Here is a 144,179-nt window from a genome sequence, read left to right on the forward strand (position 1 = left end):
TGTATAATTACTAAAATAGACATAGCTAAAGGAGAATTGATAAAGAATGAGAATTGATAAAGGGCAATAAAGTAAAATAACATGTTGTAATAATAAAATATACAAACCTATACACGTTGTTCAAGGAGAATTGATTCTAGAAAAGCTAGAAGCTAGGATTTGTAGCTTCATGGAGAATTGCTTTTGGAGGATAAAAGCAATTCTGAAAAGCTGAACCAAACACGTTGTTTTTTGCTAGAATTGCTTTTGGCACTGTAGAGAATTGATTTTGGGCTAGAATTGCTTCTCAGAAGCCAAACCAAACAGGCCCGACAATAGAGACTTTGAAAATTTCATAGTTTAAAATGACTCCTTCCAAATCATTGTAATGGATTTAATGCAAAGTAGTTAATAGAATCTATGAAGAGTGTAAATAACATTCTTATCAATGAGTTGAAATTTGAATCTCACTACTTTTGGTGATAGGTCGCTCAAATTATGTGTTTCTTATATAAATTTGGTTAAACGCGTAAGTTTCAAGTCATATGAAGAAGTGTTAAGTGTTGAAAAGTGTGTTAAACAAGTAGGCATGGCGACAAAACTCATACCCGCGGTTACCCTCCCGAACCAAACCCAATCTGACGGGTTTTCCACGTTTTGACTGGGTTTGGTTACGGGTATGGGTTTTCCCCGATTTCAAAGCACGGGTATGGGACGGGTAACAGGTATATAGGCACCCACCCCGAACCCATACCCAAACTCGTCCCAAATGTAAAAAATTACTTTATGTTGATATATCATGTTATTTTGTTTGATAATTGTCATGTTAATAAAAACTACCATTGATATTTAAAGTATCAACTAAATCATTCCGTCTAACAAATATTAAAGTGAGCGTATTGTTCGATAATGTATTACAACGTTGCTCCTGGGAATGAAAAAACTTTTATTTTTTATTAAAAACAATTATTCAATGCGGCGACGGGGATGGGGCGGGGATACCCGAACCCGTCGGGTACGGGGATGGGATTCAATTTCTCATCCCCGTTGGGTATGGGTTGGGTAACGGGTAAGTATATAAGAATTGGGTAGGGGGACGGGGAAGGTAAAACCCGTCCCCACCCCGCCCCATTGCCATGCCTATAAACAAGTTGGGGATTTCTCATGGTTAAATAAACATCAAAGATAAAGGAAGGAATGCATATATCACGTTTAGTAACTTATGAAAAGGATCAAAGGAAATAATTGGTAAAACAATATATCAATTGTCTTATTTTCATGCATTAATGGATTGATCTTGTACCTATTTCTTATTATTGATGCCGAAAAAGATCACAAATGACAAGTAGGGAAAGCAAAAATTTCTTTTAAACTTGGTTCCAATATATTGATTGATAGTTCCTTCCGATCACAAATGTTAATTTAATATTTACTTATTCATACGAGTTTAAAATCAATCAGTCAAACTTCATACCCCTTAGATTAAATCACTTGAGTTATCCAACTCATTAATATTTATTTTAATTTTTTAAAATCAGATTATGTAACAAGAAGCTGAGCCAAAAGTTTAATTCCAATGAGCCAAGAACTATTTCAATATGTAACATTGTTGAATGTATGCCATGTGTGTGGTGTTTCTTCATTAATTTAAAAATGCACTAACAAATTTACTCACACAATATCCACGAACAAACATACATTTAATTAAAATGTTTCTTTTTCCTTTCTCCCTCTTCTATTCAAATATCTTTCACTCCTTTGGTTGAACTAATCAGAACTTTATTATATATTTTATATGGAGGGATTATTTATATTTTTTAAATATCTTCGAAAAAAATTAAACAAATTTAGTTTTAATACGGACTAAATCTCAATTGGTAAAGAGGTCGACTCCCAAAAAATTCAGGTATTCTAAACTTGTTATAAGATGGCGAGTTTTCGTTTTTTCGTCTTTGTATCTCTATCTTTATTTTTTTAACAACCCTAGCAAGATGTAAATGTTGATTTTCATCCCTAACGTGAACGTCTATTTCAAAAATGCATAGGTCACAAATAGAGGTTGACATGGTAACGTGTGATGTTGTAAACAAAAATAAAAACATCTACATCTTTTTCAAGGTCTATTACAAAAACAAAAAGATACAAAGACAAAAATAAACTTTTAAAATCTTTGTTACTACTCGCTCCCTTACAGTGTCTGTCTTCCCTTTCCCGCTCGCTGCAATTTCCGAAGGAACTTCTTTCATTGCATTACCATTGTCATTGCGTCGCTCTCTTCATTTCTAACAAGGTAATCGTCTTCTGATCGGCATTCTTTTTATTTTGATACAGATGTGAAGTTCATGAATGCCTATCAACTATTTGTGAAAATGCCTATGAATTTTTGTTTACTTTGTTTAAGTGCTGGTAGCTACTAGGGTTTAATTAGACCAATAAGCTTATCGTTTTCTTCTATGCATGTGAATTAGAGCCCGTTTGGATTGGCTTATTTGTATAAAAATAACTTGTGCAAATAAATAAGCTTTTATGTTAATTCGTAAGTTCTCGTTAACGAAAATTGTATCCTCATAAGCTGTTTTTCATAAACTACATTGACAAGCTTATGAATAATACGTGAAATCTTTTTTAAATTTTTTGTTTTGAACAAGCTAAAAAATAAGCCAATCCAAATCAGCCCTTAATGCTTTTTATTTAATCCCCTGCATGTTGTTTCCTTTTCAATTTAACTCTCTTCAGATCGACATTCTTTTTATTTATTACTTTGATACAAATGAGAAGTTCATGAGCTATGAAGTACGAACACTCCTCAGATTAGATGTGTCCCAGTGTCGGACATGTGTCGTGTCCGACACTGACAAGACACCTATAATTACCGTGAATTATGTTGTTTTCTCAAATTATTAGCAGACGTGTCGTATCCGGTGTCCGTATCCTTGCTTCATAGTTCATGAGTGCGTATCAAATGTTTGTGAAAATGGCTAAAAATTCTTGTCTGGTTGTATTGTAAATCTTTGTAATAGTGTCATTATTTTTTATTTTGAACAGGCATAGATCATGTCTGCTACAATCACATCACCAATTTTACCGAAGCTCCAAAGACATGATATAGGCAATATGGAAGATATGATTGGTGAATTACCTGAGGCCGTTCTTCTTCATATTCTTTCTTTACTTCCTACTAAAGATGCTGTAAGAACTTCCATATTAGCTACAAAGTGGAAATACTTGTGGACCCACTTATCCGTCTTTGATTTTCAAGTTTATTGTAATTCGGATGTGTCAAAGCCAGAACAGAAGTCGGAAAATTGCCTCATAGATCAGGTGGACAAACTACTTCACACATCTAACCATGTAGAAAGACTTTGCATTCAAGTACAACAAGCTGATATTGATGGAGAAAAAGCTAATTCTTTGTTATCTTCGGCATTGATGCACAAACTCCTTGATCTTAAACTTTCCCTAGACCATACATTTGCCAAGTTTCTGTTACCCAATAATTTCTCAGCATTCCAATCATTGAATAAGTTGTGTTTAGAATTTGGTTTCAGTCTATATATACCTGATGGTATACGTTTCCCTAACTTGAAAACATTATATCTTTCAATCTTTCCTTCGTAAATGAGAAGTCGGCTCAACGGCTTTTGTCTGGGTGCCCTGTCCTACAAGAGTTGACCTTGTATAAATTTGTTTGGACAAACATAAAACAGATCGATGTTTCAATTTCCACATTAAGGAAGTTGACCATTGAGTTAGTTGGTATAAGTTATGGTCGTTTTCACAGCCGTACAATCAAATTTGATGCTGTGAATCTTTTATCTTTAAGCTACTCAGCCAGTCCAACTATAAATTTTTTCCTTGTTAACCCTATCTCCATAGTTGATGCATATATTGATCTTGTGTATTACAATCCCCAAAATCAACACCAGAATATTACTCATTGTGCAATTGAGTTATTGAGTCGACTTGCTGGTGTCAAATCTCTTAGATTATCAAATCATACTCGTCAGGTATGTTTTATTGTTTACTTATCATCTTCATTTTTCTAAATGTTGTATATCATAATTTATTGACAATGTTGCTTGGGTTATGTGCTTCTTGATTCCATTGAATATTCTTTATGTATTACAATGATGTATCTATTTTTGTTTCCCTTACTAGTGTCTTAACTATGCAAAAGACGCTCTTCATCTTTTGCCTTCGTTCTGCAATTTGACGCATCTTGACGTGCTCTTGGGGTATTTTTACGTCACCAGTGAAGTATTAGCAGGCATTCTCCACAAGACTCCTAATCTGGAAGTTCTTCACATTTCTAAGGTACATCACGTATCTTGCTTCTTCTACCATGTTTCACGGCTAATAGTAAAATTATTTCTGTTCATTGACTTGTTTATTGATTCTTGTGTAGGGATTTTCCTTATTCTTGGATGAAGGATTGACATCAAATTCATTGCCTTGGTGTTTCACATCTTCTCTCAAAGTATGTTCTATTTCAGATTTTCTTGGAGATGAACCTGAAATTGAAGCTGTAAAGTTTTTGTTAGAAAATGCCACAGTCTTAGGGGAGATCAACATTGTTTGTTCGGAATTCTTATCAAAAGATTTGGAGAAGCTTGCTGATGTCAGGAACCAATTGCAACTTTTAGGCCTGGGGAGTTGTGTCATTAAGCTTTGGTAAATCTTCTCTTTTCTTCCCTTTCTTTATTTCTTTTTTCTTTTATTTTTGTCAGAAGGGATTCGATTTACTCATCTAACTGTATTCCAGAACTTTCACTTTGCAAACGGAATGAGTATATATTATTTGAAATACACATAATATGGATAACATTGTGTAGAGTTAAAATCTTCTAAGGCTTTACGAAGTTGTAAGAATTATCACCTGGATTGATTGTTCAACAGTTAAGCATCACTATAATCAACAATATAAATTTGTATTCCCAAGTTGGCAACAATTATGTGAAATGTTAAAAATAAAATGTCATTTCTAACGCTTAAGTGTTAAGTCAGCTAGAAGTATCAGTGGCGAAATACGGGAAAGAGATTCCGTAGAGAAATACGGGAAAGAGATTTTGTAGAGAGGAATCTGGGGAGAGGAAGCTTTTCCGTATTGATCTTCGTGCTGGTGGAAAGATATTGGAGGGGTAGATACGATGGCAAGGGAGCACTAGCATTACTAGATTTTAGTTAGATGTGTGGACAGGTTCGGTTCCGTTAACCAAGAGTTTTCAACGGTTTTCTATATCAGAGCAAAAGAAGGTACAGAACGAGGTGAGAATGAGGGAAGGTGAGGTTTGGAGGTGGTCGTCCACTTGGTGTAGGAAGTTGTTCGAATGGGAGCATGAGAATTTTACTGGTCTTATTGTCTTAACTGCAGGCGGTGCATTTATCCACGGAGGAGGATGTTTAGGTTTCGGGTCCAGATGTGTTTGGTAGTATTTGTCCACAGAGGAGGTTGTTCGGGTGTCTCTTTTTTCGGTTAAATCGGCCAATCGTTTATTGGCTCTGGTTTTTCATAATGAAATCAGTTTGGAAACTTCTGATTCTCATGTGTTCGGTACTTGGTAGTATTTGGAATTCTGCTGCACCCTCAAACGTTGCAGCTTTTTTGTGGAAATTACTGGTTAATCGTGTCTTGTCAAAAGACAATATGGCGGTTAGGGGTATCCTAGTGGGGGGGTTCGGTTGACTGTGCAGTTTGTGTGGGGAAGGTGGAAACATCAGTGCATTTGTTTCTTCACTGCGAGTTTGCAGCAACGGTTTGGTTTAGTGTGTTTCAGTGACTTTGGTTGTTTCTGGTGTTGCCACAAAATTTTTCTGTCCACTTTGAATGTTTGAGTGGGGCTGCAAGATGTAAGCCGATAAGGAAAGTTTTTTGGTTAATTTGGCATGCAACGGTGTGGTCAATTTGGAATGCAAGAAATGGACTTACTTTCTATTAGATTAGGAAAGATGCCTTGGAGGTGGTGAAAGAAATCAAAGTCTTTTCTTGGAGATGGGGATTGAGCGGGAAGAAATCTTATAATTGCCTCCTCTACGAATGGTGTTGGGATCCTTGTAAGTGCTTGGAGTGATTTGGGGGTGGGGGGTGTAGAAGCTGTCAGTTGTTCTTCCGTTTTTTGGCTACGGTGTTCCTGTGTTTATGGGTAGGTGGGGAGTCTTTTTGGTTTGCAGAGGCCTAGTTTTGGTTGAATCTGACGGTTTTGTGTTGGTGTCGGATATCAGACACGTTCAGAAATGTCGGTACTATAGAGATCATAATTGATGCCTTTCTATCATATAATGACGTTGGACATGTATTGGTTGTCAAATACCGACTGCTGTCGAATATGATATAATTGCTATGGTCCTGTTGTATGTTATTTAGTATAAAATGTTATCTAATTATAGTGGTTATCATAGTTCCGCTGAATAAACTATTGTTTCTGCAATCAGCGATTGATAACCTTGGCTATCGTGGAATATCTTCTGATATAATCTGTCAATTGATCAATTTAACCTCATGAGTAGAAATTTTGCAAAAAGCTTTGGTCCCTGCTTGTTCTGAATTCGATGGATTATTGTTTGTGATTTAATTAGTGTTGTCTTGATGTATGTGATCTGTTTCTAACATTTTGGTGTTTCAATATGAGCAGTTGAAGATCTTGTGAAAATATTGACAGAAAAGTAATTGGAGAATGGTCGCACGCTTGCGGATTACAACATTCAAACAGAATCCACACTTCATTTGGTGCTTCGATTGAGAGGTGGAATGAAAATTTTTGTCAAAATCTTTGACAGGAAAGACTATAACATTGGATGTAGAGAGCTCTCATTACAATATCCAGAAGGAATCTACTTAATTTAATTGATGCATAACTACTATCTGGTTAGTAGTTTCTAATAGGTTTCACATAAACTGATGTTACTTGCATGAAACATGAGGAACGGATTGAGTGCAAAATGGAATATACATTTCCCATTTTTAAATTGAATCTGGTTAGGATTGCATGACCGTTTTGGCGCACTTGCTTGATAAGCTTGGTCGTTTGAGATAAAGGACATAACTCATTAGAGTTGGAGACTTGGAGTAATAAAGATGTCATATGTGTCCTTGGCATTTCTTTGTTAAATTCTAAGAATAAAATAAACAACTAACATTTGTGGAAAAATACACTAGAATATTGACAGCCAAAAAAACATCATATTATTCAAGTTACAAATAAATTCCAAAGAATTCTTCGTTATGATTTAACAAAAAATACAACTCCAAAAATAAAACAATTAGATTGTCAGTGTATTTTTCTCTTTAAAACAACATCATCTCTAACTCTTAAAATTTGCCACATGCTTACAAAAGTGTATGTAAGACTACATTTCACTAAAAGAATTTAATGAAGACAAAAGAGCAGTGTCATTAGGAGTGATAGAGAAGCCAACAAACATGAGTATGACAAGGGGGGAATTTAGAGGCAAGCAGCTAAAGTATAGAATCACCTTCTATACTCACTGAACTATAATACTAAAAAAAATGTGCATCAAACTTTATTTTGTGGTCATACTTAGGTTTAAAACCTTTTGAATAAGTTAATCGTTAACTAATGAAAAGAGAGACACCCGGTAACTTCAACTTCAAATTAAGATAAAATATCTATGATTTTTGCATTGCATTAAAAATAAAGGTGGTTTGACAAATCGTTTACAAACATTCTGCATAACTACTATTTATACATAGCAAAATAACTGGAAAATGCTAAACTTCACGATCAACACTTCTTCCATGTAGACAACCGCTTGTCTTTGAAATTTGAAATCTTCCCGCCTCAACAGGAGTTGCTTGGCTTTGACGGTATTGCATTCCTGACTCACGTCTTGTCGAACTCTAAGGCCTTTAGACCCTTTCACGCTAAGTCCAATATCTCGTCGAACTCCTCAAATTGAAGGAAATGACTTCAATTCCTGCAAAGATAAAAGTCAACTAATGTTGACCGTATTAAATGAGCCTGGTAAAATTACCAGCCAACAACTGCTAAGTTCGAGGAGTTGTCTAGATTTTGTCCTTTCATCAATGCTGAAGGTGCTGAGCAATCTAAGCGTGTCAAGTTTGAGAACGGTCTATGTCCAGAGATCTACCGGTATGTGTGTTTCCATGAGATTCGTGATTTTGATACCTTGGTGAACAAGTGTAGGTTGTTTGATGAAGCAGGGAATGCTAAGGGAAGTTTCTATAAGGCGGTGAGCGAGAGGAAAGGAAAAGGTAATGATCATGGTAAGCCTTATGGCAAGGATAAAGGAAAATAGAAAGATTTGGTGCTTATAAACCAAGTGGAGGAGACTTGAAGTGTTACAAGTGTGGAAAGTTGGGACATCGTGTTTTTGAATGCAAGGGTGAGATTGTTTGCTATAACTGTGATGAAGCAGGGCATATTAGTCCTAAGTGTATCAAGCCGAAGGAGAGAGCATGAGGGAAAGTCTTTGCTTTGAATGCCGAAGAGGTGAAGCAACCAAATAACTTGATTTGAGGTATGTGCTTTATCAACAATACTCCATTGATTGCAATTATTGATACGGGTGCTACACATTCTTTTATCTCGCTTAGTTGTGCTGAATGTTTGAATCTTGATATGTCTTCGATGTCGAGACCCCGGACAATGGCTCGGTGACTACTTTCTTGGAAATGTGGATTTTTAATTGAATTTGGTTTGTTTGTCTTTGTCTCACATGGATGTGATTTTTGGTATGGATTGGATGTTATCTTTTCGGGTTAACATTTACTGTTTAACCAAGAGCGTAACATTCTCTAAGCGAGCGGATCGGGTATGAGAGAAGTTCTTAACTGTGGAGCAAGTGAATAAGTATTTAGGTGGTGAGGCATATGTGTTTATGATGTTTGCTTTGTTGAGGGAAGATGTTGAGAAGGGAGTTGGCAATTTGCCGGTAGTGCGAGAGTTTCCAGAAGTTATCCCAGATGACATTACCGACTTACCTCTAGATAGAGGTGCAATTTGTGATTAATTTGATACCAGGAACAAGTCCTATTTCGATGGCACCTTATCGGATGTCTGCATCGGAATTGGGTGAGTTGAAGAAGCAGTTAGAAGAGTTGTTAGAGAAGCAGTTTATCAGGCCTAGTGTTTCATTGTGGGGAGCCCAGTGTTGTTGTTTAAGAAGAAGGACGGTAGTATGAGGTTGTGTGTGGATTATCGATAGTTGAACAAGGTGACGATTAAGAATCGGTATCCTCTCCCGAGGATTGATGATATGATGGATCAGTTGGTGGATGCATAAGTGTTTAGTAAGATTGATTTAAGATCCAGATACCACCAGATATAGGTGAAGGCGGAGGATATTTCGAATACTGCATTTCGAACGAGGTATGGGCACTATGAATATTCTGTGATGCCATTTGGTGTGACTAATGCACCTGGTATCTTAATGGAATATATGAATAAAATATTTTATCCTTATTTGGTTCACTTTGTGGTGGTGTTTATAGACAATATCTTGGTGTATTCAAAGTCAAAGGAGGAGCATGCAGAGCATTTGAGAGTTGTGTTTCACACTTTGAAGGAGAATAAGTTGTTTGCTAAGTTGTTGAAGTGTCAGTTTTGGTTGCGTGAAGTGAGTTTCCTTAGTCATGTGATTTCGAGAGGTGGAGTAGCAATGGATCCGTCTAACATTGATGCAGTGTTGCAGTGGGAAACTCTGAAGGATTTTCTAAGCTGGCTTTACTGTTGACGCAATTTAATCGAAAGGGACAAACATTTGTTTGGGATTCCAAGTGTTAAGAGAGTTTCCAAGAGTTGAAGAAGAGGTTGACTTCAGCACTAGTGTTGATTTTTCCGAATCCGAAGGAATGTTTTGTTGTGTATTGTGATGCTTCTAATATGGGTTTGAGAGGTGTGTTGATGCAGAATCATCAGGTTGTGGCTTATGCTTCGAGGCAGTTGAAAGTGCATGAGAAGAATTAACTGACTCATGATTTGGAATTGGCAGCGCTTGTGTTTGTGTTGAAGATTTGACGGCATTATTTGTACTGTTCGAAGTTTGAAGTGTTCAATGATCGTAAGAGTTTGAAGTATATGTTTGACCAGAAGGAGTTGAGTAAGAGGCAAAGAAGATGGTTGGAATTTCATAAGGATTATGACTTTCAGTTATGTTATCATCCAGGAAAGGCGAATGTGGTGGCAGACGCTTTGAGTAGGAAGTTGTCGCATATGTCTGCATTGATGGTGAAAAAGTTAGAGTTGATCGAGCAGTTTTGAGATTTGAGTTTGGTAAGTGAGTTGACGCCAAGTGGTGTGAAGTTGGGGATGTTGAAGCTGACGAGTAATATTTTGGAGGAGATCAAGGAAGGTCAGAAAGAAGATTCCGAACTTGTGAATCATGTGGTGTTGGTTTATCAAGGAAAAGGAGTGGACTTCAGATTAGATGTTAAGGGTGTTTTGATGCTTCGTGATTGAATTTGCGCACCGGACATACATGAGCTTAAGAAGCGAATTTTGGAAGAATGTCACGGGAGTAGTCTGAGCATTCATCCAGGAGTGACAAAGATGTATCAGGATTTGAAGAAGTTGTTTTGGTGGCCAGGAATGAAGAAAGATATAGCGGAGTTTGTGTATGCTTGTAATTTGATTTGTCATAAGTCTAAGATTGAACATCAGAATCCGTTGGGTTTGATGCAACCTTTGTTTGTACTGGAGTGGAAATGGGATAGTATATTTATGGATTTTGTTGGAGCGTTGCCTAAGACTGTGAAGGGAAGTGATTCGATTTGGGTGATCGCCGATCAGTTAGCAAAGTCAACACATTTTATTCCTATCAAGACTGGTATGTTTGTGGCGAGGTTAATAGAGATCTACTTTGAGAAGGTGGCCAAATTGCATGATATTCCATCTAACATTGTGTCATATAGAGATCTAAGGTTTACTTCGAAGTTTTGGGAGAGTTTGCAAGCAGCTTTGGGAACTAAGTTAACGTTAAGTTCTGCTTATCATCATGAGACTGATGGTCAGACCGAGATGGCCATTCAATATTTGGAAGATTTGTTGAGAGTTTGTGTTTTGGAACAAGATGTAAGTTGGGATGAATGTTTACCGTTGACTCAGTTTACTTACACCAACATTTTTCATTATAGTATCGGTATGACACCATTTGAAGCTTTGTTCGAAAGGAGGTGTAGAACTCTGTAGTGTTGGTACGAGTCGGGAGAAAGTGCTTTGTTAGGACCAGAAGTTGTGCAAGAAACTACAAAAAAGGTTAAGATGATTCAGGAATAGATGAAATCGTCTCAAAGTAGGCAGAAAAGTTATCACTGCAAAAAATCTGGAGAATTCTGGCGGTTTTATTATGGCGGTCCCCCTTAACCGCCGCTATAAGCGGTTTATTCTGGCGGTTTTCGTAGACGCCACTATTCATGGGATATTACGGCAGTTTTAGCCGCCGAAATGGGCAATATTATTTTTAAGTATTTAAATTGTATACTAAGGCGGTTTCAACTACCGCTTTTAACAATATTCTTTTTAGAGATTGGCGCACTTAAAATTTTAGTTTCTCTGTTTTATTTTCATTGAATTTTTAGTGAATGAAAATCCCTCTCTGTTTTCCCCCGTTTTTTTTCCTACACTGATTATATCACAAACCCTCTCCTCTCTCTCTCTCAAACCCTAGACACTCACCCTTTCAATCTTTTTTCTCAAACATCTACTCTCCGCCGATTCAAACCATGACCTCTCTCTATTTTTTGTTCCTCTTCTCAAATCCACAATTTCCCCTCTCTCGTCTCCATGCCGTTAATCACAGCACCATTGATTTCCCTACAGTCACATAGCAACGACAATAACAAGCTTCAGATCTGTTTACTAATCATAATCTATGAAACACGGACTCTGACATGGACACCGCGACACGACACGACACGGACACTGCGACACCGCTAATATAAAAAATATAGGACACCGATACCGTTACATATATGTTAATTTATTTAAAGACGATCTAAAATATAACCTAAACTACATATATAAACATCTAACTTGAGCAATTTATGTCATTAGAAAAAGTTCTACATAAGATATCATAGTGTTTGACCTTTATTAATTCATCTACCATCAAAAAAGCTAAAAATGATATAATCAACTATAATGTCTGTAATCCATAATTGATCAACATTTCTCAAAAGACATGTAACTCTTGTATCTATGGTGTGCAGAAGCAAGAGAGAGAAAAAAAATTGTTTTAGATATTTGTCTGGGTTGTCCGACACGGCTCGTATGAGTGTTACACAGGTGTCGGACACCGATCATAGAAGTGTCGAAGTAAAGAAAAAAACAATTATTTAGGACACCGGTTCGACACGTGTCGTACGGGTGTCATAGGAGTGTCGGACACCGACGCGTGTCGGACACCGCGGCACGCCTAGTCTAGAGATGTTCGTGCTTCATAGATCATAATATTATTTGGACCTCTCTTTTGCCGGTTTGTTTTTCTATCTCCTTCTAGGGTTTTTATTTTTACTTTATGAAATATTAGGTTTGATTTGATTTTATAATGTTTGATTTTTGTAATAGGTGGGTTCCTCGGCTTGAATTACCAGAACCATCAACCTCTATATCTTTCTAAGCAGGTAAAAGCTTGAATATTTTTGTTAATTTTGTATTGATGAAAATGGGATTTAGTGTAAGTTGTATCTGTTGATTTGGTTAATGGAATGAGAGAGAACATCATTTTAATTTTTGATTTTTGTTAGAATGGTGATAGTGTCCTGAACACTCCGGTGGTTATGATTTGTGAGGATGGGTTGCAGCTGCAGCGCATCTCATATGTGATATATTTGTTGTTATGAGAATGTATTGTATGGTACCTTTTAGTAATTTAAGTTTGATATTTAACATCTATGAAGCACAAACACTAACATGAGATATAGCTCCAACACATGAACATTAGTAATAATTTGAGAAAATGGAATTATTGATTGTAACCTATCTGTTGGTGTTGTATTTGCGTCAACACGAACATGTGTCATACATTGGGCATCCCTTCAATACCGAGGCTTGATGTCTACATAGTTTGAAATTTGATTAATGAGCCAATTTATTCATTTTTTCAGTTTAATGAAGGGCCTCAATTTCTATTTGTGAAGAAGTACAAAAAATACATCCTGGTGAGGTATAAATATCACATTGACATTCTGAAAACTGGATGCATTTGATGTTTATTGAAAGTTGAATGAAAGTTAACATTGTTACTGAATCTGTTCTACATTTGTTTTGGATATTTTACTGAGATTTTTGTTCAATAATATGCTTTTAACTTGTTCATAGTTTGGCTTCACTTGAATGGTTTTGTTTTTTGCTGAATCTATATTTGTGTATTGAGTTAATGTTAATTATATGTGAACGTGATTAGACAATTGCTACAGAATTCCAAATAATGGATACTTGCCAGAGTCAAGGCAGTAAGAAATTTTCTTAATTTCATAGGTTCAAAATTTGTTTGATTGATCCTCTTATCGTTGTTTATCTGCTGGAACACTATAAAACTGAAGCACTGAACGAACATAGTGTTTTTGGTTTATACCTACATTGATGTGTGCTTAGAAGATTTTTGGCTTATCCTTTACTTTGAATATTCATTTAGAAAGGTTATAATAATGAATGTATTGCAGGTGTGAGTGTGTGACTAATAACTAACTATTAGAGAAGCCTCATAAAAAAGTGATTTTTGCTATAATCTCTTTAGATAAATGGTTGCTTCTATGATGTCATGATGCACAGGTTTTGGTTGCTGCTAAACTTTGTAAATTTTACTAATCCTTACATTCTTTCATTTTATACAGCTTGTTCATGAAATTGTTCATGTGGATCATTTGTGGAACCAACTTGGTTCCCTCACGCATTACATAGTACTACCTCATCTCATGTAATGATTCGCTTCATATTTGTCATTGAATGATTAGTTGGAATGATAAATAGGAGTGTTTGCATTAATATGCTTTTTTGTGATATGCTTTTATAAGGCAGTTAAATATGCTTGACATATCTAGGTACTCTGATTTCTTGTCTTATCTCTTGAATCTTGTAAGTGGTATATTTTTTCTTTTACTAAAAGTCTTCCTTGTTTCTTAACCTAAAGAGTTTTAGGAGCGTATAAGTCTGAGCAATGTCATGTATTGATGGCAGTTCCTATTCTGGTTTAGTAGTTGATATTTTTCTGTTCTTCATATAGTTTTGTTTTTCAGTTATGTATTACAATCTATGTAGTTTTGTTTGAGTACTTTGGGAGAGTTACTGATAGAAAGACAAGTGATCAATGGGGGATTTTTTTTGAAACTCAGGTTCCTCTTTCGCTTCCTCTTTTAATGCTTTTTTATCAAGTTCTATTGTTTTGTGACTTAGCATCATGTGAACCTTATTTGATCTATGTGAACCTGAGGATTTGAGGACTAAGAAGGAAGTGGAATTCTTGAACATGAAGCAAGAGAACCGTTCAGTGGCCGAGTATGCAGCAAAGTTTGAGGAGCTTTCGAGATTCTGTCTGTACATCAATGCGGAGGATGCTATGGTTTCCAAGTGTGTGAAGTTCGAGAGCGGTTTGAGGCCCGATATCTACCAGTACATGTGTATTCAGGAGATCCATGATTTTGATACTTTAGTGCATAAGCAGGGGCGTAGCCCTTCATTGACAAGGGGTAGCCTTGGCTACCCCAAAAAATATATTAATCTTCAATTAGTTGGTATAAATTTATATTCGGCTATCCCAAATAATAAACATTGAGCTACCCCAAACAAATTCAGTTGCTGAAAATTAACATAAATAAGAAAGTCAATACATTATTACATGATTGATAGATTTATTTATATTAGTTTGATACTTACTTAATAACAATTATAGAAAAAAAACCTTTTCAACCGTAAAAATTAAATTAAATGGACTGAGTTTCTTGCAAATAACCTATTTGTTTACATTGGAAAAGACATTATTAATCAATTTAGTAAACAGTCAATTATGCATAAAATTGACTTCTTGAAATGCATTTTATCCAACTAAAAACATTTTTTTTTTGTAAAATTTTAAAAAATCGAGACAAAAATTGAATAACTTTTTTATAAAGACTAAACCTAAAAAATTATAAACTACGGGACCAAAAACATTCTTATCCTTAAATTTAATATATTTGTTTTAAAAATATTTTATCGTTACTTTATATTTGGCCTCTGCATAAAAATTTTGCTAGCTTCGCCGCTGTGCATAAGTGTCGCATGTTTGATGATGCTGGAAAGGCTAAGGTTAATCACTACAAGGCTCAGAATGAGAAGAAGGGCAAGAGTCATGGATTTGGGAAACCGTAGAACAAGGACAAAGGCAAGAAGAGAGAATCTGGTGGAGGCTCTAAGGTGAATGTGGCTGAGGTGAGGTGCTACAAGTGTGGCATATTGGGTCATTTTGCTAATGATTGCAAGGGTGGTGAGAAATGCTACAAGTGTGGAGAAGCAGGTCACAAGGCTTTTGAGTGCAAGAAGGAGATCACTTGCTAAAATTGTGGTGAGAAGGGGCATATCAGTACTAAGTGTACCAAGCCGAAGAAGGCGGCGGGGAAGGTGTTTGCATTGAATGCGGAAGAGGTGGAGCATCCGGATAATCTCATCTGAGGTATGTGTTTTATCAATAGTACTCCTTTGATTGCGATTATTGATACTGGTGCTACTCATTCTTTTATTGCGGTTAGTTGTGTTGAGTGTTTGGGTTTGGTTGTGACTCCGTTGTCTCGAGGGATGGTTATCGACACCCCGGCTAGTGGTTCGGTGACTACTTCTTTTGTGTGTGCTAAGTGTCCCGTTAGTTTTGGCAATGTTGATTTTGAGTTGGATCTTGTGTGTCTTCCGTTGAAGCATATGGACGTGATTTTCGGTATGGATTGGATGTTGACTTTTGGTGTTAACATTAATTGTTTGACCAAGAGTGTAACGTTTCCTAAGCCAGTAGCTGAGGAAGGTGGTAAGTTCTTGACCGCGGAACAAGTAAGAAGTCTTTGGAGGGCAAAGCTAGTGTGTTTATGATTTTTGCTTCCTTGAAGGAAAGTAGTGAGAAAGGTGTTGGTGATTTGCCGGTAGTGCAAGAATTTCCAGAAGTTTTTCCAGACGACATTACCGAGTTACCGCCGGAGAGGGAAGTTGAGTTTGCAATTGATTTGGTACCTGGAACGAGTCCTATTTCGATTGCGCCGTATCAGATGTCAGCATCAGAGTTGGGTGAGTTGAAGAAGCAGTTGGAAGAGTTACTTGAGAAGCAGTTTATCAGGCCGAGTGTTTCGCCGTGGGGAGCTCCAGTGTTGTTAGTTAAGAAGAAAGATGGAAGCATGAGGTTGTGTGTGGATTATCGGTAGTTGAACAAGGTGACAATCAAGAATCGGTATCCGCTTCCGAGGATTGATGATTTGATGGATCAGTTGGTTGGTGCGGAAGTGTTCAGCAAGATTGATTTGAGATCAGGATATCATCAGATTAGAGTAAAGGCGGAAGATATATCCAAAACTGCGTTCAGAATGAGGTATGGACACTATGAGTATTCTGTGATGCCATTTGGAGTGTCTAATGCGCCAGGTGTTTTCATGGAATATATGAATAGAATATTTCATCCTTTTCTGGATCGTTTTGTGGTGGTGTTCATAGATGATATTTTGGTGTATTCGAAGTCTGAGGAAGAGCATGCCGAGCATTTGAGGATTGTGTTGGGAGTCTTGAAGGAGAAGAAGTTGTTTGCTAAGTTGTTGAAGTGTGAGTTTTGGTTGCGGGAAGTGAGTTTCCTTGGTCATGTGATTTCTAAAGGTGGCATTGTCGTGGATCCGTCGAAGGTTGATGCAGTGTTGCAGTGGGAATCACCTAAGTCTGTTTTTGAAGTTAGAAGCTTTCTTGGGTTGGCAGGTTATTATCGGAGGTTCATTGAGGGATTCTCTAAGTTGGCGTTGCCATTGACGCAGTTGACTTGGAAAGGACAATCGTATGTTTGGGATGCTAAGTGTGAGAAGAGTTTCCAAGAGTTGAAGAAGAGGTTGACTTCAGCTCCAGTGTTGATTTTGCCGAATCCGAAGGAATCGTTTGTCGTGTATTGTGATGCTTCTAAGATGGGTCTTGGTGGTGTGCTTATGCAGAATCGTCAGGTTGTGGCTTATGCTTCAAGGCAGTTGAAAGTGCATGAGAAAAATTATCCGACTCATGACTTGGAATTAGCAGCTGTTGTGTATGTGTTGAAGATTTGGAGGCATTATCTGTATGGTTCTAAGTTTGAAGTGTTCAGTGACCACAAGAGTTTGAAGTATTTGTTTGACCAGAAGGAGTTGAATATGAGGCAGAGGAGATGGTTGGAGTATCTTAAGGATTTCGACTTTCGGTTGAGTTATCATCCTGGGAAGGCGAATGTTGTTGCGGATGCTTTGAGTAGGAAGTCGTTGTATATGTCTGCTTTGATGGTGAAAGAGTTGGAGTTGATTGAGCAATTTAGAGATTTGAGTTTGGTTAGTGAGTTGACACCGGAGAGTGTGAGATTGGGAATGTTGAAGCTGACAAGTAATATTTTTGAAGAGATTAAGAATGGTCAGAAGGAAGATTTGGAACTTGTTGATCGTGTGGTGTTGGTTAAGCAAGGTAAGGGTGGAGACTTCAGATTGGATGAGAACGGTGTTTTGATGTTTCGCGATCATGTTTGTGTACCAAGTGTTCTTGAGCTTAAGAGAAGGATTTTGGAAGAAGGTCACAGAAGTAGTTTGAGTATTCATCCAGGAGCGACTAAGATATATCAGGATTTGAAGAAGTTGTTTTGGTGGCCTGGAATGAAGAAGGATATTGCAGAGTTTGTGTATGCTTGTTTGGTTTGTCAGAAGTCTAAGATTGAACATCAGAAGCCGTCAGGTTTGATGCAACCGTTGTTTGTGCCAGAGTGGAAGTGGGATAGTATATCAATGGACTTTGTTGGAGCGTTGCCGAAGACTGTTAAGGGTTTTGATTCTATTTGGGTGATTGTTGATCGGTTGACGAAGTCGGCACATTTTATTCCTATCAAGACCGGTATGTATGTGGCTAAGTTGGTTGAGATCTACATTGAGCAGATTGTTAGATTGCATGGTGTTCCTTCTAGTATTGTGTCGGATCGGGATCCGAGGTTTACTTCCAAGTTTTGGGAGAGTTTGCAAGCTGCTTTGGGGACTAAGTTGAGGTTGAGTTCTGCTTATCATCCCCAGAATGATGGTCAGACGGAGAGGACTATTCAGAGTTTGGAAGATTTGTTGAGGGCTTGTGTGTTGGAGCAAGGTATCAGTTGGATCGAATGTTTACCGTTGATTCAGTTTACTTACAACAACAGTTTTCATTCTAGTATCGGGGTGACACCGTTTGAGGCTTTGTACGGTCGGAGGTGTAGGACTCCTTTGTGTTGGTATGAGTCAGGAGAAAGTGCTTTGTTAGGACCGGAAGTTGTGCAAGAGACGACCGAGAAGGTTAAGATGATAAAAAAGAAGATGAGAGCGTCTCAGAGTAGGCAAAAGAGTTATCATGATAAGAGGAGGAAAGACCTCGAGTTTCAGGTTGGTGATCATGTGTTTTTGAGGGTGAATCCTGTAACTGGTGTTGGACGTGCTTTGAAGTGTCGAAAGTTGACTCCTCGTTTTGTTAGACCTTTTGAGATTGTTGAGAAGGTTGGAGTTGTAGCGTATCGGATTGCGTTACCGCCATCTTTGTCGAATCTTCATGATGTGTTTCATGTGTCTCAGTTGAGGAAGTATGTGTATGATGCGTCCCATGTGATTCAAGTGGATGAATTGGAAGTAAGAGACAATTTGACCGTTGAGACAATTTGACCTAGAGGTAACAGGGTTAGAATTCAAACATAATTCACAATTTTTCTCTTTACCCATTTTTTTGAAATTGATTCATTGAATCTAATTGTTGTAAATTCGTGCATAATTGTTGTTGTTATGTTTGAGAACATGATTTGCATGATAATTGGTATGTGAATTAACATGTTGAAATGTATAATTGTTGGTAAAATGTGTTCTTGATCAAATTTGATGAAAAATGAAGTTGTGATGTTGAATTGTGCATGAATTTGTGTTCATTAGTTGCTGTTGATGATTGTTGAACTGTTAGAATCGAATTGGTGTAACTGGAATCGTTATTTATGGATTCATGAGGAGATTTGTGGTTATGTTGGTGTTTTGAGAAAATTTCATGATTTTGATGAAATGATCCAAATTGTTGTTTCTAATGCATGATTCATGTTTGTTTAACTGTATTGAACCTATTTTGACCCATAAACACTTTCTGGAACTTGGTTTGGGAGTTGGGGATTTGAAAATTGGGATTTTGGGTGAAAATGGTGTGTGTTTTATCTTGGTTTTCGGGTGTCAAACATTGATTACGTTTGAACCTTTTAAACCGGTGATATCTTATTTTTTCTTGGGAAGGGAAAAAGTAAGCAAAACCCTTGAGAATCGAGGTCCGGGAGTTGTTTTCGCTACGGGAAGGTGTTAGGCACCCATAACGACTATAGTAACCTATAGGAACCGTCTTTAATTTCTACGCGCGCGCTTTATTTTTAAATGCTATTTTGAAATGTTATTTACACCTAAAAATTTTGCTAAGTGAAGAATTGGAGGGAGAAGAATGTTTTTGGATTTTTATTTTAGTTGAATTGAAGGAATTTTGTTCCTTGCCTACGTACCCGATTAAGGGATCAAATCCACCGTAGTTCTCTTTCAAAAAGGTTTTTGTTTTTGTTGGTTGATTTTAAGTTTGAAAAATGGAGTTTGAAGAATAGAAGGAGGCCTCAAGGGCATGAGATTGGAAAATAGTGAGGTTGAATTAGTGAATTGCAAAAGAAGTCAAAGTTTGATTATTTTCATTGAAATTTGATTAAGAAAATGGAAAAGAAAATACAATGGGATATTGGATCCCAAGGTTTATTTGGAAAAGATTTGAGTGAAGTTGTTCACATTTGTTTGAAAAATTGATTTTTCCTAAGTTTAAAGTCCTAGGCATACATCTAAACATACAATCCTAAACATACATCTAAACATGCATATTCTAGCTACTTAGTGATGTGTGTGCATGTGTCGGTGCTTGTGTCGGTGTACATTTTTAGAGTCCATTGTCCTTTACATCATACCCTAGATACATTCTATGGCCTCTTTGCCAAGAAAATAAAAGCATGAAAGTAAAATATTACAAAAAAGCTCCTAAATGTTTACATTCTAACTTTTGGTACAAATTAAGTGGCAAGAAAGGAAATAGAGATGAAAATGGGATGCAATGATGATGCTTATGGTGAATATGAAATATGAAAGGAAAATGGTTAGTAGCATAAGGCAAATATCAAAGAAGTGAAGTAAGAGAAATATTAGAATGTAAAAGGTAGAAAATAAGTGCAAACATGGCTAAAATTTGTTCATAAAATGCAAGAACCAAGTGACCTATAATTCTCACATTCCAATTACATTTTAAAGGTTTAGAAACAAGTATTGGAATGGGAATTAAGGCTACATGGTTTACTTGACATTTTAAAACAAGTTTGAAGCATATTTGCATTATTTAACTACTTAATGACTTGTAAGCTAAGTAACCTACCAAAATTCACAATTATGCAACAAAATTAAACACAAACAGTAGCTAAAATCCTATGGAATCAAGTAGCTAAAACACCAACATTCATCAAGCCATTTGGATCAAAATCAAGCAAAAATCCACTTATTTTTAGCACAAAATATGACAAAAATAGCAAGAAAATTGACACCTAATTTTTTAACCAATTTTAACATGTGAAAATTATCACAAAATGCTACAAAAATATCAAGAATCCTATGTGAATTTTTTAGGAATTTTTTAAAGGTTTTTAGGACTAAAAAGTGCAAGAAAGTTATTAATTCTAACAAAAACAAGGAAAAAAATGCTTCAATTATTTTTCACAGGCTTTAGCACAAAAAAAATACCACAAAAATGTTAAAGAAACTATCAAGAACACATAGAAAAAGATTTAGGAATTTTTCAAAGGGTTTTAGGCAAGGCAGTGGTGTAAAAATCAAAACACAGTGTGAAAATAGCAACAAAATGAAAGAATACGAAATCAACAGCAACAAAAGGCCCAGGCCCAAGGTCATGCATGGATCTGGATCATCCATCAGCTATACAGCCATTGGATTGATCCAGGTCCAATTTTGACCAAGATCCAAAGGCTGAAAACGCACAAGACATAGTGAAGCAAATCTAGCACGCATCAGGACCATACAGCTCATAACAAAGACAGATCTAACGGTCTAAACATGAAGGAGCATAGAGAGAACACAACACGCGCGCGCGTGGGATCACAAAGCACGTATATAAGCAAAATCAAAGGGAAGTTCTCATAACTCTCACTCCTTTCTCTCTCTACAATGTTCCTAGAGAGAGAGAGTCTGCAGACTCTCTCTTCTCCGACCTAATGCCGGTCATCTTCAACCTTTTTCCGACGCGGTGGCCGGCGGTGGCGCCGCCGCGTCGGAGCCCTAAACCGCCCAGAACTTAGACCTAAACACATGTTTCTAAAGCTTTTTCTCTCCTCTACTCGATTCTGAGGCTAGTTTTCTAAAAAGACTCATGGATTGTCGTAGATCGGGAAAGAACTTGCGGCTTTTTGAATCTTTATCATTTTTTTAAAAGTTTTTTGGAGAAGAACGTTCTATGTCTCCCGATCTACGCCATTCGAAGCAGTAATAGAGGATTTAACGAAAGGATGATGAGTTAGGACCTTACCTCTGTTTGATTCGGAGATTTGAACGGAGGAGCTTGAAGTAGAGCTTCGTTGTTTGTTTCTGATGAACGTTTCTTCGTTGCTTCGGACAGATGAACGTGTTCCTCTTCTTTTCTTGTTCGGTTTCGAATCTGATCTTTCTTCTCCTCTTGTTCAGTTTCGAATTCGATCTTTCTTCTCCTCTTCTCTCTTGAAATCTTTCTTGTGATCACCTTACGGTTGGAATTGCAGGAAGGATACACAGATTCGATGATGATGATTCTTTGAAGAATCTCTGAGAATCTCTGAAATTTGAAACGATTTTGTTAAATCTTGATGCAATTGATTTGCGAATTTGAGGCTGTTTGATTCGTTCTTGGTGAAATTTGTTGTTGAATGATGAAATTGATGAGGAATTTTACACGAATTTGTGTGGATTGTGTTGTTGAGAAACGGTTAGGGTTTTGAAGATGATGAATGTGTTCATCATATTCTTGAGCTTTTTCTGGATTTTGTGGTGTTTGATCTGCGTGAAAGGGAGAGAGAAAAATGGAAACTGTTTTGATGATGTGTATTGTAATGATTGCTGAATCTGACTTTGACTGATGAGTTGGCTATTTATAGCTGATGTGTAAATTCCTGGACCAATTGGACACTGCCATGTGGCATAGCTTGTAACAAACTTTGACTGCCTTGTAACTGCTTTGACTTTGGGGTTTTTCTGCAAAATATGACAAACAAAGGACCAATTTGCAAAAATACTAAAAAAAAGGACAAAAAAGGACTATAACGCAAATATTAGAAATTTAGGACTAAAATTAAAATAAAATTGAATTAAAATTGGTAATTGGAAAATAACGTAAAGTGGAACGTCTAAAATTGACAAAACGGACTAAAACGAACCAATGGCCTGAATGAGGTACTTTAAAGTACCTCTCTGCCGAAATTTCGTGTGAAATGACCAAAATGCCCCTGGGGGCTAAAAACGACTAAAAATGACTCAGATGAAATTTTGAAAAGGATTTTTATCAAGGAATTGAATCAAAAGTTTATACAAGCGAATTAAAAGACTCAGAGACAATTTTTAGAATTTAAACAGTGACTTGACACTTGAAATGACCAAAATGCCCCTAGGGGCAAAACTGACTCAAAAATGACTTCAAATGCAAATTTTGAACTGGATTTTGACATAGAATTGAAATGAAGACTTATTCAAACTATTTGAAAGGACTCAAACAAAATTTTGAAAGACTGAGAGAAATTTGACACAGGAAATGACTAAAATACCCTTTTATGTGAATTTTGCAAATAACATTGAAATAAAATGCAGAGAAAGATGCAATTGATCAGAGACATATCAAATGACTTGAAATGCAAGAAAAAAAAAGAATTGATTAGTATTTTTAGGTCCAAAATTAGGGTATAACAGTGTGAAAACCCGTAACTACTGCATAATTTCGTAAGAACGGCGCTAATAGCGAAACTGTCTGGACAATTTTCGCTAATGGCGAAAATTTCGCTAATAGCGAAATTGTCTGAAGAATTTCGCTAATAGCGCATATTTCGCTAATAGCGAAATTGCCTAGAAACAGTTTTTCTGTTTTGTTCGTTTTGAGCTTTGGGGGACCAATCCAATACTTCTAAAATGTTTCTTTGGACTTAATTAACATCTGTTTATACCTTTAATCCTACTGGAACATGATTTGAATTGGTTTGGGCTTGAATTTGTGAAAATCGTCTAACTTTTGTAAAAACGGTCCAAACGTGATTTTTCCGAAAACTCGTTTTCTTCCGGAATTTGAAGTGGGATTAGAGTTATATAATGTTTATATGATTTCTAAAATTGGTTGTGAGTGGTTTCATCAAGTTTGAACTTGTTTTGCTTCGAAAATGGAAAATTTTGTGAAAAGTGATAAAGTGAGACGAACTTTGTGTTTTTCTTGAATTCGTCGTATTTGGTTGATGAAATGCTTATGTAATCTTTACTGCATATATATGTGACTTGTGAGAACACATGACATAGGCAATTGAGCTTGTTTACTTGGTTTTGGTTTAAATGCTCAAATACTTGTAATATTTTGACTTTGAGAGACGAACTTGATTAAAGATGATTTTTGAGAACCTATTGCTTATCAACCTTTTATGAACAAATTGATATGACTATGAAATGGTGTATGAATGGTTATTGAGTGATGAATATGATGTTTGTGATCATATGTTGTATTTGTTCCTTTATTTGGATTGTAAAGAATTATATGGAAATGTGGCAACTATATGTCGATTTATGTGGAGATGATTGGTGATGTATATGTGTGTGACAACTATATGTTGCTTGTATCGTGAATGTTGTTGGTGATTGTATATATGTTATGTGGAGGTGAATTGTTGATGATTGCATATATACAAATATTGGTGATGTTGAGGTGATTATTGTTTGTGTGAACATATGCATTTGTAGTTGAGTCATATGTTCATGCATTCATGACTGATGGTGGTGGATTTTATATCCAAGACTGATGGTGGCGGATTTTATATCCAATTGAGGTGAGTACGATGTTTTTGTTGCATCGAAGGTGACGACCTTGAGGTATTTTGGTACCACATGCATCTAGATGAGTCTAGAGCCATTGCATAAACTGTTGGTGAATTGAATTGCATTGAAATGTGTTTGGTGATTGACTTGCTAATTGTAATTGTGGATTGAATTGTTAATTGTTAATTGTTGATTAACAAGGTGAAGTTGTGATATGTGTATAATACACTTATTTAGATGAACTTGGAATGGTGATAAAGAATAATATGCATGTGTTGTAAATACTTGTGGTTATATGTATGAATTGTTATTCTTGAATATATTCTTTCATTTCCAATGTTCATGATAAATGCTTTTTCGTGGATTATGATGATGTAATGTTAACCCTCAGTGGTTTACCACCTACCTTTCCGTATGGACGGGTAGATGGAGTGCAGGATGCTTAGTTGTTTGCTTGATGATGCTGAGGAGTGGAGTTCCTCTTTTATATACAAGTGTCTAGATTAGGGCTCTGATCTAGGATAGTTCTTGCATGTTAGTTTTATTTTGGACCATGTATTTTGGAGTTGACACATTAATTGTTATTTGAGATTTGGAGAATACATTTGTATTATGTTGAGATTGGGAGATGTTTTATGAATGATATGTATGTCCGCTGCTATGTTGTGTAACATGATCTTTATGCATGTATTTATGTGGTTTGATTCGAAGACGTAGCATCTATTTCTAGAATATGTTTGTATATTCGCGCGTTTTACCGCTTATTAGAAATAGGGTGTTACATTTTTGGTTTATACCTACATTGATGTGTGCTTAGAAGATTTTTGGCTTATCCTTTACTTTGAATATTCATTTAGAAAGGTTATAATAATGAATGTATTGCAGGTGTGAGTGTGTGACTAATAACTAACTATTAGAGAAGCCTCATAAAAAAGTGATTTTTGCTATAATCTCTTTAGATAAATGGTTGCTTCTATGATGTCATGATGCACAGGTTTTGGTTGCTGCTAAATTTTGTAAATTTTACTAATCCTTACATTCTTTCATTTTATACAGCTTGTTCATGAAATTGTTCATGTGGATCATTTGTGGAACCAACTTGGTTCCCTCACGCATTACATAGTACTACCTCATCTCATGTAATGATTCGCTTCATATTTGTCATTGAATGATTAGTTGGAATGATAAATAGGAGTGTTTGCATTAATATGCTTTTTTGTGATATGCTTTTATAAGGCAGTTAAATATGCTTGACATATCTAGGTACTCTGATTTCTTGTCTTATCTCTTGAATCTTGTAAGTGATATATTTTTTCTTTTACTAAAAGTCTTCCTTGTTTCTTAACCTAAAGAATTTTAGGAGCGTATAAGTCTGAGCAATGTCATGTATTGATGGCAGTTCCTATTCTGGTTTAGTAGTTGATATTTTTCTGTTCTTCATATAGTTTTGTTTTTCAGTTATGTATTACAATCTATGTAATTTTGTTTGAGTACTTTGGGAGAGTTACTGATAGAAAGACAAGTGATCAATGGGGGATTTTTTTTGAAACTCAGGTTCCTCTTTCGCTTCCTCTTTTAATGCTTTTTTATCAAGTTCTATTGTTTTGTGACTTAGCATCATGTGAACCTTATTTGATCTATGTGTACGTGTGTGTGCATGTATTTGAGAAGTTCAAGAACAGCATAACATTAAGGAGATAAGGAGGACCATACATATGTAGAAGAGATCAAAGATAAACTCTACAACATAATTGAAGAGCTTAAGTTTAGTTTATACACATTCATTTTTTTTAAAGAACTTTAGAAACATTCATGGTTGCTGGACTATATTACACATTGTAATATTACAATTTATGTAAAAAAATTATTTATATTAGTATTAATAATTGTTATTTAGGTGTGTTATTCAGTTTTTTTTTGTTAAAAAGTGACTATTACGGCAGTTCAAACTGCCACTATGTGCAAGATTTTTTTTCTTAAAAAATGACCATTACGGCAATTGAAACTGCCACTATGCTCAATTTTTTTTCCTTAAAAAGTGTATATTGTGGCGGTTAAAACCGCCGGTTTAACCAAACGTGTATTACGGCAGTTAACATGGCGGTCCTTCTTAAACTGCCGCTTTAAACCTTGTGACAGGCAAAATTTCGGCAGTTTTGAAACCGCCAGAAATGTACATAGTGGCGGCTAGAGCCGCCGGAACATCCAAATTTTAGCCGCCGAAAAATACACATTTTTTTATAGTGTATCATGATAAGAGGAGGAAGGATGTTGAGTTTGAAGTTGGAGATCATGTGTTTTTAAGTGTGAATCATGTAACCGGTGTTGCACGTGTTATGAAGTGTAGGAAGTTGACATCGCTTTTTGTTGGACCGCTTGAGATTATGGAGAAGGTTGGATATGTACCATATCAGATTACAACCATCGTTGTCGAATCTGCATGATGTGTTTCATGTATCTTAGTTGAGGAAGTATGGGTATGATTTGTCTCATGTGATTCAAGTGGATGATTTGGAAGTAAGGGATAATTTGACCATTGAGACCTGACCGGTGAGGATTGAAGATCGGGAAGTTAAGCGCTTAAGAGGAAAAGAGATTGTATTGGTGAAAGTTGTTTGGGTTGAACCAACCGGTGAGAGTGCTACTTGCGAATCAGAGAGTCGTATGAAGGAGTCGTATCCAGAGTTGTTTTCTTCAGGTAATTTTCGAGGGCGAAAATTCTTTTAAGTGAGGGAGAGTTGTAACTGCCCGTTTTTCGTTAGGATTATTTTATTTATTTATTATATGTGTTTATACGTGCCTAATTGCTTGTTTGAGTATTTGATTTGGGATTAGTGGATTTTTAGCATAGAAGGGTATTTTAGTCATTTTTAATGCTAAGGGTATTTTGGTCATTTGGTGAGTTTGGGTAAATTAGCAATTGGTAGAAAGAGTATTTTTAAAATTTTAGAGAGAGTAGTTATTTTTATTAAGTAACTAGTGGTAATTATTTTGAGATGGTAAAATAATGAGATGTTTTATGAATTAAGTGTGTCGTAACTTTTTAGAATTAAGTGGTAAGAGTTTTGAGGCCCAATTAGAGTAGAGTTACCCTAGTCCATTTTGGTGGTATAAATAGATAACTCATGAGAGAAAATTAGGGTTTTTTGTCATTCATTTCATTTCTCACAAAAGGAGGCAAAAGATATATATATATATATATATATATATATATATATATATATATATATATATATATATAGAGAGAGAGAGAGAGAGAGAGAGAGAGAGAGAGAGAGAGAGAGAGAGAGCTAGAAGAGGAGAGAAGACTCATTTTGAAGATAGTGAAGATGAGGCTAGGAATCAAAGGGGATAGTGAAGATTTGCTTAGCTTTGGAAGAAAAGAGGTAAGGGGGATAAATTTATTCATATAATCACTTATAATTAAGTTTTAGCTTGTGTGTCATAAGTGCTTTTGTGTGAATTATGATTTTTATGATTTTTGGTGTTGATTTTCGTGCCCCTAATTGATGTGTAATTATGAGTATGTTGAATTTTATGGAATTGAATTGTTTATATGCTCAAGTTCATGGTTGATGTTTGAAACAAGTTGTTTTGGTGATTTTTGCTCATTTTAGTGTAAACCATGAATTTTTAAGTGATTATTGTTCAAACATGTCTAAATTCACTTGATATATGTTGGTTGTTGTTTGTTTGCTCTTGGGGTTTGAATTGTTGGTGTGGTTTATCAAAATTTGGATGAAATATGGAAAATATGAGTTCTTGGCGAAAAATGAGTTTGATGTTGAATTTGTGAAGAAACAATGTTATGAATTTGTGTTTGTAAGTGTTTTGATTGCCTTTTTATGCATGTTAACCAATAACAAAGTTGTGTAACGATTTTGGGTCAATTGGGATCAAAACCGGGGTTTTTGGGATGATTTTGTATGACTTCCCAGAGGAACCCAAAATCAATGTTCCCGACTGGTTTAACTCGCCAGGCGAGCTAGCCTACGCCATGGCGAGTTGGTCAGGACAGAACCCATGATTTTGGACATTTCGGGCAGTTGGGGGTCGTTCCGGATACCCCTAAGTGTTCCTGTTGATGTGTTTGACTGTTGTTTTGCTTTCTAAACATATCGAAACGTATTTTACTTGGATTAAGATTAATTTTAGAGGATTGAAATGAAATTTAGTTGAAAATGGTCAAGAACGTAGAATTTTCCGACACTTGTTTTTCTCAAGAAAAATGATGGAGTTATGATTTGAATTTTGTAGCAATGGGTATAGAATGATCATGTAAGGTTTATATGAGCTTTAGACTTAGTATTGCTTTGAAAATGAATTTCATTTTGAAAAATGAGAAAATAAGACGAACTTATTGAATCTTTGGAAATAACCGGAATTTTGAAATAACGATGATATGAATTCATTACTGTGATGTTATGTAGTATGTGAATATGATTTGTTGATGAATTTAAGCATGACTATTTTATTTTGGTCAATTACTTGAAAATATATGGTTTTCCAAAATGAGACAAACTTTGGTTAAATGGTAGGATAAGTTGTGATAACTTGTAAATGGATTTGTAAACATGTTAGCATGGTTAAATAGGAATGAATCAATGTTTGATTGGTGTATTAAATGATTTTGTCATGATGTGGTGAAATCTACGTATTTATGAAATTTGGCGTTTTGTGAATCAACGTGTCTCTTTATGTTGATAATTGTTGATTGATGAATATGATGATGATCATTTGTTGATTATGACTTGTTGAATTGTATGGATGCAAATACTTGATAATGCAATGGAGAATTTTTTGTGAAGATATTATATGATGAAGTGAATTTTATAATATAGAATTGGTGATTTATGCATTGTCCGGTCTTTACCTTAAATGTCCATGCATTCATAGTCATGTCGAGTCTTGGTGTTGAACATAGTCGGAGAGAAACTATGTTATTGGTGAAGAGAAATTACATTAGTGGATTCAATACGGTAAAATCATCTCTGAAATCCATTTGGTACCACATGCATGTAAAAGTGTGTAGAACATTGCATGCACTTGAAGTTGGTGAAATGTGTCATACTTGAATATTTGACTTGGTGTATATGTGTATTGATGTGAAATTGGTGAAGACATGCGTTGGTGAAACTTAGTGAATATTGTGATAATGTGAATTTGTGGACATGTATATGTTGTTTGATATACTATGATGGTGGTGTGATAATATTCATGTGGAGTTAGTATTATAGGAATATTGAATATATACATGAGTATTTATTTGAAATCCATGAATGCTTTTTTTTAATTATGTTGATTATGTGGAATATTATCTAACCCTCAGTGGTCATTCAGTTTACCACCGCGTCATTTCTTTGAATGGTGTAGGTGATTTGCAGGATTGAGGTGATTGTTTTTCTTTGATTATTGAGGGCTAGCATGGATGCTTCCCGTTTTATTTGTTTCCGCTTAGAGTCTAGATAGGCTCTGATGTAGGAGTGTCGGTTTTATGACCTTGTCTTTTGATATCGTTTGATGACTTATGTTAATTTTATGTTGAGGATAATAGTATTATGGTGATGAATTTATGTGGAGTGACACATGGCATGTTGAGATTTACTACTCTTGATAGCGGATAAGCGGATAAGCATATAAGTTATACACAACGTTGTCATTGTTTGGTAGCGGATAAGCATCTTCGGGGTAGGCTTTATTTTAGTCGGCGTAGTCGACGCACACACGCCATTTTCCACTAGGTTTTTTTACCAACACTATTTGACAAATATTGTGTGTGACTTATTTCTAAAACGAAATTCTCCTAGACTAACATTTTAACGATCTCTTTGGTTGCCTTCACCTTTTCTGGAGATTGCCTTCAACGTCTTTGAGCGTTGTACTTAGTTGTTGGGTTGACTAGTGTCTCCCATAATACTACAAAGTATTTCTAGGTGGATGACTAAGTGCAAGTATACATTGTCCAAGTTATAGTATAAAAGCATATTGATCCAGTAGGGATTGGGGAGCAACAACTTCCTATGGCTTTTTAGTAGTACACTTGTTTTCAAGAAAATAAAATAAATCATTTTTGTCACAAACAATAAAATAAATTAGATAAATGTTTGGAAAAACAGTTAAAAAGACTTAGAAGTTCTCAAAGATAAAAGCGTGTTTAAAAAAATGAATAAGTTATGACAGAACTTCATTACGATCTACGGAGCTATAACTTTCTATGGCTTCCTTACAACCTTGTGGCCTTTGTGGTCTCCTGACTCATCCATCATGTTAAGCATGTGAAGACACATATCTAGGAATATACAATCATAGTACTTAATATGGAACGTTACTAGATTGGTCATCAGTAGCTCTCCATCTAGGGAGAGACTGAACCATGATCTATGAAAAAAATCCTAGTTAGATCTAAGCCCGGGCTCTTTCAAGATCTAGTTTACATTAATGTGTAATATTGTTGTGATATTTTTTTACTACATGTTTCTTATAGAGAACTCCATGCTTCGACACATAGAACCAGCACAAGTGAACTGCGGTTGGAGGTCCGCGCATGTTAACTGTCGCTGGTACCCAGTGTGAGTTAACTATTGTTGGTAGCGAAATGCAGTTAACTTGCATTGGGGTTAATTGAGAAATTTCGGAGTGGAAATGAGCAACTTTAAAAGGAAGAAGAGGAATTTTCTTTTAAGTTTTGCAAGCATAACTCGGCCCAGCTATTCACAACCCTAATACTAAGTAACAAATAAAATGTTTTCAAAGTAGGTCATACCTTGCAAAGACTTAATCTAACCTAGCATAAACAATTCGAACCTTGCAAAAAGTATAAAAAAGAAACGCAAAGCAAGTGTTGAGTTTAGAAGATGAATAATGGCATAAGGATGATGAGTGACACAAGGATGATGGGTCATCTTGTGACAGAGGCTTACGAGCAGAGGTTCTCTGGAGTGGGTCCTGATTACGGTGACAAGCCTTTGAACATTCTGGAACATGCATTTCATCAGATATACAATCGCAAAGCTTGTGATCTCAGTTTTGACGATCTTTACAGGTTCTTTCTCATCGTTCCCATTATTATGCTGTTTAGTTTTGATAATTTCCATTGGATAGTTTTTTCTTAGGGTTTTTACAAATGATCATAATTGAATTACTTCTTAATTAAGATATATATCCAAAAGTTCCCTTTATCTCTTAATTATTGTCACGTCGCGTGATGCGGCCAAAATATTGTGGTTGTGGTAGTGTCCGAAACTGCATCAGGCTGCAATTGTTTTGTGAATGTAAATCACAGTAGATGCCTTGCAACGCTGCAACAGCCGCAGTGTAGTGGAAGCAAAGGCTTATCACACTCCATCGAACTATGTAGTAATTATACAAATTATATTTTTTTTCCTTATATCATAGTCTCATAGATTAATATTTTAAAGGTTTAGAGATATTTCAAAGTGATAGAAAGTTGATAATGAGATAAATATGAGATTTTAATGGAAAATTCACACTTTCATTCATTTGATAATATAAAATGATCTTGCTATACAAATTTTTCTATGAATATGTGCACATCAAATGGATCATGGATGTTGTACTTTATTATTTTTAATAAGGGTATTATGTCATCTAATATTTTATTGTCTTTATTTTGTGGATTCAGGAATGCTTTCAATATAGTTTTTCACAGATTTGGTGAGAAGCTATACTCTGGGCTGGTTGCCACCATGACTTCTCATCTCAAAGAGATGGCTAGATCTGTTGAAGCCACTCAAGGAAGTTCCTTTCTGGAAGAATTAAACACAAAATGGAATGATCATAACGAGGCATTACGAAAGATTAGAGACATTCTGACGTTCGCAGATATGACTTATTTCCCAAGAACCAAAAAGACTAAAGTTTATAAACTTGGTCTGAACCTGTGGAAAGAGAATGTTATTTATTCAAACCAGATAAGGACTCGACTGTCGAATATGCTTTTGAATTTTGTATTCAAGGAGCGTTCTGGGGAAGATGTTAACAGAGAACTGATTAGAAATGTTACAAAGATGCTAATGGATTTAGGTCCTTCTGTTTATGAACATGAATTTGAGACTCCGCTTTTACAAGTTTCAGCTGAGTTCTACAAGGCTGAATCTCAGAAATTTATTGAGTGTTGTGATCCCGGGGATTATCTCAAGAAAGCTGAGAGGCACCTGAATGAGGAAATGGATAGAGTCCATTCCTTGGATCCTAGGACCAAAGAGAAAGTTGCTAATATGTTTGTGAAGGAGATTATTGAAAATGACATGCTTAGAATAGTCCATATGGAGAATTCTGGGTTACTAAACATGCTTTGTGGTGATAAATATGAAGACTTGAGTAGAATGTATAACTTGTTCCGTCGTGTTCCTGATGGTCTCTCAAAAATACTTGACGTGATGACTTCACACATCAAAGAATCTGGTAAGCAGCTTGTTACTGATCCAGAAAGGTTGAAGGATCCTGTTAAATTTGTGCAGAAGCTCTTAGATGAGAAAGATAAATACGAAAAGATTATAAACTTGGCATTTAGCAACGACAATCTGTTCCAGAATGCTTTGAGTTCCTCGTTTGAATTTATCATTAACTTGAACCCCCATTCTCCAGAGTACATTTCACTATTTGTAGACAATAAGCTTCGAAAGGGGGTTTGCGAGGATGATTTCGTGATAACTTTTGACAAGGTGATGATTCTATTCCGATACTTGCAAGAAAAAGACGTGTTTGAGAAGTATTACAAACTGCATCTGGCAAAACGGCTTTTGTCTGGAAAAACAGTTTCTGATGACGCCGAGAGGAGTCTCATAATTAAGCTCAAGACAGAATGTGGATACCAATTTACCTCAAAATTAGAGGGCATGTTTATAGACATGAAAACTTCTCTAGACACAACGAAGGGCTTTCATTCCAACCACACTGAGTTAGGTGATGGTCCCATCCTTACCGTGCAAGTTCTAACAACAGGGTTTTGGCCAACTCAATCTTGCGTAACATGTAACCTGCCGGCTGAAATGTCGGCACTTTGTCTGAAATTTCGGTCTTATTACCTCGGCAATCATAATGGCAGGAGACTCTCTTGGCAAACTAATATGGGCACAGCAGACTTAAAAGCAACTTTTGGGAATGGTCAGAAACATGAGTTAAATGTTTCTACCTATCAAATGTGTGTACTCATGCTCTTTAATAATGCTGATAGATTAAGCTACAAGGAAATTGAGCAAGCAACTGAGATTCCAGCTTCAGATTTGAAGAGGTGCCTGCAATCTTTGGCTTTGGTTAAGGGAAGAAATGTCCTTAGGAAGGAGCCTTTGGGTAAAGATGTTAGCGAGGATGATGCATTTATTGTTAATGACAAATTCAGTAGCAAACTGTATAAGGTAAAAATAGGAACTATAGTTACTCAAAAGGAATCCGAACAGGAGAAACTGAAAACTCGGCAAAGAGTGGAGGAGGACCGGAAGCCCCAGATTGAAGCTGCAATAGTGAGGATTATGAAATCTAGGAAGCAACTTGATCATAACAATCTTATAGCTGAGGCCACAAAGCAGTTGCAGTCGCGATTCCTTGCAAATCCAACAGACATAAAGAAACGGATTGCGTCTCTCATTGAAAGGGGCTTTTTGGAGAGAGATGATAGTGACAGAAAAATGTATCGGTATCTTGCTTAGAATTGGTAGGATTTCTTTATTTCAGTAAGATTATTTATTAGTGTGATACAAATAATTGGTTTCAACATTAGAAAGTATATACAGGAAAATTTGTTTCAACATTAGAGGAAACTTTGTTTCAATTGTTTGCTGCATTTGGTTATCCACTTGCATTTGCTTAACTGCGTGAAAACCTACATTTGGTTATCCACATAGGGTAACTGTTCTCTCCCGAAGACGCATCATTCGACTGAACTCTGTCATCAATATTTTGTATAACCTCTCTCAATATTATTTTTAATTCCTGATACTGCTGCGATTAAATTTCTGCACGTTTTTGGTTGTGCAAGGATGCTGTTATATTTGCTTCAGATTGTGCTCGTTGGTCTGTTGTGCTACTGTTAATTGTCGCCGTTTCATTTGCATTTTTCTTGTCAGATTTTTCTGTTTATACTTTACTGCACAATACCGCTTGCTGTTTTTGAGTGCACATTATGCTTGCTGTGTTTGGTTTGTTGTGTGCAGAATACAATTCTTGACTAATTAGGAATCAATCAGTGTTGGAAAATTGAACTGTTACACCCCTTGTTCCGAAACATTATAATAGAAAACTGACCAAAGTTAGTTTTATGATGCAGTTATGTTTTAATAATTAGTTACCCCTCTAAACTTGGTAAAAACATGACTGTTTTTCCCTTCTCTGCAGTTATGTGTTCTCTGGTTGAGAGAAATACTCTTAGATTAATCAATAAATGCCGGTTGTTATTCAGTACTTTAATGCTCCTCCGCTCAATCGTTTCAATACTTTGGATTTGATTGCCTTGTGCACCTGAGATACATAAACTTATCATTCATTTTAACACTATCATTCATTCTTATTGGAGGTCTTGACATTATCATGACCACTTAATGAATTTGGTATAGTGGAAGTTTCATGAATAACTGCATTTTCAGAATTAAAATGGAAAAACATATATTTTTTTTAGGAGAAAAACAAATACTTATTCGGTTGAGTGGTTATATAAGATGTTAAACAACTTAAAAGTTGAAATAAGATACTTTCTTACATTCAACTAATCAGTTATATCTACTTAGTGATTATGGTTTTTCAAAAACTCGTTTGTTACATTTCTACTTTTTGTCTGGTTCAGTGGTATGGCTTGATTACTACTTCCCTACTTCATATATAATAAATCACAAGTTATCACAGTTCATTGTGCTCACCTATTAATTCTCATTTATTATTGAATAAAATCTTCTTTGCTATTAAATAAAGAATCTAAATAAAAAACAACAAATTGATCAAGATACTACTTGTTAGGCTCATATGGTTGATGACCTTCAATTAATGTCAAAATCGTTCAGGAGAATCCAAGTTCAAAGAATATTGACTAGAATAATATTTTTTTCCACTTCACTTACCGCTCAGTCAAATTCTAGATTACCAAGATCCTTCTTTCACTAATTTACTTACTAGAACTGGAGAGTTAATACTAAAAATAAAAATAAAAGAAATATCTAAAATATCTGTTTTCAAAATGAATGAAGACAGTGCAACATAACATCATTAAGTTTACATGGTTTTTAGACATCAAAACCAGAATCGGATAAACTTGAAGTAATTTCATTTTGCAACAACTCAACTCCTTGATTGCAAACAAAATCACACCCTCCAAAGTTCCAAGATGTTGGAAAGTTGTTTATGCTACCAAAACTTACATAGAGAACAGAATTCTATTTCTTGGAGTTAAGCCATTTAAGCAAGCCACTATCTCCTCCTTCTTTCTGCCTTATCAGAAACATGTTGATTTGCCCTGAGATAATGTTACAAATGATATTCGAACACAGGGATATCAATTATGAGGAGAATAATGAACAAAGCGCCACTGATCCCAACGGTAATATAGAAACATTACAAGTGGTCTCCCAATCTACAACTGAATAATGTTCAGAGCAGCGGCGAAGCTAGAGAAAAATTTATGCAGGGGCCAACTATAAAAAAAAAAAAAATTAAAACCAATGTATTAAATTTAAAGATTAAATATATTTGAGTCCTATAAATTATAATTTTTTAGGTTTGGTCCTTACAAACAAATTTATTCAATTTTTGTCTTGATTTTTTTTTTTAAATTTTACAAAAAAAAAAGTGTTTTTAGTCTTGGATTTCATCTTTATAATAAAAAATTAAGGACTAAAATTAAACAAAATCTTAGGAACTTAACTTAAAAATCGCAAGTGTTGAAGAGACTAAAATGAAAATAATCTAAAAATTAACCAATACATGAAAATTAACTAAGAGCAGCAACAAATGATAAAATTGACAATAGCTATTTAAAAAAGTTGGCCAAAATGTGTTTCAAGAAGCCAATTTTATCCATAAATAACTATTTACAAAATAGATTAATAATTTCCAATGTACACAAATACGTTATGTTTAATTATGACTATTGTCTTGATAGTTTTTATTGTTGAAAAAGTTCTCTCTATAATTGTTATTGAGAGCGGAAGTACCAAACCAATACAAATAAACCTATCAATCATGTAATATTTTTTTTACATTTTTATTTATGTTATTTTCGGCAACTGAACTTATATGAGGTAGCTCAATGTTTATTATTTGGGGTAGCTGAATATAAATACATACCAACTAATACAAGAATAATATTTTTTTTGGGTAGCCAAGGCTACCCCTTCCTAATGAAAGGATACACCCCTGGTTCAGAGGTGGACCTAGGTGGGGACATGGGAGGACCATGGCCTCCCCAAAGTCTCAAAAACTTCATTTTTAACAGGTATATAAACACATTTTTACCTAAATGTTATGTTATATATTGTAACGTTTACATTATACGTCACTTGTTTACACTCGAGCACAGTGGTAATGCATCTCGCCTTTGAGCTTTAGTTTGCTTCTTTGATCCCTGAATTTCTTTGATCCATGAATCGTCCATTTTTATTTTATCCTTTTATTAGTGTTTTTTTGTATTTTTGATTTATCCTATTATAGTGTTCTTTTGTATTTTTAATTTATCCTTTCATTAGTGTTTTTTGTATTTTTAAACTAAAGATGCGATGAAAATATTGCACAATGCAAGAATTGAACCATGATTAGGGCTGGAAAATACAAACATCCCAACCACTTGACCTACAACTTTAGATGTTAATTATTTTGATAGATTAAACATATATCTTAAAATTATGGCCTTTCATAAAAAAATTCTTGGCTCCGCCATTAAACTTGTTGAGGAAAACATGGTTGAAAAAGTAAATGATAAAAAGTCGATGCAATACCCTTCTGCTCTTGTTACTCCTCAAATGTGTTTATTAGTAACAAGGGATCTTGAGATTATACAACAAAACATTGACAGCAGCGAATGATACCAATGAAAAAGAACTTGATCTTGTTATCAAATATCTTATTCAAGGCAAAGATGTTGTTGTCCCTTTTATACCTTATCGGACGAAGAACCAGAAGAAACCAGTCTCCCTTTTACACCTTATTGGACGAAGAAGCAGAAGAAACAAATCAACAAACTCAATTCCTAGAACACTCAATCCAAACGTGAACCCAAGGGTGGTTGAGCAGGACATTTTCTTAGAGGGGACCAAATCTTTTTGAACGAATAACACCAACAATACAACATTCTTATAAATAAAATAATTTGTTTCAAGGGTATAACTGGAAGTGAACAAGTCACCCCAAAACCACATATTCCTTTTATACATAACTAGCATCTCACAGGCCCGTCTGTTCGCTTATTTTTTGCTTTAACAGATGTAAATTATGAACTATATATTTAATGAAATTAGTTAGATTTTGATTAAAATTGTACGTATCGATGTTTGCAATTTCAAATTGCAACAACATGCTTATCTTTTTAAATTTCACCAACCATACAACAAATATGATATAAAGTTTTATCATTTTCAATGACACCAACAATATAAAATTATTATAGAATTTTTTTTTAATGTATAATTGGAATAATAAATAATCTAACCTGAAATCCCCTATTTTCTTTACACATTGTTACAAATAATATTGTTATTGCCGTAGTGAGGCTGTTTCTATTTTAATGAGATCTAACTATTTTTTAATTAATAATTTAAGTAATATTATAAAAAGGATAAAATAGTAAATCAAATACTTTCAACGAAGGGTAAAATTGGAATGGGAAGAATTCAGTTCAAACTCGTGTATATTTTCTTTATATATACTAGCGGAAAGACGGGCACTATCGTGCCCGTTTGTCCGCTCTTTCTACTGCGCTAACGCATGTGATTATTTTATTATGTTTGTTTGTATAATTTTGATTAAAATTTTTAAATTTTAAAATATCAATGGAAATTATTGATATATTGATTTATAAACAAAATATTGTCAAGGCATATAACAAAATTATTTTTGAACTTAACATATTTTAGTTTGTCTGCATATAAAATTAAGATAAAATAATGATCATGTATTGTTTATTCTAATAGTAATTGATGACTCTCTGTCATTACTATGTTTGTAGACACTTTCCATGTAATTTTTAGGGTAATTCATCAAGTTTATGAAGCTAAAAGCACAAAAAATTGAAGAATTCAGGTTGCCAGCGAAAATGAAAATCGGGCCCCGACTCTACTGGTTCGTGCGCCGATTTCCAAGCAGCAGGAAGGCTTGGAGCTACTGGAAAAATCGGGCCCCGACCCTCCTGGTTCGGGCGCCGATTTGGCTGCTTCTGGTCACGAAATTTCGGCCTTCGGGGGCCGATTTTAGGCACTCGGGGGCCGATTTTTAGCTTCTTATAAATAGAAAAGAGGTGTTTCTCATTAAAGAGTTCACGTTTTTGGAGATAAAAAGACATAGAAACTCAAGGAAAGGGATTTTGGAGCACTATTGGAGGAGATTCATCAAGAAGAGTTCATGAATTATTCTTGTAATCTCTCTTTCACTCTTTCTTTTTGTTTAGCTGCTATGTGTAACTAAATCCTCCATTGTTGGAGATGAGTAACCCTAGATGAACATGATTGTTATTTGACCTAATTTTATTTATTGATGAATTTCATTGAATTGCTTCTCTTATCTCTGTTCTTAATGCTTTTATTAATTGGCCATCTATAAATTGAATTACGGTTTATATTGTGATACGGAAGTGGAATTTATAAACGCTTGAGATAAGAAATCTTTGCCTTTGTAATCTAGGAATAGATACAAACCCTTGGAACCAATTATGAATCCTTGTTCGTTCATGCTTGATTCTAATCTTAAAATTCACTAAGGAATTAGGTGTTTATTTTAGAGTCAACGTTTCTGTCACTAAGGAATTAGGGCACGAATTTTATAGAGGATTCGGTAGCAATTAAGTGAGTCAATTCAATAATGAGAATTAGGTTAATAACATGAAATAAGTCATCTAGTAAAACTCATCTCCAACACTTTTCTCTTTATTAATTTGAACCATCTCTATATAGTTCAATTTCAATTATTGCACTAAAAACCAACTTCGTAACCTTTTGTTCGATTAAGTCTAAATACAATTCAATAGTAGAACGCGATCCTCGAGTTCGACACTCGGTCTTACCGTTTTATTTTACTACTTGAACGATTTCGTACACTTGCGAAAATCGCCATCAAGTTTTTGGCGCCGTTGCCGGGGATTGCCAAATCACTGTTGGATTTTATTTTTTTCTTAATTGAAATTTTTTGCTCTGCAATAAAATTTTTGTTTTATTTTATTTTTGTTGATTTTCTAATGTCGTGTGTTAGTATTATTTTTCTTTGTTGAGATATTTATCGTCCGTAGAGTATGGAAGAATTTGATGATTGTCTTCTTTTACAACTACGGGATGAAACTGAAACTTGTCTTCTAACCGCACAATGTCGTATACTTGAGGGACAAATCATGAGAGATACATTCGAAAAAGATCTCCTTCGGTTTCTTCCTCATAGATTTGATTTTTGTAGAGAAGGACATATGAGTGACACTTTTGATTATTATGTCCCAATGCCGAAAGAAGATCTGTTGGTCATGGAAGTAGAAGAAGATACGATTTTCATGAAAAATATCAATTGGGAGCAAATTTTACCTACTCAAATTCTTCCCCTAGATTCATATGACGAGAAATTTCATATCAACGATGTTTTGATTGAATTCATGACTGATAATCATGTTTCGATTGAAACATTTGAGAGTCAATGTGAGAGGTTATTTGAGCAAGTGGTTGAGCTTGAGAAGCTGGAGATTGGAGATAAATTCATTGTTGTGGAAAAGAAAGAAGATGAGGGGGAATCAATAAATATTGAGGCCGATCTAGTTGGTAAGGAAACTCAAAAGTCTCAACTTTGGAGAGATTTAGATGTCCAACCAGAAATTCCTCAACAAAACATTTCTCCAAATTTTTTTAGCAACAAGGCAGGGAAAAAGGAAGAGATTGATGAAGTCCTAGATGCCATTTATGCCTTGTTCATTGTTGTCCACTTGAAAATGATATGGAAGCAACATCATCTATTGCTCAAGTTCATGGAGTTCTTATCCAACAAAAGGAAGAAGAAGGATGATGTGTTCTTTGTATCATATATGCCACCTTAACAGTGGTTGATGCGTCAAGCTAATGACATTAAAAAAGCGCTTCGTGGGAGGCAACCCACGTCAGTAAGCAATTTTCTAGATTTTTTTTTATCATGTCAGTTATTTGCTTCTGTACTTTGCTTCAGTTGTATTTGAGTCAAACTTGAGTAGTGTCTTGGTGCTTATTGATTAGTCCCCTATTTTGTAATGCATCTGCGTTTGTTTATTATTGATGAACTCACTTTTCTTGAAATGTACCAGTTTAGTAACAAAGATTCTGCCAATGGTTTGTCAAAAGTTCAAAGGAGGTGGTTGCTTGATTGAATCTTTCAATGGGAAGTGTACTGCCGGACGAAATGCTTAGATAGCCACAACTTCCAGAAACCTCAACTTGTAAGGTCATAGCCAAATTTTATTTTTCAATTTTTACAAATATGAGTGTTTCCATGTGAATGCTATTTCTAGGGCTTTCGATTTTTCTCTGCTATTGATTGGTTATATTGTGTGCACACTAAGGCAAATAACTTGTACCTTGAGCCTTTGAAGCCAACCTGAGTTTATATTGAATTATTCCTTTGTTTAAGCCAAGTTGAGCCATTAGGATTAGACCCCTTGTTTCGGTGACGAACCACATTACAAGCCTAGAGACCATAGGATTGTCCCAATAATTTTGTTGGAGTTATGCATAATGTGTGTTTCAATGTTACAAAAATTCAAGTTTGGGGTTGCTCATGGAACTAGCAACACTCTAAGTTTGGGGTAGGGGTACTAGAGAATTGAAGATCATTTTGTGTTGTCTTATAAAAAAAAAAAAAAAGAAGAAAAAGCATGTCAAAAATAAGCTGAAACGTTAAAAATTCAGCTCAAAAAAAAAAAAGTATATATGCATAAAGACAACAAGTGATCAGTTTTTATTATTCAATGTTAATGATCTCTAGTCCCTGAATTTTGTTGTGGTATTGTTTTTTAATTTTTAGAACCGTAGGATGATGCTTAACTCCAAGTCATTTTTCTTAAGCCTACTTTCCAAATTATCCCACCTCAAACCTAAGCCCCGTTATAACCGAAAAAGTCCTTAAAAGTGTGTGCATGATATTGACTTTGATTGATGCTTAGAAACTTTTCAAGTCTTGGTAATATAGTAGTTTGCATGTCGACTGTGTGAACCTTGTTCAATATTGTTGCGAGAAGTTGTGGATTGGATGTGTTGCCAAGCAAGTTAGCTCATCAATTGCTAACTAAGGAGTGAACTTTTGACATGACCCTTGGTGGAGTAAGTGTTACTTTACTGTTATTTTTCATTTTTAGTGTGTTCCTTGAGGACAAGCAACGATGCAAGTTTGGGGTTGTGATGACTCTCTGTCATTACTATGTTTGTAGACACTTTCCATGTAATTTTTAGGGTAATTCATCAAGTTTATGAAGCTAAAAGCACAAAAAATTGAAGAATTCAGGTTGCCAGCGAAAATGAAAATCGGGCCCCGACTCTACTGGTTCGGGCGCCGATTTCCAAGCAGCAGGAAGGCTTGGAGCTACTGGAAAAATCGGGCCCCGACCCTCCTGGTTCGGGCGCCGATTTGGCTGCTTCTGGTCACGAAATTTCGGCCTTCGGGGGCCGATTTTAGGCACTCGGGGGCCGATTTTTAGCTTCTTATAAATAGAAAAGAGGTGTTTCTCATTAAAGAGTTCACGTTTTTGGAGATAAAAAGACATAGAAACTCAAGGAAAGGGATTTTGGAGCACTATTGGAGGAGATTCATCAAGAAGAGTTCATGAATTATTCTTGTAATCTCTCTTTCACTCTTTCTTTTTGTTTAGCTGCTATGTGTAACTAAATCCTCCATTGTTGGAGATGAGTAACCCTAGATGAACATGATTGTTATTTGACCTAATTTTATTTATTGATGAATTTCATTGAATTGCTTCTCTTATCTCTGTTCTTAATGCTTTTATTAATTGGCCATCTATAAATTGTATTACGGTTTATATTGTGATACGGAAGTGGAATTTATAAACGCTTGAGATAAGAAATCTTTGCCTTTGTAATCTAGGAATAGATACAAACCCTTGGAACCAATTATGAATCCTTGTTCGTTCATGCTTGATTCTAATCTTAAAATTCACTAAGGAATTAGGTGTTTATTTTAGAGTCAACGTTTCTGTCACTAAGGAATTAGGGCACGAATTTTATAGAGGATTCGGTAGCAATTAAGTGAGTCAATTCAATAATGAGAATTAGGTTAATAACATGAAATAAGTCATCTAGTAAAACTCATCTCCAACACTTTTCTCTTTATTAATTTGAACCATCTCTATATAGTTCAATTTCAATTATTGCACTAAAAACCAACTTCGTAACCTTTTGTTCGATTAAGTCTAAATACAATTCAATAGTAGAACGCGATCCTCGAGTTCGACACTCGGTCTTACCGTTTTATTTTACTACTTGAACGATTTCGTACACTTGCGAAAATCGCCATCAAGTTTTTGGCGCCGTTGCTGGGGATTGCCAAATCACTGTTGGATTTTATTTTTTTCTTAATTGAAATTTTTTGCTCTGCAATAAAATTTTTGTTTTATTTTATTTTTGTTGATTTTCTAATGTCGTGTGTTAGTATTATTTTTCTTTGTTGAGATATTTATCGTCCGTAGAGTATGGAAGAATTTGATGATTGTCTTCTTTTACAACTACGGGATGAAACTGAAACTTGTCTTCTAACCGCACAATGTCGTATACTTGAGGGACAAATCATGAGAGATACATTCGAAAAAGATCTCCTTCGGTTTCTTCCTCATAGATTTGATTTTTGTAGAGAAGGACATATGAGTGACACTTTTGATTATTATGTCCCAATGCCGAAAGAAGATCTGTTGGTCATGGAAGTAGAAGAAGATACGATTTTCATGAAAAATATCAATTGGGAGCAAATTTTACCTACTCAAATTCTTCCCCTAGATTCATATGACGAGAAATTTCATATCAACGATGTTTTGATTGAATTCATGACTGATAATCATGTTTCGATTGAAACATTTGAGAGTCAATGTGAGAGGTTATTTGAGCAAGTGGTTGAGCTTGAGAAGCTGGAGATTGGAGATAAATTCATTGTTGTGGAAAAGAAAGAAGATGAGGGGGAATCAATAAATATTGAGGCCGATCTAGTTGGTAAGGAAACTCAAAAGTCTCAACTTTGGAGAGATTTAGATGTCCAACCAGAAATTCCTCAACAAAACATTTCTCCAAATTTTTTTAGCAACAAGGCAGGGAAAAAGGAAGAGATTGATGAAGTCCTAGATGCCATTTATGCCTTGTTCATTGTTGTCCACTTGAAAATGATATGGAAGCAACATCATCTATTGCTCAAGTTCATGGAGTTCTTATCCAACAAAAATTCAGCTCGGGGGCCGATTTTAATGATTCGGGGGCCGATAAGAACTCCATGAACTTGAGCAATAGATGATGTTGCTTCCATATCATTTTCAAGTGGACAACAATGAACAAGGCATAAATGGCATCTAGGACTTCATCAATCTCTTCCTTTTTCCCTGCCTTGTTGCTAAAAATATTTGGAGAAATGTTTTGTTGAGGAATTTCTGGTTGGACATCTAAATCTCTCCAAAGTTGAGACTTTTGAGTTTCCTTACCAACTAGATCGGCCTCAATATTTATTGATTCCCCCTCATCTTCTTTCTTTTCCACAACAATGAATTTATCTCCAATCTCCAGCTTCTCAAGCTCAACCACTTGCTCAAATAACCTCTCACATTGACTCTCAAATGTTTCAATCGAAACATGATTATCAGTCATGAATTCAATCAAAACATTGTTGATATGAAATTTCTCGTCATATGAATCTAGGGGAAGAATTTGAGTAGGTAAAATTTGCTCCCAATTGATATTTTTCATGAAAATCGTATCTTCTTCTACTTCCATGACCAACAGATCTTCTTTCGGCATTGGGACATAATAATCAAAAGTGTCACTCATATGTCCTTCTCTACAAAAATCAAATCTATGAGGAAGAAACCGAAGGAGATCTTTTTCGAATGTATCTCTCATGATTTGTCCCTCAAGTATACGACATTGTGCGGTTAGAAGACAAGTTTCAGTTTCATCCCGTAGTTGTAAAAGAAGACAATCATCAAATTCTTCCATACTCTACGGACGATAAATATCTCAACAAAGAAAAATAATACTAACACACGACATTAGAAAATCAACAAAAATAAAATAAAACAAAAATTTTATTGCAGAGCAAAAAATTTCAATTAAGAAAAAAATAAAATCCAACAGTGATTTGGCAATCCCCGGCAACGGCGCCAAAAACTTGATGGCGATTTTCGCAAGTGTACGAAATCGTTCAAGTAGTAAAATAAAACGGTAAGACCGAGTGTCGAACTCGAGGATCGCGTTCTACTATTGAATTGTATTTAGACTTAATCGAACAAAAGGTTACGAAGTTGGTTTTTAGTGCAATAATTGAAATTGAACTATATAGAGATGGTTCAAATTAATAAAGAGAAAAGTGTTGGAGATGAGTTTTACTAGATGACTTATTTCATGTTATTAACCTAATTCTCATTATTGAATTGACTCACTTAATTGCTACCGAATCCTCTATAAAATTCGTGCCCTAATTCCTTAGTGACAGAAACGTTGACTCTAAAATAAACACCTAATTCCTTAGTGAATTTTAAGATTAGAATCAAGCATGAACGAACAAGGATTCATAATTGGTTCCAAGGGTTTGTATCTATTCCTAGATTACAAAGGCAAAGATTTCTTATCTCAAGCGTTTATAAATTCCACTTCCGTATCACAATATAAACCGTAATTCAATTTATAGATGGCCAATTAATAAAAGCATTAAGAACAGAGATAAGAGAAGCAATTCAATGAAATTCATCAATAAATAAAATTAGGTCAAATAACAATCATGTTCATCTAGGGTTACTCATCTCCAACAATGGAGGATTTAGTTACACATAGCAGCTAAACAAAAAGAAAGAGTGAAAGAGAGATTACAAGAATAATTCATGAACTCTTCTTGATGAATCTCCTCCAATAGTGCTCCAAAATCCCTTTCCTTGAGTTTCTATGTCTTTTTATCTCCAAAAACGTGAACTCTTAATTCAGAAACGAAGTTTTATATTTATAAGCAGGCCAAAATCGGCCCCCGAATCATTAAAATCGGCCCCCGAGCTGAATTTTCGTCACCCTGTGAACAGTAAATCGGCCCCCGATTGTGGTAAATCGGGGCCCGATTTTTCCAGAAAGTTGTTCCTCCCATTCTTGCTGAAATCGGCGCCCGAATGTGGTAAATCGGGGCCCAATTTTTCCAGAAACCCAATGACTTGAAATCTTCAATTTCTTGTGCTTTTGACTTGAATACCTTGATGAATTACCTTACAAATACATGAAAAAGTGTCTACAAAACTAGTCATGACATAGTGTCATCAGTAATTAGTAACATCATAACATAAATGTATAAATGACATGTTATGTAAAAGAAACATTGTTATGATTACGATAAAAGAATATCTTTAAAAACTACATTTTTCGTAAAGTCTTCATCTTCTCCTTCTATTTTTTCTTCTTTAATGAGAGCTTTTGTTGAATTTTGAGAAACTTCTCTTGATAAAGCTACATATAATTGACCATGGCTAAAAACATGCCGTGGAAGATAGATTCCGACATTGGGAATGGTTAGCCCTTGTGACTTATTTATGGTAATAGCAATACTTAGTCTAACGCGAAACTGTTTTTTACTAAGCACAAAAGGAAGTCCTAAACTCACATTTATTTTTAATTTAATTTTGGGCAAGAATGCTCTTTTTCTAGCATTGCTTTTTGTTAGGATTTCCACATCCAACATATTCCTAAATAAACCACGACATAACAATCGTGTCCCATTACACAGGCCATATCTAAGGTCTATGTTTCGCAACAATATCAAAGGTGCACCTTTTTTTACCTTTAAAATATGTGGTGGGATACTTCCTTGAACAATTGAGTTTAGGAATTCATGTTGATATAAGTTATGAGTATCCCCTTCAAACTCGTCAAATGACAACAAATTATGTTCTTCTCTTGGAAACTGGTTGATAATTAATATTTAATATAGTGCTAACAAATCTTTTTCTAAAATATTTTGAGTCCTAATCTTTTTTTAGAGGATTTAAAGTCCAATCTTTAACATTATTTTTTGCTCACGTTTGTTACTAATTTTTTTTATATAGTATTTAATTTTCAATCTTTAACATTATTAGTTTTTGCTCACGTTTGTTACTAATCTTTTTGTAGAGGATTTAAAGTTCAATCTTTAACATTATTTTTTGCTCACGTTTGTTACTAATCTTTTCTTTTAGAGGATTTAAAGTCTAATCTTTAACAATATTTTTTGCTTACGTTTGTTATTAATATTTTTTTAAAGGATTTAAAGTCCAATCTTTAACAATATTTTTTTGCTCACGTTTGTTACTAATATTTTTTTAGAGGATTTAAAGTCCAATCTTTACCATTATTTTTTGCTCACGTTTGTTACAATTGATCAAAGGTTAAGGAAGAGTAACTTATATTAATAAAACTAGCAACAGAACCGTACTAAGCTGATCCTTAAATTGCGATTTATGTGTCAAAACGCATTTACAATATTATTTACATTGAGAAATAAGAAAAAAAATAATTATAAAGATGAAGATAATAATAAAAATATCTAAATAGTTGTTACTCCCTCCGTCCCGCAATAGATGACCCATTTGAAATTTTTTAATTTTGACCTAACTTACTTTGATCGTATTTTTCTACTAATATACAAAGATAAATAATATCGTATAAGATGTTGTTAGATTCGTCTCGATGAGTATTTTCAAAATGTCAAATTTTCATAATTTTTCTAATATATTATTCAAGATATTTAAGCTTAAAGTTATGCATTGGCAAGCGTAATAAGGTCAACTGTGTCAAGTATTAAGGGACGGAGTGAGTATTAAATATTATAAAGTGGTAGACCGAAAATATGTGAAAATATTATAAATAATAATATCACATGATAACGGAGACGTTAATAAGCCCCATGAATTTTATACACCATAGAAAAATATTTATAATTTTTTTAGCATTTTTTTTATTTTTACATGAATTTATGAACAATAAATACGGGTATCGTGCAAGATTCTTATATCAAATTATAATTAGTATATTATAATTACTCCCACTATTATATAGAAGATACAATTAGGCATGATAATGGGGCGGATGGGGACAGGTTTTACCTTCCTCGTCCCTATACCCTACTGCCATATACTTATCCGCTACCCTATCCATATCCAACGGAGATAAGAAATCGAATCTCATCCCCGTCTCTAACGCGTTCGGGTATCCCCGCTCCATCACTGCAATGGATAGTTTTTTTTTAATAAAATAGAAATATTTTTCTGCCTTATACGCAATGTTGCAATGCATTATCCTACAAAGAAATGATGACGATAGATCATGGCTATGGTGATGGAGAATAGAGAGAACTCTGAGAAGTGGGTGTCATCTGATAAACTGAAAATCTGATTGTGTGACTGAAAGGGTTTATGGTTTGAGTTTCTTTTTATACAAAAGGGGCAATGAAATGATTTTCTACATTCGGGACGAGTTTGGGTATGAGTTTGAGTGGTATACCTATATCCCCTTTACTCATCCCGTACCCGTATTTTGAAATCGGGGAAAACCCAAACCGAGTCAAAGCGTGGAAAAACCCGTCAAATTGAATTTGGTTCGGATGGATACTCGCGGGTATCGGTTCTGTTGTCATGCCTAGATACAGTACAGGAAAAAATCAATTTAAGTAATTAATATGGACTAATTGTTGTCCCTATGATTCGTACAACAACATTAGTTAGTGTCTAATTAATTAGAGAGTAACGTTTGTCTTGTTTTTATTTTATTTTATAATCATTCTTTAAAAGGATATAGTGATTAATAATGAATAACGATTAAAAATAATATTTTTATAAGATGACATTAAGATAAACAAAAAAACGTATGAAAATTGTTTATATAAAAGAAGTACTCTTGAAGATGTGTAATTTTATGTAAAGTAGTTGTATTTCTCATAATAAATACTAACCCCGTGTATAATTTTCCCTAAAAAAAAAGTTGTGTATAATTTATAAATGAGAAAGATTTTGTAACTCTTCCAAATTATGTTATCTGTGATCATTCAATTGGATATAATTGAATTAATTTATATGTAAAAATATGTATCAGTGAGAAATAGTCCTATGCTTTTTTTGTCAAAAAAAGTCCTGCATTTTTTCTTTTTTATTTACTCTTTTTTTTCCTGTGTTTTTTTAAGTATCAGTATAAAATGTATTTATTAATGTTTTTTATTAGAAACACACGATGAGATAAAATCACATGTACGTCATAAAGTTTTTTTTAGTAAATGCAAATTAAATATATGAAAAATTTGTTATGAATTAAAAAAACGACATTCAATAATTTATATATTTTTTTATCATGATAAAAACCACCTCTTTATAAAAAACAATTCAAGACCCGTTTTGTTATAAATTAAAATAAAAGTGATTTTGATATCTATTAATTAAGAGAATTTATAAAAACAAATCACGATTTATTTTGTTTGGTTATTGTAATTAAAATCATATGTTTTAAATAATTTAATTTATTTGGATACAACTATAAAAAATGAATTTTTTGTTACAAAATTACATCAACTTTAATAATTAGAGAAATATTAACTTTAATAATTAGAGAAAGATTAAATTTAATAATTAGACAAAGATAATAGATTGTAAATTGTTTTTAACTCTTTAGGTATTTAGAAGTTGAATTATAGAAAAATTTATTTTGATTGAGATTAAGATTAAGTTTGTTTGTTCTTTTTAAAAAAGATTAAGTTATAGTGTTTTAGGTGTGTTTGTTTTAATTTGTTTTTAAAAGAGAAAATATAAGGGGAGATTGAAGCAAAAGACACAAAAGGATATAATTTTGATGACGACTCAAAAAATTAAGAAGGGGTAAGATTGTATTTTTGGCACACATTAAGTTTCATAATTAGAGAACATAGTTAAAAAATAAAAGATTAAGTTTGTTTGTTATTAAAAAAAACATTAAGTTAGTCTGTTTTATCGAATGAGTTTGTTTTAATTTGTTTTTAAAAGAGAAAAAATAGAGGGAGGTTGAAGCAAAAGACACAAAAAGATATAATTTTGATGACGTGTCAAAAAATTAAAAGGGGTAAGATTGTATTTTTGGTAGACATTAAGTTTTATAATTAGAGAATAGATAATAAAATAATATGGAAATTCCTTCAAAAAAAAATAAAACAATATGGAAATACTGTTTTTTGTGGAAGTAATAAAATAATATGGAAATACTGTTTTTTATGGAAGGGATATGAAAATACTTGGAAATCTTTGTCGGTTGTATTTGGGGGAACAACACAGATGTACAACATAAAATTGGCTGATAAAAAAGTAAAATGAGTTTTTGTTTTGTGCTAGGTTTTTGTGAGTCTGATCCGTGGTTAACGGAGGTAAAAGAGGGTTAACAATGACGATTAGTGACATAGATTAGTAATCCACGTGTTTTTTTTTTTATAATTGACTAATAGTAAGAACAATTCATAAGGAATTGTGTGTAAGTTTTCTCTTTAAAATTAAAATTAAAAATTAAGGGTATTTTTGGAAAGAAAAGTTCAACCCAAAAGCATAGTTTTGAAAACCGGACCGGACCGGCCGGTCGGACCGGAGGGGTAACCGGTCCGAACTGCTTAAAGGATCGACTATGTAGTCGAACCGGTATGAACCGGCCAAACCCGGTGCAAACCGGTGAACCGGCGGTTTGTGCAAACCGGCCGAGTCAACCCTCACTTTGACCGCTTTAAAGCGTTTTTTAATTTAAAAAATTCTTAAATTGGCATGAGAGGGATTTGAACACACGACCATCAAGGCCATCAAAATTAAGGAAAAAAAGGTATCAGCTTTAACCACTTCACCACATGCTGTTTTGTGCTATGTTGTGCAGAAGTAAATTTTCATGGTCTATTTGTTTTTTTTTTTGACGGTATGGTCTATTCTTTATTCACGTATGTCATTTTTTTTTGGTTTCACTAATGCTTGTTATTTTTTCTGAAGCGCTTCACTCCTTTTTTTACCAAGTCTATATGTTTTTTTTACGAAATCTATATGCGTGTTCAATTTGTTAATATTAATTAAAATACATATTTTTAATATAATTGTTTCTTTCTAAATTTATTCATTAAAATTGAAATAAAATTTTAATATTTAATCAAATATGGTATGATTTTGTGTAGGTATACAATGCAAATAATATGGTTAATTTTGATGAGTTTTGACAAGGTTTTATGAGTTTTTATTTTTATTTTTTGAGACCAGGTGATCTAGTTCAATATGATCCAACTCAGTTTAATACACGCACATATTTTTATAGAGACCGAGTTTTATAACCAAGTTACCGGTTTAATCCGATTCAGTCCTGCGGTTCAACCAATGACTCAGTGGTTAAACCAGTGACCCAGTGACCCAGTGACCTTACCGAGTCGACGTCCGGTCCGGTTTTTAAAACTATGCCCAAAAGTGTGCTGAAAGAAGTAGTTTTTTTTTTTTGGTGGTGGCCGGGATTCGAACCCCAGACCTTACATATATTATGCATTGTCCATACCAACTGAGCTAAGCTCACGAGGACTCTTTATATATTAAAACAAAATTGTAACAAATATTTCTTAAAAAAAAGTGTAACAAACAATATATGATGAATATATATATGTCCAATTTTTTTTATTGATTCTTAAAATTGAAGAATCAAAAGATATGGGCCACTAATCGTTCAATATTCCCTCCACAAGCAAGCCCATTAACCCAACAAATCACCAAATTAACGGTATTTATTTGTAACATTATTGCAATAATAACGTCGTTTTCACTGTTCATCATCTCCGATTCTCAGAGTTTTGAAACTGACTGTCTCTTTGCTCACTCCAATCCCCAGCAGCGTATGCATGTATGTATTAACTTCTCTACCTTCTCCCATAATAACATGATGATTTTCTCATGTATCGATCTTTGTTTTATTTTCCTGTTCTCATGTATGTTGTGTTGGAATTAGGGTTAGTATTGTATTTTATTCCTCTTAACTTGGACCTAGCTAGTAATGTTGTGATGGAATTTATGTACGCTTGACACATCATATTTGAATGCCCTGGGCGAAACAATAAAACTACGTCCTTTTGATTATTTCAATATTTTTCTTCTTGTATTTTTTGTTGCACAAGATTAATCAAAACAAAGTAAAAATAATAAGTTTGGTGCCCCTAAAAAAATGGTGTCCTAGGCTACCGCCCCTTCCGCCCACCCTCAGGTCCAGAAACAATAATTATTTCTATTTTTTTAAATCATTACAAACATATATGTTAGTATTGTATATTGTGTTTGTGTTAAGAGTCTCACATCGGATAGAAGATAACCTGACAATGTGTTTATGACCTTACAAACTGGTTTTGTAAGTTGTGTTAGGCCCAACCATGATTTCTAAGATGCATTGAGATCTATCGTTAGGCTTCCTGCATCGTCCACGCTTCAAGCCAGTTGGGCTGAAGCGTGAGCGGGTGTGTTAGCAGCCAACACTCAGTGGATTTAGTCCACATTGGATAGATAAGGGTTTTTTGAGACACTCCTCACCTTGTAAGCCGGTTTTGTAAGGATGGGTTATGTCTCGATTTTCTAAGAGTACGTGTAATTGCTTCATATATTGGAGTGCATGTGAGTGATCTACGCGTCACCATTTGAAATCCGTTATTATTATTTTTGGTACAAAGAAAAAACCGCAAAACTAAACGGACATTCCTAGGCATGCAAGCTTCGAAAATATCATAAAAAAGTAGTATATGCACAGCTCATTAGGAGGAGCCGTCGTATTAGTGCATTTAAAGGAATCTATGGAAAGGCTAAAATTAGCTAGCCGATCAGCATAACAGTTTCCTTCCCTCAAGTATGACAAAACTGAACATACCAATTTAAAGCCAAAAGACGTCGAATGTGCCGCATTGAAGTAGGAACCACTACCCTAAATTGGCAATTATCTGTAACCATGTCTAAAAGAATTTTAGAGTCCTTGGGTTGGATATTACGATGAAGCGATTGCGTAAAGCAACTATTGATTACTTTTGAGAAATTCTGGATTGTCAAAACATGTACAACATATATTCTAGAAATCCATATTTTTGCTTTGTTTTTAAAAAGAGATTAGAAGCTAAGTGTGTCTCCTAAAACTTCATGAATTCCATCTGATCCCCCACTCTTGTATTGCCCATTTACTTGTCTCATTAATTTTGCTTTTATTTTTGGCTGGCAGGCATAGCTGATGGCTGATACAATCTCATCACCAGATTTACCTAAGATCAAAAAACATAATGCTGGTGACATGAAAGATATGATAAGCAACATGCCTGATGTCATTCTTCATTATATTCTTTCTTTACTCTCAACCAAAGAGGCGATTAGAACTTCAATATTATCACCAAAGTGGAGATACTTGTGGACTCAGTTATCTGTCTTTGAATTTAAAATTCCTCATCCTCTTTACGAGTCAAATCTCGAAAATGAGGACTCAGCTAACTGCCTCTTAGATCTTGTGGAAAGACTACTACACAAATCCAATCACATAAAAAGGCTTTGCATTGAAATACTTAAAATTACTGTTGATGCTAACAAATTTAATTCTTTAGTATCTTCTGCAGCGAAGCACAATGTGCATGATCTTCAACTTTCAATAGATGATAAAAAATATCTAGATACGATATTTGTGTTACCCAACTGTTTATCAGCTTTCCCTTCATTGAGTAAGTTGTTTTTACAACTTGGGTCCCTTTTGTATGTTCGTAATGGAATTTGTTTCTGTAGTCTGAAGACGTTAAATCTTTCATATGTTAGATTTGTAGATGAGAAGTCCGTGCAACAACTTTTCTCTGGGTGCCCTATGCTAGAAGAGTTGATCTTGTATAATTGTATTTGGCAGTACATAAACGAGATCGCGATTGAAAGTTCCACATTAAGGACATTGACCATTCACTCTAACTCTTCTTGTTTAGATTATGATCATTATGACTGTTGTACAGTTAGGATTGATGCTCCAAATATTTCATCCTTATCTTGCTCAAGCACTCCGACACTAAAATTTGTCCTGGTTAATCCGATCTCCATTGTTGATGCAAATATTGGTCTTGAGTTTGACTATCCACAAAGCGAACAATATGCTGCTCAGTGTGTATTTGAGCTATTGAGTGCACTTAAAGGTGTCAAGTCTCTCACTATGACAAGTGATACTTTTCAGGTACGTTTGTTAGTTTTCTCGTCATTTTCATTTTCTTTTGTATATTTAGAAGTGATGCCTATTGACATTGTGCCTTTAGTTTTGTGCTTTTTTTAATCATGGCTTATTTCTTTGTGTATCACACAATAATTGATATTGGTTTGCTTCCTCCACAAGTCTCTTTATTTTTCAGCGGATACTCTCCATCTCCTTCCTTTGTTCCACAACTTGACACATCTTTACATAACTCATTCGGGGATTATGGATTTCACTCTTGAAGTACTATTGGACATTCTACACAAGACTCCTAAATTGGAAGTTCTTGATATTCCTATGGTATATCTTATATCTTGACTTGGATGCTATCATTTGTCAATTGTCAATGTTGTGTAATGTTATTTTTGTCGCTGATTTGTTTATTATTTCTTATTTAGGTATTTTGCTTACATTTGGAGGACGAAGAATTGACAATAAACTCAGTGCCTTGTTGTTTCAAATCTTCTCTCAAATCCTTTTGCATTTCAGATTTTAATGGATATAAATATGACATCCAAATGATAAATCTTTTGGTAGAAAATACTACAATCTTGGAGGAAATGAAGATATCCTTTTCGGGATTTTTATCAGATAATTTGAAGAAAAAGACTGCTGTCAAGAATCAATTGCAATCTTTAAGTCGCGGAAAATGTCCTATTAAGTTTAAGTAAATCTTCTCTATTTCGGTTTGTTTACTCTTTTTTTAGTTTGAAAAGGGGATCAGACTATATCTGGTTAGATTACAAGGACCATGTTTATGCATAATGTTGGATAATCAACTCGAGACCAATGACTATTGAACTATGTTTATGCATAATATTTGAATAACTTCGACTACAGATCAGTGACTATTGAATTTGAGGATTCATTGTTTAGTGTGTGCTGTTTTTGTTACCTTCACTTTTTTTTTTTTTTTTTGTACTTTTACGTGTATAAAAAGCTAATATGGAGACATGCAGTGAAGACTTGAAACTTACATAAATTTGGTTAAACGCATAAGTTTCAAGTCATATGAAGATGTGTTTTGTGTTGAAAAGAGTGTTAAATAGGTTTGGGATTTCTCATGGTTAAATGAGACTCTTGCTTTTCTGACTTCCAGAAGTTTCTAATAACACATGGAAATTACAAAAAAAAAAAAAAAAAAAACCAGTGGTAGTTAACTACTGCCGGTTTTGTAGCGGTAGTTAACTACCGTTGGGGGTATTTTAGACATTTCCATGTGTTATTAGCAACCTTTGGAAGTCATAAAAGTATTTTTCATGAGCATAATGGACATCAAAGATAAATGAAGGAACACACATATCACGCTTAGTAACTTATCAAAATGATCAAAGAAAATAGTTGGTAAAAGTAAAACAATTTATCAATCATCATCTTTGGTAGAAACACGCTGAAACTAGAATTAAAAATCACTTTTCTTACGGTAACACTGCACAATAAGGGCTCGTAAACTAGAATTAAAAATCAACGAGGTATATCTATTCCTCAAAACATTTTCTCTCACAAGTTCATAAAAAGTCAATATCCTCATTGCAGCATTCTCTCACAAGGTAATCTCTTCTTCTTCTTCTTCTTCTTCTTCTAACCCTTCGCTTTGTAAACTAGCTGAGTTTTCTTTCTTTCATCTTGTTTAATAATAACCACAAATTTATTAAATCAATGGATTTTTTCAGATGATTTTCTCTTTGCCGTCAATTAATCAATTAATTTTATAATCATAAGGGAATCCCTATTTCCTACAACACAACACAAGTGTTTTAAGAATTTAGATGAATGAGTGACCATTCGAATTAACTGGGATTATTGCTTGCATATTGTTTTTTCTATGTAATTAGTGGTGTTGATTGAAGTACGTATGAGTGATTATATACAGTACACAATTTGTAATGTATTAGCGTAGGACACTATTTAATGAAATTCATGTGAGTTTCTCCACTTTATGCTGGATCCATTTTCAAAGTATGGTAATGGTACCTGCATGTTAAAAACTCTGACATTAGGCGTGTTCTGGTGTCCGACACCCGTATGACACTTGTTAAACATGTGTCTCAAACAAAACTTTTTTCCTTTGCTTCAACACACTTCGACACTTCTAAGAATTCTATAAGACCATCCACAATGGTAAGGTTTTAACTATTTAAGACCCGGTACCTAATAGGTACTCCCATTGTGGAGAAATTTTTTGGGGGTCTTCTAAGACCCAGGGTCTTACTTAAGACCTCAATGCTTAAGTGGGTCCCACATTGCTTTTGCTTTAAATAATCAATGTCATTGTACTATTGTTTTTCAATTGCAATTTACCTTGTTTTTTAATGTTATTGGTGGGTCCTATTTAGACCTTTTGTTTGGAGGATCTTCATTGTAGTGATTGAGTACCTATTAGGTACTATTATTAAAAAATAATAAAAAAGTGATTTGTCAATGTGGGACCCATTTAAGACCTCAAAGTTGAGGGTCTCCATTGTGGATGCTCTAAGGGGTTAATGATGTGTTGAAGTAGTGATGATCAATGAAAAAGTTGACGATATTAAATTCGACAACATCATTTTTATCTTTTTGGTATAGTATATGAACGAATGAGATGTAAATTTGTCATAATTTGTCTAAGAACTTGTTTGCATTGAACTTAATAGTGCAATTTAGATATTTTATTGGTTTTAGTGTCATATTGTTAGGATTGGCGGTGTCAGTGTGTCTGTGTCAGGTGTTCGTGTCGGAGTCTGTGTCATAGGTCCATGACACTCTTATAGCATTACTATTGTACCATATGCCCTTTGCTTTGTCTAATATGAAGCTAAAAGCTTTGCCTCCTAATTTAAATATTACTCATTTTTATACTTGTAACTCGTTACTAATTTACATTTTTATTACTGTTAATTTACTATTTTTGAGCAGATAGGCACATGTCATGGCTGGTTCAATCTCATCAACAGATGTGCATAAGATCCAACGACATAATGTGGATGACATGATTAGTGACTTACCGGAGGGTGTTCTTCTTCATATTCTTTCTTTTGTCCCTACCAAAGATGCTATAAGAACTTCCATATTAGCAAAGAAGTGGAAACACTTGTGGACCTACTTATCTGTCTTTCATTTTGAAATTGTTCATCCTCGATATGAGCCAAAAAAGCAAAATCAGAACAACACACCAAATTGCCTCTTAGATCTAGTTGAAAGACTTATGCACAAGTCTACTCGCGTAGAAAGGCTTGGTGTTCGAATATTTAGCACTAATGTTGATACAGACAAAGTTAGTTCTATAATATCTTCTGCTGCTAACCACAAAGTACAATATCTGAACCTTTCACTAGGTGCTCTAAATGATAAGTTTGTGTTACCAATACCACGTAGTTTCTCAGCTTTCGAGTCATTGAATGAATTGTGTTTAGGACTTCAGTTCACTCTACATATTCCTAGTGGTATTTGTTTCCCTAGCCTGAAGAAATTAGTAATTTCGTATGTTACCTTTGCAAATGAGAACTCGGTTCAGCAACTTTTCTCTGGGTGTCCTGTCTTACAAGAGTTGCAATTGTATAAATGTTATTGGGAGAACATAAATCGGATAAGTGTCTCAATTTCCACATTAAGGAATTTGACCATCTATTTTGATGCGCCTTGTGTAGGTTATGATCATGATATGACACTCACGATTGATGCTGTGAATCTTTTATCTTTATCTTGCACATCCAATCCAACAATAGAATTTATCCCTGTTAACCTGACCTCCCTAGATTTAGCATTGATTGATATTGGGCATGACTTTTCACATGGCGAACCATATGCTGCTCAGTGTGCAATTAAGCTATTGATGGGACTTAGTAGTGTCAAGTCTCTCAAACTATATAATAATATTCTTGAGGTATGTTTGACTCTTTTCTCATCATCTTCAATTATTTTTTTTAAAAATAGTTTATATGTTAATGCCTAATGAGAATGTTGTCTTTAGTTATGTGTTTCTTATAATTGTTGCACATTTTCTGTATCACAATACTGAATGTAGTTTTCTTTCCATTACTAGTCTCTTCGCCATACAAAGGATACTCTGCATCTCCTTCCTACATTTTACAATTTGACAGATCTCGATGTCTGTTCTGTGAGTCCGGAGAACACTAGTGCAATACTAATGGACATTATTCGGAAGACTCCTAAACTGGAGGAACTTACAATTCCTGGGGTGGTATATTTTACATTCTGCACTAGTCCTTGTATTTTCCATGTTTCAAGGATAACAATGATATTATTTCGGTAAATTGACTTGTTTAGTGATTCTTGATTAGGTACTTAACTACCTGGATGGTGAAGATTTGATACTGAACTCAGTGCCGTGCTGTTTCAAATCTTCCCTCAGTCGATTATGCATTTTAAATTTTGATGGAACTGAATATGAAATCCAATACGTTACGTTTATCATAGAAAATGCCCCATATTTAGGGGAGATCAAGATACACTGTTCGAGACACTTATCAGTTGATATGGAGAAGATGAATGATGTTTGGGACCAATTGGAAGATTTATGCCTGGAAAGTTGTGTCGTCAAGTTTTGGTAATCTTTTATCTTTCTTCTTCCTTTTTTTTTTTTTTTGAAGGCATTCAATTTACTAATTTAAATTCATTCCATAATATAAAAGTGAGGTTGGTGAAATAAATAGCTTCACTAGTAAGACTATTATGGCTAGTTTATGTTGTATGACATTTGTCAACTGAATCAATTTATTTTATTGGACAAACTCTGTTTGCTGGGAAATGGAACATTCGAGGTGCTTAAAGTGGCTGTTTACTTGTTCTTACTTTTTACGCTTGACATTCCAAAACATGACATGATTTTTGGCCCCAAAAAGAATCTTGAACTTGTCTTTCAAACTTCAGCTAGGTGGTTTCGTCTTTGAATTTTGGGAAATGGTTTCATTCTCCCCCCACCCTGCGCTCGCTTGCACGCCATAACATCCCAACATTTTTAGACAACAGAGAGATAGACACTTAAATGTGGGTTCTAGTTCTTGTGTGGAAAGTTAGAAGTTTGATTGAAATAACTTACTAATAACTTAATTTTTTTTTTTTTTTTATGTAATGCAAGTTGAACTAGAGTAATTGTAATATTGTATTTTATCTATTTGAGTTAAAATATTTGGTTATAGTACTTAAAATTATATATTCTTTTAAATGCACCAAATCTATATTGGGTCATGTTTTTGAGATCATAAGCAAAACTTTAATGTTGACTTGGTTGACATGAAAGCCAATTAAAAATTCTTTAATGTATTTTTTTCAGTAATATCTTAACTTTTTTTATTTCTTAAAACTATAGACTTTTGCATTATTTTCCTGGGATTACCTTCATGTTAATAGGATGCGGCTAATGTTCTTTATAATATTTTTACTATGTAAAGTAGGTTTTCATGATACGAGCCTAATTTAGCTCCTTCAGGTATGGTTGTTGGGTTAATCCACAGCCTATATGATGTTTGGAACAAGTTCCTCATGACCAAGAACATGTTAAATTTAAACTTCTCTTTTGATTTGACTTAGGAATGATGTTTTGTCTTAATTTTCTTTTCCTTTGCTCTTAGTTGGTGGGGACATATTTCCAGGAATTCGGAAGATGTGTTTGAAATCTTTATCCTGAAAATATGTTGAGCTGCTCGTTGATATATATTTGTTTTCACTGTTTCAGTTACAACTACTATGACCCCTCTGATGATGAATCTGATGAAGATGAAGTGAGTAAAACTCTTGCACTTTTCATAATAGGACGAAAATAGTGAACACTTCCACTAATTATTATTGGCCGTTTCATTGTTACGTGGAACACATTGAATTCCTTGATCTAACTTTCACTGTTGTTTTCAGGATGCAAATTCTGGGGTGCTCCCCACTGCAGGTAATAATGGACATACTCTGACTAATTTATTGTTTTCTCAATGATTTCATCCTCTCCTTATTTTTAGTTCTTTAAATTAAGGACTTGCGTTATATTGAACCTATTACGCTATTTCCCTTTCTTAATCGATATGTGATTTTGTGGATTCTAAAACATGAAAAATACAACTTTGTAATCTCAGAGGCACTTTGAAAAACTTGAAGCATCAAGGATGAAGATCTGCTTGGAGGACAAGTGGTGAAATGACAATTTTTGCTATCTGTCTCAGTGGTGTAGACTGTAGAGTGTAATCTTTTGTCTTCAATGACTTTCTGCTACTTATTTAATCTTATGTTTCCTCCTTTGTTATGTATTATAGAGGATTAAAAAATATTTGTTAGTTCTAAGAACATTTCTTATATGCTTTATTTCTGTCAAGTTATATAGTATCTTTATTTCTGACTAAAGAGGGAAAGAAGGAAAGAATAATATAGCAGATGATTTTAATTGAGTTTTTTGGGTTGTTTTACAAAAATCTTTTGTTATTTGGTTGAAGATTATACATATCAGCAATCACAATAGTTTTTGGTACAACTCAGTTTTCTTTCAATCGAACTAAACAAGTGCCAACATGTTAAAACTCAAGTGACTTAAGTGGAAAAAAAACTTATTTGGTACAACCACGTAGTTTAAAGAATGAATGGTGAATTTGGCCATAATATTATATCATTTAAATTGGTATAAACATGTACATAAGTTTTAGATCAATCGACAAATGCCAAATTAATGGTAAGACTGAATGTTGTGACCCCTTTTTGAACTAAAAATCTTCCATTTTTGTGTGTGAATTTTTAAGTGCTATTGTCATTATGTCTATCTACAATTTTTTTTTTTTTTATATAAACATAGTATAAGGTTTATTTAATGAAGTGTTACCTTGCATTTTTTTAATAATCAAATGGGACGTCGAACCGACGAAACTTTGAAGTTATAGTTCAGAACAAGGCCATATAATGTCTCAATATGATTTCACCATTGCCTACTATCTCTATAAACTAATACAAGTCTTTTGAGTGAAGAACTTTATGATTACATACATTTAAAGAAATGGTTAAATATATTTTTTATCCCTTCAAAATTGGAATTTTTTAAATTTAGTCCTTACTTAATTTTAATAGCTTTTTTAATCCTTATAAAAACTTTATGTACACATTTTAGTCCCTTCAAAAATCAATTTTGTTTCATTATCCTTACACTCTTAAGTTTTTGAACGATTTTAATATAGACTAAAACTCAGTTGGTAAAGAGGTCGACTTCCCCCAAATTGTTTTGATTTTCACCCCTAATATAAAAGCCTCTATCACAAAAATACATAGGTCGCAATAAAGGATGACGTGGCAACGTGTGACATTGCAAACCAAGCTAATTTGATAAAAGTGTTGATGAGTCACTGGAAACCTAATCCAAATAAATGAAAATTAAATCGTTTACATATGCACAACACGGTCTATCTATAAAAAAAGAAAGATACCGAGAGACAAAAATAAAAAGTGTAAATTGTCACTTTGGTCTGAAAATCAATATCCATGAACTGAAAATCAATATCCCCAAACTCGTCTCAATGAAGTGTTGCTCTTCATCAAGAAATGTGCCATCTTCCTCAACGAACCTGTACAGTGCTTGTAAGTGATTATTGTCAAGGACCTTAGAGACAGTAAGTGTTTAGTGTACATAAGTGATAGTAAGCATGCACAGTTAGGACCTAACAACAAGTCTCCCGCAACCGAACAACTTCATTAAGGAAGATGACACAGTTCTTGACGAAGAGCAACACTTCGTTGAAACGAGTTTAGGGATATTGATTTTCAATCCAGGAATATTGATGTTCGATTCAGAGACAAAAGTGATCATCTTCTACTTTCACTTTAGTCCCTGTGACACCTCATGATCCGTGTCAACGTAAAACATTTGCCGCATCATCAACACTCTAGGATTAAAGTGATAACAGAAATGCACATTCAGAGGATACTTTGTATTTAATCCTGAGTCAGAGAACTTTATAACAGTTAGGTGCAGAGTTGGAAACCCAAATGACCATTTACCCAATAAAAAAACTCGCCAACTTACATAGTTACATTACTCTTTGGTCTCACTCACTCACTTCCTTTTCCCTCTCGCTGCAATTTCCGAAGGAACTTCTTTCATTGCATTGTCATTGCGTCGCTCTCTTCATTTCTAACGAACAACGTAATCGCTTTCTATTCCCTTTTCTCTCCTTTGTCCGATCCACATTCTTCGTTTATGCTGTTTTTGCATTGCCTTCTATTCAACATTTCTTTGCCTTTATTTTCTTTGTTTATCTCAACGACATTCTTTTTATTTTCATGACTGCGTATCAACTGTTTGTGAAAACGCCTATGAATTTTTGTTTACTTTGTTTAAGTTGAGGTAGCTACTAGGGTTTAATTAGACCAATAAGCTTATCGTTTTGTTCTACGAGTGTGAATTAGAACCCGTTTGGATTGACTTATTTTGAGTTTACAAAAAATAACATGTGCAAGTAAATAATCTTTATAAAAAATAACTTCTGCAAGTAAATAATCTTTTATGTTAATTCAAAAGTTATCAGTAACGAAAATTGTATCTTCATAAGCTGTTTTTTCATAAACCACCTTGACAAGTTTATGAATAATACATAAAATCTTTTATTAAGCCAATTCAAATCGGCCTTTAATGATTTCTATTTAATATACTCAACATGTTTGTTTCTTTTTCGATTTAACTGTCTTCAGATCGATATTCTTTTTATTTATTACATTGACACAAATGAGAAGTTCATGAGCTATGAAGTATGGACACTCCTCGGATTAGGCGTGTCCCGTGTCGGACACGTGCTGACACGCCACCAACATATACAATTACACTGAATTATTATGTGATTTTCTCAAATTATTAGCGGTGTCAATGTCCGTGTCATGTCCGGTGTCTATATCCGTGCTTCATTGTTCATGAGTGTGTTGTAAATGTTTGTGAAAATTTCTAAGAATTATTGTTTGGTTGTATTGTACCTTTTTACAATAGTGTGTCATTATTTTTTATTTTGAACAGGCTGCTACAATGTCATCACCAAATTTACATAAGCTCCAAAGACATGATATAGGCGATATGGAAGATATGATTAGTGAATTACCCGAGGCTGTTCTTCTTATATTCTTTCTTTACTCCCTACTAAAGATACTGTAAGAACTTCAATATTAGCTACAAAGTGGAAATGCTTGTGGACACACTTATCCGTCTTTGATTTTCAAGTTTCTTGTAATCCGGATGTATCAAAGCCAGAACAGGAGTCGGAAAATTGCCTCATAGATCAGGTGGACAAACTACTTCACACATCTGACCATGTAGAAAGACTTTGCATTCAAGTACAAAAAGCTGATATTGATGGAGAAAAAGCTAATTCTTTGTTATCTTCGGCATTGATGCACAAACTCCTTGATCTTAAATTTTCCCTAAACCGTACATTTGCTAGGTTTGTGTTACCCAATAATTTCTCAGCATCCCAATCATTGAATAAGTTGTGTTTAGAATTTGGTTTCACTCTATATATACCTGATGGTATACGTTTCCCTAACTTGAAGACTTTATATCTTTCACATCTTTCCTTCGAAAATGAGAAGTCAGCTCAACGGCTTTTGTCTGGGTGCCCTGTCCTACAAGAGTTGACTTTGTATAAATTTATTTGGTTGAACATAGAACAGATCAATGTTGCAATTTCCACACTAAGGAAGTTGACCATCGACTTAAATCATTTTGATCCAAGTGATTTGCGTATTCGCAGTTTTACAATCAAATTTGATGTTGCGAATCTTTTATCTTTAAGCTACGCGGCCCATCCAATTATAAAATTTGTCCTCGTTAACCCTACCTCCATAGTTGATGCATGTATTGATCTTAGGTGTTACGGTCCCCAAAATCAACAGCAAAATACTACGCAATTTGCAATTGAGCTATTGAGTCGATTAGGTAGTGTCAAATCTCTCACAATATCAAATGATACTCTTCAGGTATGTTTTACTGCTCACTTATGATCTTCATTTTTCTAAATGTTGTATAAGATAATTTATTGACAATGTTGCTTGGGTTATGTGCTTGTTTCCATTGCATATTCTTTATTTATTGACACTCTTCATCTTTTGCCTCCGTTCTTCAATTTGACGCATCTTGATGTGCCCTTGGGGTATTTTTACCCCACCAGTGAAGTATTAGCAGGCATTTTCCACAAGACTCCTAATCTGGAAGTTCTTCACATTTCTACGGTACATCACGTATCTTGCTTCTTCTACCATGTTTCACGGCTAATAGTAAAATTATTTCTGTTCATTGACTTGTTTATTGATTCTTGTGTAGGGATTTTTCTTATTCTTGGATGAAGGATGGGCATCAAATTCATTTCCTTGGTGTTTCACATCTTCTCTCAAAGAATGTTCTATTTCAGATTTTCTTGGAATTGAACCTGATATCGAAGCTGTAAAGTTTTTGTTAGAAAATGCCACAGTCTTAGGGGAGATCAACATATTCTGTTCGGAATTATTATCAAAAGATTTGGAGAAGCTTGCTGATGTCAGGAATCAATTGCAACATTTATGCCAGGGGCGATGTGTCATTAAGTTTCAGTAAATCTTCTTTCCTTTATTTATTTATTTTTGTGAGAATGGATTGAATTTCTCATCTAACTGCATCACCAAACTTAGATTGTGGTTAAATGAAATAACTTCAACTAGTCAGACTACCAATGCCAGTTTATAGAACTTTCACTTTGTTGACGGAATGAGTATATATCATTTGAAATACACATAACAGCAGATAACGTTCTGTAGAGTTAAAATCTTCTAATGATTTACGAAGTTGTAAGAATTATCACCTAGATTGATTGTTCAACAGTTAAGCCTCACTAGAATCAACAATATAAATTTGAATTCCCAAGTTGGCAAATTCCCAAGTTGGCAACAATTTTGTGAAATGTTAAGAAAAAAAACATGTCATTTCTAACGCTCAAGTGTTAAGTCAGCTAGAGGCATTAGGGGAGAAATACAGGAAAGAGATTCTGTAGAGAAATACGGGAAAGAGATTTTGTAGAGTGGAATCTGGGGAGAGGAAGCTTTTCTGTATTGTTCTTCGTGCTGGTGGAAAGATATTGGAGGGGTAGATATGATGGCAAGGGAGCACTGGTTTTACTAGATTTTGGTTAGATGTGTGGACAGGTTTGGTTCCGTTAAGCGAGAGTTTTCACCGGTTGTTTTCTATTTCGGAGCAAAAGAAGGGTACGGTGAGCGAGGTGAGAATGAGGAAAGGTGAGGTTTGGAGGTGGTCGTTCACTTGGCATAGGAGGTTGTTCGAATGGAGAATGAGAATTTTGCAGGTCTTATTGTCTTTACTGCAGGCTGTGCATTTATCCACGGAGGAGGATGTTTGGGTTTGGGGTCCAGATGTGTTTGGTAGTGTTTGTCCACAGAGGAGGTTGTTCGGGTGGCACTTTTTCGTTTATCATTTATTGGCTCCGGTTTTTCTTAATGAAATCAGTTTGGACACTTCTGATTCTCATGTGTTTCGTACTTGGTAGTATTTGGAATTCTGCTGCACCCTCAAAAGTTGCAGTTTTTTTGTGGAAATTACTGCACAATCGTGTCTTGTCAAAAGACAATATGGCAGTTAGGGTTGTTATCCTAGTGGGGGGTTCGATTGACTATGCAGTTTGTGTGGGGAAGGTGGAAACATCAGTGCTTCTGTTTCTTCACTGCAAGTTTGCAGCAATGGTTTGGTTTAGTGTGTTTCAGTGGTTTTGGTTGTTTCTGGTGTTGCCACCAAATTTTTCTGTCCACTTTGAATGTTCGAGTGGGTCTGCGTGATGTAAGCCGTTAAGGAAAGTGTTTTGGTTAATTTGGCATGCAATGGTATGGTCAATTTGGAACGCAAGAAATGGACTTATTTTCTATTAGATTAGGAAGGATCCCTTGGAGGTGGCGAAAGAAATCAAAGTCTTTTCTTGGAGATGGGGATTGAGCGGGAAGAAATCTTATAATTGCCTCCTTTTCGGATGGTGTTGGGATCCTTGAAGTGCTTGGAGTGATTTGGGGGTGGGGGTGTAGAAGCTATCAGTTGTTCTTGCGTTTTTTGGCTTCGGTGTTCCTGTGTTTATGGGTAGATGGGGAGTCTTTTTGGTTAGCAGAGGCCTAGTTTTGGTTGAATGTGAAGGTTTTGTGTTGGTGTCAGATATCAGACACGTTCAGAAATGTCGGTACTATAGATATCATAATTGATGCCTTTCTATCATATAATGACGTTGGACATGTATTGGTTGTCAAATACCGACTGCTGTCGAATATGATATAATTGCTATGGTCCTGTTGTACGTTATTTAGTATGAAACATTGTCTAATTATAGCGGTTATTATAGTGCTGCTGAATAAACTATTGTTTCTGCAATCAGCGGTTGATAACCTTAGCTATCGTGGAATATCTTCTGATATAATCTGTCAATTGATCAATTTAACCTCATGAGTAGAAATTTTGCAAAAAGCTTTGGTCCCAGCTTGTTCTGAATTCGATGGACTATTGTTTGTGATTTAATTAGTGTTGTCTTGATGTGTGTGATCTGTTTCTAACATTTTGGTGTTTCAATGTAATCAGATGAAGATCTTTGTGAAAATATTTACAGCAAAGCAATTGGAGAACGGTCGCATGCTTGCGGATTACAACATTCAAACAGAATCCACACTTCATTTGGTGCTTCAATTGAGAGGTGGAATGAAAATTTATGTCAAAACTTTGACAGGAAAGATTATACTCATTACAATATCCAGAAGGAATCTACTTTGCATATGGTTTTGCAGGTTCGTGGTGGTAATGAAAATATATGTGAAGACTCTTACCGGGAAAGTAAGGATTCAATTGATCTACTTTACATTAAAGGTGGAAATTTAAGGATTGAATTGATGTAAAAAATCCAACAAAATTGATTTTTTAGTCTTACTGCATATAGAAGGCTAGTTTTGACTCTTGCTTTAGAAATGGCATACTTGTTTCTTTTTTAATTTGATTTTGTTGCTCTGTGCTATTGTTAAATGTTCCTTTAGTTATTTTTTAACTTCTACTGAATTGTGACGTGTCACAAGCTGATGTAAGTTAAGTACAAATTAGCAAGCTTTATCTTCAATAAGTTGATAGTAGTTATGTTTGGCGATTCTGTTGCACACACTCTTCTTCTGTTGAGTCCAATGACTATTTTGGGAATAGGTTTCACATAAAGTGATGTTACTTGTATGAAACACAAGGAACAGAGTGAGTGCAAAATGGAATATACATTTCCCATTTTTAAATTGAATCTGGTTAGGATTGAATGACTGTTTTGGCACTTCTTGATAAGCTTGGTCGTTTGAGAAAGGACATAACTCGTAAGAGTTGGAGACTTGGAGTAATAAAGATGTCATAGGTTAAATTGTTTCTAAGAATAAATTAAACTACTAACATTTGTGAAAATGTACATTAGGATATTGACAGCAAAAAAAAAAAAAAATCATATTATTCAAGTTATAAATAAATTCCAAAGAATTATTGGTTATGATTTAAAAAAAAAACTCCAAAAATAAAATAATTAGACGTCAGTGTATTTTTCTCTTTAAAACAACATCTAATGTCCTATGTTTATTTTATAACAAGTTGACAATATTAGAGTTAATGTAATATTTTTTTATCTAGCGATAAACCACACAAACCGAACCAATCCAAACCGCATTGGTTTGGTTTGGTTTGGTTTGGATGACTTTTTAAAAATCAACCGAACCAAACCAAACCACATGCTTTTTTATCTCGCGGTTTGGATGACTTTTTTGCTCAAAACCGAACCAAACCATACCGCGAACACCATTGATGCTTTGATGGAAGAAACAAGCTTTATTTAGAAATATATCCTTTTCTGTATCCTTTCCTTTAGTCCTTCAAAACTAATTCGAAGTACATCCATAATATTCTCTCTTAATCTTGCCAATACACTTCTCCATTCAGAGACATCTCGACCATACAAAAATGATCTCAACACTTTAATTGCTAATGCAAGATCTTTGGCATATTTTAGTACATCATCTGTCAAGTTTATGTAACCGCTCATGACATCGTCACTTTTGAAAGCTTTCCTACAAAACAATTGAAGGGCATCATTATGATTTATGAGTCAAACTTTGTAAACTTCATCTACTCCATGCTCTCTCAAGATATGGCAAGCCATTCTCGTTTCATGGCCAATTTATCCAGCTGTTCAACTTGATCAACATTATCAAGAACTGCATAAGATTTTATTTGACATAGCGTAGTTCGAATCAAATTAGATCCCATATAAAGATTGCATATCTGAAGATTTTCTTCATTTAGAGTTTGACAAAGAAGTTGCTTTTGCACTCTGATTGGGCCATAGTCTCCATAAATTTTACTTACATCGTTGATAAAGCAGCAAGCATCAAATTGATTAGAGATTCTAGCATACAAAGCATTAACAAGAGTAGTCTTCCCTATTCAACCCATTCCACAAATCCCTGCAACTCGAACATCATCGTCTGAGTCCAAAATTAGAAGCTTTTCTAACTCGTGAATGCATCTCATCTATATCATCAGATAAAGTTGAGGTTTTGTTTCCCAATAAGCATGTTAACTCTTTAATCATTTTTCCAAACTGCATATTGTGGCCTAAAGACCACATGATAGAAATACCAAATCATCACATGAAAATTCCAAAAACAAAAGTACAAAATGATAAAGCAATTCAACATAACAGTTTAAGTTTTATTAATAAACTTAAAAGCGTTGATCATCTTGTTGCTAACGTAAAAAAGATTTTTCATAATTTCCATTTTGCTTTCGTACCTCAGATGGACTCACGTCATAGAAAATAGGTAGAACAGTTTGTCCAGATACTTCAATGCGTTTAGATATTTTCACCAACTCCTGCAAGCACCATGTGAAGAGACACTTTGGATGTTACTACTAGCTATTGAAATTGTAAAAGCCAAAACGAACTTGCCGAGAATTTTGATGTATTTTACACTGTTGATGTGAACCCGAAAGTATGGAATGCCATTCAAAGTTTATCAATCAGATCACCTACCTTTTGTATACATGTATCAAACCCAATAGATCCGGGCATGAAGAAGTGTATTGTAAAATAGAGTCTAATTAACATCTATAGAAAGTGACATCATTCACCTTATAATACCATTCATTTGAAAAAAAATCAATTATCGATCGGGCGTTTACAATATAATACGTGTTTCCATGTCTTGGACCTTATTAGTAAAAAAATAATTTTTTCGACCTGCTTGGTCCTTTTTCATTTAAAAAACTAAAATAGAAATTCCAACCACCACGACAACAACATTTTGCTTCTTCTCCTACCTTTTCTAAGCAGCAATACCAGCGTCATTCTCAGCGACATCACACAAATTCTTCAAGTTGGTAGGAACTTCCTTTGTCCTTCCAGCCTTAGCAAGAAGGCTAGTCAGGTTGAATCTCTTGAGCTTGGGAGGCATTTTGTATGCTAATCGCAAAACAAGAAATGAGTTAGCTATCATATCTAAATAATAACTAAAAAAGAAGGGTGACTTATGACTATACAACACTTACTGAAGTATCTTTTCAAACGAGAAGGATCATGTTGACGTTCGATGATGTTCTTTGAATTCAAGGTTTTCAAAAGAACTGAAGATCTCACTACACCATTTGTTGTCTCTGGCAACACTTTTTTAGGGGACGTGTAAAAATTGTCCCCTAAAAGTCCCTAAGGCAACGATTTATGACCGTTGCCAAAAATATTTTCGCAACCCCTGATAAACGTCCCCTAAAATACTTTTGGGGACGATTTTGGAGTGTTACACTGTCATTTCTTTGGTGACAATCATTAATTGTCCTCTTAGATACTTTAGGGGACGATTTTGAAGCGTCACACTATTATTTCTTTGGTGACAACCATTAATTGTCCCCTTAGATACTTTTGGGGGACAATTTTAGATTGTTGCTTAAAAATTTCACCAACATCAAATTTTTGGATTATGGATGATTACCATGAAAAAGAAAAAAATGATTACCATTAAATATATTTGACAGCTAAATTGAAAGAAATAAAATTTATTTAATAGTATAGTAGTATAGAAAATTGTGAAAAAGTCACAATTCTGACTTTTTGAGGAAGAAAACCCGCGTATTTAGCCTAAACCCAAGTGGAAACTTTTCCTATAAATACTACCTTCCTCATTCATAATTTCTCGTTCAAAACTAGAGCAGTTCAAGAGGACGGCGAATTCTAGGAGCTTTCAGGAGGAGTTTCTCTCTCCTTTCCAAGTTTTTAGGGTAAGTTTTATTTCTTTTGTAATTTGTCATTTAGTTACCATGAGAAGTTTAGGCTAGGGTTCTAAGATGAACCTTTATTTATTTTCTTGGATAATTATTTAATTTAATGTTGTTTATTTAATTATTTTCTGTTTGTTATTTAGTTTTATTGTGTTAGATTTATCTCCTCTTGAGCCCAACCCTATTTAGGCACTTAGGAAGTAACTGAGCCGAATATTGATATTTATATCTTGATATTTATATCTGTATATCTAGGAAGTAATTAGTTAGTAACTACACAGAAGATACCGAAAAAAGAGTTGACCCTAATAGTAAGTACTTAGGAGATGACATTACTAATATTGAGTAAAATATGTTGAACCTAAGATGAATCTAGTTATTAATTAAGGAAACAAGTGACTTCATGACGTAAATCAACACAATAGAACCATTCTCCTCGACCCTTGGTAAGGTAGCTGTTGATAGGGTTGTCCGTTTGTAGAACTACCGAGAGAGAGAGAGAGAGAGAGAGAGAGAGAGAGAGAGAGAGAGAGAGAGAGAGAGAGAGAGAGAGAGAGAGCTATGAAACTACTAAGATTCATAGATGGGAAAACCCTTTAGGAACATTGACCATTATACCTTCGAAAATTTAGGAATGTTCATTTAAGTTTATGTTTTCAATTACCTTTGAGTGAGATAATGAAAATGTAATTTAGTTTGTTACACTTTTTAAATGATAATAGAAAGAAAAAAAACAGACATATATATTCATATTGTGTTTGTTACATTTTTTTAATATTTAAATTTATTTTTATTTATTTGTTATATGTGTTATTTGTATTGAAAATTCACCACCAAAAAAACAATATGGCGTCACAAAAAAAAAAATTGTATTGAAAATTGAGGGCATTTTGAAAATAAAAAAGTCAACCTAAAAGAGTTGAAAGAGGTTTTTTTTTTGTCACATGAGTTTAAAGAAGTTATTTTCTTTATATATAGTATAAATATTCTTATAAAAATAATATAATTTATTTTATTTTTTTGAGAGAAAAAATTAATATAATTTATATTATTAATAAACGTAAACATTATCCTTAAAAAAAATAAACAAACATTGTTATAATTATTATTTTAATAATTATTACTATTGTAAAAAGATAAACATAGACATCATTATCTTTTGACGCAAAACATAAACATTATTATAGTTATTATTATTAATATTATATATTGCTCAAAAAATTATTAATATTATATTATTATCATTATAATACATATTGGTACAAATATTAAACAATAAGAAAAGAAAAGCGCTTCAGAATTCAGATCTAATCAAAACGAAAATCACTTCCAGAACACACAAGAACTCGATTCGCGATTTCTTCGGTTCCGACGGTGACACCCAATCCCCTTCACGTTCACGCCCAAATCTCTTCAATTTCTAATTTTGCGCCTCAAATCCCTTTAATTTCGTCCACACTTCAAATCCCTTCCGATTTCCCAAATCCTTCGAATCTCACGGTATGCTTAACATCTCATAATATTTTCGATTCATAGCCTTTTAGATTTATAAACCAGCGTTATGTTTTTAATGGGTTGTATGTTTGAATAGTTTTTTCACTCTTAGCCTTTTAGATCTTTAAACTGATGTTTTGTTTTTAATAATTGGTGAACTACTCTTCACTATTAGCCTCTTAGATCTGTAACGTGTATTCAGACCTTAATTAATTAACATACTATTCGTAAGGATTAGGATTATTTGAAGCCGCTTTTAGCTTTCATGTGGATTTTCTGCTTTGGTGTAATGTAGTGTAGTTTAGTTTAGTTATCACTATTCATGAATGTTCATGATACAATTCTCTCTTCTTCGGATGGTGCTGATGCATGAATATTAGATGAACAATGAGACAGGAGGGTTATATACTATTCTATATTATTGATTTTCTCTAATAATATAATTGGTTGGAAGTTGTTGGATGCATATGATGATTAATTTGGTGGACGTTCTTGTTGCAGTTTCCTTTTAAAAATCAGTTTGTGTTCTAATAGGAACTTTTAAAAATCATTTACTAAGTTGTTAGATGCATTTTGTTTAATTCATGTCTGTTAGAGACACTCATCTTGAACACCCTTGAACTTGTTTTCTAAATGGCTGAAGTAATTTATTCGTCCACACATGCTTTTGAACAAAGTAATGTCGAGTAGCAGCATCGTATTCCACAAAGCATGTAACTTCAAGTTTAGTTAGCCTCTTTGAACATGCGGTAGCAACGCTGTTTTCGACATGTTTTTCGTTTGTGTCACTTTCTTCATTTTTGCATTCTTGCTGCTTTGAGTTGTTGTGTTCTTTCGGTGTTTTGAGCGTTGATGCTTTCTTGCTTCTCTGAGTTGCTGCATTAAGGTATTGCTTCACTAATTCTTTTAATAGAGATGTTGGTTCATATTATAGTATTAGGTTCATATTCATTTCAATAAGATTATATGGGCATTAAATTGTTGAAAGTGCGGGATTTCATACTAATTATGTCTCAATGAAATTATTTGACAGTGTTTTGTTCTCTATCTTTGTTTATGTATGTACATTTTGAAGATAAAAAATCCAAGGAGGAGACTATGAGTGTGCTTAGTCTATACCGAGATGTTGGACCACAAGATTTTTCACATAACACTAGCTCAATTTCTCAACAAGGCCCTGAAATAAAGTTTCTTAAGAATTGGATAGTTGTATCATGAAATGGCTCGACTCTTATTCTATAATTTAATAGTTTCGGCATATTGAATAACTAGGCTATATGACAGGTTCATACCGAGAGGGAGACATAAGTATATGCCATGTTTTGATTCATTTGATTCCACTAAACCTATGTACGTGCTTTTTTCTTATTTCTTATTTGATTCCTTTGTTTTATATAGCTAGTTATGTTCTTTTTTTTTGTTTTTTGGAAAAAAAATTGGTCCTATATTTGAAAACATTTATTGTAAGAGGTAGATGTGTATCCTTTGATATCATGCAATTGTTACTTAATAGTTTCGGCATATTGAATAACTAGGCTATATGACAGGTTCATACCGAGAGGGAGACATAAGTATATGCCATGTTTTGATTCATTTGATTCCACTAAACCTATGTACGTGCTTTTTTCTTATTTCTTATTTGATTCCTTTGTTTTATATAGCTAGTTATGTTCTTTTTTTTTGTTTTTTGGAAAAAAAATTGGTCCTATATTTGAAAACATTTATTGTAAGAGGTAGATGTGTATCCTTTGATATCATGCAATTGTTACAATTGTTGTGCAGAAAGTAAGGCAAGACTTGTCAACGTGTTTATGTTGCAGTCTGCAGTGGGGTTGTTGCGTTGCTTGTCGATGGTCAGCTATGGTTTTCGTTGTACAAAGCTTTTGGTTTCGATTTGTAGTTTCAGTGTTATGATGTTGATGCGTGGATTGTGTATCCGCTTGTTTTTGCTCCTTCTGCTGGTGTTGCTCTGCTCCTGCTCTAGTACATCCAAGTCTTGCTGCTGTGTTCTTGTTCTTTGGTCTATTTTCTTCAAGGCTTAAGAGTTTTAGTTCGTAGAAGTGTTTGGTTTTGCATTTGAAGTTTTAGTTCGTCTGTGGTTTAATGGTTTCTTAGTTGTACATATAGCTTTGATTGGTATTAATCAAATTTCTTTACCAATTAAAGAAAGTCCCTAAGTTGATTTGTTGAACATTTGATTATATAGTTGTGGGTATTTATTTTGATGTTGTTGATGTAACAAGATGAAGGAAAATGTTGTATGTGTAAAGCATAAATGAAAGAATTTCAAATGTCCCATTTTTTATTTTTAAATTCCATCACGGTTATACATAAGTTAACCTTTTTTTTTCTTTTTATTTTAGTTAAAGGCAACAGTTATGTATTGTTGCCCGATATGGCAACATTGAAAATCGTTGCCTTAGGTGACTTTGAAAAACGTCCCCTATTTCAAGACTTTAGGAGACGCTTACTGAAAGTGTTGCCAAAAGTGCGAGAAAATCGTCCCCTTAGCCTATAGGCGACGCTCGCATAGGAGACGAACGAAAAACGTCCCCTATTATCTTTGGCAACGATTTTTGTAGTTCTGGCAACATTTTTCAACTGTTGTAAGAGACAATAAATGGTGTAGTGTCTTGTCAATACACTGAGTAATACGAGGAAGCAACTTGATGCAAACTATCTTAATCACTTTGGGATTAGAATTCCAATAGAAGGGAAATGGGGAACACCTTGGTTGTGATGAAAGAAGCAAGGTTCACCATGAATATAGGAAACCTTAAAGATGGAATTCTCAAAGACACAAGGCACTTTAGAAGAATGCAAGATGAACAGAGAGCGATATGGTTGAGCATTCAAAGAACACATCCTGACTTGTCTACCGACTTTGAACTGGTAGTAACTAAAGAAAGTCGTTGTTGTGTAAAGAACACAGAATGACTTGACTACCGACTTTGTAAATCACACTTTCTACACAACCATCTCCTCTAAAGTATGAGTCCATCCATTCATCTTGCTCGCCCCCCTCAAGTGGAAGCTGTTTCATCCACATAGACTTACTCTTGCACCACCGTTGTCAAAGGAACCAACAGAACTCGTCACTTGAACACCTTGCCAGGAAGACTTTCCAAACAAGGAGGCGGTTGAAACCTTATTGAACCTCGTCTCTGATACCATTTTTAGGCCACAAGGAGAGCTCGGGGGGGGGGGGGGGGGGGTCATCCACTTGTTGGGCCCATAACAACCATACCGGTGATTTGGACACAACATTATTACTCAAACAAAGGGTGGTATTGGATGGAATGGTTCCATCATGTTCCATTCCATTGCATTTGTACGAAACCAAAAAAAGGAATCTAGATCCATCTCACTCCATTCCATCCCATACCACCATTCCAAACAAAACCTAAGGGGTGCCAACATAGCGGAAATGTCTTGTTGATTTTGTTGCACTCATTTCTTCGTAATTTTCATCCACATTCTCTTTTCTTATACCTAAAAATAAATCTACGATAGATTAGATGTAAAACCTAGACATTGAATTCACATGTTGATTTGTGTCAAGGAATAACATGTTTTCATAGAGGTTATAGCTTGCAAAGAATAATCTAACCTAACATAGACTATTCGAACCTTGCAAAAAGGATAAAAAGAAGGGTCAACAGTGCTTTACCTCTCTATAGCCATTTCCGGGTTACCCTTCGCAATTTTTTTATTTTTTTTTTAGATTTCATCCTTGTAATTTGAAGTTTTTTGGTTTTGGACCTTCATGGCATCAAATTACAAAATTTATGGTACTTCCGCCTCCTGTAATTTAAGTAAATTTCGGTTTATCCCCTGTTATTTGACCAAATGTTATCATAAAAAAACGAAAAAAGTGGAAATAGGAATGCCGCGTTTTCAAATGAAAAGGTGGTGACATTGGAAATAAAAAGTTGATATATTTAAAAAGACCAAAAACATATTTTCAATTTGAAAATAGGAAATGAAAACAATGACATCAAAATAAACATATTTTTAAATCTTGAAAATTTTAAAATGAAAACAATTTTCAGAAAAATGAAAATAAGAAATGTTTATGCAAACCAAACAGCCCACAATTATGTATATTGAATATATTTTTGCCAAACAAGTTTTCTGGTCCCTCAATATTAATTCATTTTTATAAAACTCAAACATCATAAGATCATCTAACATATAATTTTTATACTCATACAAGAGAGAAAAAGGAAAAAAAAGCAACAAGGTAGATTAATTAGATTAATTTCATCAAATAATGCATGCAACCATAAAATAAACTAAATAACTTGAACATTCAAACTAATAATACACTAACATGAACCATAATTAAGGTAATCTTAAATTTGGGGATCAAACATGCACCATAATCTCCCAAAAAACTATTATAGATTCAACTTCAAACCACCATTAAAACAAAAATAAACAAGGAGCATAACTAACTATCAAAGAGATGAACAATGGATAATACCAATCATCATCCTACAAGCCCCTTTATTATTTCGTATAACTCTTCTTTCACTATTTGTTGTGTTTTTATTTAAACTATATGATATAAGTTAACCTAAAATTTTGACTTAGTTTCCATTCTTGTAGCCCAAGCCTCAATCCCTTTACCAAAAAATCAGTGATAAGCTCCAAACTGGTAAACCAGCAAGACATCCATGAGTATTGTAAATCTTTTGAAATAAAAAACTTATCCATCCAAGGAAAGTGATATTTGGTAATATGAAATTTAGTAGGAAGTAAGGAAAACATAAACTCATTTGGGTTCGTCTGGTGGTTTTGGCTTGGGACGTTAGAGTGAGCTCCTCTTTAAGGTCTCATATTCAATTCTCGCCGTTGTCAATTAGTGAACTAGTTTAACTTCTTCAAAAAAAAAAAAGGCAAGAAAAACATATCAAGTATTGCTCAAACTATAGATCAAACTTGGATACTCGTAATTAATAATTTAATTTTAAATTTAATCTAAAATTGAGAATTTCATTTTTAATATAGAAATTTTAGTGTCACGAACATTAATTAAAAAAATATTGAAACATAATTAACATATCATCAATTTTGAATTAAAAATTAATTTTTAATATTAGATAAATCACACACAATCTGTTTTTCGTCATTCTTATGAATTAAATATGACACTTGTAGTCATGGATTTCAACCACAAATTATACCACCAACTACATGCACAACACCACCTATGTATGTTGCAAAAAAAATAAAAATTCATCTCTCCCCTTCCCTTGTTCTTCACATATTAAATATGACTCATATGACTCTTGAGTCATGCATATCATGTGAGAATAAATATTATATATGTTAGAAATGCAAAGTGATCGTAAATTTTAGCTCTATTACATTCACATATTATATATCTATTATTTATTAAATAACTTATTTATTATAAATTACACTAGTTATCACTTCAAACTTAATTAGGGAATATCACTAACATTAAATATTAGTTTGATCTATCATTTATTTTCATCTATTTTTCTCACTTTCTACTTTCCTTTCTTTCTACATCTTGCAGTCATGTGTAAAAATATGATTTCATCATCAATAATTATTATTATTTTTCCCTTACTTCTACTTTTTATCAAATAATAACTAGTTACAAACCCGTGCTTTGCACGGGTTGAATAACGTATCTTGTAAAAAAAATTCCAAAGAAAAAATGAGCAAATTAATAAATATTGCACAAACTTGGATATTCTAAATAAATCATTTTTGCTATATTTTTAAAAAACTTTGTTATAAAGGAGAAATGAGAAAATTAAGGGAAATAGTTGCATCTTTCTAAGAAATTGTTGTCGTTCATAAATGTGAAAATCAAGCAAGCATATTGCACAAATCTCATTTTGTTCAAGAGATTAGGAAAACAACATTATAATTAACATGATAGTAATTGGAACCAATGAAGAAACCAACAATGTGCATATTAACGTTACATAATAGTTAGGTTTATAAAAGAGACTGCAAGTGTCATAGACTAACCAAAAAGGGATTTTTGCCAATATTTACATCAGACAAAATGAAAAGAACAAATGGAATCCCAAAGTCAAGATAGTTTAAGATTACAGTCCAAAGCGATACTCCAAAATAGTAGAAGTTCAAATAGTTCAGCAGCAAAGATCTACTTTGGAACAACTCGAACATGCAAGTTCTTTGGTGACTTTTCGAGATCAAAGATAAGCTTACCACCTTCTTCCATCACACATTCTCTGCAGAAATTGAACCACTGCCCACCCAAGTATTTTCCACAGCTTGCTCTTTCGGCGGTAATGAGGCGACACTTATACTTTCTCTGTGTCTGATCATCAATAAGAGTGATTGTTTTGCGCTTTTCTTTCAGAATTGTTCTTGACACCTCGTTTGAGAAATGCTAAACAGGGAAATAACTGCAATATTAGTCTAATGCATATTAACATGGATAAAATGTATGCGAATATAGTTACATATAATTTATAAAATGAAGGTAGCATAACTGATTTTAAGCTAAAGAAAATGTACCATGACTTCTAATTTATCTTCCTATTATCTTCCTATAAAGTCTAGATAAATGCATGCATGTGGTATATATGTACCCCGTTGTCCAATTAACATTGTTGAAACAAACGTAAATTAAGCATTGCTCCTGCATGTGCTTTATAGCTAGCACCATTTGACATTGATGTCTTCGAACATTTGGTGCAACTCTCATAATACCATCCAAATTGGTTAGGATTGAATTTAGTTGTTTTCCAAATAGTGATGCAATATGTTTCCTAACACAAATTATTCACATGAAATAAAGAATAATGCAATATATATTTTTGATTTGTGCGTAAAAAAATTCAAAGCATGTTTGTGCATAAAAAAGCAGACCTTGACTAAGTTTATAAATTCAACAATTGGCCTAACTTGAGACAGATTGGAAAAATCGTTGTACGAAGTACGTTGAGAAGAAGTCGAACTCTGACTTAAGTTCTGACTGAAGAGCTTGAGAAGTGTTAAGGTCACGACAACAATTCAAGAAACATGGTCAAAAAACAATCAAATCAGATTGTGAAATAATAAGTTACTTTAACACTGAATTGTGAAATCATAATGCAAACTTACTAAGTCTTAAACTTCTCAACAACCGGATGATGTAGGTTGATGAGAAGCATCGAATCTGACCATTTGTTACATATATTTGGGTTGTCATTGACTACAAAATGGAAGCAAAGAACTCAAGGTATATAGATGGTAAATGATAAAGCTACGAAGTATTTTTCCCATAGTGTTACATCAACCATATTCCCACTGCATAAGGAAATACATCTTTCAGGTCATTATCAAACGTATACAAAATCCTATCATCTGATGCTGACAAATTAGAAAATAATACCTTTTATCTTTCAACACAATGTTCGTACACGGTTTCTTTCCAGTCCCAATTCGTGTTGTCTTGACAATCTCATGAAGAAGCCCGCTGATTTCTTAAAAAAAAAAATACATCTATAAGAACATTATAATCGGAGAAAACACAGAAATAAATTAAAGAACATAACTATACCATATAAAACGTCAGTTTTGAATTTTCCATCTTGAATTTCCTTAAATGACTTAAAGCGAAATTCACGAGTAAGAACGATAGTTAACTTGTCATACTTCTGCACCTTTGTTCCAGAACCAAAAACAACCTTAAAGGGATTAAATGCAATTTCATTATCAAATACATGACAATTATACAAAGTATAAGTCTTGTTTTCCTCAATCAAAGCTTTCCAATGCTCCAATTCTCTATATCGAGTTATTACATGAACTAGATCACCCTAAATCCGAGAAAGAAACCAAAAAAATATAAATAAATCAAAATGTATACTAATAAGTACCATTGATAAATCATAAAGGAAATTACAATAAATCTTAATTAACTCATCTAACATTTGCATCATAAATAATGAGCTTCATATGTTGATTCTCATTACTACCAGTCACATTCCAAGAATCTAGCACTCCAAATCCTATTTTCCAAATGTCCAAATCATTTTTGAGATCCTTAATGTAGTCATAATTCCTTGACATTGAAAGTCCTATATAGAAATACAATAATACATCATTTAATTTTATTCCCTTTGTTCATTCTGATATCGAAAGAAGCTAGCATATTTCTATGTGATCAATTTTTGTATCATCACATCAACCTGATCTTAAATGCACAAATTTCTGCATCATCAACTTTCTGGACCTCAATGATATGAACAAAACAAATTTACACCAATCAACTTTCGTATGACTCAATCATATAGGAAAGAATAAACCAAATATGAAAATAGCTTTAGGATTACTCAAAAAAAAAAAAAATAACCCACATGCATCAATTTTTTTCAACTACAATAGCAGAAGCTAAAATAACAATTGTGTCAAAACCTTACCATGAGCTAAAATTCAATCATCATGACCTCTACTATACTCCACATAACAAAGGAAGATTTTTCTACATCCATGCAACATAACAATTTCTGGTACATAATCCACTAACAATTGAAAAAAAAAACAAAAAACAAAACCCTTAAAATGCAGAATCGTGAAAAAATGAAGAAAACCACCTATGATGAAGCAAAAACTAAACCAGTGTCGAAAAATGAACCCCTCAAGCCATAAAAATCAATCAACTCAAGTCATGCATGTCCTCAGAACTATGAAAAAAGGAAGAAAATGACCTCTTATGAAGAAGAAAGTGAAACAGTGTTCCTAGCTGAACTTAGATACCGTTTGGCAAAGGTTTTTTACGGTCTAAAAGTTACTTCAAAACAAAGTTAAAATAAAGGCCTTTAAGAAATAAGCTAAAGTTGTTTGGTTTCTTTAGTTTTAAAGCTATTTTTAAGTTAAATGTTGTTTGACAAAATATTGTACAAACGTTGAATTTATTACTTTTTTTATGGTGTCCGGGGTTCGAACCCCGGACATGGCATATATTTATGCATTGTTCCTATCAACTGAGTTAAGCTCACAATGACAAAACTTTGAATTTATTATGAATTAACATAATAAATAAAAAAATGTTTAAAATATTTTCTGAAGGCTAAAAATGTTAAAAAATAAAAGATATTTTTTTTACAAATACTATATTTACTCAATAACGTTTATTTTGTGTAACATGAATACAAATTTGTATCATCATATAAATGACTTGTTAAATATTTGAATAGGAGAAACAATTTAAGGAGCCTGAAATAATAACATAAATAATATCAAAATAGTTGGTTTTTTCTATTTCAATTATACTCAATAACAAATTTCGTTATAAGAATACCATAATTTTGGTGTCTTTAAAAAATATAAGCATTTATATTATATGATATTATATTTGTTACATTGTTGGTGTCATGGAAACAAATATGTTTAATTTTTTTGAATAAGAAAAAGATATGCATAGTTTGTTACAATATAAAGGTGCAATATATATATATATATATATATATATATATATATATATATATAAATATAATTTTTTTAGGCATCTATACATTTTTTGAAGAAAAGACATCTACAATTTTAATTTTAATTAAAATCAAAATTTTGTAAAAAATAATCATACGCATTATTTAACGCCAAAAAAATTATACGCATTAGCGTAACAAAAAAACAGACACACATAAAACATTGCTCTAAACGCTAAGGTGTGTGTGTGTGTATATATATATATATTAGCGAGGTTGAGAAAGAAAATAAAAATATTTGGTATCATTAAATGACAGCGTGAATAAAAATATTTGTGAGGTTGTGATGATTAAACGATATTGATATTATAAGTGATAAAAGGACAATAGAATTCCTTTGAGAAAAAGGTAATAAAATTAAATGGAACATCCTTAAAAAAATTAAATGGAACGGTTCAAAAAAAAATTAAATGGAAGAAAAAAACATATTGAAATATAATATCAAAAAATAAAAGAAAAAGTTCCCAACGTGAATTGAAGAGATGCTTGTGAAATAAATTGTGGAGAAGTAGTTTTTTGAAGTAGCATTCAACAACTTTTGGCCAAAGCTCATTCCATTCAATTTTATGCATTAAAAAAAAGTGTCTTCTTTAGCAAATACTTAATTGATATTGTATTTGGCCTAACTTCTCCTTAAAAAAGTATAGAAGTTGAAAAAAACTCGGGTCAATCGATATCTTAATCTCCCACAACGACAGTGTAAAAGCAACTGAATTTGGCCTAACTTCTCCTTATGATTATTTTTATTCTTAAATTCAGTTGCTTCTACATTGTCGTCGTTGTGGGAGATTAAGGTGTCGTTTGACCCGGCTTTTTTTCAATTTCTCTACATTTTTAAGGAGAAGTTAGGTCAAACACAATATCAATTAAGTACTTACTAAAAAAAATACTTTTTTTTGAATGCATAAAATTGAATGGAATGAGCTTTGGCCAAAAGTTGTTGAATGTTATTTTATAAAACTACTTCTCGACAATTTATTTCACAAGCATCTCTTTTCAACTCACGCTAGGAACCTTTTCTTTTATTTTTTAATATTGTATTTCAATATGTTTTTTTTCTTCCATTTAACTTTATTTTATTTTAATTTTTGAACCGTTCCATTTAATTTTTCAAGGAGGTTCCATTTAATTTTATTATCTTTTTTTCAAAAGAATTTTATTACTCCCTCCATTTCACAATACTTGTCCATTTTGAAGAAATTACACATACAAAGGAATCAAATAAATGTTGTCATTTTTGATGAAATTCTGTGTTTTTTCTATAATACCCTTACTCATTTATTATTTCATTATATTATTTCTCTTTTTACAATAAATAAGTAAGGGTATTATTGATAAACCAATAATTAATGTTGCATTGAAACTTGAAAGTGACAAGTAAAGTGAAACAAAATTATTCTCTAAAATGGACAAGTATTGTGAAACGGAGGGAGTATCTTTTTATCACTTATATATTTAATTTCAATATCGTTTAATCATCACAACCTCACAAATATATTTATTCACGCCGTAATTTAATGATACCAAATATTTTTATTTCCTTTATTCAACCTCATGAATATACACACACACACACATTAACGTTTAGAGTAATATTTTATGTCTGTCTGTCTGTTTTTTTGTTACGCTAATGCATATAATTTTTTTAGTGTTGCTTGGTTGAATGCTACCTCACCGATATTTTTAACTACTTTCCAATTTTTATATTTTTAAATTTTTTTTAACTATTTTCCAATTTTTTTATTTTTAACTATTTTCCAATTTTTTCTCCCAAATTCAGTTGCTTTTACACTGTCGTTGTGGGAGATTAAGATATCGATTGACCCGGGTTTTTTTCAACTTCTCTACTTTTTTAAGGAGAAGTTAGGCCAAATACAATATCAATTAAGTATTTGCTAAAGAAGACACTTTTTTTTAATGCATAAAATTGAATGGAATGAGCTTTGGCCAAAAGTTGTTGAATGCTACTTCAAAAAACTACTTCTCCACAATTTATTTCACAAGCATCTCTTCAATTCACGTTGGGAACTTTTTCTTTTATTTTTTGATATTATATTTCAATATGTTTTTTTCTTCCATTTAATTTTTTTTGAACCGTTCCATTTAATTTTTTTAAGGATGTTCCATTTAATTTTATTACCTTTTTCTCAAAGGAATTCTATTGTCCTTTTATCACTTATAATATCAATATCGTTTAATCATCACAACCTCACAAATATTTTTATTCACGCTGTCATTTAATGATACCAAATATTTTTATTTTCTTTCTCAACCTCGCTAATATATATATATATATATATATATATATATATATATATATATATATATATATACACACACACACACACACCTTAGCGTTTAGAGCAATGTTTTATGTGTGTCTGTTTTTTTGTTACGCTAATGCGTATAATTTTTTTGGCGTTAAATAATGCGTATGATTATTTTTTACAAAATTTTGATTTTAATTAAAATTAAAATTGTAGATGTCTTTTCTTCAAAAAATGTATAGATGCCTAAAAAAATTATATTTATTTATATATATATATATATATATATATATATATATTGCACCTTTATATTGTAACAAACTATGCATATCTTTTTCTTATTCAAAAAAATTAAACATATTTGTTTCCATGACACCAACAATGTAACAAATATAATATCATATAATATAAATGCTTATATTTTTTAAAGACACCAAAATTATGGTATTCTTATAACGAAATTTGTTATTGAGTATAATTGAAATAGAAAAAACCAACTATTTTGATATTATTTAACAAGTCATTTATATGATGATACAAATTTGTATTCATGTTACACAAAATAAACGTTATTGAGTAAATATAGTATTTGTAAAAAAAAATATCTTTTATTTTTTAACATTTTTAGCCTTCAGAAAATATTTTAAACATTTTTTTATTTATTATGTTAATTCATAATAAATTCAAAGTTTTGTCATCGTGAGCTTAACTCAGTTGATAGGAACAATGCATAAATATATGCCATGTCCGGGGTTCGAACCCCGGACACCATAAAAAAAGTAATAAATTCAACGTTTGTACAATATTTTGTCAAACAACATTTAACTTAAAAATAGCTTTAAAACTAAAGAAACCAAACAACTTTAGCTTATTTCTTAAAGGCCTTTATTTTAACTTTGTTTTGAAGTAACTTTTAGACCGTAAAAAACCTTTGCCAAACGGTATCTAAGTTCAGCTAGGAACACTGTTTCACTTTCTTCTTCATAAGAGGTCATTTTCTTCCTTTTTTCATAGTTCTGAGGACATGCATGACTTGAGTTGATTGATTTTTATGGCTTGAGGGGTTCATTTTTCGACACTGGTTTAGTTTTTGCTTCATCATAGGTGGTTTTCTTCATTTTTTCACGATTCTGCATTTTAAGGGTTTTGTTTTTTGTTTTTTTTTTTCAATTGTTAGTGGATTATGTACCAGAAATTGTTATGTTGCATGGATGTAGAAAAATCTTCCTTTGTTATGTGGAGTATAGTAGAGGTCATGATGATTGAATTTTAGCTCATGGTAAGGTTTTGACACAATTGTTATTTTAGCTTCTGCTACTGTAGTTGAAAAAAATTGATGCATGTGGGTTATTTTTTTTTTTTTTTGAGTAATCCTAAAGCTATTTTCATATTTGGTTTATTCTTTCCTATATGATTGAGTCATACGAAAGTTGATTGGTGTAAATTTGTTTTGGTCATATCATTGAGGTCCAGAAAGTTGATGATACAGAAATTTGTGCATTTAAGATCAGGTTGATTTGATGATACAAAAATTGATCACATAGAAATATGCTAGCTTCTTTCGATATCAGAATGAACAAAGGGAATAAAATTAAATGATGTATTATTGTATTTCTATATAGGACTTTCAATGTCAAGGAATTATGACTACATTAAGGATCTCAAAGTGGCCACATGATTGTTACAGCAAAGGGCTATTAGCATAGTGTTTATCACAAGGTATTTGGAGTGCTAGATTCTTGGATTGTGACTGGTAGTAATGAGAATCAACATATGAAGCTCATTATTTATGATGCAAATGTTAGATGAGTTAATTAAGATTTGTTGTAATTTCCTTTATGATTTATCAATGGTACTTATTAGTATACATTTTGATTTATTTATATTTTTTTGGTTTCTTTCTCGGATTTAGGGTGATCTAGTTCATGTAATAACTCGATATAGAGAATTGGAGAATTGGAAAGCTTTGATTGAGGAAAACAAGACTTATACTTTGTATAATTGTCATGTGTTTGATAATGAAATTGCATTTAATCCCTTTAAGGTTGTTTTTGGTTCTGGTACAAAGGTGCAGAAGTATGACAAGTTAACTATCGTTCTTACTCGTGAATTTCGCTTTAAGTCATTTAAGGAAATTCAAGATGGAAAATTCAAAACTGACGTTTTATATGGTATAGTTATGTTCTTTAATTTATTTCTGTGTTTTCTCCGATTATAATGTTCTTATAGATGTAATTTTTTTTTTAAGAAATCAGCGGGCTTCTTCATGAGATTGTCAAGACAACACGAATTGGGACTGGAAAGAAACCGTGTACGAACATTGTGTTGAAAGATAAAAGGTATTATTTTCTAATTTGTCAGCATCAGATGATAGGATTTTGTATACGTTTGATAATGACCTGAAAGATGTATTTCCTTATGCAGTGGGAATATGGTTGATGTAACACTATGGAAAAAATACTTCGTAGCTTTATCATTTACCATCTATATACCTTGAGTTCTTTGCTTCCATTTTGTAGTCAATGACAACCCAAATATATGTAACAAATGGTCAGATTCGATGCTTCTCATCAACCTACATCATCCGGTTGTTGAGAAGTTTAAGACTTAGTAAGTTTGCATTATGATTTCACAATTCAGTGTTAAAGTAACTTATTATTTCACAATCTGATTTGATTGTTTTTTGACCATGTTTCTTGAATTGTTGTCGTGACCTTAACACTTCTCAAGCTCTTCAGTCAGAACTTAAGTCAGAGTTCGACTTCTTCTCAACGTACTTCGTACAACGATTTTTCCAATCTGTCTCAAGTTAGGCCAATTGTTGAATTTATAAACTTAGTCAAGGTCTGCTTTTTTATGCACAAACATGCTTTGAATTTTTTTACGCACAAATCAAAAATATATATTGCATTATTCTTTATTTCATGTGAATAATTTGTGTTAGGAAACATATTGCATCACTATTTGGAAAACAACTAAATTCAATCCTAACCAATTTGGATGGTATTATGAGAGTTGCACCAAATGTTCGAAGACATCAATGTCAAATGGTGCTAGCTATAAAGCACATGCAGGAGCAATGCTTAATTTACGTTTGTTTCAACAATGTTAATTGGACAACGGGGTACATATATACCACATGCATGCATTTATCTAGACTTTATAGGAAGATAATAGGAAGATAAATTAGAAGTCATGGTACATTTTCTTTAGCTTAAAATCAGTTATGCTACCTTCATTTTATAAATTATATGTAACTATATTCGCATACATTTTATCCATGTTAATATGCATTAGACTAATATTGCAGTTATTTCCCTGTTTAGCATTTCTCAAACGAGGTGTCAAGAACAATTCTGAAAGAAAAGCGCAAAACAATCACTCTTATTGATGATCAGACACAGAGAAAGTATAAGTGTCGCCTCATTACCGCCGAAAGAGCAAGCTGTGGAAAATACTTGGGTGGGCAGTGGTTCAATTTCTGCAGAGAATGTGTGATGGAAGAAGGTGGTAAGCTTATCTTTGATCTCGAAAAGTCACCAAAGAACTTGCATGTTCGAGTTGTTCCAAAGTAGATCTTTGCTGCTGAACTATTTGAACTTCTACTATTTTGGAGTATCGCTTTGGACTGTAATCTTAAACTATCTTGACTTTGGGATTCCATTTGTTCTTTTCATTTTGTCTGATGTAAATATTGGCAAAAATCCCTTTTTGGTTAGTCTATGACACTTGCAGTCTCTTTTATAAACCTAACTATTATGTAACGTTAATATGCACATTGTTGGTTTCTTCATTGGTTCCAATTACTATCATGTTAATTATAATGTTGTTTTCCTAATCTCTTGAACAAAATGAGATTTGTGCAATATGCTTGCTTGATTTTCACATTTATGAACGACAACAATTTCTTAGAAAGATGCAGCTATTTCCCTTAATTTTCTCATTTCTCCTTTATAACAAAGTTTTTTAAAAATATAGCAAAAATGATTTATTTAGAATATCCAAGTTTGTGCAATATTTATTAATTTGCTCATTTTTTCTTTGGAATTTTTTTTACAAGATACGTTATTCAACCTGTGCAAAGCACGGGTTTGTAACTAGTTATTATTTGATAAAAAGTAGAAGTAAGGGAAAAATAATAATAATTATTGATGATGAAATCATATTTTTACACATGACTGCAAGATGTAGAAAGAAAGGAAAGTAGAAAGTGAGAAAAATAGATGAAAATAAATGATAGATCAAACTAATATTTAATGTTAGTGATATTCCCTAATTAAGTTTGAAGTGATAACTAGTGTAATTTATAATAAATAAGTTATTTAATAAATAATAGATATATAATATGTGAATGTAATAGAGCTAAAATTTACGATCACTTTGCATTTCTAACATATATAATATTTATTCTCACATGATATGCATGACTCAAGAGTCATATGAGTCATATTTAATATGTGAAGAACAAGGGAAGGGGAGAGATGAATTTTTATTTTTTTTGCAACATACATAGGTGGTGTTGTGCATGTAGTTGGTGGTATAATTTGTGGTTGAAATCCATGACTACAAGTGTCATATTTAATTCATAAGAATGACGAAAAACAGATTGTGTGTGATTTATCTAATATTAAAAATTAATTTTTAATTCAAAATTGATGATATGTTAATTATGTTTCAATATTTTTTTAATTAATGTTCGTGACACTAAAATTTCTATATTAAAAATGAAATTCTCAATTTTAGATTAAATTTAAAATTAAATTATTAATTACGAGTATCCAAGTTTGATCTATAGTTTGAGCAATACTTGATATGTTTTTCTTGCCTTTTTTTTTTTTGAAGAAGTTAAACTAGTTCACTAATTGACAACGGCGAGAATTGAATATGAGACCTTAAAGAGGAGCTCACTCTAACGTCCCAAGCCAAAACCACCAGACGAACCCAAATGAGTTTATGTTTTCCTTACTTCCTACTAAATTTCATATTACCAAATATCACTTTCCTTGGATGGATAAGTTTTTTATTTCAAAAGATTCAATACTCATGGATGTCTTGCTGGTTTACCAGTTTGGAGCTTATCACTGATTTTTTGGTAAAGGGATTGAGGCTTGGGCTACAAGAATGGAAACTAAGTCAAAATTTTAGGTTAACTTATATCATATAGTTTAAATAAAAACATAACAAATAGTGAAAGAAGAGTTATACGAAATAATAAAGGGGCTTGTAGGATGATGATTGGTATTATCCATTGTTCATCTCTTTGATAGTTAGTTATGCTCCTTGTTTATTTTTGTTTTAATGGTGGTTTGAAGTTGAATCTATAATAGTTTTTTGGGAGATTATGGTGCATGTTTGATCCCCAAATTTAAGATTACCTTAATTATGGTTCATGTTAGTGTATTATTAGTTTGAATGTTCAAGTTATTTAGTTTATTTTATGGTTGCATGCATTATTTGATGAAATTAATCTAATTAATCTACCTTGTTGCTTTTTTTTCCTTTTTCTCTCTTGTATGAGTATAAAAATTATATGTTAGATGATCTTATGATGTTTGAGTTTTATAAAAATGAATTAATATTGAGGGACCAGAAAACTTGTTTGGCAAAAATATATTCAATATACATAATTGTGGGCTGTTTGGTTTGCATAAACATTTCTTATTTTCATTTTTCTGAAAATTGTTTTCATTTTAAAATTTTCAAGATTTAAAAATATGTTTATTTTGATGTCATTGTTTTCATTTCCTATTTTCAAATTGAAAATATGTTTTTGGTCTTTTTAAATATATCAACTTTTTATTTCCAATGTCACCACCTTTTCATTTGAAAACGCGGCATTCCTATTTCCACTTTTTTCGTTTTTTTATGATAACATTTGGTCAAATAACAGGGGATAAACCGAAATTTACTTAAATTACAGGAGGCGGAAGTACCATAAATTTTGTAATTTGATGCCATGAAGGTCCAAAACCAAAAAACTTCAAATTACAAGGATGAAATCTAAAAAAAAAATAAAAAAATTGCGAAGGGTAACCCGGAAATGGCTATAGAGAGGTAAAGCACTGTTGACCCTTCTTTTTATCCTTTTTGCAAGGTTCGAATAGTCTATGTTAGGTTAGATTATTCTTTGCAAGCTATAACCTCTATGAAAACATGTTATTCCTTGACACAAATCAACATGTGAATTCAATGTCTAGGTTTTACATCTAATCTATCGTAGATTTATTTTTGGGTATAAGAAAAGAGAATGTGGATGAAAATTACGAAGAAATGAGTGCAACCAAATCAACAAGACATTTCCGCTATGTTGGCACCCCTTAGGTTTTGTTTGGAATGGTGGTATGGGATGGAATGGAGTGAGATGGATCTAGATTCCTTTTTTTGGTTTCGTACAAATGCAATGGAATGGAACATGATGGAACCATTCCATCCAATACCACCCTTTGTTTGAGTAATAATGTTGTGTCCAAATCACCGGTATGGTTGTTATGGGCCCAACAAGTGGATGACCCCCCCCCCCCCCCCCCCCCCCCCCGAGCTCTCCTTGTGGCCTAAAAATGGTATCAGAGACGAGGTTCAATAAGGTTTCAACCGCCTCCTTGTTTGGAAAGTCTTCCTGGCAAGGTGTTCAAGTGACGAGTTCTGTTGGTGCCTTTGACAACGGTGGTACAAGAGTAAGTCTATGTGGATGAAACAGCTTCCACTTGAGGGGGCGAGCAAGATGAATGGATGGACTCATACTTTAGAGGAGATGGTTGTGTAGAAAGTGTGATTTACAAAGTCGGTAGTCAAGTCATTCTGTGTTCTTTACACAACAACGACTTTCTTTAGTTACTACCAGTTCAAAGTCGGTAGACAAGTCAGGATGTGTTCTTTGAATGCTCAACCATATCGCTCTCTGTTCATCTTGCATTCTTCTAAAGTGCCTTGTGTCTTTGAGAATTCCATCTTTAAGGTTTCCTATATTCATGGTGAACCTTGCTTCTTTCCTCACAACCAAGGTGTTCCCCATTTCCCTTCTATTGGAATTCTAATCCCAAAGTGATTAAGATAGTTTGCATCAAGTTGCTTCCTCGTATTACTCAGTGTATTGACAAGATCTTCAGTTCTTTTGAAAACCTTGAATTCAAAGAACATCATCGAACGTCAACATGATCCTTCTCATTTGAAAAGATACTTCAGTAAGTGTTGTATAGTCATAAGTCACCCTTCTTTTTTAGTTATTATTTAGATATGATAGCTAACTCATTTCTTGTTTTGCGATTAGCATACAAAATGCCTCCCAAGCTCAAGAGATTCAACCTGACTAGCCTTCTTGCTAAGGCTGGAAGGACAAAGGAAGTTCCTACAAACTTGAAGAATTTGTGTGATGTCGCTGAGAATGACGCTGGTATTGCTGCTTAGAAAAGGTAGGAGAAGAAGCAAAATGTTGTTGTCGGGGTGGTTGGAATTTCTATTTTAGTTTTATAAATGAAAAAGGACCAAGCAGGTCGAAAAAATTATTTTTTTACTAATAAGGTCCAAGACATGGAAACACGTATTATATTGTAAACGCCCGATCGATAATTGATTTTTTTTCAAATGAATGGTATTATAAGGTGAATGATGTCACTTTCTATAGATGTTAATTAGACTTTATTTTACAATACACTTCTTCATGCCCGGATCTATTGGGTTTGATACATGTATACAAAAGGTAGGTGATCTGATTGATAAACTTTGAATGGCATTCCATACTTTCGGGTTCACATCAACAGTGTAAAATACATCAAAATTCTCGGCAAGTTCGTTTTGGCTTTTACAATTTCAATAGCTAGTAGTAACATCCAAAGTGTCTCTTCACATGGTGCTTGCAGGAGTTGGTGAAAATATCTAAACGCATTGAAGTATCTGGACAAACTGTTCTACCTATTTTCTATGACGTGAGTCCATCTGAGGTACGAAAGCAAAATGGAAATTATGAAAAATCTTTTTTACGTTAGCAACAAGATGATCAACGCTTTTAAGTTTATTAATAAAACTTAAACTGTTATGTTGAATTGCTTTATCATTTTGTACTTTTGTTTTTGGAATTTTCATGTGATGATTTGGTATTTCTATCATGTGGTCTTTAGGCCACAATATGCAGTTTGGAAAAATGATTAAAGAGTTAACATGCTTATTGGGAAACAAAACCTCAACTTTATCTGATGATATAGATGAGATGCATTCACGAGTTAGAAAAGCTTCTAATTTTGGACTCAGACGATGATGTTCGAGTTGCAGGGATTTGTGGAATGGGTTGAATAGGGAAGACTACTCTTGTTAATGCTTTGTATGCTAGAATCTCTAATCAATTTGATGCTTGCTGCTTTATCAACGATGTAAGTAAAATTTATGGAGACTATGGCCCAATCAGAGTGCAAAAGCAACTTCTTTGTCAAACTCTAAATGAAGAAAATCTTCAGATATGCAATCTTTATATGGGATCTAATTTGATTCGAACTACGCTATGTCAAATAAAATCTTATGCAGTTCTTGATAATGTTGATCAAGTTGAACAGCTGGATAAATTGGCCATGAAACGAGAATGGCTTGCCATATCTTGAGAGAGCATGGAGTAGATGAAGTTTACAAAGTTTGACTCATAAATCATAATGATGCCCTTCAATTGTTTTGTAGGAAAGCTTTCAAAAGTGACGATGTCATGAGCGGTTACATAAACTTGACAGATGATGTACTAAAATATGCCAAAGATCTTGCATTAGCAATTAAAGTGTTGAGATCATTTTTGTATGGTCGAGATGTCTCTGAATGGAGAAGTGTATTGGCAAGATTAAGAGAGAATATTATGGATGTACTTCGAATTAGTTTTGAAGGACTAAAGGAAAGGATACAGAAAAGGATATATTTCTAAATAAAGCTTGTTTCTTCCATCAAAGCATCAATGGTGTTCGCGGTATGGTTTGGTTCGGTTTTGAGCAAAAAAGTCATCCAAACCGCGAGATAAAAAAGCATGTGGTTTGGTTTGGTTCGGTTGATTTTTAAAAAGTCATCCAAACCAAACCAAACCAAACCAATGCGGTTTGGATTGGTTCGGTTTGTGCGGTTTATCGCTAGATAAAAAAATATTACATTAACTCTAATATTGCCAACTTGTTATAAAATAAACATAGGACATTAGATGTTGTTTTAAAGAGAAAAATACACTGACGTCTAATTATTTTATTTTTGGAGTTTTTTTTTTTAAATCATAACCAATAATTCTTTGGAATTTATTTATAACTTGAATAATATGATTTTTTTTTTTTTTGCTGTCAATATCCTAATGTACATTTTCACAAATGTTAGTAGTTTAATTTATTCTTAGAAACAATTTAACCTAGAGCTTAAACCACTCCCACCGAGCTTGAGGTATGAATTCTTAGGCCCTAATTCAACTTACCCTGTTATTGTGAATGCAAATATAAATAAGGTTGAAACTGAAAAATTGCTTTATGTCCTCAAAAAGTATCCTAAAGCTATAGGGTATACCATCGACGACATTAAAGGAATAAACCCCTCATTGTGCACACATAGGATATTACTTGAGGAGGAATATAAGCCCTTCGTTGAACACCAAAGAAGGTTGAACCCTAACATGAAAGAAGTTGTGAAAAAAGAGGTCTTAAAACTCCTAGATGCAGGTGTTATTTACCCAATTTCTGATTCCAAATGGGTTAGCCCGGTTCAAGTAGTACCTAAAAAGGGTGGTCTCACTATTATTAAGAACGATAAAAATGAATCCATTGCCACTAGAACTGTCATCGGTTGGAGAATGTGTATTGACTATAGGAAGCTCAACAAAGCAACCCGTAAAGATCACTTCCCACTCCCCTTTATAGACCAAATGTTAGAAAGGCTAACTAAGCATTCACACTTTTGTTACTTAGATGGGTATTCCGGATTCTTCCAAATACCTATTCATCCCAATGACCAAGAGAAAACCACTTTCACATGCCCTTTTGGTACCTTTGCCTATAGGAGAATGCCTTTTGGTCTTTGCAATGCCCCCGCTACTTTTCAAAGATGCATGATGTCTATTTTTTCTGATTTTGTTGAAAACATAATGGATGTATTTATTGTCAAGAGATGTGGAGATGTTACTCATATGGTTTATATATGTTCCGCTGCTATGTTTATGAAACTTGACAATTTATACATGTATGTTGCTTTTGTTTTGATGACGTAGCATCTATTTCTAGAATCTATTTGTATATTCGCGCGTTTTACCGCTTATTAGAAGTAGGGTGTTACATTCCTCATTCAGAATTTCTCGTTTAGAACTTGATCAGTTCAAGAGGAATGCAACTTTGGAGCTTCGGGAGAGTTTCTATCTTCTCCTTGATTTTCTAGGGTATGTTTTTATCTTTAGTATCTTGTTCTTAGTTACCATGTGTAACTAAATCTTTTTAGGTTAGGGTTCTAAGATGAACCTCGGTATATTTTTGTTGGATATTTATTTAATATAATTTGTCGTTTATTTCATTTATTTATGCTTTTGTTCGCTATTAAGTTTTTTTAGATTATAGTTTTATTTTTGTGAGAGGTGCAACCCTAGATTAGGTACTTAAGTTGTGACAAGACCTAATATTGCTATCACTAACCGGATGCTTATATCTTGATATTTATATCCCTTCACTGATAACTATCTATCTAGGAAGTAAGTGATTATTAATTAGCCAAAGATACCACTAGAATTGTTGACCATAGACATAGGTACCCAGTGGATGGTATCCATTGGGTCTTGTGGTGCATTACCGAAGCTAGGAATTAACTGGTTAGTAATTAGGGAAACAAGCACCTAGTTGTCCTACTTAAATCTATAACCTAGTAAGACCATTCTCTTGAAACCCTTAGTAAGGTAGACGTAGGTTAGGGCTGCCCGTTTGTAGAACTACTAAGTAAGCGTAGAGAGAGTGTGCTATGAGTGTCCTAAGATTCATAGATGGGCAGACCTAAGGGAACCTTGACTTTCATTGCCTTAGGAAACAATGGAAAGCCAATTTAAGTTTATGTTTCAATTACCTTTGAATTAGCAAGACCCCGCACGTAAGGATCATCGTGCGATCAGCAGGTGCAGTTAGCCATCGGAGGGAAAGGCCTAATTAGGTACCCAGTGGATGATGCCCATTGGGTCAGGTGGTGCCCTACCTATTTAGGAAACTCCCAACGGCCTCATCATTTGTATAGTCTACCTAAGATAAATAAATGCGATATTTATGTTACTTATTATCCAACAACGAATATACATTCGAAGAATCCTAACCGCTGCTTACTTTTCTGCAACCAAAAACAGGTAAATTCGCTCTGTTGCAAAAAAATAAAAACTGAAACTTGCTTTTATACCGTCAACTTACAAAAATAAGTAACGAGAATTGTTCGGACGAAAAGACAATCCCTGTGGATACGATACTCTACTTACTAACGTTGTTACTTGATGAAAATGACTGGTACACTTGCCATTTTGCAATTAACTCCAATAGTTTACACACCATCAATCTCCAACAATTCCCTACTAATAGATTCTTCAAATACACCCACTCTTTCAGAATGATGCAACACACAATTAAAATCTCAAACCAAACACCAAGTATGCAACGTTCAGAAAAGAGTGTTTGTTCTATTTCTATGATCAAGCACCGACCCTAGGCATGTCACACTCCCTAGGTCAATGAAAGCATTAACACTTTTTAATTAGAAAATTAAATTAAAATTATAACATAACTGAATAAAAAGACTTGGATTAAAAATATAAACAAAAAATAGAGGTTTTTTTCAGAATCCTACCCAATTAGGATTTAGTTACTCGTGGTAGCTAAAGACGAAATTACAAAAGAAATAAACATAAGATATAGACTAAGGTTGAGGAGAGAGACTCCTCCTATGAAGCTCTGAGTGAATGCATTCTTCTTGAACCACTTCCTCTTATTGCGTACTTCTACGCTTGCAAGGAAAATAGGGGTCGTAGGAATTCCATTCTGACTTTGACGGTGGGAGCATCTTGGGTAAAGGATGTTGCTGGTATTAGGAGGTGATTTTTTTTTTCTAGTCCATTTTCTGAATCTAACTATCATATGCCTCTGATGGAAGGTTTTGAGTTTACAAGTCTGTCTCCAGAGGATAGCAGTGCTTTGTTCGTTCCTTTTACTCAAGAGGAAATAACAAAGGTTGTGGATTGATGGTTATAAGAGTCATGGGTCAGATGATTTTAACTCCTCTCTGCTTAAAAGATTTTACGTGCTTATCAGTGAAGATTTTACGTGCTTATCAGTGGAGAGGTGAGTTTTATTTACCATCAATTTTTCTCCAACGCCTCACTCCTTATAAGATTCTCATCTTATTTTGTGACTTTAATTCCTAAAGTTCATTCCCCTCAATCTCTTGGAGAGTTTCACCCTAACTCTCTTTTAGGTTCCTTGTATAAGCTAGTTGTTAAAGTGTTAGCTTCAAGGTTGGCCAAGATGATGGATGAAATCATCTCGTCCTACCAGTCAACTTTCCTTGAAGGTAGGCAATTGTTGGATGTAGTGGTGATGGTTAATGAGGTTGTGGATCTGGCCGAAAAATCTAAATAGGATTACCTAATTTTCAAAGTGGACTTTGATAAAATTTATTATTCAATGAGTTGGATTTTCCTAGAATATCTTTTGAAGAGATTCGGTTTCAATGAGAAGTGGTGTGCTTGGATGCATGCGTGTGTTTTTGTAGGTAATATATCGGTGTTGGTGAATGGTTGCCCAACCTAGGAAATTAATATTTAAATAAGCCTTAAGTAGGGTGACCCTTTATCTACTTTATTTTTTCTTCCAGTTTCTAAGGCATTAAGTATGTATATTAGGAAGGCAAAGGTGTGGGGTCTGTTTGCAGTTTTTAAAGTTGGGAGTTTGAGGTTGTCTGTGACGCACCTTAAATATGTTGATGATAATCTTTGTATATGAAAGACATTAAGATCATCTTAAGGTGTTTTGAGCTTGCCTCGAATCTTCAAGTTACTTTTTCTAATAGTTTTATCATGGGAGTTAATGTTTAGGCGGCGTTTCTTGGTTTTGACTACGAATTATCTCCATTGTATTTTTGGATCTAATTTTTTAAGCATCATGGTCATCCAGTGGGCTAATTCTAGTAGCATATCTACTTGGCACTTTATTACTTGGTAAACGATTTGGCACACTTGCCTAATCCGCACATCAGTCTCCTTTCAAGGTGAAAGTTTTCTCTTGGCAGTTGCTTTAGGATAGGATTTTGATTCGTCATAATCTCCTTTTAAGGAGGATTATAGTTGACCCTGTGCTTATTTCTTGTGTTTTCTGTATGAGTATCTAGAGTCAACAAATCATCTTTTTCTTAGATGTTATTTTTTAAGTCAGGTATGGTATCATGTGCTTAGAGATGGTTGGGGTGAGAGTTTGTTTTACCTTCAGATTTAGCAAGTATTCTTAAGATTATGTTAGACTTTGGTGGGGAAAAAAGGAGAAGTTAGATTTCTTATTAGTTTGGAAAACCATTGTGCGATCCTTGTGGAGATCCTGAATTGATCACTTCTTTTCGGGGCAGGATACGTTCGTGCTTGAATTGATATATGATTAAATTCACCTCTTGAAAATTATTTTTAGCAAAATTTTGGTCACACTTGTTCTTTCTATGAGTGAGATTATGAACCCCCTCTATGTCTACACCTATGGTGGCATGTGGTGGATTTGTCTAGGGGTTGGTTGTCTAAAGGGTATGTTCCTATTCGACATGGGTGGGATGATCCTGATAGGAGGCTAGATGGTTTTCTGATGTTGTTTATGTTTTCGCTCTTGTTTAATTGTAGGAGAGCTCCTTTGACTTTGTTATTGCTTGACTTGAGTACTTCTTGTACTCATGATTTGTATATGTTTGTACACTTGTAGAATATTTCTCCTTTTCATTTTTTTATATATTTTTTTATTTGTCATTAAAAAAATCAAATTCTCTCAAAAAAATTAAAAAAATCATATAAAAATTTATAGATAGGCTTCCATTTAAGGATAATTTTTCTTTTTTTATAAATGATCTTACAATTAAGGACACGAGTAATTGAATTTCTTTTTTCAATGTACAGTAGAAACTCTTTAATTTAATACTCGGTAAATTAATAAACTCTCTAAAATAATAAATTTGTCCGGTCCCGACTTGGGCCAATGTAAAAAATTGAAAAACTCGATAAAATAATAAGATAATAATTTTTCGGGAGATCCCTTTATAATTTTCGGTCCCAAGAAAATCATAAATTAATAATTCATAGAAACTGAAAAAAAAAATATTAAGAATACATTGAACACATTTGTTCCTCTTGTTTACATCTACTGTACTTCAAAAGTCATTATTGATTTCCAATGCATATGAACACAGTAGTTAATAATTTACGTTGAGCCCCAAGGTTCGCTACAACGTAATTCTAAGAGGCATAGACTAATTTGCCTTTTTGTTTGGCATGTACAGTATAATTACTTAAAAACTCTTTAAATTAATAATTATTAATTTATCGATAAATTAATAACTCTCTAAATTAATAAATTTCTCCGGTCCTGACATTATTAATTTATAGAGTTTTAACTCTCTAGCAAAACGTTTTCAAAGTAGGTCATACCTCGCAATGAGTAATCTAACCTAGAATAGACAATCCGAACCTTGCAGAAAGTATAAAAAGAAACGCAAAGCAACGTTGAAGAGAGAGTTGTGTTTAGAAGAAGAAGATGACTAACAAGAGGAAGAGGAGTCTTGTGATAGAGGCTTACAAGCATCGTGTTACCATCGATCCTGAATATGGTGACAAGGCTTGGAACATTCTGGAACATGCAATTCATCAGATATACAATAAGAACGCTTGTGATCTCAGTTTTGAAGACCTTTACAGGTACTTTCTCATGATTCCCATTATTTATCTTCATCTCATATTATTATGCTGTTCAGTTTTGATCATTTCCATTGGATTATTTTTTCTTAGGGTTTTTACAAATGGTCATAATTGAATAACTGTTTAATTAAGATTGGCTGAATACCTTCATATGGTTTCAAATTGATGATAAGGCCCATTACACGCATAGAACTATGTCGTGATTGTAAATCACATTAAACCCTACGCTGCAACAACCGCAAGGTAGTGAGTGAAAACCCTACATTAAGCCGCATCGAACTATGTCGTGATCACATAATTTTTCTTTCTTCTTTATATCATAGACTAATTAGAGAGTATTTTAAATGGATAGGGATATTTTAAAGTGATAGTTTTTTTTTTTTCTTTTGAGAGGAGTGGTAGAAAGATGATAATGAGATAGATATGAGATATACTGAGAAAATAGGAGATATGTGAGTTATAAGATATGTAACAAATTATAATATTTGAGTAATAAATTAAGATATGTTGTCGTACTATGGTAGTTCTCATTGAACTTTTTAGGGGGTTTTCAAATGATCAAATAGGTTCGCAATAAAGCAATTTTTCTTAAATGTTTGGAATTACTATGAAAATTGATGATGGTGACTTTGCACTTATTTTCATAATTAAGTTCTGCGAAATCAGTTACTATCGTAAGCTGCTTTCAGTTAATGCAGAGTTTACAATTATATATAGAGTGGTGATAGGCATACCACCATAGGTGGCATCCACCCCTACACACCCACACAAAATTTTGACATTTGGCAACTGGACCCTACACAAATACACTCAGCAACTGTTTCTTTCTCTCTTTTTCTTTCTTCCTTCACCCTCTCTTCTCACACAAATACACTTTAGCTCTTCCTTCACCTTCTATCTCTTCCTTCATTCTCGTCCCCACCTTTCTCTCTTCTTCACCCTTTTTCTCCTTTCCCCTCACTGAACACCACCACCGGCCACACCCAAAGCTCACCACCACCGCCGGTCCACTTCTTTTCTGGCCACCACTCACGGGAATCATTTTGAAGTTCTTGGATGTGCAAAAAATGGAACAACTCCGAGAGATATCAGGTTTATTGATTTTCAACAATATACATCTTGAAATCCTAAACATCTTATTAGTTGCTCAATTCTTTGTTTTGTATTTGTTTTGCAGGAAATAGATAAAGAAATCACTATTCCCTCTCTCTCATGAGGTCCTCCTCACTCACTCTCTATACCGCAACCGTGAGCTTCGTAAGCAGCCGCCCCTCTGTCTCCTTCACACACACGCACACTCTCTCCCTCAATCGTAAATCGAAAGCCCGATGTCGTGGCTTTCATTATCTCTGTCTCGTTACAGTCTATGTGCCTTGGATTCGCCGTCGCGTGAATCTCATCGTTGGTAACTCAATTTATTTGTCTCCAGTTGACGTTGTTTAACTATCTTCATCAATGGAATGTGTATGTGTTGCTGATTCTTTGTTGAAGGTGAACTTTGGAAAGATTGTTTTTCAATATCTTGGTTGAGGGTTTTACATTTTGGGTTTTATGTGTTTTGAAAATTGATGTCCGAAATTGGTTAACAATAAATGTAGTTTAGGAATTGAAAACACTAATAAGCACTTGTTAGCTTTGAAATTAGGTATGATGGATTTAGATGATTTTGTATTTTGTTATTTTTGACCTTCATTGAACAATAAGATTAATACAAGTTTTCAAATTTTTGTCACACATTACTGCAGATCCATTCCATCTGATGATATTGATATATTGTTGGTTTTTCTAAATCCAATCTTTGTATGATTAGGATAAATTCTAAAATCTATACATGTGATGTTGGAGGGTTGAGCTAGAATGCAAAAACAGAGTTGTGATGAAATAATAAGTGAAAAGTGGGCGATAAATCTATGTTTGTGACATGAAAATATGGTTGAAATAGAGGACTATCATTTTATGTGTATAGACTAGTTGAGGTTATAGTTTTCTTACATGTGTAGGTACAATTTTCATTGGTAGGGTGCTGTGGGTTGCAATTAGGAATTGTTTAGTCTGTTAGAGTAACATAAGCTAGCTAAATTTGTTGTGATGTTAGAGTAACATAAACTTAGATTAACATTATGTATCTCGCAGCTAATGACATCTTGGGCTGTTATTTGTGATGTTTGTCAATGACTTGTAGAAATTTTGGACAAATGCAATAGGTGAAATCTTTTAAGTTTATTGTTATTTCCTAAACGATTTATTTGATCTCAGTTATACATGTTTTGAAAGATTGATGATGCAAAGACATTTAACCTCTTGTTGTTGACAAATGAACTGAAATGGTCAAGGTTAGTGAATATGCTATGTTATATGTGATTCTTGTCATATATACAAGATTGTTTGAGTGGTGCTTGGCTAGCATATTAAAATATAAAGGATGGATATTTTTGTAGGATTTGTGTATCCCTCTTAGGAACTCAGTATTCTTCTTTAGTCTCCATAATTTGTTTATACTTTTTCTTTACATTGCTATGTAATTTTATTTACTCGGATATTTGGAAATTCAAATCCATTTCATAAGGATGAAGTTAAAATGTTAAAGTTGTCATTAAAATATGACTTATGAACTTATTGAAGCAAGTTTGGACAATGCCATAGATTTTTCATTAATATTAATTTTTGTTTGTTACAGATTGTGAAATTTGTTGAAGAAGAAAAAGGGAATTTAGCGATTCAAGCAAACCAATATGTAGAATGCGTTTGTACGAACACTGGGGATGAAGGGTGAGATGAGAAAGAAGACAGAGTAAAGTGGTGTGATCTATTTTCTAGGTTTTGATTGTGATAATCTTTTTAATTATCCATGACTATGTCAAACATGTAATATTAATGCCCATACTCGACCAATACATTATCATTTGTGCAGAAGTTTATCTTGTACAATTAAGCTTAGAGGAATAGAAAAACTCAAATGTAGTATTACTCATGCTAGAATTAGAAAAAGTGAAATTCATTCCAACCCACATTCAGTACTTATAGCATGAGTGAAAGGTGAATGATCTTCTGTTTGACAGACTTTACGCAAACTAACAAAAAATGAGTTGCAATTAACCAGTTTTTAAAAAAGGTGTAACTGTTTTATCTTGGTTTTCGGGTGTCAAACATTGATTACGTTTGAACCTTTCTAACCGGTGATATCTTATTTTTTCTTGGGAAGGGAAAAAGTAAGCAAAACCCTTGAGAATCGAGGTCCGGGAGTTGTTTTCGCTACGGGAAGGTGTTAGGCACCCATAACGACTATAGTATCCTATAGGAACCGTCTTAAATTTCTACACGCGCGCTTTATTTTTAAATGCTATTTTGAAAGATGATATTAAACCTAAAGGTATTCTAAGTGAAGAATTGGAGGGAGAAGAATGTTTTTGGATTTTTATTTTAATTGAATTGAAGGAATTTTGTTCCTTGCCTACGTACCCGTTTAAGGGATCAAATCCACGGTAGTTCTCTCTCAAAAAATGTTTTTTGTTTTTGTTGGTTGATTTTAAGTTTGAAAATTGGAGTTTGAAGAATAGAAAGAGGCCTCAAGGGCATGAGATTGGGAAATTGTGAGGTTGAATTAGTCATTTGCAAAAACAAGTCAAAGTATGATTAAAGTTTGTTGAAATTTGATTAAGAAAATGAAAAGAAAAATCAATGGGGTTTTGACCCCAAAGTTTATTGTGAAAAAGATTTGGGTGAAGTTTGTTCATATTTTTTGGAAAATGATTTTTTCTAAGTATAAATCCTAGGCATACATCTAAGCATACAATCCTAGACATACATCTAAACATGCATATTCTAGCTATATACCTAAAGTGATGTGTGTGCATCTGTCGGTGCTTGTGTCGGTGTACATCATTAGAGTCCATTGTCCTTTACATCATACCCTAGATACATTCTATGGCCTCTTTGCCAAGAAAATTAAAAGTGCACAAAGGAAAAATATTACAAAACTCCTAAGTGTTTACATTCTAATTTTGATACAAATTCAATTGCAAGAAAGAAATAGAGATGAATATGGGATGAAATGGAGGTGCTTATGAAATAATGAAACATGAAATGAAAAGAGTTAGTAGCACATGACAATATCAAAGGAAATAAAGCAAGAGAAACACGAGAACATAAAGGATAGAAAATGAGTGCAAACATGGCTAAAATTTGTTCATAGAATGCAAGAACCATATGACCTATAATTCTCACATTCCAATGCATTTTTAAAGGTTGAGAGACAAGTCTTGGAATGGAAATTAAGGCAACATGAGTTACTTGGCATTTTAGAACAAATTTTAAGCATATTTACATTATTTAACTACACAATTAACTTGTAAGCTAAGTAACTAATCAAGATTCATACTCATGCATTAATTATCAACACAAACAGTAGTTAAAACTCCCTCAAATCAAGTGGCATAGGTCACAAGTGTTCATCAAGCAATAGGATTGAAATCAAGCAAAGTTTCATTCATTTTTAGCACAAAATATGACAAAAATAGCAAGAAAATTAACACCTTATTTTTTAACCAATTTTAACATATGAAAATCATCACAAAATGCTACAAAAATATCAAGAAGCCTACATGAATTTTTTTGGAATTTTTTTAAAGGTTTTTTAAGCTAAAAAATATAAGGAAATTGCTAGTTTTAATCAAGAATGGTGAAAAAGTCACACATATTTTTTTATCAAGTTTTATTGTGAAACAAGGTTATGAAGCATCAAGAAAATTATCAAAAAAAATGTGGAAAATTATTTGGAATTTCTTGAAGAAATTTTTATCATGCAGGAGGTGTAAAAAGTGGAAACAGTGTGTAAAATAGCAATAAATTAGCAAGAAAGCGAAATTCAGCAACAGAGACCCAGGCCCATGGTCCTTGATGGATCCTGGATCATCCATTGGCTCTACAGCCTTTAGATTGATCCAGGTCCAATCTTGACCAAGATCCAAGGGCTGAAGACGCACAAGACAAAGGGGATCAAATCAGGCACGCATCAGGACCATACAACTCATAACAAGACGGATCTAACAGTCTAAACATGAAGGAGCACAGAACGAACACAACACGCGAGCGCGTGGGATCAAAGGCAGGGTATATAAGCGGCTTGCAGAAAGAGAGAGACACAATACACATACATTTCTCTCTCTAACATAAGTTAGAGAGAGAAGCTCTGCAACAATGAGTCTTCTTCTCCGATCTTCTTCCGGCGAGTTCAAACATCCGGTACGGTGGTCCGCCGGTGGCGCCGCCGTACCGGTGGAGTTTTTCAAAGCTTTTTACATCCTTGAACTCGTCTTCTCCTCCTCTTTACGGTTTTGAAACTATTTTTCGCAAGGAAGGTTTAGATCGGAGTAGATCTAGGTTCGAATCCTACGGTTCTTCAGATTTTTAAAGATTTTCGAAACACTTTGAACTGAAACCCTAATCTATACTATTTTCCTCACTGATTACGATTATGCACTTGAATTTGCGAAATAAACGGTGGATCTTCACAGACTGCATTTCTAGGGTTTCGGTTTCAAATCTTTTCGAATCTTTTGGAAATTCCGCTTTGATTCACCGTTTATACATGCTTATGAACCTTCGATGATGATTCGAAACCAAAACGAGAAGGTTTTTGAGAATTTACCTGGAGATTCAAGCGATGATGTGACGAGGATCTTCGTGAATACTTCCTTTGAGCTTCTGGTGAATGATTTGTTGAACTGAATCAATGAACTTCCTCTTCTCTTTCTCTGATTCGAATCTTCTTTCTTCCTTCTCCTTCTCTCCCAAACTGCTCTGTGATCGTGTAATTCGTTAATCTAATGGCGAAATTGCGCTTGAATTGCAGAGCTTATGGATTCGATGATGATGATTTCGTAAGAAATCTCTGAGAACCTGCTTCAAACTTGTTGAAATCGTTGGATTCTGTTGCAATTGATTGCGAATTTGAGACTGTTTGATTCGTTTTTTGGTGAAATTTGTTGTTGAATGGTGTAGTGGATGAGGAATTCTAAGCGAATTTGTGTGGATTGTGTTGTTGAGAAACGGTTAGGGTTTGAAGATGATGAGTTTGTTCATCATGTTCTTGAGCTATTCTGCGTTTTGATCCTTCTGTGGTGGAGAGAGGAATGGAATTTCTGTTTTTGATTCTGTTGTGATGTGGCACTGTGTGTGTGGGTCTCTGTGATGAGTTGGCTTTTTATAAGTGATGACTTGTGCAATCTGGACGAATAAAAAAATGACATGTGGCACAACTTTGTAACAAACTCTTGGACAAATGGACAAATGAGAAACTGACATGTGTACAGACCTGATGACTTGGACAAAAAGGACTAAAATGCAATATTAAAAAAAATAAAAGGACCAAAAATGAAACAAAAGAAAAAAGAATAATAAAATTGGCATAAAATTGGTAATTTTGACTAAACGTAAAGTGAAACCGATAAAAAACAAAAAAACGGACTAAAACGAACAAATGGCCTAAATGAGGTACTTTAAAGTACCTCTCTGCCGAAATTTCGTGTGAAATGACTAAAATGCCCCTAGGGCTAAAACGACTGAAAATGACTCAGATGCAAACTTTAAAATGGATTTTCAACAGAGGAATGAAACAACAGCTTATTTAAACCAACTTGAAAGACTCAGAGACAATTTTAAGAGTTTAAACAGAGTTTTGACACTTGAAAGGACTAAAATGCCCCTAGGGACAAAACTGACTCAAAATGACCTCAAAGGCAATTTTTTTAAAATGGATTTTGACATAGAATGAAATGAAGACTTATTCAAACTATTTAAAAGGACTTCAAACAAAATTTTGAAAGACTGAGAGACACTTGTCATAGGAAACGACTAAAATACCCTTGCATGTAAATTTTGCAAATAACATTGAAATAAAATGCAGAGAAAGATGCCATTGATCAGAGACATATCAAATGACTTAAAATGCAAGAAAAGAAAAATTAATTAGTATTTTTAGGTCCAAAATTAGGGTATAACAGCTGCCCCTATTTAAGTTTCTTTGTCCGGAGAGTCAAGAGACGAAGTCTTAGAGTTGACGGGACGAAGATACTTAAATATTAACATTTGCACTGTTTTTGGACGTAAAAATACGCTTTCAAATTTTCAAAGTTATGAATGCCATGCAATACTTGATTATGAATGCAAGACAAACGACTGGAGTCTATGGAACCTGCCATGTCACTGGGGATTCCGGTGGACATTGACAGGGTAGACAAACCAGGGAGTAGAAAATAGGGTACAAGTTGTTCTTTGGGTCGAACTAGCCACTTGACCAAGGAATACAAAACAAGAGACAGGTGCAAGCTGTTCTTGGGGTTGAACTTGGCACTTGACCGGAAACATAGACATATAGGTAGATACGAGCTGTTCTTTGGATCGAACTTGACACTTAGCTGAAGATACAAACAGATAGGCAGACACAAACTGTTCTTTGGATTGAACTGGCCGTTTGGCTGGAGACATAGACAAAAGGGTTGATACAAGCTGTTTCTTTGGATCGAACTTGCTTGTTGGATTATTACCACGTCATGTGGGAAGGTGCAGACTGTTCTCTTAGATCGAACTTGTCGTTTGACCAATAACAAAGCGTAAGCTGGGTACAAACTATTCTTCAGATTGAACTTGCCGTCTGACTGGTAACAAGGCATGAGCTGGGTACAAACTGTTCTTTTTAGATCGAACTTGTCGTTTGTCCGGAAGCATGGGTATAAGCAGGTACAAGTGGTTCTTTTTGGATTGAACCTGGCACTTGACCCGTAACAAGATACAAATTGAGAGTCTAGTTTAGCAAGATACCAATTGAGGGTAAGTTGTCGTTGACTTGATTTGAGAATAGGCATGACCATTTTTGTTGGCCCAAAAGCAAATTGAGAGTAAATTGACATTGATTTGAATTGAATTGAAAGTTGAATTTGACATTGACATTGACATTGGCTTGGAAATTGAAATTGACATTGACATTGGCATTGGATATTGAAATTGACATTGACATTGACATTGACATTGACATTAACATTGACATTTGACATTGACATTGACATTGGACATTGACATTGACATTGACATTGGAGATTGGCATTGAAATTGGAATTGAAATTGGAGATTGGAAATTGCTCCGAATTGACATTGAATTGAAATTGAAATTGAGATTGCTTCGAATTTGACAGTTGACATTGAAATTGAGATTGCTTCGAATTTGACAGTTGACATGATTGGATTTGGCAGTTGGTATTGAAATTGAAATTGAGTTTGACAGTTGGAATTTGGATTGAATTTGACATTGGAATTGGAAATGTGATTGGTTTGAAATTGGAGATTGAAATTGAATTTGACAGTGGAGATGTGGATATGCAACATGTATGTATGGTATAGCAAGATTATTGGATGTATGAGCACATAAAATGCATGATTATGCATGTATGAATGCTTGAAATGCATGATTGATTGGCAGTTTGACAAGGAAGTTTCACAGAGATAGACAAAACATTGGAAGATTGGGCACATAGTGGCTCGTGCAGAAACATATTCATAGGGGGAAAACCTCTTTGGAGAGACCGTCGTTGAGAGACGTATCAAAACCATGGCTGAGGGCGATAAAACTTGTAGAGGGGATAGCCTTGGAAGGCTCTTGGATACAGGTCGCCGTTGCTAGGCGTGTCAGTGCTGGGTAAACATTGGATGTTCGCATCTGTGGTCAATGCTTTTCAATATTTTATTCTTTCATTTTTTCATTTTCAAACCCCACTTTTGCCTGAACCGCCCTTTCGGGTTTTCGATTCACCGGGGAATAGATTCTTTTCATTGCCCCATTTTTGCCTGAATTGCCTTCATAGGTTGTCAATCAGCGGGGTGCTCATTTTTGCTTAAGCCGCCCTTTCGGGTTTTCAACTTAGCGAGCTTTTCATTTTCATTTTTTCGATTTTTCATTTTCATTCTGTTTTTTCATTCTTGCCATTGACCACAGATCATCCTGGGGAGTAACCTGCTTGTAACATGTGTTGAAATAGACATTGACATTCATTCATTCATGCATGTTTCATTGAAATGTACCCTGTTGCTCAGGTTTGTTTTCAAAATAAACAGGAAATGATGTTTTAATTTTCAAAAATGTTTGTTTCAGACATTAACATTATCAAATAGAAAGAAAAATGTTTTGTATATAGCATTGAAAGTAGAAAGAAAAATAGAATTTCAAACAATAGAAAGGCTCAAATTGATGTAAGAGAGTGAGAGTCAGCCAAAGGCATGACTTCACGGATTTACAAAGCTTGGAAAATGGTAATTTTATTGGTTGGTGATACATTGAACACGATGACCGCTACATTTCATAGAAATTTAGAATTCACAAGTACAGAAACCTCTGATGAAGACGATCATTGACAGTTGCAGATGCCCCAAGGGTGATGGTGATTTGCCAGATATAGTTACTTGTCTTTTATTGTCAACCTCATTTTTGCATGAACTTCCCTTTCGGGTTTTCGGCTCATCGAGGCGCTCATTCTTGCCTGAGTTGCGTACAATCTCAGCGAGCTCTTTCATATTCATTTTTTTTTGTCCCTAACTTTTGCCTGGATCGCCCTTTCGGGTTTTCGATCCACCGGGAAGCGCATTTTTGCCTAGGCCGCCCTTTCGGGTTTTCGACCTACCACGCTGTTCTTTTCTTTTTAGACAAAGTATTTCTTGACTATATCGGCATTAACAGGATTTGGGAGTTCAACACCATCCATGTGTGTAAGAATCAAAGCACCACCAGAGAAAGCCTTCTTGACAACATAAGGACCTTCGTAGTTAGGTGTCCACTTGCCCCTTGGGTCGGGTTGCTGGCTTATCCTTCTTTTCAATACAAGTTCGCCTTCCTTGAATTCTCGCGGTCGGACTTTCTTGTCAAAAGCATTCTTCATTCGCACTTGATACAACTGTCCATGAGTCATAGCATCCATACGTTTCTCTTCAATCAGATTCAATTGATCGTACCGACTTTGACACCATTCAGCCTCAGTTAACTTTGCTTCCATGATTACTCGAAGAGATGGAATCTCCACTTCCAGAGGGAGAACTGCTTCCATACCATACACAAGAGAGAAAGGAGTTGCCCCGGTTGAACTGCGCACTGTAGTACGGTAACCATGCAAGGCAAATGGTAGCATCTCGTGCCAGTCTTTGTAAGTAGTGACCATCTTCTGAACAATCTTCTTGATGTTCTTGTTAGCGGCCTCAACTGCGCCATTCATCTGAGGTCTATAAGGAGAAGAATTGTGATGTTCAATTTTGAATTCTTCACATAAAGCTTGCATCATGCTATTGTTCAGATTGGAACCATTGTCAGTGATGATCTTGTTGGGAACACCATATCGACAGATGATGTTATTCTTGATAAACTTGACAACCACTTGCTTGGTCACGTTTGCATAGGAAGCAGCTTCAACCCACTTGGTGAAATAATCAATTGCCACTAGAATGAAACGATGCCCATTGGAAGCCTTTGGTTCAATTCTTCCGATCATGTCAATGCCCCACATAGAGAAAGGCCATGGGGAAGATATAACATTGAGACCGTGTGGAGGCATATGAATCTTGTCAGCATAGATTTGGCACTTGTGGCATCTCTTGGCATGTTTGTGGAAGTCACGTTCCATAGTTATCCAGTAGTAGCCGGCTCTTAACAGTTTTCTTGACATGGTATGGCCCGAAGCATGGGTCCCAAAAGTACCATCATGTACATCATGCATCAACTTCTCAGCTTCTTGTTTGTCAACACATCTCAGCAAGACCGTGTCATAGTTCCTCTTGTATAGGATTTCTCCGTCCAGAAAGAATCTACTAGCCCATCGTCTCAAAGTCCTTTTATCCCTGTTGGAAGCACCAGGTGGATATTCACGATTCTGCAAGAATTGTTTGATATTGTAATACCAAGACTTTTTATCATTCACATCTCTGTCAGCTTGATCTGGCATATTTTCAATAGTAAACACATGAGCGGGTCTATCAAGACGCTGTACTTTGATTACGGGCACATCATTCCAGTGATTGACACGAAACATGGAAGACAGAGTGGCAAGAGCGTCAGCCATCTGATTTTCATCCCGAGGGATATGGTGCAGCTCAACCTTTGTAAAGTATGTCAACAGACGTCTTGCATAGTCACGGAAAGGGATTAGCTTCTCATGATGAGTCTCCCATTCACCCTTTATCTGATTAATAACAAGTGCTGAATCTCCATAGATGTCAAGGTGCTTAATTCTCAAATCGAGGGCTTCTTCAATGCCCAAGATGCATGCTTCATATTCAGCAATATTGTTCGTGCATTCAAAAGTTATTCGTGCAGTGAAAGGAATGTGGTGCCCCTGCGGAGTTACAATGATGGCTCCAATTCCTTTACCATAAGCATTAACAGCACCATCAAACACCAATCCCCATTTGCTATTGGGATCCGGCCCTTCATTGATCAGGGGTTCTTCACAGTCTTTTGCTTTCAGATACATAATCTCTTCATCAGGGAAATCAAACTTAATTGGCTGGTAATCATCAAGAGGTTGACAAGCAAGATGCTCAGCAAGGACACTTCCTTTGATTGCTTTCTGAGCTTTGTACACAATGTCATATTCAGACAACAACATTTGCCAACGTGCGATCTTTCCAGTAACAGCAGGCTTTTCAAAGATATACTTGATTGGATCCATTCAGGATATCAACCAAGTTGTATGATTCACCATATAATGACGCAGGCGTTTGGCAGCCCAGGCTAAAGCACAACAAGTCTTTTCAAGCATCGTATACCGAGTCTCACAGTCGGTGAACTTCTTGCTCAGATAGTAGATAGCATGCTCTTTCTTACCAGTCTCATCTTGTTGACCGAGAACACAGCCAACTGAATCGTCTATCACTGACAGATACATAATCAAAGGCCTTCCTTCCACTGGCGGGACAAGGATAGGTGGCTCTAACAGGTATTCTTTAATGCTATCAAAAGCTTCCTGACATTCATCATTCCATACAACAGGCTGGTTCTTTCTGAGCAATTTGAAAATCGGACCACAGGTGGTAGTCATGTGGGATATGAATCTTGAAATATAGTTCAGACGTCCGAGGAAACCTCTGACTTGTTTTTCAGTTTGAGGGGCCGGCATCTCTTTGATGGCTCGGACTTTGTCAGGATCAACTTCAATGCCTCTCTGACTGACAATGAAGCCTAGCAACTTTCCAGATCGTACACCGAATGTGCACTTGTTAGGATTCAATCGCAGCTTGTACTTTCTCAATCTTTCAAACATCTTTTTCAAATACACAACATGCTGCTCTTCATCGCTTGACTTCACAATCATATCATCGACATATACCTCAATCTCTTTGTGAATCATATCATGAAACAGAGTTGTCATACCTCTTTGATAGGTAGCACCAGCATTTATCAAGCCAAACAGCATCACTTTATAACAGAACGTTCCCCACGGAGTGATGAAGGACGTCTTTTCTCTATCTCCCGGAGACATTCGTATCTGATTATAACCAGAGAAACCATCCATGAAAGAGAACACTTTAGACTGAGCAGTACTGTCAACAAGCACATCAATATGAGGCAATGGGAAGTTATCTTTTGGACTGGCTTTATTCAAATCTCTGTAATCAACACACATTCGAACTTTCCCGTCTTTCTTTGGTACTGGTACGATGTTGGCAATCCACTCAGGGTATTCAGCTGTCATGAGGAAACCCGCATCAATTTGTTTTTGTACTTCAGCCTTGATCTTAAGAGCCATGTCTGGACTAGACCTTCTCAATTTCTGTTTGACAGGAGGACATTCAGGTCTTGTCGGTATCCGATGTTCCACAATCTGGGGATCCAGACCCGGCATATCTTCATAAGACCATGCAAAGACATCTGGATAATCATGGAGAAGCTGAGTAATCTTCCTTTTCACTTCTGGCTCAAGTGCAGCACCAATCTTGATCTCTCGCTTGTTCTCTTCAGTACCCAGGTTGACGAGTTCAATCTCTTCCTGATGAGGCTGAATGGCTCTTCTTTCTTGCTCAAGCAGTCGAGTGATCTCATATGGTATCCCTTCATCATAATCCTCATCTTCAGCTTCATATACAGGGAATTCAAAATTTGGAGGAACCATAGGGTCACTGTGTTCAACGGGTTTATTATGGTTCAATCTGCATAATATGATTGGGATGGTTTTAGAAAAAGTTTTTCATGCAGATTTTTGAAATTAATAAGAAAATAACAAATGTTTTGGTTTTTTCTGGCATTACCATTATTTCCAAGAAAAAGGCACTAAAAAGTAAAAAAACAAAGAGTCGTGAGAAAAACGACAACTTTTATTGATAACGGCAATGCCAAAACAAACACGCCCTTACAATGATATCACTTTCGCCTTGGGCAGAGCGAAAGGATTGTTATTTTGAAAACAAAAAACATGAGCAACAAAACACATTACATGGAAGCATGCATGACTAAAGGAACATCAATGGCTTCCCAATTTCTCACAGTGCCTCCTGGTATAACAAATGTAGGCACATAACCACTTTCAGCAGCATCTTCAGTAATAGCATTGATGAACCCAGCACTGTAGAAAGTTCCTGTTGAAACACCAGAGGTTGGGGAGAATCCAAGGCCCTCTTTACGCTTGTTTTCCAGAATCTGAATCACTTTGCCCCAGCCAGCAGCTTGCCCTGCTTGAACAGCCTTCTGGGCGTCTTTCAGTGAAGCCATGCTAGCACCAGCCCTCCGGGGCTCTGCACCCTCAACAGTCAAGCCTTGAAACGACGTCCCTTCAGCGGACCCTGCTTCAACACAAGAGAACGATGATACCTGGCTAACTAGATATGCTTCCTCACCATGCACAGTGACAATCTTACCATTCCTCATGAACTTGAGCTTCTGATGCAAAGTGGAAGTGACTGCTCCAGCATCGTGAATCCACGGCCTTCCGAGGAGACAACTGTAGGAAGCATTGATGTCCATGACTTGGAAAGTAATCTGAAATGTTTCGGGACCAATGGTAATCGGCAAATCCACTTCCCCGAGAACATCTTTGCGGGATCCATCAAAAGCTTTAACCAGATAGCTGCTACCCCTCAGAGAGATTCCGTGATGGCTCAATTGCCTTAGTGTGGACTCAGGCATTACATTCAACGATGATCCAGTGTCCACCAATACGTTGGATATCATATCAGACCCACAGTGCATCGAGATATGTAGAGCCAAGTTGTGGTGTTTCCCTGCTTCGGGGAGCTCATCATCACCAAACCCCAAGTTGTTGCAGGCAGTGATGTTACCCACTATACCGTTAAACTGATCCACAGAGACCTCATGATCAACGTAAGCTTGCTCAAGTATCTTCATCAACACCTTCCTGTGAGCTTCTGAGCTCATGAGCAGAGACAAGATGGATATCTTTGATGGGGTTTGTAGCAGCTGGTCAACGATCTTATAGTCACTTTTCTTGATAAGCCTCAGGATTTCGTCCAGATTGGACTCTTCAATAGATTGGCCTGCTGGGCCGGTGTTCTTGTCAACAGGAGGAGCAACTGGTGGTGCTATTGTGGCAATAGGTGTCACCACCTTCTTTTGAAACAAGGGTGGACGGACTTTTCCACTTCTCAGAGTTGTAATTTCACCAGCAACATTGTCAACTGTAGCTGGGGATACCAGAGGCACCTCCACCCCGTTTTCAATCATGGTTGCATTGTATTTGTAGGGGATTGCTTTGGTAGAGGTATAAGATACCGGACCAGGTAGCCTGATCACCAAAGGCTCAACATTCTTTGCCTGAGATACACTTTCAACAGGAGAGTCATGGAACACTGGCACAATCACACATACATCACTGGCAATCAATTACTTGTCATCCATCAGGCTCTGGATATCATTTTGCACCACACAACAGCCCATAGGATTCTGCAGACATTCTGAACAAGAATCATGATCATGTTTGAACAGAGAAGCCTGGCAAAGTTTGACATGTAATGGCACCAAAGGAGTAACGACATTGCGGACATCCAACATGGGATCCTCTTGAGGAACGGGAACCCCTTCAAAGGCCTCAATCATGTTAACAGCAGCATGGTTTGGAAGCGGATTGTCAAGGACATGAGGAACACTGTTCTCAAAAGTCAAACGTCCTTTTTCTATCAGATCTTTCACAATATATTTCAGAGCAAAGCAACCTTCGACATCATGGCCTTGAGCACCCTGATGGAATTCACATGTTAGGTCCTGACGGAACCTGGGAGGCAATGGATTAGGCGGAGGCTTGCCTGGTCTAGTAACACAGTGTCCCTTAGCCAATAGAGTTGGGAGCAGCTCACCATACCGCATTGGTATTGGTGGAAAAGAAGGTTTGGGTCGGGGACCCTGTTGTTGCTGCCGTTGCTGTTGAGCGGGAGGCTGTTGTTGTACTTGCTGAGGAATGGCATTGACGGGCATTGGTGGTTGACCCGGTGGTAGAGGATACTGTTGATAGAATGGCGGGAAGAAGGGATGTTGAGAGTACTGCATGTAGTGATAGGGCAAGGGCAATTGTGTAGCAGCTGCAGATGGGTTACCAGATACCATCCCTACGTCAGATTCTTTCCTCTTGTGGTGACCATTGCCATACTTCTTTGGCGCACTGTTTGAAGATTCACCTTTCTCAAGGACGATAATACCATCTCGGACAGCCTCCTCTAAGCGAGTTCCCATCGTAACCATATCAGAGAAGTTGTTTGGGGCAGAGACTATCATTCTCTCCTTATATTCCTTCTTCAGAGTCTTCAGGAATGTGTGCGTTAATTCTTCCTCATCAAGTCGAGGAGAAACACGGGCAGCTGCCGCTCTCCACCTCTGAGCATATTCACGGAAGGTTTCATCTTATTTCTGAGATAGGGCTTTAAGAGAGTCCCTATTTGGCTTCAGACGGGTGTTGAATTCATATTGACCTTCAAAAGCAGCAGCGAGTTCCTCAAAAGTATGGATGTTATCCTTGCTCAAACTAGTGTACCAATCTGCTGCATCATCTGTCAAGCTACTCTGGAAGCAATGGATCATCAGTGCATCATTATCTGCGTAATTAGCCATCTTTCGGACATACCGGATAACATGGTTATGTGGGCAAGAAGTCCCATTGTACTTGTCAAATTCTGGCTCTTTGAATTTCTTAGGAACCTCAAATCGGGATACCAAGCATAGATCACGAGCTTTAGCAGGAGCACCATTGTTTCCTCGGCTAGCCTTGACCTCATGGAGTTCTCCAGCCAACTCCCTCAACTATCTTTTCATAGATTCCATTGCGGGATCTTGTCCACGTGGAGTGTCAACATCAATCACCTGTTGCACAGTGTGTACAATGGGGTCGGTAACAACGGTAGTCACCTGAGGCATAGCAGTGGACACAGGAATCTGTCCTTGACCAGCAAAACCAGAAACACCAGTAGCAGTATTAGGAGAATAGTAAGCTGAGAGGCCATAGGGACGGCCGTTGGGCATAACAAAACGAGTATCAGTAGCCACAGTAGATAGTGGGATAGAGGGAATCACCTCAGCAGTGACTGGAATAGAAGTGGCTGGCTGTTCTTGTGAAGCCATCATAGCGGACATAGCGTCATGGGCCTTAGCCAAGTCTTCTTTCATAGCAGCCAATTCGGCACGGAGCTGAGCATTTTCCTCTTCAAAATTAGCCATCATCCTTCTCTTGTGAAATCTTGTCTGATGAATTCTATCTGGTTGGTAGACTTTGCGAACACAAGCCACTTTTCAGACTGCGGCGGACAAAACCAGGAGGCAATGAGCACGAGAGAAGTTTTTTGTGACCAATGAATGCATATGATGCATGAAATGTGTTAATGCATATGCAAAAAAGACTCCTTTTAGGTTATCGAAGGGTTTTAGACAAATTATAAACTCGTAAACATTACTAAACAACAATTAACATAAACGGGAAACAAACAACCAACATATAGTTTTACAAGACAATTTCAACATAAACAAATGGAAATAACAACAGGAAATGGAAATCCTCAAGCATAGGAAGTGGAAGCGTCGTCCTCAGAGTCGGACTCAAAGCTGCAGTATCGTGCGTAGAAGTCACGGGCACCCCTAGCCCTCTTGGAGTCTCTCATGAGCAATCTATCTTTCTCCTCAATCTCTCTCTTAGCCTTAGCTAACTCTTTCTTCAGTGTCAAGACCTCATGAGTCTGCTGCTCACCCTTTCCATCCAGAGTCATGATCAAGTTCTCAGCCTCATAGTATCTAGCCCTCCACTGATGCTTCTCCCGACTCTCCATAGCTAGATGCTCCTGGTACATCTCCTGGGTAGGTGGGAGTAGAGGCAAAGGCAAGGTAGGAACAGTTGCAGACACATATCTCATAGAGGGGTAAGGCATACCAATCTCCTCAGCTTGGTTTATCACCCACTGTGTATAGGCCTCATGAGCGATACCGGACCTCACACCCATATGCTTTACCTCTTTCTTCCGAAGCTTGGTCCAAGCTTGCATGAAATCTTCTCTAATTCCGGTGGGAGCATTGGAGTAGTGAAAGAAGTAAGGGGCCGTAGCAAGATTGATGGGCTTATCTTTCATCGGGAAACCAAATTGTCGCAAAGCAAGCTCCGGGTTATAGTTGATTCCACCCCGGGTACCAAGAAGAGGTACATTAAGAAACTTTCCACCACCAAAGATAATTTCCTTGACCCTAGAAGCTGGAGTGAGCCAAACCACTTCATTAGGAGTGAGAGCCATAATCCTCTGTGAAATAGACCAATTCCTCGGATTGTCGTGGAAAGACTGCGGAAGGTGCGAAATAAACCACCTATAGAGGAGAGGCACACAACAAAGAATGTATCCACAACCTTTGTTAGAACGATCGTGAATAGCATGGTATGTGTCAGCTAGCAAAGTAGGAACCGGATTCTTGGAGTGGAAGATCATAATAGCATTCATGTCCACGAAGCCATCAAGATTCGGAAAGAGAATAAGCCCATAGATGAGAAGTGCAAGAATAGCCTCGAGAGTGTCCTGACAAGTGGTATTGAGGTTGGCTTTCCCAAGAAGATACTCTGAAGTGAACCCTCGGATACGTGCCTTAGTGACAAGATTCTTGGAGACATCGGTGGTCTTGAGATAGAGATCCTTAGCAATAACCAATGGAGTAAGAGGAGGCTCAAGTCCTGAGAAAGGTACCCCCTTAGCAATAGACAGATCCATCAAGGAAGAATAAGCTTCTAGAGTAGGCACCAACTGAAAGTCGGGGAAAGTAAAGCACCGATACTTCAGATCATAGAATTGCACTAGAGTGTGCACAAGCTTCTTATCCACATTAGTATGAAGAATAGTAAGTAAAGCCCCGTAACGACGTCGGAAACCAGTCGGATCCTCAATCTTGAGTGCCAAATCTCTCAAACTAGCCAAATCCACTTCCTTGAACTTGTAGGACTTAGTCATCTTCATCCCTACAATGTTTACAATTTCAACTTGTCTAAGCCCTTCGATAACAATGCATGGAAAAAGTTTATGCATGTGTGCATGTATGCATGAATGCATGATTATGTTCAAGTTCGGAGAAAACATGGTGGGTTGAAGTTCAAAGTCGAGGAGTCATGGGTGGACACGGTGTCCGGTGAATCTAGGGCTTTAGGATATAGTAACCAGGTTCTAAAAGGTTCCCAAGTTGCAACCTCTCCGACGTATCTCACGGTGTCACGAGACAACACTCGCTCCATGATTATACGTGGAAGGTCTAACTTGAGTGTAGTATCGCGTGACGACTAAAACTCGAGACAACACTCGGTTTAGCCTCCGCACTACATCCTAGAAAATGGCCATGGATGGGTTTGGTTATCTACCGTTCATAGCGTCATAGAACAATTAGAAGTAAAGTGCCTAAACGCGACAACACGCGCCGACAACATCACCCCCAAAATGCCTCAGCTATGTGGGATTGATCGCATAATCCAAAACACGAGGCAACCCCCGGAATGAATTGTCGATTATATCCCTCCTAAATCCTAAGTTCACTCAGCCCGGGTGAAGGACTTTTGATATTCTCACCCCACACGTTTGCAAGAAATTAAACATTTATTCACATAGGAAAGCAAGTAAAAGAAGTAAGTAAAAATACAAGCGCAAGCGTGGAAATAAAGACTAGGCGTAACTCTCGAATCTCCCCAGTGAAGTCGCCAGCTGTTTTATCTTGGTTTTCGGGTGTCAAACATTGATTACGTTTGAACCTTTCTAACCGGTGATATCTTATTTTTTCTTGGGAAGGGAAAAAGTAAGCAAAACCCTTGAGAATCGAGGTCCGGAGTTGTTTTCGCTACGGGAAGGTGTTAGGCACCCATAACGACTATAGTATCCTATAGGAACCGTCTTAAATTTCTACGCGCGCGCTTTATTTTTAAATGCTATTTTGAAAGATGATATTAAACCTAAAGGTATTCTAAGTGAAGAATTGGAGGGAGAAGAATGTTTTTGGATTTTTATTTTAATTGAATTGAAGGAATTTTGTTCCTTGCCTACGTACCCGTTTAAGGGATCAAATCCACCGTAGTTCTCTCTCAAAAAATGTTTTTTGTTTTTGTTGGTTGATTTTAAGTTTGAAAATTGGAGTTTGAAGAATAGAAAGAGGCCTCAAGGGCATGAGATTGGGAAATTGTGAGGTTGAATTAGTCATTTGCAAAAACAAGTCAAAGTATGATTAAAGTTTGTTGAAATATGATTAAGAAAATGAAAAGAAAAATCAATGGGGTTTTGACCCCAAAGTTTATTGTGAAAAAGATTTGGGTGAAGTTTGTTCATATTTTTTGGAAAATGATTTTTTCTAAGTATAAATCCTAGGCATACATCTAAGCATACAATCCTAGACATACATCTAAACATGCATATTCTAGCTATATACCTAAAGTGATGTGTGTGCATGTGTCGGTGCTTGTGTCGGTGTACATCATTAGAGTCCATTGTCCTTTACATCATACCCTAGATACATTCTATGGCCTCTTTGCCAAGAAAATTAAAAGTGCACAAAGGAAAAATATTACAAAACTCCTAAGTGTTTACATTCTAATTTTGATACAAATTCAATTGCAAGAAAGAAATAGAGATGAATATGGGATGAAATGGAGATGCTTATGAAATAATGAAACATGAAATGAAAAGAGTTAGTAGCACATGACAATATCAAAGGAAATAAAGCAAGAGAAACACGAGAACATAAAGGATAGAAAATGAGTGCAAACATGGCTAAAATTTGTTCATAGAATGCAAGAACCATATGACCTATAATTCTCACATTCCAATGCATTTTTAAAGGTTGAGAGACAAGTCTTGGAATGGAAATTAAGGCAACATGAGTTACTTGGCATTTTAGAACAAATTTTAAGCATATTTACATTATTTAACTACACAATTAACTTGTAAGCTAAGTAACTAATCAAGATTCATACTCATGCATTAATTATCAACACAAACAGTAGTTAAAACTCCCTCAAATCAAGTGGCATAGGTCACAAGTGTTCATCAAGCAATAGGATTGAAATCAAGCAAAGTTTCATTCATTTTTAGCACAAAATATGACAAAAATAGCAAGAAAATTAACACCTTATTTTTTAACCAATTTTAACATATGAAAATCATCACAAAATGCTACAAAAATATCAAGAAGCCTACATGAATTTTTTTGGAATTTTTTTAAAGGTTTTTTAAGCTAAAAAATATAAGGAAATTGCTAGTTTTAATCAAGAATGGTGAAAAAGTCACACATATTTTTTTATCAAGTTTTATTGTGAAACAAGGTTATGAAGCATCAAGAAAATTATCAAAAAAAATGTGGAAAATTATTTGGAATTTCTTGAAGAAATTTTTATCATGCAGGAGGTGTAAAAAGTGGAAACAGTGTGTAAAATAGCAATAAATTAGCAAGAAAGCGAAATTCAGCAACAGAGACCCAGGCCCATGGTCCTTGATGGATCCTGGATCATCCATTGGCTCTACAGCCTTTAGATTGATCCAGGTCCAATCTTGACCAAGATCCAAGGGCTGAAGACGCACAAGACAAAGGGGATCAAATCAGGCACGCATCAGGACCATACAACTCATAACAAGACGGATCTAACGGTCTAAACATGAAGGAGCACAGAACGAACACAACACGCAAGCGCGTGGGATCAAAGGCAGGGTATATAAGCGGCTTGCAGAAAGAGAGAGACACAATACACATACATTTCTCTCTCTAACATAAGTTAGAGAGAGAAGCTCTGCAACAATGAGTCTTCTTCTCCGATCTTCTTCCGGCGAGTTCAAACATGCCGGTACGGTGGTCCGCCGGTGGCGCCGCCGTACCGGTGGAGTTTTTCAAAGCTTTTTACATCCTTGAACTCGTCTTCTCCTCCTCTTTACGGTTTTGAAACTATTTTTCGCAAGGAAGGTTTAGATCGGAGTAGATCTAGGTTCGAATCCTACGGTTCTTCAGATTTTTAAAGATTTTCGAAACACTTTGAACTGAAACCCTAATCTATACTATTTTCCTCACTGATTACGATTATGCACTTGAATTTGCGAAATAAACGGTGGATCTTCACAGACTGCATTTCTAGGGTTTCGGTTTCAAATCTTTTCGAATCTTTTGGAAATTCCGCTTTGATTCACCGTTTATACATGCTTATGAACCTTCGATGATGATTCGAAACCAAAACGAGAAGGTTTTTGAGAATTTACCTGGAGATTCAAGCGATGATGTGACGAGGATCTTCGTGAATACTTCCTTTGAGCTTCTGGTGAATGATTTGTTGAACTGAATCAATGAACTTCCTCTTCTCTTTCTCTGATTCGAATCTTCTTTGTTCCTTCTCCTTCTCTCCCAAACTGCTCTGTGATCGTGTAATTCGTTAATCTAATGGCGAAATTGCGCTTGAATTGCAGAGCTTATGGATTCGATGATGATGATTTCGTAAGAAATCTCTGAGAACCTGCTTCAAACTTGTTGAAATCGTTGGATTCTGTTGCAATTGATTGCGAATTTGAGACTGTTTGATTCGTTTTTTGGTGAAATTTGTTGTTGAATGGTGTAGTGGATGAGGAATTCTAAGCGAATTTGTGTGGATTGTGTTGTTGAGAAACGGTTAGGGTTTGAAGATGATGAGTTTGTTCATCATGTTCTTGAGCTATTCTGCGTTTTGATCTTTCTGTGGTGGAGAGAGGAATGGAATTTCTGTTTTTGATTCTGTTGTGATGTGGCACTGTGTGTGTGGGTCTCTGTGATGAGTTGGCTTTTTATAAGTGATGACTTGTGCAATCTGGACGAATAAAAAAATGACATGTGGCACAACTTTGTAACAAACTCTTGGACAAATGGACAAATGAGAAACTGACATGTGTACAGACCTGATGACTTGGACAAAAAGGACTAAAATGCAATATTAAAAAAAATAAAAGGACCAAAAATGAAACAAAAGAAAAAAGAATAATAAAATTGGCATAAAATTGGTAATTTTGACTAAACGTAAAGTGAAACCGATAAAAAACAAAAAAACGGACTAAAACGAACAAATGGCCTAAATGAGGTACTTTAAAGTACCTCTCTGCCGAAATTTCGTGTGAAATGACTAAAATGCCCCTAGGGCTAAAACGACTGAAAATGACTCAGATGCAAACTTTAAAATGGATTTTCAACAGAGGAATGAAACAACAGCTTATTTAAACCAACTTGAAAGACTCAGAGACAATTTTAAGAGTTTAAACAGAGTTTTGACACTTGAAAGGACTAAAATGCCCCTAGGGACAAAACTGACTCAAAATGACCTCAAAGGCAATTTTTTTAAAATGGATTTTGACATAGAATGAAATGAAGACTTATTCAAACTATTTAAAAGGACTTCAAACAAAATTTTGAAAGACTGAGAGACACTTGTCATAGGAAACGACTAAAATACCCTTGCATGTAAATTTTGCAAATAACATTGAAATAAAATGCAGAGAAAGATGCCATTGATCAGAGACATATCAAATGACTTAAAATGCAAGAAAAGAAAAATTGATTAGTATTTTTAGGTCCAAAATTAGGGTATAACAGTAACCACAATTTATTTTCATTACGAGTTTGTCTCTTTCTCACAGCTACTCCACATGATTTCAGTTAAAGGGATATATTTGGAGCACATTTGTGATTTTTGACTAATGATAATAAAGGGAGAGGTGAATGATCCTGTGTTTCACAGGTTTTAGACGAACTAACCAAAAATGAGCTGCACTTAACCGAATTTTAACAAATTTGTAGCCATATTTTATTTTTATTACCAATTTATCTCTCTCTCAATTTATCCACATGATTTTAGTGAAAGGAATATATTATGGACACACTTGTGATTTTCGACTAATGATAATAAAGTGAGAGCTAAATATTGTTTTTGTTTGACAGAATTTAGGCGTAATCATAGTTTTAGTTGAATGTAACCAAATAATTGAAGCATATAACCATAATTTTACAAATGTGTAACCATCTTTTTATCCTACGTTAAAATTACCCATACACAAGTTGACAAAGTTGACCAACCTCAGAATATCAAACTAATGACAAAAATCATAAAAGGTGGTCACTACTAGTATTTACATGATAAGTTGGCTTAAAACGATATAGTTTTCACATGATAATTTCAGATAACCAAATAATCGAAGCATATAACCACAATTTTACAATGGTGTAACCATATTTTTTCCTTCGTTCAAAATTACTTATCTATAAGTTTACCAACCTTACAACAGAAAATTAATAGAATTAGAGTCTGAAGTGAACTCCAAAATTGAAATAGCTACTGCTGAATGGTTTGAACAATTGAGCTCTGAAGTGAACTCCAAAATTGAAATAGCTATTTGGATACGATTCAATTGATGATTTTGGAACACCATTTGGTTCCTAACCTGCCAAATCTTCCAGAAAGTGATACAAAAAAATTGAGCTGATAGGTAGTCTTTTTTTATCCACTAATCAGACATCCAGACTTTCAAGCACAAACGAGTAAGAACATGACGTCCTTAGGTAATTTGATTGACTCTACTAGCATTGTCGAATAGAACTATATATAACTATATATAACCAAATTTTTGAAGAGTATAACCAAAATTTTACAAAAGCGTAACCATATGTTTTTCTTGCGTGCAAAATTGGTCGTCTATAAGTTTACCATACTCATAACAGAAAAATAATGCAATTAAGAGTCCAAAAAACATAGAATATATATCTCAATGATAAATTGTCATAGAATGGTATTATTTTAGCAGGAAAACTACATATAACCAAATATTTGAAGCGTATAACCACAATTTTAGAAAGGCATAACCATGTTTTTTTCTGTATTCAAAATTGGTTGTCTATAAGTTTATCAACCTCACAACAAAAAACTAATCAATTAAGAGTCCATGAAACATAGAACCTATATCATTTTTAATAATATTTCAGTGATAAATTCCCTTAAAATGATATTGTTTTCACAAAAAAACTACAGATAACCAAATATTTAAAGTCTATAACCACAATTTTACAAGGACATAACCATGTTTTTTCCTGCGTTCAAAATTGATCGTCTATAACTTTACCAACCTCATAAAAAAAACTAATGCAATCAAAGTGAAGATACACAACAATTTTAATACAAGACATTATTAGTATTTCAAGATGCCTCAATCAAAATGTCTTTAATCAGCTGGTTGACATAACCAAAAAGAACATGAACTAACAACACTAGGTTCAAGCAGAAAACAAAATGAAACAAAAACTCATAAACCCTTAAACTCAGGAAATGCAGAAAACAAAATTTATAAATCCAAATCTCTAACATTAAGCTCTCACATGAACTAAAAGTTCATCACAAAGTACAGTGCAATATAGAGCTCACCTAACTCTCTGCCATAGACATCAGATCTAGAATGCAAACCAAAACGCATGGAGGTGGTGATGGACAAACAACGACGATGAAGAAGGAGTTGTGATTCGATTGTGGGAGTTCATGGAGGTGACAGAACGATGACGATGGATATGGGGTTACGATTCGGAGTAGCCGATGGTGGTGGTGACAGAACGGCGTCGACGGCGGCAGTGAGACCAGAGAGAGGAGGAAGATGAGAAGGTCGATCTGGTGAACAGAGAAGAGGAAGAGGAGAAGATTGTGTGGTTGTGAGTGAAACTACCAAACTACCCATATTGCGTGAAATTCCCAAACTACCCCTGCCACATCAGCAGTGGTACAAAGGGGTGTATAGAAAAGGGGTGTACATGAATCTTTTTCCTTATATATAAGCTCTTGTATGATAATCCCTTTTTGAAAAATTGTTTAAATAATATATATAGGGATTTGCTAGAACACACCCACTGGTTTTTATGTGGGAGTGTTTTAGCAAGCTACACCTTAATGTGTATTTAACTACTTTTTAGTTATAACATGCTAAAACACACCTTCTAAAAAATAAGTGGGTGTATCCTAGCAAATGTCTATAGGAGTTGCTAACATACACCCACTTATTTTTTTAGAAGGTGTGTTTTAGCAACATTCACCTTAAGGTGTATTTAACAACTTTTTAGTTATATCTTTGCTAAAACACACCTTAATAAAAACTAGTGGGTGTATCCTAGCAAACCCCATATATATATATATATATATATCCAAAAGCTCTTATATAATAATTTTGTAAAGTGACTGGTGTATATGTTCATCTGCCTGCTTCAAGTAGGCGGATAGAGATTTATTCAACATGATTGGATCAATCTATGAAGCTTCAATTTGTATGCAATGGCATTGAATGACGTTTGATCAAGTCACTCATGTTGAACAAGTTGCTAATTATATTATGGTTTTGTGAATAATATTCATTAGGGAAGGGTTGATGTTAAGGATCCAAATCGGAATTTTATTTGGAAAGAAAGCATTTATTTCATGTTTATAATTCTGATGTAAGAAATGTTTTTTTCCTAATAAAATCATTTACATTGAAAATGTAATCATGTAATAAAATTAATTTATGGAACACATAAATTTGAGTTCAAACATTACTAACTGTGGTTCGACATTAATCAGTGTGTGTGGCCTACTTTCAGTAATGTCCTCTCCCTGATTTATTTGTTCATACAGTCTGAAATAATAATTAATCCTTTTGACATATTGGTAGATGATCTTGTCATATAAATCTTCCTACTGATACGTCCACGGATATTAATCGTTTTACCTTTCCATCATTCCATGTGAGCGGCAAATTTCATGTTTCTAATATTTATTGTCTTTATATTTTGTGGATTCAGACATTCTTACAATATGATTCTTAACAAATTTGGTGCGAAGCTATACTCTGGGCTGGTTGCCACCATTACTTCTCATCTCAAAGAGATGGCTAGATCTGTTGAAGCCACTCAAGGAAGTTCCTTTCTGGAAGAATTAAACTCAAAATGGAATGATCATAATGAGGAATTACAAATGATTAGAGACATTCTGATGTATGCGGATAGGACTTATATCCCAGAGACCAAGAAGACGCATGTTTATGAACTTGGTCTGAACCTGTGGAGAGAAAATGTTATTTATTCAAACCAGATAAGGACTCGACTGTCGAATACGCTTTTGGAATTAGTATGCAAGTTTTGTGCCGGGGAAGATGTTAATGGAGAACTGATTAGAAACATAACAAAGATGCTAATGGATCTAGTTCCTTCTGTTTATGAGCAAGAATTTGAGACTCCGCTTTTACATGTTATAGCTGAGTTCTACAGGGCTAAATATCGGAAATTTATTGAGTGTTGTGATTCCGTGGATTCTCTCAAGAAAGCAGAGAGGCATCTGAATGAGGAAATGGATAGACTGAGCCATTGCTTGGATATTAGAACGAAAAAGAAGATTACTAATATACTGGATAAGGAGATTATTGAAAAGCATATGCTTAGATTAATCTGTATGGAGAATTCTTGGTTAGTAAACATGCTTTGTGGTGATGAATATGACGATTTGTGTAGAATGTATAACTTGTTCCATCAGGTTCCTGATGGTCTCTCGAAAATACGTGAAGTGATGACTTCACACAGCAGAGAGTCCACTAAACAGCTTGTTACTGATCAAGAAAGGTTGAAGGATCCTGTTGAATTTGTGCAGAGGCTTTTGGATGAGAAAGATAAATACGACAAGATTATAAACTTGAAATTTAGTAATAACAAATTGTTCCAAAATGCATTGAATTCCTCGTTTGAATTTTACCCTCGTTCTGCAGAGTACATTTCACTATTTGTAGACAATAAGCTTAGAAAGGGTCTAAAGGAAGTTACCAATGATGATGTAGAGATTGCTCTTGAAAAGGTGATGATGCTATTCCGATACTTGCAAGAAAAAGACGTGTTTGAGAAGTATTACAAACAGCATCTGGCAAAACGGCTTTTGGCTGGAAAATCAGTTTCTGAAGATGCCGAGAGGAGTCTCATAATTAAGCTCGAGAAAGAATGTGGATACCAATTTACCTCAAAATTAGAGGGCATGTTTTTAGACATGAAAATTTCACTAGACACAATGAAGGGATTTTATGCCGCCCACCCTAAGTTAGGTAATGGTCCTTCACTTACTGTGCAGGTTCTAACAACAGGGTTTTGGCCAACTTAATCAAGTGTGATATGTAACCTGCTGGATGAAATGTCGGCACTTTGTGAGAAATTTCGGTCTTACTACATCGGCAATCATAATGGCAGGAGATTGTCTTGGCAAACTAATATGGGCACAGCAGTCTTAGAAGCTACTTTTGGGCAAGGTCAGAGACGTGAGTTAAATGTCTCCACCTATCAAATGTGTGTACTCATGCTCTTTAATAATGCTGATAGACTAAGCTACAAGGAAATTGAGCAAGCAACCAAGATTCCAATTTCTGATTTAAAGAGGTGCCTCCAATCGTTGGCTTTGGTTAAGGGAAGCAATGTCCTTAGGAAGGAGCCTATGGGTAAAGATGTTAGCGAGGATGACGTATTCTATGTTAATGATAAGTTCAGTAGCAAACTATATAAAGTAAAAATAGAAAATGTAGTTGCTCAAAAGGAATCAGAACCGGAGAAACTTAAAACTTGGCAAAAACTCAAGGAGGACCGGAGGCCCCAGATTGAAGCAGCAATAGTGAGGATTATGAAATCTAGAAAGCAACTTGATCACAACAATCTTCTAGCTGAGGTCCCAAAGCAGTTGCAGTCGGGATTCCTTGCAAATCAAACAGAGGTAAAGAAACAGATTGAGTCTCTCATTGAAAGGGAGTATTTGGAGAGAGATAACAGTGACAGAAAACTGTATCGGTATATACCTTAGAATTTGAAGCTTTTTTTTTTTTCGGTAAGATTATTTATTACTGTGAAACAAATATTGAATCTGGTGAAAAATTACATTTCAAATGTTTGTTGTCTTCTTGATGTGAGTTGTGACATCTTTTATTAAATTTACATTTGTTTGTATTTTGTCAGGGTGTTTGATTTTAACATTGATTTATTCTTTCCACAACCTACATGTGATAACAACAACAATGGAAATTAGAGGTGCAAGCAACGAAGGTCGTAGGTTTTATTCAAAAGAAGACAACATGATGGAAAATGATGCCAATGAATGATTTAAATTTTGTAATGATGTATAGATTTCAATACATCCAAATTGTTGTACCGTAGAATAATAAGCTCAAATAGAACTAGAAACAAGGTTGTCAAAATCGGGACTTTACTTCAAGTCGAAAGGGAATAGCAAAATCGAGACTCGTAAAATCGCAATCAAAATCGAAGGATTTTACTCAATGACTTTTGTAGAATCATGATAATAAATCTTAAAATCGCAATCAAAATTGATGGATTTTATCTAAAAAATAATAATACTAAATATATCTTACAAATGGTATATAGTCATAAATGACTTAGTTTATAAGAAATCGTAAAATCGCAATCAAAATCGATGGATTTTGCCTATTTTGGGATTCTACTATGGATTTGAGTCTTTGAAGGTGAAGAAAGTCGCAAAATCCTGAATTTTAGGATTTAAGTCGGGATTTTGACAACAATAACTAGAAACAATGTTTAAATCATCATGAATTATTATTGTCGAAATAAATTCTCCTGAATTATTATTTAAAATTTGTGGATCACATGTGATTGATGTACTATGAAGAAGTTCAGCTGGCAAAGGAGTTAGTGTAACCGAGATGAATATCATAAAGCACACTTTGCATTTATAGTAAGAGAATAAAATGTCCCCGTGAGCTCACTTGGCAAGGACAATGCATAATATATACAAGGTTCGGGTTTCAAATCCCGACCACCACCAAAAAAAAAGACAAATCTCGACCACCACCAAAAAAAAAAGTAAGAGAATAAAATATTTTTGACAAATTAAAATAAGATATTGTTTTGCAATATTATATTTCTATTGTTGTGATTTGTTTCTATTTTAACGGATTTGAATTAATTTTTTAATTGTTATTTTAAAAAATAATGTAAAAATGATAATATAGTTTAAATGAAGGGTAAAAAAATGAAGAATATGTCCAACCTAAAAAGTTCCCAAAAACAAAATGTCCAACCTAAAAAGTACAAACAAGAAACGATATAATCAAAACATACTTTCAAGCACGTTGCATGGGCGTACAAACATTTTTTTATGTCACCCCATTTTCAATATTTTGAACATTATCATATATCTTAAGATACTATTACATGAAAAATATAATTAGCTCGGGCGTCGCATGGGCCAAAGATCTAGTTATTGGTATCATTGAAAAATTTAAGAAATTATTACACGAAAATATATATTATATATACCTATAATTTTAATTAAAATTTCATAAATACTATTCAAGTTTATACGCATTAACGCAATAAGAAACATGACAACGTCTAAACACGAGTAAAGAGTAAGGTTGATAAGCAGAGGAGTCAACTGATGATCCACTAGATAGCTACCACATATATTTTTTCATTGCAAGACATCCATAGATGTTTGAAATGTAGCTAATGTTTGGCATTTGATTGCACCATCTTTGAATCAGTTTGATAATGCGTCAGACATCATATTCAATCTATTGCAAAAGTTGTCAGCAAGTCAAGTGGAGAATATTGTTACAATAATGTGGAGTATCTGGAAATCTCGTAATCTAAAGTTGTGGCAAAAATGTCTGAGACAACTGTTACAATTTAGGAAAGAGCAAAGCAACTCCTAGAAGGTTGGAGGAAAGCTAACCGAAAGCAGGATCTTTCAGGTCAGGTTCAATCAACTTCAAATACAAGTCCTCAAACTCATGATGGTGAGAACAAGGACAACATGAACGATGACGTTATATGGAGGAAACCAAGGAGAGGTAGACTCTAATGCAATGATTTTTTTAACATCAAATTTAATTTTATTTAAAAACCATATGCCTGCTCAAGACGAGCAGAGACCGATGATTCAGAGAATACAAACTAAAGGCGTCGTATATAGGCGGAACACCTGAAAATAAACATCATAAATGGCACCCCCTACACACAACACCTAGCCAAACCCTACCTGACAACACCCACCAAAATAAACATCGCCACGTAAAACAGACTCCTTCACGAAGCGACTACTGAAAAACGATAGCCATAACCATCCATCACCACTACTCAAAGGCAATGTTGATGCCTCTTTTTAAACCTCTAGTAATAAGGTAGGTATAGGCATGTCTATTCGCAATTCAGCATGTAACCATGTTCGTTCAAAGACCATGTGGTTTTCACCACTGTGTCTGGTTAACATTAGAGAAGCATTCAGACTTTATCATGCAATTCGGTTGATCAATGAATTTCAGCTCACAAATGTTGATTTTGAGATAGATCCGAAAACAGTAGATGATTATTTTAACAATGGCAGAAGAGATAACACCAAATTTGAATCCATTGTGGATAATAATATCCAATTTTGTAATTCCTTGTTAACAAACTCTCTTGTTGAGTTTATTAGAAGGCTCTAATGAGGTTGCTCATGAGTTAACTAAGACAACCACATTATTTCCTAGCTTCAACATCTTTGATGAAGGTACAACATGCATCACTGATTTAATTTTTAATGAACTGATATAAGTTATTTTCCCTAAAAAAAATATTCAAGTTTTTTCTTAAAAAAAAAAAAAAAACAAATATTAGTGTTTTTGAATGCATATATGAATTATTTGAATAACTTTCAGATAAGAACAGATATCCTTTAGGTAGTTCCTTCATGTTAGCAGTCATTAGCTTAGTAATAGCATTTAGTTACGGTAACCGATCTTTGGGTTGTTTCTGTATATATACAAACACTTATCGATAAGAACTTCCAAACCCTAACGCTAATTATCGATAAGAACTTCCAAACCCTAACGCTAATGAGCCAATTTCCACCCTAGTCGTAACCGGCGGTGCTCTAAAATCATTCATAAACGTACTCTTTGTCAGTATTCTTGTTATCAATCTTTGTTTCAAGATCATATATCTTTTCTTTGAGGGTTTTGTCGGAATCTGAGTTATCAAAAAGATGAGTAACCAAAACAAGATGAGTAACCAGAGGAAGAAGACTGGTTATCATATAGAGGCTTTCAAGAGCGGTGTTACCATGGATCCTGAATATGGTAACAAGACTTGGAACATTCTGCAACATGCAATTCGTGAGATATACAATCACAACACTAGGGATCTCAGTTTTGAAGAGCTTTACAGGTTCCTTTATTTCTCATCATTCCTATTATATTCTTGTTACTTCTTGAAGAAAGTTGTCTTCAATTTTGATCATAATTGTGCAGTTATTTGCCTTGTCTCTTAAGATATACTACTTCAAATTCAATTATTGATTACAAAATAAAATAAAAAAAGTTTTAAATATAAGCAAAATGAACTAATTTATATACAAATTAATGGTAAATTAGTGTATGTATTTCCTTTTTTCAATTCATAACAAGTGTGAAAGTAGATATCTTTTCTGCTTATAATTGAGTTGAAAGGTTTACAGTTGTAGTTTTCTTTGGATTTTTCGAGGGGTTTATGGAATGAACAAATTGGTGCCTAGCAGAGCTGGCGCAATAATTTGTATAGTTGAGTTGGCCCAATAATTTTGTCAATATATAAAACAAATTTTCATATCTAAACCTATTTAAATTGATGATACAGTATTATCATAAGCACATTCAAATCACTTACTATCATAAGCTGATTTCAGATTAATATGCAGAGTTTACCCTAATTTCATCTTTGATTAAAGAATAGCTTATGTATAAGGTTTCCTATGATAAGTACTTATTGAACAACTGTTTTTGGAAAGTTGCATATTATTAGGGTTTTCTTATCTGTATTCATTATGGAAAGGTTAATGTTAAGGATCCAAATCAGAAATTTATTTTGGAAAGATAGCATTTAATTCATTTTTGTATTTATGATTTTAGGAATATTTTTCCCCATGAAAACACTACAATTGTAAATGTAGTCAATGTGTAGAAGCAAATATGTGTAGGACCTAATAATGAAAAAATATTATCTTGGAACAAATAAATTTTGACAACTTTTGCATGAAATTTTAATAGTGGGATAATACTTTGTCGTTGCTGTTTTGCGTAAAATTTGAGCAGCGAATGGATGTTCCTTTTTTTACTCCTTTCCATAGTGCCGTCTGAGAACAAATTTCATGTTTCTAATATTTTATTGTCTTTATTTTGTGGATTTAGACATGCTGTCAATATGATTCTTAACAAATTTGGTGACAAGCTATACTCTGGGCTTGTTGCCACCACAACTTCTCATCTCAAAGATATAGCTAGATCTCTTGAAGCCTCTGAAGGAAGATCCTTTCTTGAAGAATTGATCCGAAAATGGTATGACTATAATAAGGCATTAGAAATGATTAGAGACATTCTGATGTACGCGGATAGGACTTATATCCCAATGACCAAGAAGACACATGTTTATGAACTTAGCTTGAACCTGTGGACAGAAAATGTTATCTATTCCAAACAGATAAGGACTCGACTGTCGAATACACTTTTGGAATTAGTATGCAGCGAGCGTTCTGGGGAAGATGTTCATAGAGAACTGATTAGAAATATAACAAAGATGCTAATGGATTTAGGTTCTTCTGTTTATGAGCAAGTTTTCGAGACTCCGTTTCTGCAAGTTTCAGCTGAGTTCTACAGGGCTGAATCCCAGAAATTTATTGAATGTTGTGATTGTGGGGATTATCTCAAGAAAGTTGAGAGGTGCCTGAATGAAGAAATGGATAGAGTGTGCCACTACTTGGACCCTAGCACTGAAAAGAAGATTATTAATGTGGTCGAGAAGGAGATGATTCAAAATCACATGCTTAGATTAATCCATATGGAGAACTCTGGGTTAGTAAACATGCTTTGTGGTGATAAATATGAAGATTTGGGTAGAATGTATAACTTGTTTCGTCTTGTTACTGATGGTCTCTCGAAATTATGTGAAGTGACGACTTCACACATCAGAGTCTCCTTGAAGCAGCTTCTTACTGATCTAGAAAGGTTGGATGGCCCTGTTGAATTTGTGCAAATGCTACTAGATGAGAAAGATAAATATGACAAGATTATAAACTTGGGATTTAGCAATGACAAATCGTTCCAGAATGTTTTTAATTCCTCGTTTGAATCCCTTTTTGGAGAGTACATTTCTGCAGAGTATATTCTAGTATAGAGAAAGACAGGATGCAATAGTGAGGATTAAGATACCTAGGAAGCATGTTGATAGATGTGGAGGAGTGTGTGAACTGACAGAACTGCGAAGTATTTGATGTAAACCAATTGCATGAATGTAATTAGATTATGAAAGTTTGTCAAGTTGGCTCTTTTTTTTATTTTTCATATATAAAAATATCGATTAATGGAGATACAATTTGGGCAAACTCAGGTTTCTGATTTAAACCGTGGATGATAACGGAATATAGTTTTTTTCTCGTCAATTTTGTTTACCAAGTAACAAAAATGATATCAATCAATTAGGACCATCCATATTTGGCTTTTTTTATATAATAAGAGTGCAAATCATCCAGAACAAATGAACTAGAAATATCATATTTGGAGATGAAGAAATTTTGGAGTGATGAGTTCATTATGTTTTAGAAAGAAAACAAATTCCCTACGATTGAAAAAGGAACTGCACTCCACGCAGTATTCAATCCAATTCCCTTTCAAGATCTTTACACTTTTTAGAACGAAAACCCCCTTATCAACATGTCTTAGTACCAAAACTAGTCATATATTTTGTTCCACCATCACATTACCAGCGCTATTCTAGAGAATCCTAATTCCAAGTCACATACGTTAATTCAATATTTAACCAAAACTCTTTTCCAAAGTTTACCATTCTGTCAAACGTTCGAACTTTATTCAAATCATCTAAGAGATACTCCGAATCATCCTTTGACTAACATCGAAAAGGGATATCTATTAATACCCCTGATACGTTTCATCTCCCTAAAGCTTTAGTGTGGTCGTTGTCAAGTTAGTGTCATTAGACACTCATCTTTATTGGACAACCTCATGCTCTGTAGGGATACCTAAGGAAAACGAGACTAGCCTTGGATCTCTTCAGATAGTTTTAGGAATATATTTTATTTACTTTTTAAGAAAATCAGTCTGCTTAGGCCATAGTTCCATTTTGTAACTACCGCGATTTTCGGTGTTTATGTAAAAGTGTAAAATGTGGTATCGTTGAGCCTTACTTTTGAAAACAAAGCTCATCAAGTTGTATTCATTTCTGTTTTCCGCTGTGTATTTATACTATAAAAATGTCGTATTTTGAATTATCTTTCATAATGAGGATTTAATTGCTTCTAAATTTTTCTTGAGGTTCAAAGCTACATAGAATTAAAATACTATTTGGAAAGAAATCACAAATCCTAAAAAGGGAAAAGAACTTCATTTACGACAATGGTAACAATAGCACAATAGAGTATAGGCTAATGGATTGAGCTTCCTAGACATAATCCTTGCCTCGTGAAATCTTTGAACACGCAAAGGGCATGATTTAGATTCATAAAATGAGTGATGTTCAATAACGTGAAATTCAAAGAGACGGGATAAATTTTATCAATGAATGATATGAGGTGTAATAGATAATGTGATTAGTGTATTTGAGACCATTAGATAGTTTCCTGCCGCAAGAGTTTGATGAAGAACAACAGTGGTTTCAAATGTGTGAAAATTAGAGGTTTCAAATGTGTGAAAATTAGAGAATGAAAGTTAGAGTTTGATGAAGAAACTCTTTTGGAAATTATAATGAGAATAAATGGGATTGAATTTGTCCCAACACTTAAAAAAAAAACACGATTTTAAGCTTCGCGGCGCGAAATCACTTTACATGGGAATCGTAAACATCCGCACATGCGTACTCAAAAAACACATTTCTTGCATGTGTGAAAGGATGTGAAAACTTCGCATACGTGAGATCATAATTCGTGCGACTAAACCATAAAATGGATTTGTTTCTCTTCCCCTTTTGTGGTGTTTGATATCCCTTTCTTGTTTCCTCTCTATCTTCTTCTCCTTTGGTCCATCAATGCGCCGCCACAACCCATAACATTTCCTCCTTCGGAGGTGGTTTGATTTTCCTCTAACGGAGATTCATTGCTCAATTATCACCCACCATCCCTACCCACATAATTAAGCTCACAATGCCGAAGATTATTAGATATGACATTGCTCAATCACAGAAATCATTAAAATTATGTAGTATTTCATATTAACAATTGATAATGTTTTTATAAATTTACTAGAGAAATTAGTTAATGTTTATAACTATTTTTTAATTTGTAGATGAAGTGCCAAAAGGCAGCTAAAAATTCACACACACTAATAATTCTGAATTCAAATCCAGGTAAATAAAGGAAATGTCATATCTAATAATCTTCGGCATTGTGAGATTAATTATGTCTTATAGACATTGCTTCTAATCTCTATCATGCTCCCTCCATCCCAAAATAACTGATAATTCACACAAAGGTATGTTTGGCAAGGTCAATAAGCTACCAACTAAGCTATGTAATACGATGTCTCTACCAACTTACCCATGCTCATGAGGACCGATCCTTTGTAAATTATTAAAATTTAAAATAATACATATAATTACATATTTAATTTACACTTCTTTCCATTATTTAAGCTATATTTCCTATATCATTAATGAAAGATAATTTTGTAAAATGAATTATAAATTATACTCCCTCCGTTTCAAAATGAGTGTCGCTTTAGCCAAAAAAAATTGTTTCAAAATGAATGTCACTTTCAGTTTCCAATGCAATAATAACTTTTTCTTTTCAATTGTACCCTCCAATTAATACTCTGCACACTTCTTCCAAAGTACTCCCTCCGTTTCAAAATGAATGTCGCCTTAGCCAAAAAAAAATTGTTTCAAAATGAATGTCACTTTCAGTTTCCAATGCAATAATAACTTTTTCTTTTCAATTGTACCCTCCAATTAATACTTTGCACACTACTTCCAAAGTATTACTTTTAAAACTAACCAATAGTTAATAAGGATAATTTGGTAAAATAACCGTTCTTTTTCTTTTAATCATTGCATTTCTTAATATGTGTGTAAACACCTAAAACGACACTCATTTTGAAACGGAGGGAGTATTACTTTTAAAACTAACCAATAGTTAATAAGGATAATTTGGTAAAATAACCGTTCTTTTTCTTTTAATCATTGCATTTCTTAATATGTGTGTAAACACCTAAAACGACACTCATTTTGAAACGGAGGGAGTATTACTTTTAAAACTAACCAATAGTTAATAAGGATAATTTGGTAAAATAATCATTCTCTTTCTTTTAATCATTGCATTTCTTAATATGTGTGTAAACATCTAAAACGACACTCATTTTGAAACGGAGGGAGTACTTCTTAACTTGTGTGAAATGACGAAAAAATCGTATAATTTGGGATAGAAGGAGTACAAAGTAGAATTGAAAAAATATATTATTTTAAAATTGAAATTGATATGTGATTTAGAACAATTTATTTTAGAAAATAGGTCAATTATTTTTAAATGGGCGAGTATAATTGTAAAAAAAAATTAAAAAATAATGCTAACTTATACTATTTTTTTTAAGTAAAAGTAGATTACACAAATGGAAAATAAAAATTGTGATAACGAGGTTTTTACGTTTTCTTTTTTATTTGATTAATTATTTTTAAAGATAAGAAGAGTTGGGTGATGGTTGGCATGCCATATTTCCCCATTTAAAATTAATTTGCATTGGAAGATGAATATTCAAAATTTCGAGAAGTGTCACGTTCAAGTATTCTTCTCATGCAACTACAGGAGCAAGCACCATTTTCGAAAACAGAAATACATTGTGTCAATATTAACTTCGTATCCTATTTAACAAAGGGTTATTAAGTGCAAGAAGGTAACCTAAACGTTCTGCTTTCTGCTACTTCTTTCTACTCCATTTACGCTACTTCTTTCTACTCCATTTACTTGATTTTTTTTCTTCTCAAGCTTCTCTTTTCGTTTACTTGAAAGATACAGTAATGGCAAAAAAACATGAAGGATGTGCTGTTGGAATAGACTTGGGAACAACGTATTCTTGTGTTGCCGTGTGGTCGGATCAACACAACAGAGTTGAGATTATCCACAATGATCAAGGCAACAGAACCACACCTTCTTTTGTTGCTTTTACTTATAATCAAAGGCTCATTGGCGATGCTGCTAAGAATCAGACTGCTACCAACCCTGAAAATACTGTATTTGGTAAATTTATATTTCTATTATCTACAATTTCATTTATTTACTGTTATTATTGTGTTGCATTGATATGTTAGTTGGGAAAATGAATGATTAGAGCTTATAATAAATAATTTTATTTATCAGATGTTAAGAGGTTAATCGGTAGAAAGTTTAGTGATCCAGTTGTTCAAAGAGATAAAATGATGTGGCCATTCAAAGTTATTTCCGGTGTCAATGACAAACCAATGATTATCCTCAAGTATAAGGGTCAAGAGAAGCGCTTTTGTGCTGAAGAAATATCATCTATGGTCCTTGCAAAGATGAGAGAAGTTGCAGAGGCATACATGGAGTCACCTGTCAAGAATGCTGTCATTACTGTGCCGGCTTACTTCTGTGATTCTCAGCGAAAAGCCACCATAGATGCTGGTGCTATTGCTGGACTTAATGTCATCAGGATAATCAATGAACCGACTGCTGCAGCTATTGCTTATGGCCTTGACAAAAGAAGTGATTGTGATGGTGAAAGAAACATTTTTGTCTTTGATCTTGGTGGTGGTACTTTTGATGTGTCTATCCTCACAATCAAGGGTTGTGTCTATGAAGTAAAAGCAACTGCTGGAAACACTCACCTAGGGGGAGAAGACTTTGACAACAGAATGGTGAACTATTTTGTAGAGGAGTTCAAAAAGAAGAATAAAGTGGATATTAGTGGTAACTCGAGAGCCTTAAGGAGGTTGAAAACTGTTTGTGAGAGGGCAAAAAGGATACTCTCATTTGCTTATTTTACCACTGTAGAGGTAGATTCTTTATTTAATGGAATTGACTTCTCTTCATCAATAACTCGTGCCAAGTTTGAGGAAATTAATATGGATCTGTTTAATGAGTGTATGGAGACTGTTGAGAGTTGTCTAAGTTATTCGAAGATCTGCAATAGCGATATAGATGACGTTGTTCTTGTGGGTGGTTCGTCTAGGATTCCCAAAGTGCAAGATCTAATGAAAACCTTTTTCAAGGGCAAGGATTTGTTCAAGAGTATCAACCCAGATGAAGCTGTTGCTTATGGTGCAGCTGTTCAAGCTGCTATTTTGAGTAAAGGCTTTGAGAATGTCCCAAACTTGGTGTTGCGGGATGTTACCCCATTATCACTTGGTATTGAAACACAGTTTGATGTCATGAATGTGGTGATTCCTAGGAACACTTCTGTACCTGTCAAGAAGACAAAAGAATATTTTACTGCTAAAGAAGATTATGATACTACAATTAAGGTTTACGAGGGGGAGAGAGCGAGAACCACAGAGAACAATATGCTTGGTTTCTTCAGCCTTGCTTGCCGTCGAGGTGCTCCGAGCGGTCAGCCTTTGGAGGTATGCTTTGCTATCGATGAAAATGGTATCCTAACTGTTTCTGCTAAGGAAGTATCTTCAGGCAATATGAACGAGATCACTGTAACCAATGACAAAGAAAGATTGTCAGCATTTCAAATTAGAAAAATGATTGAAGAAGCTCAGAGATACCATGTGGAAGATCAGAAATTTCTAAGGAAGGCCCAGGTAATGAGTGATTTGGATTCTTGTGTTTACAAAATGAAGAATGCTTTGAAGAAGGATCTTAATCTAAAACTCTCTCCTCAAGAAAGTGAGAAGATCAACAATGCAATTACTATGGCCACAGAGTTTCTTGCTAAGGATATTCAAGAGAAAGAAATCGATGTTCTTAAGGGTCATTTGAAGGAGCTTGAGAGCATGTTGGAACACCTTACACCCAAAACTGGCTAGTTCTATTTTCCTTTATTTAGATTTCAAGTAATGTCTTGCTTAGGATAAAGTTTTCATTAAACGTTTTACTTAAATGTTTCAGTTTTCTGTTTTGTTTTTTAATTTTTGTAGCTTATTTGTAAACTTTGCTTCCATATTCAGATCCGTCTAAGGCTTTTGTTCCCTAATTAATCTTTTTGGTGCTTCATTTTAGCAAATAATCATCTTTGTACTTTAGTTGATATATGTGGTTGAAACCGTAGCTGAGCTAGACGTCTTCAAGAATTGACTTGCCTCTTCATGTTTATATGCTTAATTAGAGAAAAATAACATTATTTTATTCTCTTGATTATAAAAAAGCTAAATATCAAGGAACTTATTAATGGGAAGGAGTTTATATTTCATTGATTTGGACTTGTGCAAATTTAAAATCACTATAAGAAAATCCTATATTGTTACTCCTGTTTTAAATATGATTCAGAGTTTGATTTTATCATGTAGGCATTTACGTTGAAAAAATAAGATTGTAGAAGCATGGTAAGCTGCCTTATAATGACTGGAAATGTACTAATACCCTGCTGATTGTAGAAGCAGGTAGAACATGAATTTTTAAGTACACATATTTCAAACAATTGTATATCAATGGTTGTTTAATGTTTGCTTTGATTTCGCGTGTGGTAAACAACCGAATGAGAGATGAATTGTTCATGATAGTTTATGCATTTTCTTCACGCACGTGGCCAAGATCCCAAACAGACATAGTATTTGGCAGACCTGAGCATTTTTTTCCTGCTGGCCAGATTGTTGGCAGCGCTGATCTTTCAAGTATTGCAGCAGCTTCCAACTTCTGATGCAGCACAGTTTACTATTATTTTGTGGAGCATTTGAAAGCAAAGTAAGGACAAGCTTTGAAACAGTTTGCGGGGCTGCATTCTCATGTTCAAGATTGAGCTTTGGAATATTAAATGGGTGGAATTCAACAAGTATGGTTTAGCTTCATAGTATTCATAATTTCGTCGCAGATAGGAACACAACTGTCTAGAAAAAGAAGCCCTACGATGGTAAATAAAATGCAATAACGATGCATCTTTTTCGGGGCACTGCAATCAAGTGGAAATTGGTGTGTCTATTAGAGATGAGCACAGCCAATTTGTTTGGTTTACGCCTAATTGAGCAGCTTATGTGGGTGGCGCGCTTGGACTCATCTCGACCTTGAATTGGGTTTATGAGTTGGGGTTAGGTCATGTTGATTTTGAATTGGACTCTTAAACTGTTTTTGGTAATTTTAATTCCAACAAGATTGAAGTTGCAACTGAATAAGCATGTAATCGAAAAATGGTTAGGATCGTAACTAACTCTCTCTCTGAGAAATGAGAAAAGATCTGATGAGCTTAGCTCAGTTGGTTGGACAATGCATAAAATAATGCAAGGTCCGAGGTTCAAACCCCGGCCACTACCAAAAATTAAAGGGACCAATTTTATTGACCAATTTTATTTTTTTTTTGGTTACAATGAAAGGAACCAATTTAACAAAAAGTGAATTACTTCCATTAACCAAATCAGTGTTTAGAACACATATTTATATAAAAAATAAAAAATAAAAAAATCCACATACTAAGTAAGGTGTACTAGCTGGCATTGAATACAAGGAACTGTAGTTCATGTGGTAGCGTACACCGCAAGTAACTATGTTCTAACTAACAGAGTAAAATTATGCATACTGTAATAATTAGCTAATATTTTTTTATCAGCTACTTCAAGCTTAAAGCTTATAACTTATCAAATTTTTCTCTCAATTTTACTCTTTTTATATTAATTGGAATGAAATGAATTTTTTTTGGTTAGAAAATGAATTTTTTTTGAGGTACAAATGAAATATTGAGCATATTTGTATCATATTAGTTCATTGGGTGTAAGCTACCATATCCGTTGTTTTTAGTCCAATTAATACTTGGACCCATACTATAAACCTAATTCAAAGGTGGACCCTATAGTAAATTTTAATAAAATATTACTTTTGTTCTCTATTTTCTAAATTTATATAATTCATTTTTTGCTAAAAATGGTAAAATTCAAACTTTTTTTTTAAGGAACGTAAGTTTCTCCTTTGAACTACTCTTGAGAGATCCATATTAGATGTGCCATATAAATTTAAAATTTTAATATCAGATATTGTAACAAACATATTGATTCATCACATCCCTCAATAAAATGAATTTCATAAGCATATAATAAGCTTAAAATGTATACATATTCTAACAAAACAATCAAGAAAGTGGTTTCTTACTAATGCAGTGCCAAGTGATAGAACATTGTGGATACATTTATAAATTCATTAATGTACATCAAATATTAACTTATTTTTAGATAACACATTGTCATGGGAGAGTGCAAGCAAAATTTCTTAGTACTATATCCTTTATATCTAATTCGAGCAAACATGCTTACCCTAATTGTCAAAACCTAAACCTAATTTTTTTGGCTCCAGCTGTTTGAAATTTGAATTTCAAATTCCCTCATATCCCTCCTACATTGGAAAACGCCTATACATTGGAAAACATATCCGTCGTTGTCTTCTCTTCTCATCCTCTCATCTCTCTCTCTCTCTCTCTCTCTCTCTCTCTCTCTCTCTCTCTCTCTCTCTCTCTCTCTCTCTCTGCATTGAGCTATGTTTCCAACAATGAAAGCTTCACATGAAAGAGAGAGAATCGATCAATTCTTCAATCTTTTCCATCAACAACAATACCCACCATGTCATTCTCCATCATCGATGCTTCAAAAAAGCGAAAATGATGGACGGAGATTTTCCCGCTACACTCTTTCGCTGACCCTGGCTGTCCAATTTCACCTCCAGGTCCTTTCCGTGAAAACGTTCGACTTTTTCTTCAAGAAGCTGGTGAACTTGAAGATTATACGGTTATGGGGAATCCTCTTTGGTGCACTTTTCTGATTCATGAAAAGAAGAATCTAATGGTTCCTTTCTATACTTTTGAAGAAGAAGTTTATAACCTTCTCATCCTTTCTGTGATCCCGTTGTCTAGGTTCGGTTTCAAGTTCTTATTTTTATTTCTTGGGGTTGGTTTTTTTAGTGTTCTTGATATGGGTTTGTTTAGTTTTGCATGAATTTTTGTTTGTTTTCTTAATTGGGCATGATTGAAATTTGCTTCTTTATCAGGTTCTCTTGAATTGGGGCGGTTCAATTTTGCAAAAAAAAAAAGATTTTTCATTGAATTTTTATATAACTGATGAAAAATGATAGTTGAACTTTGGGGTTAAATTGAATTTTTTATTATTGTTGTTTCAAACTTCAACAATCAATAGGTTATTATAATTGTAAACTGTTTATTGTTTATTTTTTTAACTATCATTGGAATTGTATATTGTGTGTATCTATCATTGGTATTTTATTTTATGCATTAGTCTCTGTTACTAATTCTTTGTTACTTTATATAACTGATGCAGCTAGATTGGTCATAAATTTATTGCATTTGGGTTGCATTTTTCAGCGATTTGATATCAACTATCACTTCTTGATTTGATCTTAGTCATATAAGCTAATGGAGTTATAGTTTATGAGAATTTTGATATGGGGCTGGTGGCATAAATAAGGTGTTTTCACACAGAATATTGTCAATGGACTTTCATACGTTGAAGGTAATATGTCTTCTTCGACTTTGTTGTCTCTATGATTTTCTATCCTTTAAGTTTATGTTATCTTCGACTGTGTTGTCTCTGTGATTTGTTTTTATCTTATGTAAATTTATTCTTGAAACACTTGACAAATCATCTAGAAGGATAGTGAACACAACCTATGGAGGTTTTTAAAAGAAATATGTAAATCACAAAGGATATTACTACTAAAAAGGGTAGCATACAGTGAAGAGGTCAATATGTGTCTCAATGTAGTGACTTTACTGAATTACGATAAGGGTCTCACGTTGTACGATGAAGTTAAGACTCTAAAAAATTTCAAGTACGACAGCTTTAAAGATGCGTGCTTTGCTTTGGGTCTATTGGATGATGATAAGGAATTCATAGACGCGGTTAACCAAGTAGCTCAGTGGGGCACCGCCGGTTATCTTCGTAAATTGTTCGTGGCTCTCTTAATTTCAAGTCAGTTCTCTCGACCGGAGGTTGTTTGGTAAAAGACTTGGGAGCATTTGAGCGATGATGTTTTAAATCGATAAAGAAGTATTCTACGTGTCGAAGATTAATACTATAACCTTCTAAACTATATGTGGACTATATCTTAAGAAATGCCTTTCTTTATTATTGAGGTTTCATGTGCAAGAAATTGATATTTATAAATTGACAGTATGGTTATATCAGATAATTTTAATGATTTAGTTGGCGAAGCAGTACAAAATATACGACCATGCCTATCTGAATTTTTGCGTGCACATGAATTTGATGATGTGGTATTAATTGCCAACTAAAGTTTATAATAGTTGAACCAAGTTTATAATAGATGTGGTATTAATTTTCATGTAACTAATATTTTTTTTCCCGTGGAGCACATTTAAATAACAGTCTTAATAATAATATGTCCTATACCAGAAAGCTCAAGTTACGAGATGTAGGATGTGGTATGTGAAAAAAATAACTAGCAGTATTGTTCAGATAATAATCAACGTGATTACTGTTGTTCTTATAGGATGATAGCAAACTGTGCTGCCACTCAATATGAAACTGATCTGATTTATATTATGAAGCTTTTTTCATGTTTATAATTTATATGGTGATTATTTTAATGTCTTATTCCTTATTGTTCCCTGCAAACATGCAGATTTGGTGTTCGATGAACATCAGTTGCGAAGTTATGCGTTGGCAGAAATTGAATTATTGTTGCAGAGCCATGGCAAAAATATGGAAGAAGATTATCTCATGATCCCTCAACCTGATGTGTCCTTGATCCACCGAGCTCGCAATAGATTGATGTACGATGAGTTGAGGTATGACCTGTGCTGTATAGGTTTGTGGGTGCTGTTAGCAGCTTCTGTTTGTTCCTACAGGGTCTGCTGTGGACAGCCTAGGTCCTCTTTATATCTAATCCTATCAAACATGTTTACCCTAATTGCCAAACCCTAAACCTATTTTTTTTGGCTCTAGCCGTTTGAAATTTGAATTTCAAATTCCCTCATATCCCTCCTACATTGGAAAACGCCTATACATTGGAAAACATATCCGTCGTTGTCTTCTCCTCTCATCCTCTCATATCTCTCTCTCTCTCTCTCTCTCTGCATTGAGCTATGTTTCCAACAATGGAAGCTTCACATGAAAGAGAGAGAATCGATCAATTCTTCAATCTTTTCCATCAACAACAATACCCACCATGTCATTCTCCATCATCAACGCTTCAAAGAAGCGAAAACGATGGACGAAGATTTTCCCGCTACACTCTTTCGCTGACCCTGGTTGTCCAATTTCACCTCCAGGTCTTTTTTGTGAAAACGTTCGACTTTTCTTCAAGAAGCTGGTGAGCTTGAAGATTATACGGTTATGGGGAATCCTCTTTGATGCACTTTTCTGATTCATGAAAAGAAGAATCTAATGGTTCCTTTCTATACTTTTGAAGAAGAAGTTTATAACTCTTTTCATCCTTTCTGTGATCCGGTTGTCCAGGTTCTTTTTCAAGTTATTATTTTTATTTCTTGGGGTTGGTTTTTTTAGTGTTCTTGATATGGGTTTGTTTAGTTTTGCATGAATTTTTGTTTGTTTTCTTAATTGGGCATGATTGAAATTTGCTTCTTTATCAGGTTCTCTTGAATTGGGTCGGTTCAATTTTGCAAAAAAAAAAAAAAAATTCATTGAATTTTTATATAACAGATGAAAAATGATAGTTGAACTTTGGGGTTAAATTGAATTTTTGATTATTGTTACTTCAAACTTCAACAATCAATAGGTTATTATAATTGTAAACTGTTTATTGTTTATTTTTTTTTAACTATCATTGGAATTGTATATTGTGTGTATCTATCATTGGTATTTATTTTATGCATTAGTCTCTGTTACTAATTCTTTGTTACTTTATATAACTGATGTAGCTAGATTGGTCATAAATTCATTGCATTTGGGTTGCATTTTTCTACGATTTGATATCAACTATCACTTCTTGATTTGATCTTAGTCATATAAGTTAATGGAGTTATAGTTTATGAGAATTTTGATATGGGGCTGGTGGCATAAATAAGGTGTTTTCACACAAAAAATTGTCAATGGACGTTCATACGTTGAAGGTAATATGTCTTCTTCGACTTTGTTGTCTCTATGATTTTCTATCCTTTAAGTTTATGTTATCTTCGACTGTGTTGTCTCTGTGATTTGTTTTTATCTTATGTAAATTTATTCTTGAAACACTTGACAAATCATCTAGAAGGATAGTGAACACAACCTATGGAGGTTTTTAAAAGAAATATGTAAATCACAAAAGATATTACTACTAAAAAGTGTAGCATATAGTGAAGAGGTCAATATGTGTCTCAATGTAGTGACTTTA

At 34.5% G+C, this 144,179-nt stretch overlaps 5 protein-coding genes, 1 long non-coding RNA gene and 5 pseudogenes across 6 annotated transcripts; all 11 read left to right on the top strand.

The window, feature by feature from the left end:
• The first annotated feature begins 3,033 nt into the window (after positions 1–3,033).
• On the top strand, positions 3,034–9,690 carry LOC146921451 (F-box/LRR-repeat protein At4g14103-like; annotated as a pseudogene).
• Positions 9,691–31,092: 21,402 nt separating this feature from the next.
• Positions 31,093–34,067, top strand: LOC146921452 (cullin-3A pseudogene; annotated as a pseudogene).
• Positions 34,068–38,996: 4,929 nt separating this feature from the next.
• Positions 38,997–40,971, top strand: LOC146921453 (uncharacterized). Its single transcript, XM_085714865.1, has one exon. The coding sequence runs from the start codon at positions 39,678–39,680 to the stop codon at positions 40,458–40,460; it is 783 nt and encodes a 260-aa protein (XP_085570991.1). The 5' UTR covers positions 38,997–39,677; the 3' UTR covers positions 40,461–40,971.
• Positions 40,972–52,833: 11,862 nt separating this feature from the next.
• LOC146921454 (F-box protein At4g22280-like) lies at positions 52,834–54,695 on the top strand. The gene is made up of 3 exons (XM_085710776.1): positions 52,834–53,805; positions 53,962–54,120; positions 54,219–54,695. Exons 1-3 carry the CDS (start codon positions 52,837–52,839, stop codon positions 54,489–54,491), a joined length of 1,401 nt encoding a protein of 466 aa, XP_085566902.1. The 5' UTR covers positions 52,834–52,836; the 3' UTR covers positions 54,492–54,695.
• A 2,024-nt stretch (positions 54,696–56,719) lies between these two features.
• LOC146921455 (putative F-box/FBD/LRR-repeat protein At1g66290) lies at positions 56,720–59,701 on the top strand. Its single transcript, XM_085714866.1, has 4 exons — positions 56,720–57,682; positions 57,842–58,000; positions 58,101–58,366; positions 59,495–59,701. The coding sequence occupies exons 1-4, from the start codon at positions 56,729–56,731 to the stop codon at positions 59,580–59,582; spliced, it is 1,467 nt and encodes a 488-aa protein (XP_085570992.1). The 5' UTR covers positions 56,720–56,728; the 3' UTR covers positions 59,583–59,701.
• Positions 59,702–62,524: 2,823 nt separating this feature from the next.
• On the top strand, positions 62,525–75,502 carry LOC146921456 (putative F-box/FBD/LRR-repeat protein At5g22670; annotated as a pseudogene).
• Positions 75,503–99,415: 23,913 nt separating this feature from the next.
• On the top strand, positions 99,416–101,241 carry LOC146921457 (uncharacterized). Its single transcript, XR_015012145.1, has 2 exons — positions 99,416–99,625; positions 100,898–101,241. It is a non-coding gene; the product is annotated as an uncharacterized LOC146921457 (long non-coding RNA).
• A 23,263-nt stretch (positions 101,242–124,504) lies between these two features.
• On the top strand, positions 124,505–126,637 carry LOC146921458 (cullin-3A pseudogene; annotated as a pseudogene).
• On the top strand, positions 125,874–126,530 carry LOC146921459 (cullin-3A pseudogene; annotated as a pseudogene).
• Positions 126,638–129,743: 3,106 nt separating the features above from the next.
• On the top strand, positions 129,744–131,970 carry LOC146921460 (cullin-3A-like). The gene is made up of 2 exons (XM_085714869.1): positions 129,744–129,910; positions 130,909–131,970. The coding sequence occupies exons 1-2, from the start codon at positions 129,747–129,749 to the stop codon at positions 131,888–131,890; spliced, it is 1,146 nt and encodes a 381-aa protein (XP_085570995.1). The 5' UTR covers positions 129,744–129,746; the 3' UTR covers positions 131,891–131,970.
• Positions 131,971–135,733: 3,763 nt separating this feature from the next.
• LOC146921461 (heat shock 70 kDa protein 4-like) lies at positions 135,734–137,704 on the top strand. Its single transcript, XM_085714867.1, has 2 exons — positions 135,734–135,953; positions 136,074–137,704. The coding sequence occupies exons 1-2, from the start codon at positions 135,734–135,736 to the stop codon at positions 137,702–137,704; spliced, it is 1,851 nt and encodes a 616-aa protein (XP_085570993.1).
• Positions 137,705–144,179: the final 6,475 nt, after the last annotated feature.

The sequence above is a fragment of the Medicago sativa genome, chromosome 5 (assembly GCF_051527215.1).
Source record: "Medicago sativa cultivar Bolivia chromosome 5, Bolivia_mono, whole genome shotgun sequence".
NCBI classification, from domain to species: Eukaryota; Viridiplantae; Streptophyta; class Magnoliopsida; order Fabales; family Fabaceae; genus Medicago; species Medicago sativa.

Bases quoted from the DNA above. Each gene is read 5' to 3' on its own strand.
- LOC146921453 (XM_085714865.1), top strand. From the start codon at position 39,678: ATGGAAGAATTTGATGATTGTCTTCTTTTACAACTACGGGATGAAACT.
- LOC146921454 (XM_085710776.1), top strand. From the start codon at position 52,837: ATGGCTGATACAATCTCATCACCAGATTTACCTAAGATCAAAAAACAT. The intron at 53,806-53,961 runs GTACGTTTGTTA...TTCCTCCACAAG, and splicing joins TGACAAGTGATACTTTTCAG to TCTCTTTATTTTTCAGCGGA. The intron at 54,121-54,218 runs GTATATCTTATA...TTTCTTATTTAG, and splicing joins AAGTTCTTGATATTCCTATG to GTATTTTGCTTACATTTGGA.
- LOC146921455 (XM_085714866.1), top strand. From the start codon at position 56,729: ATGGCTGGTTCAATCTCATCAACAGATGTGCATAAGATCCAACGACAT. The intron at 58,001-58,100 runs GTATATTTTACA...ATTCTTGATTAG, and splicing joins AACTTACAATTCCTGGGGTG to GTACTTAACTACCTGGATGG. The intron at 58,367-59,494 runs GTAATCTTTTAT...TCACTGTTTCAG, and splicing joins AGTTGTGTCGTCAAGTTTTG to TTACAACTACTATGACCCCT.
- LOC146921460 (XM_085714869.1), top strand. From the start codon at position 129,747: ATGAGTAACCAGAGGAAGAAGACTGGTTATCATATAGAGGCTTTCAAG. The intron at 129,911-130,908 runs GTTCCTTTATTT...TTGTGGATTTAG, and splicing joins AGTTTTGAAGAGCTTTACAG to ACATGCTGTCAATATGATTC.
- LOC146921461 (XM_085714867.1), top strand. From the start codon at position 135,734: ATGGCAAAAAAACATGAAGGATGTGCTGTTGGAATAGACTTGGGAACA. The intron at 135,954-136,073 runs GTAAATTTATAT...TTTATTTATCAG, and splicing joins CCCTGAAAATACTGTATTTG to ATGTTAAGAGGTTAATCGGT.